Raw genomic sequence first — 123,429 nt, forward strand, 5'->3', positions numbered from 1 at the left:
CAGCTGCTTTGCATGAACTCAGACCAAATTCAACTCAAGCATTTTAGGTGTCACTAAATCCCCCTTTATGTTAGTGTCCATGATATACAACAGGGCGTTAATACTGACGTAGCACCTAACAGGTCCTTTAACTATTCTGAAAAATGACTTTTCAGTGTAGACATTGCCAGCATTCAGAGAAGATAAATAAAATTCCCTAGAAGGTGACAATACCATTCTGACATTGCCTAAGATCTTAATGTCATATTTAATGCAAATATAGCCTTGTTTTATTAAAAGGTGCAGATCAGCATGTGCGATTAGTGTGGCATAACACTGAACATCTGCTGAACAAAGTGAGACTAACCTCATGCCAACAGGTTTCCTTCCAGCAAAGATAAATAACTACCACCGCTGCCTTTCATTGCAACTCTCAAAACAGCTGTTTTAAATATTAAACTCAGTTCTAAATATTAAATACTGTCCTGGTTTCAGCTGGGATAGAGTTAATTTTCTTCCTAGTAGCTGGTATAGTGTTGTGTTTTGGATTTAGTATAAGAATAATGTTGATAACACACAGGTTTTTTAGTTCTTGATAACTAATTTTTGACACTAAGTCAAGGAATTTTCAGCTTCTCGTGCACTGCAAGTGAGAAGGATGGAGGGGCACAAGAAGTTGGGTGGGGACATAGCTTGGGACAGCTGACCTAAACTGGCCAAAGGGATATCCCATACCATAAGACATCATGCTCAGCATATAAATTGATGGGGAAAGCTGGCCAGGGGTCACTGCTCAGGAATGTAGCTGGCTTTGCAGCTGCCTTGATCTGAAGCAGACGAACTTCATAGAAAGCCTCCTGTCATGCAGTGTCTGGTAGAATCTCCCTAGAAACAGTTTGCATCAGCCCATCACTTTTGCATCAGTCTACCATCATTTCTCCAGCTAGAACCCTGTATAAGCCCATTAGCTGGGAACCCCAGCATCTCAGCATTGTTCTCTCAGAGCAGATAGATTGCTTCTATGTGCTCTCAGGAGCAATGGTGAGGGAGGTTGGAGATGTAGCTTTGCTGCAGAAAAAGCACATATTTAGTAAACAGAACATATTACTATGGTGGCTTATTGTAAACACCTCAAACTGAATACCTGAGTCCCAGGAGCTCAGTGGCTTACAGTTTACAAATGTATGGTCAGCTGAAAGTGAAGCTTTGAGAGGAAAGAAGTTAAATATAGGCCATTCTCATGATGAAACTGGTACCCTATTGTTTAGTTTGAAGACAAAAAATTCCAGTTCAGATACACAGCAATGCATTTGCAGCCTTCCAACAATATTGCCTTGAAACCCCATACTAAAGCACCCATATCAAAATAAACTTTATCATGAAATTTGGAGCTTTGGAGTACAGGAGGCACTCAAGTGTACAAAGATTGATCTCTGAGCAGGCAGGTGACTGCTATATTCTCTGAGGTGTCTGCTAGAAAAGATGTTTTGCTGAGGAACAGTGCAGTAGAAAATCCATATATATATTGTTGGAACAACCCAGCGAGTCTTACAAGTGAGTTTACTGGGTGAGTAGGAGTGCCTCCAATGTTCTTCACTTGAGAGAATTTTATTTGTCCAAGACTCCAAGGTATACCCTAAAACTTGGTCTTTTCTGATGGAATTCAGCAGCTGATCAGCTTCACAGGAAGAGACTTTCATCATAGGTGATGCAGTGATTACTATACACTATTTTGATATGTAGCTTATAAAGTGATGTAGATCACCACGTCAAAGCTTACAATAGAATACAGATAACATCCGTAAGTCTGAAACAAGGGCCAGAACTCCCTTTAGCTCAAACAGAACAGTAATGCCATTTACTAAGACAAGGTATGGGAAAGACAGGCAAACTCTTCTCATGCAAGATTGTGATAGAGGCCAGAGATTTTTTAAGATGATAGTGACAATCATACCTCGGAAGCCTACTTCTAAAGGTTTGTGCTAAAACAGTTGCATGTGCTAGGCTTTTACCACACTCCTAATACAGGAGGACAAGGAGCTGAATATATATGTACTATATTCGTCACATTAAGATTGTGTATTCAACTTCCAGAAATCAACGTAGAAAAATATGTCCTGGTCAGAGTTTGCAACTAATGTAGGTGGACTATAGCATCTGCTACAAGATTAACTGGGAAATCTGTGCTTTTTCCTGTGTTCCCTAGTAACAGAGGATTCTAGAAGTGATTTCTGCAGAGCAAATGTGAATAGGTATGATGTTAATTAACAAGGATTCTCCACACTGTGATCATGAACATACATCAGAACTAGCTGTGTAGCTTCTGCCTGCTGCACGAGGGGCAGGTTCTCCCTGAAGAGATCTGTTTTCCCCACAGAAGAGCTGAAATGGTGTGGTCTGTCTGCAGTGCACCTGCTGTGCTTTCTGTGTCAGTAACCTAACATCAGTCTTGCACCATCTCTTCAGGAAGGATGCCAAAATTCTCCCAAAATCCCAGAAATACTGACAGTGGCCACTGTCATTTAACAGAGAATTTGTTTTCCATGTGCAAAAGTGGCAGCAAGCCTCTATTACTCATTTAGACTAGACTTTAGGAATTGCACATCAATAACAAGCTCCAAAGACTCTACACTGTCTTCTCTGGCCCAGTTCAACAAAGTCCTTATTAATGGAACAGAGAGCCAAAGAGCTTACAGAACCCATCAGTGCAGAGCAGTTCCTTTGAGGTTTCCATACATTCTCCCATCAACAGATACGGATGCCCATAGCAAATCAAGAGCTGGACTACAACCAAGACTCAAGTGACTTCCTTGACAAAGCAGGACCCACTCATACCAGTGATGGCCCACTTATACCAAAGTCCCTTTTTATACTCCAGGTAACTGATCAAGGCTCCTTAGAAAGGATTTTTAGGTCACCTTCAGGCCTAGGTTCAGTGGAACATTACAGAGGCCTTCATATAACTGCCCTTATTGTGGTCTTTGGTTCTCAAGAGCTGGAAAAAGTAGGATTGTCTCTGTCTTCTTGCTGTTTAGTTTACAGTCTCAGTTCATACTGCTTCAATTACTGCCACAGTGGATCTCTAGTTCTGCCAAGGAGATTTACTGCTCTTGCCTCAGGGTCTGATACAGCTGTTGGTAAACTTCCACCTTGTTCTCCCAGCTATTTTGTAAGGAGTTTCACATTATCTTCTTGTCCATTGCCCCTGCAAAAAAATGGTGTAACCTCTACCAACTTTGCTCACTTGCTTCAAACAGATGTACCTCAATCACATCCCTTCCTCTGGTTAGGAGCCCTACAAATGTCTTATAAATATGCTTCTACCTCTCAACTGATCCTGAACACCCATACTCTATCAGGGCAGTGTTAGCTACTTGGCTAAAGCAACCTGTACACTCTTTATACCAGCTCTTACATATTGCTTGAATTAGCAGTAAGTGGCCAACAAGTGTGGAACTAAAAGTACTATGAGTGCTTAGACTGGAGTTGGATAAGACTGATGGAGGGGAGCAGAGTTTGTTGGAGGAAATGCCACATAAATACGAGGTTCCTCCTATGCAATTTGTATGTTCACGAGACATCAGACTGCTGTGACATCAGTAATACTGCAACATTGGAATGCACAAGCCAAACTAACCCAAGGCATTTTGTTCTGCTATATTACAAACATAATGACGCAACTTGGGCAGGAGGAATGCTATCACAATGAAACTCAGTCTCAGAAGACCACATAGACCTCAGGAGTTTATACATATGTACAGGATTATATATGTAATAGTTTAAGAAAGGCTATCTAATTTCCATTCAACTAACGATAACAACTGTTTTCTTCAAGGTACCTTTATGGTTTGGTCCAAAATATCTGTAAGCTATATAATACAGATATTATTAGTGAATCCAGGCTCTGTTTTTCAAGCTATTTTCAAATTTAATATTTACAGCACTGTGTTTATTATTTTAGCCTCTGGCTGATCCTTACGAACACTACACCTTTTGTATGGCAAGTGTAATAGTAACTAATCGAATAAGGCAGATTAAGCATATTTAGAATAACCTATCCAAATACGTACTTTAGAAAGGCATATATAAATTTTACAAGTAGAATATTAAAATTACATGGCTAAAGAGAAATAAACTGTTTTCTTGGGATCTCTGGTACTGTTTTTTTCTTGGTTCAACCACACCAGAGAGAGACTTTTGAGTATAAAAACTGGTCAGGTTTGGGCTTTGTTTAGAAACTTGCCTGATAATTAGAAGCAAAGGCTGTTAAATATATATCATTTTTCCACTGTGCAAGCATAAATTATTTCCTGTAACAAATTTTCCTGTGCGTGTTACTAGGCTGTATATAGATCAGAAGCGGATATTTATAATTAGCCTGTATTTGTCTTCACCTCTATCTTTGTTTCCAAGGGTTGCTACGGATAACTGTTCTTCCACCTCCTGTGTTCTCATTTTGCAGGTCTTGTGCGTCTCACAAGGGTGAATCCTTTGTTCCATAGCATGAAGTATAGATACAAAGACCTGATGAAGCAATCTAGGTGAAAATATGGGTACTACTGCAGTCAGTATTACTTATCTTGTCACTAAACCTTAACAAAAGCCCTCCTGTGCCTTGAGCAGTGTAGGCAAACTGAGAAATATGCTGACAAGAGCAACATTTTCAGGAGTTTGCCTCTTCTCTAAACTCGTATTTCCTGGGAATGCTAAAATGTATGCTAAGAACCATGCCCAATAGTTAAAAAAGACAAAAATGTCCACTTTCACTTATGTTAAGCCAAGATACCATAACCCATTTCCCTAAATGGATGTTGCCGCAGAAATCCATTATGGATTGATTTATTTCAACATATATCTGGAAATTATAAGAACTGCAATGAGATACCTGCTACAAAATATTTCTGCTGAGCAAGGAAGATTTCTTTCAGCTCAGCACTTCATTTTTGAGAGACTAAGTTCTCTCAAAGAGAGATCCGTGGCCCCATGATGGCCCACCTGTATTGCTACCAGAGAGATCTCTGGCCTTTCTCCATTAGAGCAGAATGGCTTATGTTCTGCCTTCCCAGAACCTGGAATATACTGAATGATAGCTGAGAGGGGAGGTTCTTGATTTTGAGCATCTCACCTTGCCTGTGCCATTAGGAGAGAGTGAACTTTTTCCTGGAAATAAATGTAGATTCTGGGATTTACTGCTGGACAAAACTGGAGAGATTATGGATCCCATAGTTTTCAGGCAATGTGTATGACTCCTGCCAGTTGGCCGAGGTTTCTCAGTCCGTAGCCACACAGTCCCTCGCTGATTCCCCAGCTCTGCCCAGCACACTGACCTGGACGGTGGCAGAGCGGATCGAGCCGCAGCTCCGGCTCACACGGCGGCTGTAGCGGCGGCCTTGAGCCCCCGCCTGGCCCTCGGCTCGCTGCCGCTCTGCCGCCGCAACACCTCGTGCTTTGGCCGGACCGGGGACCAGACATGAATTTTAAAAAACCCGAAGGAAAGCGAGAGCGCTGGAAAGCAGCGCTGCTCCCATACCGGCGGGACTCCTCTGTCCTGCAGACCACATCCCTCTGCTCATCTCGCATCCCTTCGTCTCCCCGTATCCTTTCGCCTTGCTGCCATCCCCCTCTCCTCCCAAATCCCTCTGCACATCTTCCCACATCCTTCTCGTCTCCCGCATCCCCCTGCATATCCTCCCGCAGCCCTCTGTCCACGGACGCTCGCAGCTCCGAGCTTCTGCTCGGTATGTCCCCACGCCGGCCCCCCGCACCGCCAGCAGCAGCAGCGGCGCCGGCCCGGCCCGGCGGCAGCTCCCTGCCCCGCGGTGCCATCGCGGGGAGGGCGGCCGGAGCCGTGATGTCAGACCTGCCGTCGGGGCAGCACTGCCGAGGCCATGACGTCACCCTGTGCCGTCCCCGCGCGGGACGGGCGCCAGGAGCCGCCGCTCCCGCCCGGAGCCGCCCCCGGCGCAGCGCAGCGCAGGGCGGGTCCCGGCGCAGAGCCGCTGCCGGGAGCGCTGGGCCCGGGCAGCCGCCGCGCCTGCAGTTCTCGGCGGGGCGATGCGGATGGCGGTCGGTGCGGCAGCGGGCGAGGGGGCAGCGCAGAGCCCCGGCCCCGCCGCCGTGTCGCTGGGCTTGAGCGTAGCCGTGGTCTCCAGCTTGGTGAACGGCTCCACCTTCGTCCTGCAGAAGAAGGGGATCGTGCGGGCCCGCGGGAGAGGTAGGGGCCCGGCGACGCGGTGGCGGCGGGCGGGAGCGACCCTTCCCGGGCTTTCCAGGCTCCCCTCGGCACCCCCGGTAACCCCCCGGTGCGCGGGGCACGGCCCCCGGCCCCGTGCGGGACGGGTTCTCCCTCCCCGGGGCAGCCCGGCCGCTCCCTCCCCTCGCCCCCGCGCAGCCCTTCCCGCGCTGCGGCGGCGGCCGGACCGGAGGGGAAGGGGGAGGATGCGGGAGGGCTGCCGCGGGACACGGGCACCCCCGGGCCCTGACACAGCCTCTTCCGAGGGGGTGGCGGTGTCGCCTGGAGCGGGGGACACCTTTCTGGTGGCTGGACCGAGGGAGCCGGCCTCAGTTTGTCAGCCTGAGCGTGTTTGACATCAGAGGTCCATGACTGGATCGCGGCGCCGGGGAGGTGATAAATGACCGGAGAGACGGCAGGTGCGGATCAGTCAGGATGTATTACGGGTGGAGAGCAATGAGAGTGGGTGAAGGTGGGCACCAGCAACAGTTTTCTGATGTATGGTCAGCTCGCTGGTCTTATGTCTCGCTGTAACACAACACTGAGGACTTGTGTATTGTATGCACGCGCGTGCATACATAGGTTCCTCTTTTTCATGTACTTGTGGGATTTTCCAACCAGTTTCTGTGGCTTTGCTACTTTCTTGCCATGAACAGCATCCGCACATCTTGTCACTTGTTTATTCTAGCCCTTCCAAGTTGCATCGTTGCATCAGTCATAGTGGTTTTCTCTTGTTGAGAAGAAAGATGCACCAGTAACATGAAATAATTTATTTCTTTTATTTTTCATATTGAAATCCCATGCCTCATTATTGTTGTCTGAGGTGAACGTATTCAGGAACTGACTGTGCTGTCTAGACAGTCTGGCCAAAACAAAACTATATATTCAGAGTGTGAAGATCTTCTGTATTTTATTTTGAAATTGGAGCTCCCCAAAGCATGCAGCTGAACAGCACTTGCTAGTTGCATCATCATGCTTTGAATGTAGGAGAATGCAATGTATTTGTTCTTAGTATCATGCTTTTATGTAAGGGGAAAGTTATAAACACAGGTTGCATGAGCCCTTTGGATTCTATTACTGTAGTCAATAGCCATTTGTTTTTGTAGGTGATGGTGTCTATGTATGAGCAGGTGTCCATAGGTTCTGGGAACTCTTTCTTATGAAAAATCTTTTTTAGTGACCAGGAGAGGCAAGGTATTTTCTTTGTATGCATCTGTGTACGTAAATATATATATATTTGTACTTGAGATGGTTCATATTAGAGCAGCAGTTTATTTCCCGTGCCTGCTGCATTTAGCATGTTAATAGTGGATGCAGTGGAGTAAAGCAGGGTTTGGAACTATGTCACTACCAGCTGCCAGCGTGATCTAAAAAGTTTGTTTTGCGTTTTCTGCAATGACCTTACAGTTAAAGGCCTCAGACAAACTTTGATTTTGCAAGTATAGTCTCCCTTTCTCTCCAAGATGGCTGTAATACATTTTTGTTGTCCACAGAGAGATCACGTTTGCATCATAAATACAAATTATTTCTTTTTTTGTGAAGGAAACAGTGAGAAGATACAAGAGAAAGGAATAACTTTTCATCCCAAGGCAGCTGGAGAAAGTTTCCATTTTGCAGTATAGTCGGGTCTAATTACTCCTGAAGAGCTTTCAGTGGAGCACTGAGTTAAGTGTGATGGGCATGTGCCTACTTTCTCAGCGCTAGCAGCTGTAAAACATCCTGTTTTGAAGATAGTAGTGATGTTTATTTGTGTATCTTGCTGAGCAGTTCGTACTACTTTCTATTGCTGTGCTCAGTGTGGAGGCATACAGGAAAATACTTCAGGTTTCTCTCTATTTAATGTTATGAAGCAGTGGGGTTCTGCCTTGAATCTAGCAGTTGGAGCTGTGTGTCCGAGATCGTCCATGTCAGATGATGTCTTTTTTCCATTGGCTTCAGCAGGTGTTATATAATTAACAAGGAGGCACCTCAAGTCTTTTCTGCCCTCTCTATTCAATCAATAATATAGTATCAATTCAATTAGTAATACTTGCCTGGTTAGAAACAGCAGTAAGTGACAAATATTTTTCAAAGTTACCTTGCTTGAGTCAATATTTTCTATAATTTCTGCCTCCAACAGTGTTTTTATTTTATATGCAATAACAAAAGCCTAAAAACTTATTACACCCACTCAAAAGCTGGCCATTTCCATTAGTCATTTTTCATCTCATTTCAATTATATAGTTTGATTTCCAGAGTTATAGATTACTGTGTTTTTCTTTCATTTGGGATTTCAGGGTAGGTACAATATTGTCTACTGCTCCAGTGGCTTTTGAGAGAGCACCTTCCCAAATAAATGCAGAGCTGTATTGCTAGAAAAAGGAGCAAAACGTAGAAGCATAACGTGATGTGAAGGTTGTGCTTGGAGGAGGCCATGCTTTAGTGTAGAAAGCCTTGATATTCTACTGAAGCAGAACTTATAAAATGTGGTACACAGGCTCCACATGTGCATATCCCAAGGCCTATAATCTGACAGTGAAAAATAATCATCCTTAAACTTGGGACGTACTAAGGGACAATCCAGAGTTTTTACTCCTCTCCCTGAAACAGAGCAGGATATCAGGAATGCAGAGGCTTCAGTCATAAAACTTCCCAGTACTTAAATGCAGGAGGATTGGTCCACACTACAATCCTGCCAACCTGTGCACCAAAACAATTTCTCTGCTACAAGTTTTCTGAAACAATTTCACTGAAGTTATATTAGCAAACTAATTGATCCAAATCATGTTCTGTTTCCATAGGTTTTCCATTCTCCTAGTAGAGGTTTTAATCTGTATGTTTAAATGTCACCCTCAGAAGCATTTCGTGACATTTTGGATGCTTTTCTACACAATACTATGTTAGCATCAGATAGGTACTTCAAACTGGAAATCAAAACTTCTGACTAATACATTGTCTTAAGAAGGTCTCACTTCAACACATAAGCCAAATCCGAGAACCTTCTCTCTTTTTTTCCCCCCTCACGCTCAGTTGCCTTGAAGAATTGGGTTAAGATGAAGGTCCTTAATAACTATATTTTCCTGTACTTCCTCTTCCAGGTACTTCATACTTAACAGATATAGTATGGTGGTCTGGCACTATTGCAAGTAAGTATCTGAGAAGGTTTGAATTTTTTTTTTCTTAAGAGGACTTGGGCTTAGGTGGTGATACAAGACATCAGGAAATCTGGGTTTTCATACTGAATCTCATACTCACTTGTCGTGAAATTTCCATCACCAGAAATATCCCACCATTAGTAATCTCCCACTCTGGCTACCATGCCTGCTGGTGTTTGAGAAAGCAACACGAGTCACACATCTTTCACACTTCCAAACCACTGGGTACTCGCAGCCCTTGGCAGCCACACACTGCTCTGACTCTGGGTTCCTGCATGGTTTTGTCCCTGGATTGTGGTGGCCTGCTCAGTTTTTAATAAAAGTCAAAGATGAATTAAAAATTGTCGCTCTGCACAAAAGGGCTCATTGAGAACATGTTATTTTTTAGATCAGAAAGCACTTAACCAGCCTCAATTAAAAAAAAAAAATCCTTTTTGAGTTCTAGTTTAACAGATAGAGTTTCAGTTTTGCTTTTAATCTGCAAGATTAATATGAAGCCTTGTGTGGTGCTGATATGAGATCAGTGTAATTTTACCCTTAATTTCTTTTTAAACTCTGCTCACACCAAGTTCATTCTCTGTAGTGAATGTAGAGCATGGGGAGCAGCTGGCTTTCTCCTCTTGCAGGTCAGCCCTAGTTCTACCCACAAGCTTAAAATTATACCCACTTTTAGACTCTAATCCAGCATTTTGTGAATTATTTGGAAATGTTCTGATGCTGTTTCTGAGAAGTATGAGTCCAGTTGTGCCTCTGGTTTTGTGGCAGCAAGGTAAGTCTCTTTTGTTTTTGTTGTCTTAAAGCTATGCAAAAGGAACAAAAACTGATAGATCCCTTTGAAGGACGAAGTTCACAAGTGTAAAAGCCAACAGAGCTTCAGAAGGAAGTCTTCAGCTAATTTAACTTGAGTTTAAGTAGTTCTTTGTCAGCTTCCTCCTCTGCCAAGATCACTACTGCCTAAGTAGAAATAAATCTATGTATCAGTCTCATTGTTTATCACTCATGAGGCTCCCATCTGCAATCTCTGAGCAGAAGGAGTTAAAATAAGAGAGATTTTATTACAGGACTTATCCTGGTGAATCGGAGAAAACAATTTCATGCTTAAAAGAGCTGACTGAATTGAATGAAGGCAAAACAGCTGAAGGGAATGGTATCAGTTGGCTTTTTTCCCAGCAGCTAGATACAGGTATTTCAAAACAAAGCCTTAGTAGCTTTACAGAGGAACCAAGAAGAAATGTTATCGATATTATGGACTCAGAATGGCAACAGAGTCACAAACAGCAGTAGCAAGGGCCAGGTAGGCACCTATGGGATGCAGAGAAGGGTGATATTTGGGGAATTAGCAATATCCCCAGTTATCTTGATGAAATTATAGCAGCTGATATAATTTTGTCAAGCAGAGAATTTGGAGTTTGGATGACTAACAAAACCCACATAAACTCTGTCAAGTTGTTTTCATGGTGTTTGTTCAGACAGTGAACAAGCATTTCTGTGTTGGCATGCTGACTCAGCATAACGCTGCCTAACTGTTTTGGGGCCCTGGGATCCACTGGATTACTGAGGACTTCAAAGGAAGGGCTGCAGATTCTGCTAAGGGACTTTTTCTTTCACTGTAGTCAAAAGAGTGATTGCAGCATGTGTACAGGTATTTCAATGAGCATTAAATTAATTAATTGGCTAATTAATTACAGTGCAGGTTTTGATAGCAGCATAGAGGCAGCTGGTTCTTATAGTGGATATGTCTGTGTTAGTATTTTATTGCAGATGGGGAATACACTTGTGAAGCGAATCTCCTGTTTGTCACCATGGATTGGCCTTTATTTCACATTTCATAGCAGAATTGGAGCTCCTGAACTGGATGTTAAAATGAAACTGCTGGAAGATGCACTCTAGGAACATGCTTAATGCATACAAGCTGCAAATAGATTTCCAGTTCATGGGAGCAGGCAGAAGTTAGCCTGAAATAAAGGCCCTGACATGCCTAGAGCAGATACCTTTTTCTGTACTCCCAGTCTGCTCCTGGTCTCCTTGCTAATGTAGACAGGTCAGTGTGCATCGAGTTTTATGTTGCAATAACTTTGGGGATACTGGTACTTCTTTACCAAGGTTAAACCTTGTTGTGCCTTCAAGAACTGAAGTCATGTTTTGACTTACAGCATTGATGTGTCTGGAGAGGAATTTTTGTCCAGAGAGAACTGGATAGGTTGGCAGCAAAGGTCCTCATCATCAGGTAGATGGTAACAATGAGATTCTTTTTTTATTTGGTCTTAATTAGTCCTGGTCTGTTATTCATGGTGGTAAGGGACTGTTAATATTACCCATGGTGATACGGAAAACCTCCAGTAAGTTCAGTTGCCTTACGATATATTTGGTTTGACTGAAACTTCGGAGACCTAATTTGTGGATTGTTGTTGATGCCGTCTGTTAGGAGTTCTTCCAACAGAAAGTTAAGACACCTGACCTCCAAAAAAGCAACCTTTTGTCAGAGTTATTTGGAAATGTCTGTAATCTGCAGAAACACAGCATGCCAACTGTGCTCCATCCCCCATCCAAGATCTGCCCCAGTGCCTTCAGATGCCTTGAAGATAATGCCAGAAGTTGCCACATATATCTGAAAACTAAGCCTGAGGCTGATAGCAGAGTTACTCTGTTCCCAGGGGCAGGGAGACCACCACTGTCTCTTCTGCTTTAGAAATGCTGCTCATCAACTTCTCTGGCTCACTCCTGCATGTAGAGAAAACCTCAGTGAATTTAATTAGTGTAATTTTGCCACACTCTGCAGTTTTGCAAGTTTGTTTGTCTCCTTCATGTTTCCTGTAGGTTACACAGGTCTTCAGCCCTACTGATAATGTGAGCTAAATTGGTAAATTAATTAATGTTTGCACAGTGCTTTGCAGGTGTAAAAACCAGAATGATGGTAATAATATTTGATAGTTGAAGGCAATGCCAGCCTGAGCATAAAGACATCTTGGATTCTTGAAATGTTTTTAAATGCTGATAATGGCTTTTAAGAGCAGCTGGAAATTTGAGCTGTATGTAATTTGTGCTCAGTCTCAAGCTTCTTTCCAGTTACCACAGACCCTGTAACTATGCAAGTACATTGATCTATTATAAACTTGCCAGCACTTGCAAAACCACCCAGCTTTTATTTTTTAACTGAAAGCTTGAACACATGAACTGTTATCACAGCTGTGATATGCAATAGTGTGGTACATCTTGGAATTTACTTGAATTGGAGGAAAGACAAATAAGGTTTGAGGCTGTTTCTATGACTTGTCAGGGATCTCTTTACAGTGGTCAGGAATGACTTTTGATGCTATACAGTGTTATTTGATGTAGTGTATTGAGGAGTCCTTATGCTTGTGCTTAGGATTTCTTCAGAAGATTCCTCAGTACTGTCCTTTTTTTCTCCCAAAAAAGTAGCACTGCTGTCAGGAACTATAATCAAGTGCATTTTTTTATGTACATGCACGTTCTAAAGATGAAAACATGGGTCATATGTACTTTTAGCCTTCCTTATATAAATATTTAAGTTTAATACTGAGATATTTGAATGTCATCTATGAGTGCTTCTAATTTATAGTCTTGTCTTATGTTCAACTAAGAGAAGTTACAAAAGAGATTATTTACTCTGCCCACTTGGATACCCTTGTGTGGCAAATATAAATCCTATATTAAGAAATAATAAAGAAATATTAAAAAACCCCAGCCATTTTGTTTAAGTGCAAAATTAAAAGAGCTAAGCAAATCTGCAACATCTGTTTTCCAGTTAGCTCAGTCTTTCCCGAACAATATTGGGTAAGTTTTGATTACTTCTTTTTACAAAGGGGTTTAAAGGCTTATTTCTGGTTCTGTTCTCAGTGGCTCTGGGTCAAATAGGGAATTTCTTGGCCTACACTGCAGTCCCAACTGTGCTAGTGACGCCCTTGGGAGCTCTTGGCGTTCCATTTGGGTAAGAGTTTGCTTTTCTTGTTCTTATCTGGATGTTGTTACTACTTAATAAAATGTCAGATGGACTCAGTGCTCACTAGAGGACCATGGCTGTTAATGATGTGTTATAATGTCACTTATTCCTGTTTTCCCTGGCAAAGCTGGGGCTAGGGGAAGACAGTGGTGAAGAAGGGTTTTCCTGAGTATCTTTTGCTTTAGCTATCACTATGATTCAGAACAGATAAACATTTTTTTTCTCCCTTCACTGTGGTTATTCTGGACTCTTCTGCCTATTCTCTTATTCACAGTTCCCTTACTAAGTAGATCTTTCCTTTTGTCTCACAGTCTTTCTCTGCCCTGCTATGCACAGCCCACATGTATTTATTAATGCTGATTTTCGTTTCGTTAGATTTAGCCCCTGTCCTGAAGCAAGGGAGTTCTTTGCATATGCATGCCCTCAGCTTCTTAAACGTTGTGTTTGTGGGCGGCACAGAAAAGGCAGTGAGTTTAAGGACTTTAATACGCAACTAAATGTTTTGTGAATAAGTAAACTACAGTCGTGGAACTAATGCAGTGAAAAAGCACAACTCTTTAAAAACAAAGCTGTACATTGCCTCAAGATTTTTCTGCTGACTGCACTGGCCATCTGCTTCAGAGTGTAGATGGCTTTGCATCAGCTTCATGACTGACTTTAGTTTTATACACTATGAAGCACACTGATGGTGCTCTACTTACCACCTATTATTTTATCCTAGGCCACATAATTTTGTGTACTTTGGTCAGCTACTTCTCTGAGCTGAGCCCTGTGATCTTTGTAACCAAAGGTCACTTTTATCTCCTGACTGCTTAGCACCTATAAAATGGGGCTTTGTCATAGCTCACCAATTTAGAAATGGGTAGATAACTGCCTTTAGGGGCCAGATGTCTGATTTGGGGGGTTGGGTTTTTGGGGATTCTTTTTTGATGGGGTGATGTGGTGTTGTTTTTTGAGGTGTTGTGGTTAGGAGTTTTGTTGGAGTTTGAGTTTTGTTTTGTTGTGTTGGTTTTTTTCCTGAGATGAGATGTCAAGGATTGAGTAAAACTGCGAATGGATGAATCTTTCCTAAGATAAGTCAGAAATACCTTCTGAGGATTCACCAACATTTGGTTGAAGATCCACTGACATTTGATAATAATCCTTTAAGAAGGAAATTCATGTGGCACAATACTGTTAGAACATTATTAACAGGATGTAGTCAAACTTTTATTTTTCTTCCTCTTTGTGAAAGGTCCATCTTAGCTTCTTACTTACTGAAAGAGAAACTGAACATTCTTGGCAAGCTGGGATGTTTGCTGAGCTGCGCCGGGTCTGTTGTTCTCATCATCCATTCCCCAAAGTCCGAGAGTGTAACGACTCAGGCTGAGCTTGAAGAGAAGCTTACAAATCCAGGTACTGTGGTTTCTTATTAACTCATAACAATTTTGTGACGTTGAGCAAGAGTATGCAGGAGGAAGAGGCTTAACACTTCTATCAGGTAGGAAAATTGACTTTTGAAGAAAACATGATGTGACAGAGAGAAACCAGTACGGGTTTTGTATAGGAAAACTATGCCTTAGTGTACGTAGAACTTGTCATATTTATTGAGATATGTGTGCAGAAAGGAAAATGTGGATACTTTTGAAAACACTGTCCTGCACAGCAAGCTCAGAACAATGAGACAATAAAGCAAAAAATAGGCTGTTGTATAGAAATAGGCCGTTGAGACATATGTTGAAGTGCCTTTTCTTTCTCACTAGCTGCTGGAGGACACATACTGGTGCTAATATGTTCCAGGCCCAGTTTTATTTTTCTTGCTTAAGAGCTAAATGGACAACTATTGTTTTTCCTTTATTTGTTTTAAGTGAAAGTCAACCCTAATAACACCAGCTATTCAAAAAATCTGCAAACAAAGAAAAGAAAACAAATACCCTGGTCTAAATTTACAGTTTAAGTCTGAACAAAATGAATTGGCAATATATTTCTTTAAAACTGTAAAGCATGAGATGTTTTTCACTGATCTAATCTGTGTACTGATGCTATAATGTTAGTGATATGGCTTCACGTTTCTTCCAACTGTCCCTACTCCACTTGCTCACCTTAATGGGATCTAACTTTATGTTTAAGCTCTTTGCTGGATCCACACACCATGCCCTATTGAACTGGTTATGAAGGAGGTGTTGTCCCTGCTGTCTGTCATAGGAAGAGACTTTAAGGAGTATAGTCCTGATGGAAGAGAGAATAAAATAAAAATAGCAATCCAAAACCCATTTCAAATGTGCAACAGTGTCATTTACTACATGATGATTTGTTTTACCCAAAGAACATGACATCATCAGTTGCAGATGCCAACAACATCTCTAGAAGCTCAGTGGTTTGGATCTATATTGAATAGCAAATCTTAAGCATGATGTATACTGAAGTTCACTGGTATGACATGATTTGCCTGCAAAAATTTTTAGAAGACCAAGAGTTCTCACCTTGCTATTATCTTGTTTCCTTTTTGTTTTCCAGTTTTCGTGGGTTATCTCTGCATAGTGCTGCTAATGCTTCTCCTGCTTATCTTCTGGATAGCTCCAGCTCATGGACCTACTAATATCATGGTTTACATCAGTATTTGCTCTCTGTTGGGCAGTTTCACTGTTCCTAGTACAAAAGGCATTGGGCTGGCTGCTCAAGATATCTTTCACAATAATCCGTCGAGTCAAAGGGCTCTGTACCTCTGTCTGGTACTTCTGGCAGTATTAGGATGTAGCATTATCATTCAGTTCAGATACATCAATAAGGCACTGGAATGTTTTGACTCCTCTGTGTTTGGTGCCATCTACTACGTTGTGTTTACCACCCTAGTCTTGCTGGCTTCTGCCATCCTTTTCAGGGAATGGAGTAATGTAGGAGTGGTAGATTTTTTGGGAATGGCTTGCGGATTCACCACAGTATCTATTGGAATTGTTCTTATACAAGTCTTCAAGGAATTCAATTTCAATATTGGAGATCTAAATAAACCTAACATGAAAACAGATTAAAATATTTTTTGAGGGGAAACTGGATGGCTCAGGGAAGGATGCAGAGTCTTTAATTTCTAGGTCACTGATTCAAATAGGATTCAGGCAGGTAACTACCCTCTGATGATTTGGTGGCCTATATGAAATGAATTGGAAGCCTCCATCCAGTTTCAAAGGAACAGTTGTCCATGTACCCCAGTCGACACAATAAATGAACTTAATTGCAACCACTGATTGAGTCAGCATAGAGACCGATGTCTTTCTTTACTGTAAAAGGTAGTCCCTCAGAAAAGGTCTGTGGATGTTCTGACAGACCTGCATGTGAAAGCTTGTGTTGTGACTTCTGAGGTACCGTTTCTGTGGGCAGAGAACATCAGTTTCTAACTCACTCAATCTGATACCTTCCATCATGAGTGATGTGCACCTTTAAAATAAGGGGGAATAAAAGTGGAACAATTTCTTAATTTCAGTATAGCAATGTGTTCACCGTCAAGGCTCTGAATTCTGAGATAAATGTTGTTTGAACCATGAACTGCAGATTTGTCCTTTTTAATGACTGTCTTGGCAACTTTGTCTGCCATGTGGCGAAGACACTGGGGAGTTTTAAATTGAATTCTTTATACAGAGCAGTGGACCCTTAAATTTCTTTCACTAATTACTTATCAGCTGATGGTTGTGTCCAGGTATGCATTTTTCTTTGTAACTTATGTGCATTAAGACATACTGCATTCATCTGAGAGTTTTTAATTGGGAGCAGACAAAAAGCCTGTGAAGGATATGGAAATGATGCACAGACTCATTGCCTACATGGTGGCTTATTTGTAAGCAGCTCAGAACTGTTTCAGTGCCTTTGCAATCCAAAAATACTGCATAATTGTGAATGTATTTGTTTCAGCTGGCCTATACTGGTTTAATAATTCAATTTCACTGTCTACAATATTGGACTATATTCAGATTCTAAACACATAAAGCATCTAGAAGGACCCATGTATTTTTGGAAGAATTGACAAACCTGAACTGAAATCCCCAGATGCCTTGACAGCTTCTGAAAAACTCATAGGCCTAATGAGAAGAGGTAATCTACAGGAGTGTTGAAAACAGTCCAGCATACCTTTATTTTAGTTCAGTGACTAAATGCAGGAGACCATTTTGTGAAGCAGCTAATAAATAGAGACCACAAAAAAATTTAAGAGAGAGAAGAGCATGAGATTGCTCCTAGCTCAAAAAAGATGGTCTGATTTCTCTTGTAATGTGGGCAAATGAAGTTAAAGACTGAAAAAGCTTAGGCATTCAAAGAGCTGAGTTTTAGATAACTGACAGGGACACACATTCAGCTCCAGTAATTTATAGACCTGTGTGAATGGTTCGGCCATAATATTTTGACAAGTAGTACAGATAGCTTAAGCTATGATGGGGATGACTCTGAACAGTTCAGTTTAAACCATTTAGAGGGTATTGATATGTCAAAGAAAGAAACAGTTAATGTTCATGTTCTACTTATATTTGGTAGCTAACATCATGAGTCAAAAACTTGAAAGCTTGCAAAGCAGTGAATGTTTGTTTCCATGTAAGTACAAAACTAGAAGAGTACCATGGAACTCAACACCTCTAGATCAGGACATCTTCTGAGAAAAACAAGAAAACCCAACGTGGTTACAAGACAGTATTTGAGAAAGTTCATGACACTTTATCCAGAAATCGTGAATGTAGCTTTGTGGCTGCCTGACAAGAACATGGACTGTGATTAGCAGGGTGTAATACTGTCTGCTCTCGTGATCGTTTTTGTTGACCTGAACTAATGTTTTCTTAAAACTCAGCCTCCACTTTAGTTTAAAATGAATGCTATAAGCCCTACTAATGGCAGCAATAATCGTGAAAGTGAATCCTAAAGATTTAGTATTCTGAAGGGACTGTTCTGAGGGAGTAAGAGTCCTACTGTGTTATTTTCAAGCTTGTTTTATAACTCCAAATTGCAGGGGAGTGACTCTGAGTTGGCAAAAATGTATGTCGTTATAGGCCAGCGCAGTAACTGGGTATCTTAATGAAATAGAGTAGCACTAGCAGAGAAAAGACCATCTACATGGATTTTCAAATATTGTGCAACAACTTGAAGCAGTCAAGTTGTCTTCTCAAAATTCAAATTCAGAGTTCCTGAGTTGCATGTTGGTTTTGTATTAGCCTTTAATCTCTGAAGACTTTGGTTAAAAATCTTTAGGTCAGAATTGAAATTATTGTGGTCTCATTCCTCCTTTGGCCATCTTTGTTTGTCTTGGTTTGTTTTAAAATTAATTATTTATAAAGTGCCTGTCCTATTATGTTAGGTGCATATGCAAATTATTAGTTAATACTAGATTTAAAATAACTTGACTGCCCTGTCTAAACTTTGCCACTTTCTGCTCCACACAAAGTTTACTTGATAAGTGCTCACTATGCAGAGGAAGAATAAAGTAGCAGCTGTGTTCTGTGGTTCTCTGACTATCCTTACAACTGATAAATGTCTGCATAGTTCTCTTCTCCCCAGATGCTCCTCATCTGTGATGATCTTTCTAGAAATGTCTAGTTACCCTTGATGTTTAAAATAGAGATGTCAAAAGCCAGCACATAAGGTGAAAGAAATTCTTGTGGCCTTGCACATCACTTGTATCTGCAGCCTTTTACATCTTGAATGCTAAGTAATGGAAACCTTTATTTTTGCTATTTTGTTCAGTGTGTAGCAGTTTTCCTTTGAGTTCTGCTGTACCTGGATCTGATTCAGTTCTAACTTTAGAAATGTATTAGCATTTCCTGTTGTCACTGTTGATAAGGTTCTCCCCCACTCCATCCCACACCCTCCTCTTTCTAGGTGTCCTACCTTTTTTAGTCCCATTGCTTTTCTGATTTAAAAGAAGGCAATGTTGAAGTTGAATTTTAGCTGTTCACTCTTTTTGTTTTTATTTCACCCTTTTAATAAGTAAGCACTTTGAATAAGACAGATATCTGAGTTTCATCATCTCAGGGAGCAAATGTGCACAGTTGTCTCCTGAGCTTTGGTGTCCCTTATGGGTCTGCCCTTTTCCCGTTCTCTTGTGTTATGTCTGTTGATAGCTGGGAGCCAGATGGCTTCAGTTCTGATTCCAAAGTAGAAGTGGGAGAGGCTATGCATACAAAAAGTGGACTTGTTGCAGCAGTGGAATGCATTTGAATTCAATTCAAATCCATGTGAAAGGCGCTTCACTCTGTATGTCTGACTTCTGTTATATTTGTCAAACATATTTACTTGGTACTCACTTGAGGATAGCTCTTTGATCATTATCCCTTCAGTGTATGGAGGATTTGCATATGTCAGTCACAATCTTTATTAGGTGTCAAACACAAAAATCCCTCAAATGTCCAATAGGAGAATAGAAACCTTTTTGATACAACCAAAAAAAAAAATTTGTTACACCTTAAGTACTTATGTAAAAAAGAAAAATGTCTAAACAAGTTATCTGCTGTACTGACTTTCCAGGACTCTGTATGTGTAAATAGAGCCTATTTATTAGTGAGCTGCAACTAACATAAGAACCTGTCATATCACAGTTTGACAAGTGAAGCTTCCTATTAATAATACTGATTTATATTGGAACATATGTATTTTTCTGAAGTAATTAGCACTGAAAAATGGAAACACTGGATTAATTTTTTGAATCACTAGAAAGTGAGGTTTACCTTTCCTCTTTATTTAAAAAATAGAGGGTTTGTATTTGAAGAAGTTTAGGGTTAATAAATAGGGGGTGCTTTAAATGGGCAGTTGTTTGCATGTTATACCCCTCTCACATTCTTGTTTCACAAATATAAAACATCAAGGATTCTACAGATCTTCCTTCATTGTCTTGAGATGGTGTAACTGCTGAAGTTTTACTGTTAAATCAAGCATTATCAAATGTTTATCTATTACCTGTTATCTTTGTAATAATTTTTGGTGCTAATATGGCTTAAAGAATGCAGAATTTTGGTCTGTGTTAGGCACCAATGTGGTCAACAGTTATTATTACTAGTGCCCAAGTGTTTCAGACAGCAGTGTTGAAATGTTATGGATTAAGAAATCTTTTTTTAAAAGCTGAAAATAATTTTGGGTTTTTTTATTATTTGTTCTTGTGTTGGGTCCTCCCATGTCCCCCCCCCCTCCTGATAAAGTTGCTCTGCAGAGTGGAAAATATTACGCAAAGTGGTATTTTTAAGTTAAATCCTTTTTCAACTGTGGAACTTTCTCTTCTTTTTTTTTCCCCCCTACTTTTTTTTTTTCCGGAATGTAAAAAATAGTTCTATTGGGATATGGGGAAAAGGTGGATGGCAACAAACATACAGTGTCAGGTTTGGTTGCTTCAATGCTCTTGCAATATAGTTACTACAGATTACATAAAAATGGTTTATTTTATTAGCTTCCGAATAATGTATATATAGATTTGTTAACAGCTTACAAGTCAAGCTTACTCTCTTTGCTTTTTAAAAAATAGTTATAGGCATGTTGTATTTGCCTTGTGTAAATTATTAAAGGCTATTTATTAAGTTTTCTGATAACTAATCTATTTATTAACCTGTATTGTTTTAAAATAAATGATTTATTTCTAGCTCAATGTTTTGTTTTGTGATTCCTCTTTATCCCAGGGGGAGAAAAAAAATGAAGTTTCCCACACACTTAGCTGCTTTACAGCCTAATCCCAATTCATAAGCCTAAACTATTTTCATTTACCTTTCATAAAACAGCCGTTTTGCATTTACACAGAACAGCAGGTTCTTGTCTGGGTACAGATCAGTTGCCACACGAAGGGCTCAATTGTCCTATACTGGAGTCTACCAGCAGGCTATAGTCTTAATGTCTTCCTTAGACTGAAGTTTGCTCACAGTTAGAATGAACACTTCTCTGGAGAAATGTTTGCTGAGGCCTGAGTCACTTTAAACTGTGTCTTTAGGGTTAACATGTGCTCTGTTCCTGCATTGCTGTACACTGGCTACTTGCTAGTGCTTTTATTTCAAGATCTACTGCTTCACAGTTGGATGTGCATGGAGTGGCAACAGCTGTAAGGAAGTCACCAGTCTTGATTTATTGTCTCTCACAAGAACTTCCTGTGGAATCACTTGGAAAATTACAGTGACTGCCCATCTAATCCTTCATCTGAAATTCCTAGCTCCTTGTATCAGGTATTGGCAAATACATGGCTTACAATCTGTGTGTGTGTGTGTGTGTGTGTGTTAAGTTTTAGGTGGTTGGGTTTTTTTTTAATGGTGGGATTTATGATTAAGAATTGTTTCAGTCTGTGATTCAGGCATTTGTGGTTTAGGGGATGCATTAGTATTACTGCTGGTCAAAATTTAAAGTTATTTTTAAACAAATTATCTCCTCCAATATTAAACATATGCAGTGGAAAAGACTGGCATAGATTCTTTACTGTAATTTTATTTTTAGAGGTGCTGATGATATTAATGCAACATACAAAGACAGTCCAAAAAACTAGAGAGGCTTTTTCTTCTGCATGCAGCATATCTTGATTTTTAAGTAGGTAGCATAGAGGAGTGTGTATTTTAAGAACATGTTTTATCAGGAGAATTCAACTTCTTATTTTCCTCTTGTTCATCTCTGGAGTTAGGCCTCTAAGGCAGTAGCATTGTGGTAAAGGCAAATATGCCATTTACACCACTGGTATTGTTGAAAGTCTGGGACATAATCCTGAGCATACTTATCTCACCAACACAGTTCATATAGGAAGAGTGTTAGAGACCAAAATCTGATAGTGCCAAAAGAAAAAACAGTTCCATTGATTTTTTTGTGATATTTGTTCTAAGAGTTTAAGTCTTAAGCCAAGTCCCTGAAGTTATTTGTATGTGACAGTGCACCTGTTGTATGAGTAGACTCGCAGACATGACTTCATTGTTCTGCTCAGCTGTCTTCGTGAATGCAACATGATGTGGACATCAGAGACCCTGTTAGAGCTTCCTGACTGCCTAATCAGTTTTCTGTCAGGTACTGACCTGACTAGATTCACCATCCTGGTGGGATGCTTTAAAACTCTGCCAGCTGGCTCCATTCTGCCCAGGGACCATGTATCAGAAAGCAGCTGGGTGTGGATGGCACACAGTGCCGTTCATCGCAACCCCTTTGCTGTGTCTACACCGTCAGAAATCACTGCACAAGAGTCAGTCTGTACACAACACAAACTAGACTATCTGCTAACTTGGTCATGCTCCCCAAGGTTGTATGGGTGGTGTTTTTGCTCTCTGTCCTTTTAATACGAGTTGTTTATACACATAAGAGATACTAAGCCCTGAAAAACGATGTTCATAGCACCTGTGCTAGCTCACCTCCTTTGTGAAATCCATGGGGCACAAAGATGGCTTGTGTGGCTGAGCTTCCCTACAAGAATGGGTCAAGTTAGGCAGGTTACCAGCATTCTCATGTTTGGAGTTTTTTCCAGATACGCAGCAGACATGCCTGAAGTACCATGCTGTTGTAAATTACTCACAGATGGTCTGAGTATTTTCTGTTACTGAGCACAACCCCTGGCTTTGGAGTAAATATTTAAAGATTTGTGCCAAATTGAGAGCACTTGAATTCATATTTTGTGTGAACAGATGACAGTATGTTAAGCAGAACTAGCAGTTGAAGAAACATGAGGAAGAGGATTAACAGAGAATAACTGAAGTTTCATAAGGGTCTATAATGCTTAGAGGAGTCCAGTTAATATTTTCAGGTGTTCACTCATTGCTTTAGGTTGGTTGAGAGGTGTTTTTGAAAAGAGGAGAGCAGGAGAGGAGACTGGAAAGGGAAGTTTAAATTGACTAGCTTCAGATATGACTGTTGTTTAACTCAGGAATATGTATGTGTATGCTTTACCAACATTTGGCATGATCACAGGCACATTAATTTCTTTAGCTCTTTTAAACTTTGAACTTAGCTATCAGTACTTAGATGCTTCTGTTTATACTGTACCAGTTTAGGTGGTACAGGTGTTAATTTTTTTTAATCCGTTCGAGAAACCGTTTTCACCAGCTGTTGAACTTTTTTTCAAAGACTTCACAGTTTTGGTATCTTTGGTATCTGTAAAACACAGAAAAGCTAGCCTCCTACTGTGTAATTATGTAGGTAATGACTGCAAATTGCTTAGCAGTTTTATATGTTAAAATATATTTTTATGTATACACGCATATATATAATTGCAAAGTTCATGTCAAGAATACTAGATTAGTTTCACATTGGGGAATGGAATGTTGCCTTAGAGAACAGAATAGGCCTAAAATTTATCCATATGCTTTGACTGCTGTAGGAATTTAATTTTTCTGACAGACTGAGGGACCATTTTTAATGAGAAAAAACACAGCAGGTAATGTGACACGGAGTGGCTTTGTTATGAGTATCCTGTGAGAGAAAGCCAAGATTGGTTCTCTGGTTTTGTTTCCAGGTTTTTCCAGGTTTAGCAAAAATAAAGCAGCTGTTTGTGCAGACTAGGATAATGTCAACACAAATCCTGAGAAGCCTAAAAAAGTAGGAACTGCTGTCACTAAGGGCTGTGACAAAACTGTCTCGTGTTGAAGAGGCAGAGCTGCATCTTCCATGTGGAGCTACCACAGGTATTTTGGCAGTGTTGTTTGTCCAGACTTAACGTTACAAGGCAGCTGTGTAAAGCCTACTCAGATAGTCCTGAAGAAATCCAACAGCCCTCTGAGCCTGAAGTCCAACTGTTTGAAAGGCTCCATGCTGTAAGCCAAGGACAAATATTTGTCTAACTATATTTACCAATTTATTTAGTATGAGATTAAAGCAGTTGGGGTTGTAAAGCATGCAGCGAGAGTGTGGCACCTGAATTAAATTGATTACTTAACCATGCCCTTTACCCAACCCTGTAAAATGCCTCTCTCACTTCCTGCATGTGGCTTCTAAGTGTTTATTTCAGCCTGGAAAAGAGAAGGCTTCGGGGTGACCTAACTGCCCCTTCCAGTACCCGAAGGGAATTTACAGGAAAGATGGGACAAGACTATTTACAAGAGCATGTACTGACAGGACAAGGGGGAATGGGTTCAAAGTGAAAGAGAGTAAGTTTAGACTGGATATTAGGAAGAAATTCTTTGTTGTCAGAGCGGTGAGGCACTGGAGCAGGTTGCCCAGAGAAGCTGTGGATGCCGCATCTCTGGAGCTGTTTAAGGCCAGCCTGGACGGGGCTCTGAGCAACCCGGTCTAGTGGAAGGTGCCCATGCCCATGGCAGGGGAGTTGGAAGTGGATGATCTTCAAGGTCCCCTGCCAACCCAAACCGTTCAGTGATTCTGTGCTTTTCCGTGAGGCTGTAAAAGCTGGGTAGCGCGGGTGCTGGCCGGAGCACCCGGGGCGGGAGGCGGGAGTGGCCGGTCGCGGCTGCAGGTGCACAGCGGCGCTGCGGGTCCGTCGCAGGGGCGTTCGCGGGCCGGAGCTGACGCTGGGTAAGGCACAGCTGAGCCCCTGAGCAGTCTATCGCCGCCTCGGGAGCGGGCGGCGCTGCAGGAGGAGGGCCGTGACCCGCGGCAGGCGGGGCCGGGGCCGGGGCCGCGCCCCTTCCGGCGGGCGCTGCCGGAACCCGTGGAGCGGAGCGGGCGGCCGGGGTTGGGACGCTGTTTCGCCCTCGCTGCTGTTGCCGCCCGCGCTCCCGCTGCCGGTCCCTCTTCCCTCCCGTCCCGTCCCCTCATGGCGGTGGAGCGCGCGGGCACCGGCCCCTCCCGTCGCCCGCTCCGGCCTCCCCCGCCCCCGTCTCCTCCTCTTAGTTCGCCGCTGCTTGCGGGGATGTGAGGGGGCCGTGACCGCAGGTACCGGCGGGGAGAGGCGTGCAGGGGGCCCGGCCGGCCCCGCGGGAGGCGGGGGGAGGCAGGGCTGCCTGCCCGCGGAGCGCTCGGCGCAAGGCCCTGGGCGCGGGCGCTGTGGGTGAGGAGCGGGCGAGTCGGGGGCGGCGGTTGCGGGGCTCCGGGTCTTGGACCTGCCTGTAGCAGCCCAGGGTGGGTTTCTCCGTAGTGGGAAGCTTGCTGTGGTTTGGGCAGAGAAGGCTGGAATTAAAAACCCTAAATCTGGGTGTTTGCGGGGCTCTCCCGCCGGGCAGAAGTGGCCGGGTACGGTGTGCTGGGTCTGCCAGAGCTCTGGAGCCGCTGTGCCTCGTACTGGAGTGTTGCTAACCAGGGAGCTAAACCGGTTCATCTTCAGGGTTGAGTGACCCGAGGCTGAGGGTTGAGCAGAGCAGCTTCGGTAGAACTTCAGAGCCCTGACGGTGCTTTAGTTTGACATGGAAAACAGTAATCTTAACTTTGCATTGTAGGTCATTGTAGGCTTAAGCAGCGCCAGGGGAGGTTTAGGCTGGACATGAGCAAAAATTTCTTCACAGAAAGGGTGACTAGACGTTGGAATGGGCTGCCCAGGGAGGTGGTGGAGTCAGCATCCTTGGAAGTGTTCAAGGAGATAGAGGACGTTGCACTTAGTGCCATGATCTAGTTGACATGGTGGTCTTGGGCCATAGGTTGGACACTGTGATCTCAGAGGTCTTTTCCAACCTAATTGATTCTGTGATTCAGAATGATGATTTCTGTTTGTTCATACACTGTGAAGATGTTGCCTAGATCTGACTCTTTTGTCCCTGTTTTATTCCCCTGATCTTTTCTGTTTTAAGCAGTCAACTTTCTCCACTTCACCTCAATGTCTTTAATGTTGTTTTTAATTAAAACATAATAAATGTAAGTCATCATAGCTCTTTCTTAATGCTTTTGACGTGCCTTGTATAGAGTTAGGGTTTTTCCCTGGAAGATAACAGCTTCATCAATAGGAAATTATTGCAAAGGTATTTGTCAGTATCGATGTATTTAGAATTCAGTGTCACACTAGTTCTGCTTTTGTTAAAGTGGTTGATTCTTAGGATAAAATCCTGGCAAAAAGAAGGCAGGTTGTAACAGGTTATATCAGTCATGTCAAAGGAGTAGCAGTGACTAATGTCTAGATTTGACTTTAATATCCTGAGTTATCTTAAATTTGAAACTGCCCATCTGAAATACTAAAGATGGAAGTTCAGTGGCCCTGTGCTGGTGACTCTTCCCACTGAGAGTAGAGGTAACGTGTCAGGTACAGCAAAAGTGAAGCAACTCTTATCTTGAGTCTATTTTGATAGATTTCCCAGAAAACAGTTAATACAACATCATCTGTCTGTAGCACTGTCTGTAGTTTGCATTCAGTTAATAAATAACACTCTTTTAGTGAAGGTATTAGTAGCTTTATGTGAAAATGCTTTAATTAAAGGTCATTCTTTTCATAGAAGTGAATAACTACAAATAGAACATGCAAAGAAGTTTTTAGTGTGGCAATTTTTTTTATTTCCTCCTGGTTTCATAAAATGGAATAGTTGTTGCTTTTGTTTTATTAATGGAAATTTGCTGTAAAGAATAAATTTCACCATCGTTTAACTGAACCTTTTAAAATAGGCAACTTTAGAATGGTTAAGGTATGTTTTGCTTTCTGAGCACGTGCTAGTATATATGCAGATATATAACAATATAAACAAATATCTTTTTCGCTTGCCTACGAAATATGTAAATAATTATATGTATAAGTTTGGGCAGTTGTTTAACAGAGCTGGAAAACTGTATCTGTATTGGGGCAGATTTACAAAGTTGCAAAATTGAATAAAGTGTTTCCTAAACAGTGTATAGAGAATCTTTGGGTACTGTGTGCATGCATCTTGGCCTTTTAAAGATGCACTCAGTTTTGAACTGGCAGCTCTTTTATCCTAATGCTGTGTTACATCTGTCCCTTCAGTGTTCTCTCTATACCTGTGCTTAAAAGATACGTTCATGAGTGGACAGAACACAACTGAGGAGGACTTGGATTAAAGAGTTAGGTATATTAGGGGGATTTTAGTAACTTTACTGAGACTATTTCTGTGTTCATAATCCCCACTGCTCCAGAGTTCTGTATATCCAAAGGAGAGCTACAAAGATGATGAAAGCCCTAGAGGGGAAGCCATACAAGGAGTAGCTGAGGTCACTTGCTTTGTTCAGCCTGGAGGAGACTGAGAGGAGACATCATTGCAATCTACAACTTGCTCACGAGGGGAAGCGGAGGGACAGACACTGATCTCTTCTCTCTGGTGACCAGTGACAGGACCCAAGGCATGAAGCCGTGTCAGGGGAGATTTAGGTTGAATGTTAGGAAAATGTTTTTCACCAAGAGAGTGGTTGGGCACTGGAACAAGCTCCCCAGGCAAGTGGTCTAAGCACCAAGCCTGACAGAGTTCAGACCAGAGTGTGATTTTTTGAGCTGTCCTGTGCAGGGCCAGGAGATAGACTTGGCCCTTGGGCATCCCTTCCAACTCAGCATATTCTGTCATTTTTGAGTTATATAAACATCCTCTGAAAGCTCACCATACTGAAGTCAGTAATTAAAACTGTATTAGTTATTTTGTAAGAAAAGTGCCTTACAGAAAAAAACGGAAAGGACTAGGATGGTATTTCAGTTCAACTTTAACATGGTGCCTTCTAAAGAATAGCTTAGATCACAAGCTAGTTTCTTTGATTTGTGAAGTGAAAAGCAAAGGGATGAAATAATACTTCAGGCAAGATATACCTAAGGAAGATCAAATTTAAAATCACATTGCTTTGTGTTTTTAAACAAAAATCCTGTCCCTTTTTAAAGCATAGATGAGACATTTTAAAGTCTTGTGTGTCATGCATGAAAATGAAATCAGCTTGAAATCATGGACAGTTTCTTTGCTGAATTCTTAAAGTGCCACTTAATACTATTTAAAACTTCTGTTTTAGAAACCTAACCTCGAAATATTTAAGAAGCGAATGCCTCTGGATTTTGGAACAAAATTGGTATGTATAATGAGCCTTCTAAAGGCTCATCACCGAACATTGGGATTTTTATTTTGTTAGGGAGTGTTTCTTTCTGTTTCCTGTAGTTTTATGCCTGTGGAAAGGAAGAAGTGAACACATAATAGCTAGTGTGACACATAATAGTCAATGTTTATTTATTAAAGCAACTTGTTGATTCAACTCCTTTTTCTTCCGTGGAAAGCTTTATGACTAAAGGGCATTAAGTAGGTGCTTTATTCCAATGTTAGAAACATAAAACTTTTCATGGAGCTCTTGTAAAAGAGCAGAATTTACAATAAAATACCACAGAACAGCTCAAAAGATGCGGAATGGCTATACCTGGAGTAACTATTGTTTTGCCTGAACAGGCCTTTGTTTTGAAATCTTCTGTGTGAGTCATGTCTGAATGAATTACATCCAGGCAGGAATAATTTGCTATACAAGTGCAGGAGGTTATACTAATAGAGAAGCTGAATATGAGTCAACAGTAAGTGACTTTCTCAGTAAGCCCTTTCTCAGTAGAAAGGGCTAGGAAAACCACCTGTTTTGAGTGTATAAGAAGAAATATAGTTTTCCACTGATTTGTGGAAGTAATAACTCAAGCTAAAGTACTGTATGCTTTGGGAGTTGCATTAAAAAAAGCTATTCGGAAGGAACCCAGAGGGTGACACAGCAGGAGGTGCCAAGCACCTAACTTACAGAGTAATCTTAATATGTGGGTGCAAAGATAAAGGGACTTGTATCTTTTACAAATCCAGAATGGACAAACACAGTGAGCTTTGGTAGTGAAAGTGAAGATCTAGGTGAAGATCATTAGATAGTGAGAATTCCTAATGGCATCGAAGCATGGCTGCCGTGTTTGTGAAGTTTTATTTTCAAGTATTTCTTGGGAGAAGCTTGGCTGACTTATTTGTGATGAGAAGCAGCAGTGGATGATGCAGTACGTGGCAAAAGGTTGAAGTAAATGGCCTGTTAAGGTCATTTTTTGCTTACTTACATCATGCTGTTCACAGTTTAAAAGATCAGGTTTTGATAAGAAAAATGTGAATTCTGGTATTTAAATAATTTAGCATATATTTAGATTACTTCCTGTAAGTCGTGTAAGACTGTCTACTGAACTCTAGAGGGACTGTGGCCAAGTAAGTAAAGTTGGAACAATCTACCATGTCTGCCTTTCCCAAGTCTAATTCTTGCTTCTGTACAATGTACAGCTTGTAGAATTGATACTAATTTTCTTTGGCTGATATCTCCCACATACTTACTTAAACTGACTTGATTTTGAATGTAAACTATTATTTCATCTCATTACACCTCTTTTAGTGTTTCTGCATATTTAGAGAACTTACTTGCTACAATAAATGTAACATCTTTAAGTGCTGTGTTTGTGCTGCTTTTTTGAGGCAAAGAAGCATTACCTTGTATTTTAGACGAGAGAGTCTGTATCTTGCCAGCATTTGTCATGCTTTTTGGTTACACCTTGAAAACAAGCAAACAAGCTTTGTGGCTAATCTGGACTTGCTTATGTTCCGCAGTTTCTTTTTTACATTCAAAGTTTCTCCATCTCTCCCTGTCTGTTAACCTTCCAAGCCTGTGTAATCTGCCATTGCCCTGTTGCGTGCTGAGAGTTATGACTCAGGATACCAGCAGATCCACAGGTAGTTCATTAACGAGTGGGTTTTGGAGGCATCATAAATGTTGTAGCTTCTGTGGATAGGAGAGTCTCATCCCCTCGTTACTCCTCTGAGATCAGAGCAGTCAACTAGTATTCCTCCATGACACTGCTGGTCTTGAGTGGATGAAATGTTCTTTGTGTTAAAATCAGCTGTGAACTTGATTACAGAACCTTTGCAGAACTCCACTACTGCTGGTTTTATTTAACTCCTACATTTTCTGGTTTCTCTCCTGTTTGTAACCCAGTAGTGGCCCTGGATGTTGAGATGCAGTGGTTTTGCATGTCCCAAAGCAGAAACATGAGAGGCATATTTCAGAAACTGCTTGTTTCATGGCATTTTCTTTTCTTATTTCCAAAGATAATTTTTCTCGATAATATTTTTGAGGACGCATTAGTTCTTCTTTACTGAGTCTTAGGGTTAGAATTAAACTACTGATTTCCTGAAGTGGAAAGCTTCCAGTGCCTGGTATTGCTTTGACCTTGCAGCTGTATGTATCAGTTCTACCTGTGCAAATTATATCTGTGCTGTGTGCAAAGGAAACCAAATCTCTTCAGAGAGAACTTGGGTTCACCATGACTATGTGACATTTGTCTGCAATTGTAGACATCTGTATAAACAGGGAAAAAGTATGGCAGCCCAGCCCAAGCAGAAATGGGACTGGCCATGTCTGTGAGGACAAATAAACTTGATGAGAAGAGTTAGCAGTAATTTAGCTGAATTTATGTAATTTAAGTGAGGAAGATGTGAGTCGTTTACAAGTTTAACAAAGTGGCTGACAGGGCATCAAAAACTCTTTAGCGTATTTGGGACATGGGGTAAAGTAGAACTACTAGTTTTGAAGTGTAGCATCCTTTTAAAGTATAAATTCATAAAATTACCTGTTAGCTCATAAGTTTCCTCATTCTTCTGCAATCAGATTCTTTTGCTACTGCAAAGAAAAGCCGCCTGTGCTTCTCCCTTGTCTCTGAAATGCAGTGGGTGGAAGATGTCAGGATGGGACTAACTGATGCTCTTTCCCTCTGTTAGTGTCAGTGAAGATATGCAAGCCAGGGAGAGAAGAAAAAGGAAAAAAAAGTATGGAGAGTTCTCTTTTAGTAAAAAGCTGTACTAGTAAAAATACTCCCTTTAGTAATATAACTAAAGTAGCAACTGTTGAAAAAAGTGGTAGAGTATAAAAGCTTACCAAAAGCAGCCCCTCCTCCCCCAGGTGATGCTATACCAGTGTCACATTTTGCACCAGCTGGAGATGGAAGAACATTCATAGCTCGATTACCTGAACAGTGTGCCTTACACCTGCTAGAAAAGATGGCAGAGAGAACAGTTGCAAAAGCCTGTTGATGTCTTTTCCTTGCATTAAAAAATCCCTTTATTCTTCAGGGGACTGAAAGTCTTGTTGAAATTCAAAACCCGGGGAATGTTTTATGTGGTAGGTGAGGCTGCTGGGTCTGGTCTATCTCATGCATTGTGATTTGTTTTTCTTGGTTTTGTTCCATAGGTGATTTTGTATCATGCAAGAATCTAGTTTAGTTTTAAAAGTTGCTAGAAAATGAAAGCACTCTCATGTAGATCATTTACTTCATTTCTCCTACAAAATAAGGTATTAAAAATTACTATGCAAGGATTAAGGGAAAAGGATTTGAGAATTTTCAACCGTAGCTCTTGCGGCATTTTGAATAGTGCCACGTTGAGTGCTTATTAAATGAGACTCTTTTCCTCTACTTCTTCACAGCCTCACTGGATGCAGGTAGGAGGATCTGTGTTCAGTTTTAACATTAACCTACTTGTAGCTCTCTGCTAGGTTTTTCCTAGGGGTATAGAAAATTAATCAAAATTGGAAGCACAAAAATACAGGGAAAAGTAGTGCTGAAAGAAGGCAGGTTTTGAAGAAACAGGTGCTTCATACAGGTATGGGAAACTCTGTAATATAAATCAACAAACAAATGCCTTATTTCTTGCCAGATTTTCCTGGTTGTTAAAGAATAATTGCATGTGCATGCATGTCAGGCTTGTTTGTGTTATGGAGATGACTATATGATTAAACACCCTTCTAATATTCTCTTTCATTTTTCTAGGGAGTTTATGTGGAAGAAATGCTGTGACTGTTCTCAAACTCTCTTACAGACTGATTTCAACGTAAGTAATTGTTTGATCAGTATCATCAGTTAAGTGGTGTGCCAACCACAGATCTGCGTACTCAATGAAAAGAAAAATAAATCACATATTTGTAAGCTTTGCTTAACGTTTCTCAAAGAACTTTTATTTGTTTGGGTATCAGTTTTTATATGCCAGGTATATAACCATTCCTTTGCTGTGTTCAGACTTGTTAGTTAGTCATCCATGGTGCAAGCTCTCACATGCTTCAAAGATTGCCTTTTTTTTTTTAAAACGCTGTTAGCAGAGACCATTTGTAGGAGAACCAGTCACATGAGCTGTTGAGGATTTTCCTATGCAGCAGGTATTTCTACCAGTTTAATTCTAACGTGTTTGTTTTGCTCAGGTTTCGGTGTTGCATCATTTTGTGTTGAGTAACAGAAGTTCTACTCCTCATTGATCAATGTGACAGTGTTTAGTAGTTTACGAAATGAGCCAAACTCGTGGGAGATATGACTTCTGTATTGGTTTGGTGTTGGCTATGAGTTCCAGCATTTTCATTGGAGGAAGTTTCATCCTGAAAAAGAAAGGTCTCCTCCGGTTAGCCAGGAAAGGCTCCATGAGAGCAGGTAAATAAACACATCTTGTAATAAATTGCTGATGTTTAGGTTTTGCTGTTTAACAGATTACTAAACCAATGATCTTGTTTTGACTTTGGGGTTTTTTTGTTTGTTAAATGTATATGAAAACTAAAACATAGGGCTGATGTGTTTTTCCTCTGGTGTCAGATACCCCTAACTCTGTGTGTGATACATGCTATTTAATTTGTATGTAATACCCTCTGGGGACACTTGTCAAAGGATTTCTTTACATGTCAGTTAAGTCTAAATTGTACTTGCAAATTGAACTTGGAAGCAGCACTCTTAACTACATCTGTGCTCCTGAATGAGTGAATTTAGGAGACTTAACAATGTTTGAGCGTCAGGAGATTGTTTTCTAAAACTAAAAATCACATGTGGTAATTCAGTGTAACCAGCAGTGTCCCTTGAGGATTCATACTGGAAGAAATACTATTAAATATCTTCATCAGTGATATAGACAGTGGGATTGAGTGCTCTGCCACTGAGTTTGTGGATGACACCAAGCTGATGCACTAGAGGGAAAGGATGCCATCCAGAGGGACCTGGATGGGTGAGGAGTGAGTCTGTGCAAACCTCATGAGGTTTAACAAGAACAAGCTCAAGGTGCTACGCTTGGGTTAGGGCAACTCACAGTATCAATAGCAGCTGGAGATGAACAGATGGAAAGCAGCCCTGCTGAGAAGGACTTGGGGGTGCTGCTGGATGAACAGCTGACAATGACCTGGCAATTTGTGCACTCCAAGCCCAGAAAGCCAATCGTATCCAAATGAGGTGTGGCCAGCAGGTGGAGGGAGGTGATTCTGCTCCTCTGCTCTGCTCTGCTAAGACTCCACCTGGAGTCCTGCATCCAGGTCTGGGGTCCTCAGCACAGGAAGGACATGGACCTGTTGGAGCAAGTCCAGAGAAGGGCCGTGAAAATGATCAAAGGGATAGAACACTTTCCTATGCGGACAGGCTGACAGAGTTGGGGTTGTTCAAAGAGAAGGCTCTGGGGAGAACTTTCAGCACCTTCCAGTACCTAAAGGGGGCTTATAAGAAAGACAGAGATAATTTTTTTTTTTACCAGGGTCTGTAGTGACAGGACAAGGGGCGATGGTTTTAAACTGAAAGAGGATAGATTTAAATAGAACAGTTGCAGCATCCTCAGATCATTCAGAAGGTTGACTCTGAATATTTTTGATTCAGTACCTGTCATCTTTGCTTCTAAAAGATGGTTGATCTTGATATACCATAGTTTATGCTCCCTGGTTTGGAACGAGAAAGTGTGATGTTTGCACATGTAATCAACCACATAAACCATGTATGATTTCCACAGAGTAGCACTCTTAGTAAGAGACACATAACTTGGCTTTTCATGTCATTACAGTGAATTGAAAGAACTGTTTCTCACAGTGATGCATATATGGTCATCAGCCATTTCTAACACAAAAGAAATAAGTGGTTTTCAAAGTAGTCTGTAGGAGGCAGATGCATGTCAGAAATTGAAGATGGTCTACCTAGAAAGCCTAAGTATCAAAAGGTTGCCCATGTTTTTAAAGGCAGGGGCTACAAAAATTATTTTATGTCATGGCAGCGTTACTAGTGATGGAGTGTTGATGTATGTTTTTAGTGGAGCAGCAAACATTCTTTCAATTTTAGGTCAAGGTGGTCATGCATACCTTAAGGAGTGGCTGTGGTGGGCTGGACTTCTTTCAAGTAAGTATCAAAAATATATTCATCTAAGTGTCGCAAATACAATCTGCATGATATACTTTTAACAAATAACTCTGCCACAGATGGCAGCAATGATTACAAAAAAAGGAACGAGATTGGGATTCTACAATGTATGGTAATGCTATCTGGAGATTGATGGGTGCAGCTCTAAGGATTTTAATATAACTTCTCTCATACCAGAAGTTCTTCCTTTAATTTAACTGCCCTCTTTGTGCAGTGGAGCTAGACAGGCATTGGTCTTCTTGTATGTCTTTGCTACTATATGCATTCTGGTTTTTGTCTTAGCAGAGTAGTGCTTAGATATATTGGATTCCTTAGAGGGAAGCATATTTTGCGATTATGTCTATTTTCTGAACTTTTTTCATTGCTTAAGCTCTCAAGTAACTGGCTGTTTTCAGGTAACTGGCTTATTGTATGTGCTGTGCTGTATCCTGCTATTGCAGATTTCTCCATGGAGAAGTTCATGAGTCAAGTAGGCAGGCTGAGCAGCTAGAACACAGACGCTAGAGGAAAACACCTTGTGATTTGGTAGAATTAATTTTAATACCTGTTGCAGTTCCACAGCCTGTTTTTAAAATAGTGGGGCAGAGGGGCAAGGGTGTGCTCTGCTAGTACTGCTGGCTGAATGCTGTAATTAGAATTTCCATTGTTCCTCACTGCATGTCTGTGGCTACACAAACACTTGCACTGAATCTCAGGTTTGTTGTGTGACAGTCTAACTCCTGTTTTTTAATTACTGTTCCTCTGCAGTGGGAGCTGGCGAAGTAGCTAACTTTGCTGCCTATGCTTTTGCACCAGCTACGTTAGTGACTCCTTTAGGAGCTCTCAGTGTTCTTGTAAGGTAAGAAACACTAATAGAAATCAGTGTGATTTGAGAGAGAGAAGTAAAACATTTCTTTAGAAATTTGTCACTGAACTATGCTGTAATAAATGGGGTTTGTTTTTAACAATAAAGAGTGCTTATAAACATCAGGAGTAACTTCTAAGTTTCTCCAAATACCCACTGAGTGTGATATGAAAGGGCTCTAGCAATGCATCTACACTTCCATGTCTGAAGAGTATTGTCTTCTGCATTTCAAGAACCTGGTATATACAACAGAGCAGTATTTTCATTCCTAAGTAAAGATTTTTGTCTTTCTAAAATTATTTTTGCAAGTTCTTAGAGCATTTTTTGCTGACAGCATAAAAAGGGGGTTCTGGGGAGAGATGCCAAATATTAACAGGTAGTTGTGTCCATAGCAAGTATCTTGAGATAGCTATTTTTAAGCTGCACTCTGTGTATGCAAGTGACCTTTACAGTCAAAGCAACCTGTAAGTTGATGAGAAAATTAATATTACTAATTCCATGTTTGTTGGTGCTTTCTTTTTTTCTTAGTGCCATTCTGTCATCCTTCTTTTTAAATGAAAAACTTAATTTACATGGAAAAATAGGGTGTTTGCTAAGTATACTGGGATCAACTGTGATGGTAATTCATGCTCCACAAGAGGAGGAAGTAGAAACTTTGGATGAAATGTCCCACAAACTAGGTGATCCAGGTAAGAAAAATGCTGGCTTGATATGTACACAGCCCATCATTTCTTTATTACAGTTTTATTACTGCTGCTCTCAAGTTTCGGGAAGATAGCCTGTGTCTGCTTCATTTTGTCTGAATGAATTAGAGATTTGAATTCTGTAACATAATTCCATAGGGAACTTTGTGTGATGCCAGTGAACTTGTCTGGCCTTGAACAAAGAGTCTTGCTGTGAAGCACTGAGATGACTGTTTATATAAATGCAGCAGCACAGGCGGGTAAACAAAACTTCTATAAACGTTGATGGAAGTGTGTCAGTCTCCAAGCCCAACTTTGAGCCGTGCTTTAAAATGAAAAAGTAGGTGTCATGATAAGTGTCTGCTGAGAAGTGAAATTCTGAAGATGAGCTGTTGTGCTTACATGGAAGATGAGGCACTCACAAATGCACATCTGCAAAATACTAATTATACAAAGGCAATCCCCATTTTAAACATGAGGAAATGGACAGCACAAATTAAAAAGCTGTTCTTAAAGAATGACTTGATTTTTGGAAATGTGCAATGAATGCAGCCGCCTGCCAAAACCTAACCTCCTAAAGAGTCAGTCCAGACTCAAGCCTGTATCCGGTGGCATCTACACCTCAGTGAGTCTGTGTGTAAGGCAATTTAGCAATCTAATCCTGGAGACGTCTTGCCAATAGACTGGTAAAGGTAATACCACATGCCTGGGGTTCATTGTTTTGGCTAGCTCGCTCTAAAATAATTTTAACTGTGATGTTGGAGGGCTAATGAGAAACATCCTGAACTCTTCTGTTTAAGCTGAGTCGGTCAAATTGTTAATGAGTATTTTCTCATTAAGATGCTTTTGGTAGTGTCCACAACTAACATGATTTTTTCCCCCCAACCGCAGGTTTTGTGGTCTTTGCAACACTTGTTGTCATTGTGTCTTTAATTTTGATATGTGTGGTGGGACCTCGCCATGGACAGACCAACATTCTCGTGTACATAACAATTTGCTCTGTAATTGGAGCCTTATCAGTCTCCTGTGTAAAAGGTTTGGGCATCGCTATAAAGGAACTTTTTGCAGGAAAACCAGTGCTGAAACATCCCTTGTCTTGGATTCTGCTGCTAAGCCTTACTGTCTGTGTGAGCACGCAGATCAACTATTTAAACAGGGCTCTGGATATATTCAACACTTCGATAGTGACTCCGATATATTATGTAATCTTTACAACATCTGTTTTAACTTGTTCTGCCATCCTTTTCAAGGAATGGCAACACATGGCGGCTGATGACATTATTGGCACCTTCAGTGGCTTCCTGACTATTATTGTGGGGATCTTTTTATTGCATGCCTTCAAAGATGTTAATTTCACCCTAGCAAATCTGCCCCTCTCTTTGCGGAAGGATGATAGAGCAGCAAATGGCACTTTGCTGAGCACATACGACAGCTTTCATGATGATGAAGAAAGTTCTGCCTGTCTAGGTGAAATGCAGTCCACTGAGAGTCTCTCAGCCAGGAGAAATGGAAGTCTGTCAGCCTTCTGAAAATAGCTACGTGTTACTTAAGAAAAGAACAATTCTGTAACTCTGGAAATTTTTTTTCTGCTGTGAAATGTCTGATCTTGTCTGGAAATTCATGTACTTTTTAACAGTATGTGTAGACAATCGTTGATTTTTAAGTTTGATTAGTTTGGATAAGAACACTGAAACTGTTTTTATTTGCCTTATTTTTACTTTAAAAAATACTAAAATGACCTCAGACCACAACTGGTTTTGTTGCTTAAGTTATGTGTAAATACTTTCATTTCATTCTTCTGTTTTTAAGATGTATTGCACTAATGACAATTTTATCAAAAATAAATGGCTTTATTTCTGCATTGGTGGTAAAAAGGTTGCAGTGAACCTGGATCCTTTGTACTTGTGCCCTGAGACCACAGAGTGACTGTAACCGTAATGAAACAGGAGCTGCAGCAACTACTTCCATCCTAGTTTGTGAAAGAGGAAAGGGAAAGCTACAACCAAGCACAACTGATCTTTTGAACATACTGCTGTATGCTAAATTTGCTGCATTTGCATCAAAACCCCAACTTTACTAAATCGGATTAACTGGCAGCAACAAGAAGGCAGGAGCTTCTACTCTGCTTGGATAGGGAGGCCATGCCATTTTATGCAGGAAGAAGGATTTGAGTCATTAATAGTAGCCAAGAAAAGCAATTCCCCCTTCTGTAAAAGCAGGTTCTGTCTGTGCTGCACCATGCTGCCCTGGCTCTGCAGAGCTGCTCTGTGTTCTTGGTGTTGCAGCTTGAACTCAGAATTGCTTGAACAGAATTACTGTTTTGTTTGCAGTAACACAGTTACTGGCTGTAACACTGAGTGTTTCAAAAAGGGCCAGAAAAATTGGAACACAATGTCACTGCTTAAAAAAGGGTTAAGGCAGGTAGGTGGTAATTTAAGTTTGCAAAGGCAGAAAATAAAAATTAGTGATAGAGGTTTTATAAAAACATTTCTACCATGCATATGAAGGTTGGAAATACTTGGAACAGAGACTGCTAGTTACTGCTGGTTGTTGTCAGTTTTAGTGCTACTGTTTAAGAGTATTTAAGATTTTTCCCAGAACAGAAAAAAACCCTCAGCAGTCCCCACCTGTGAAACAAATTCTGCTGCCTTCCTTCGGTGCATGTCTTAACATATAGGAACAGCGACTGTGTCAAACAAGAAAAAGGTTCTTTCAATTCTGGCTGAAGAACAGGATTCAAACTTGCACCTCACTGTAAGGAACATCACGTCAGCAGCGCTCAGTCAGGGGGAAAAAGTCCCTCCAGTGCTGATGCAAGGAAGAGCACAGAAACAGGGAGGGGCAGGGAGGACATCAAACACCAAAGAATTGCTGAACTTGGTTGCCACTTCTAGTATCAAAGCACCAGCCTACCTACTGCAAGAGCAGGTTATTTCACACAGTAGAGTCTGTTTCTTTCTGTGGTGATGGGCACTTTGTCCTCCAGACCCACTGGTTTTGATGAGAACTAATGAAAAATGAAAAAGTTACACAAGTTACACCTTTTATGCACCTTCCTCCATTTTTCCTTTCAGGTAGGAGAAGTAGTATACCAGGTGACGAGGATTGAGTTGCTATCAAGTCTAATGCTGCTGAAAATTCCTAGGAGTAGTGTCTGAATTCTCTTGAACTTTTTAGTGATCAGAAAGTATGTAAAAAGTAGTTTTAAGATGTTAGAGACCAGTCCTCTTACTGCTGAAAGTTAGTTGGTGAGAATTAGAACTTATTTTACTAATATCATGACTAGTTATTTTTATTTTAAATAGTTCTTAAACATACAGGCTTTATTAATTAACCATCCCTGCACCATAGTGCCAAGCCAAAGCCTCATGTGTGCAAGACATCCCTAAACCAATGATTATCTCAACAAATTAGGAAAGTTGTTCATGTACGTAATTAAAGCCTGAAGCACACGGAAGAATCGAGTTGACCAGAATTCTTCTGAGAACTAAAAATGTTTCTTAAAGAAAACTGTCTGTTCAACACCTTGTACAAGAAATCCTGCAACAAGCTGGTGTAACAAAGCACAAGTGCTTCTTACTTGTGTCTCCCACGCAGTGGGCAGCCTTGTGTGTGCTCTCAAAACAGACACCGCTCCAGAATGGCAGCTCTCAAGCACAGATGTCCTGGAAAAACCTGTGACAGTGGAAACTTGCTTATAGATTGCTTGGCAAATCTCCATCCTCTGTTTAGCTGAGGAAATCTAAGTTAATTTCATTCCTCAGAATCCAATTCCCTGCCACCCCAGTACCTACACACTGCTCACCTCCTGCATACTTCCTCTGTCAGAGGCTCATTTCTACCCATTATTGGACTCAATCCCATGGCTGTGAAGCATCTGGAAAGAGCTGAGCAGGAGAAAAGATGTGCTGTAACCTAATCATGAACTGGTAAGAGGGAAGGGGGAAGAACAGGTTCTCAAAGGGATGCATTCTTGATCTCACACTATGGGTTAGAAACACTAACCAAGTAACATCTCCAGTATCCATATCCTGGGTAAAACATGTAATTATCTGTCTGTGTCTGTTCTGGTCATCCTTTACTCATGTTTGGTTTGGGCTGATCCCAACAGCCAGCTGAGGAACTCTGCTAGGACCCTTGAGTAAGCAAGCAGGAGTTACTACTTTTGGCTGAATGAGTTGCTTTAAAATTCAACTTTTACAGCTGCAAAGTTTTACAAACAATTTTACTGATGCAGTGTTTGCATAATACAGCAAGTGTAATTAAACAAATATTTTCCATAAGTAAATCATGATTAACATCATTAGAATTTATGTACTGGGAAAGATTACACCTGATTGCTGTAGTCAGCAATTCCTTATCACTTGTAAAGGTGTTTGAGTACACACTTATGTATCCAACCAAAATATAAACTCTGTTAGAAGCTCTCATTAGGAAAAAGTAAACAGTCCCCATTCTAATCAATCAAACTACTGCCTTTTGGAAAGATCAGAATACTCTCGGTCACCCCCATGTCAAATAACTTTGAAACAAACACTTTAATTAGTCCATAATAACCTCAGAGAATAGTTTTGCCAACAGGAAAAATAATCAGTAACTGACTACAAAAATTATTCACAAAGCACCAGCAGAGTTTGTTTCATTGTTTTTTAATTTTTTTTTAATAAAGGCAAATTAAGCAGTTAAGGCTCTAATACAAACAATTATGCATTGATTTCTAAAAATTTTTTTCTACAGAACCCAGTTTTTTATCCTCCACAGCCATTATTTTGATAACTTCAGGGAAAAATTATGCCAGTCCAGTCTAAAATGGCCACCTCAGGACAGGAATGCAAAGAGATTTCAAAAATCTTACAGGCTCTTAATCAAAGTGTATAAAATTTTAGTCTAGAAAAATAAGTATGGATTGTATACAGTTACTGTGCTTGGAGACTGGAGAGGACAGTGCACCACTCAAATGGCACAGACATACTGAAAAATGCAGATGAGAGTATTCCTTACAACTGTTGGTGTGGGTTTTGTTTCTTGGGGGTTTTTTCTTAAACTTTTAGCCTAAATAGGTGCAAAAAGTATCATCAGGTGGGAAGTCTAGTTGCTGGCAAGGGACTGATGGATAGGTGGCTGGAAGCAGCGCACGTGTTCCACAGGAGTGCTCTCTCCATCGCCGGACTTCAAATACTTATCCAAAATAGCAATTATTTCATCATTTAGAATCTGGAACTTGCGAATTCTCTCAACCATTTTCTTCAAAGGCTGCACACATCAAAAAACCAGACACACAGGAATTAGCTTTGGAGATAAAAAGCCTTAGACAGAAAAGCAGCAAATGCTGCTACCTCACTTCTCTGAGCAATGTTACCAATGTTTCCCTTTCACTGCTAAGCCAATGGAAATCCAAGGCTTGTTTTGGTTTTGACAGTGCTGCTTTTGGTACAAAGAAGTTCAGTTTACAGCAGCCTTATCATTATCTGAATGCACATAGATGAGATGGAAGGCATTAAGAAAATCTCACATATGCGGGACATCAGAATTCTACTTGATCAGTCTTCACACTCCAGTATTGATGCCTTAATCTTTTGTGTTTTGAAAGTTCTGGTGCCCTCATTTTCAGCAATTCATTCTAAAAGCAATTGCTACATCTACACTGCATTTGAGCACAAACAGCTCTGAGTTGTTGCTGTCTTTCTTACTGCGGCAAATACAGAACAGATATTTTCAACTCACCACATTCTTTATAACCTCATCTTTGCCATCGTGCTTTTGGACTTTCAACAGGTGGTAGCAGAAATCCAACACATCGAAGCGACGCTGCTGCCCCAAAAGCACAATGATCATACAGCCAGCCCAGTGCAGGCCATCTCCAAAGCACTGCCTGAAACAAGAAACACATCACACAGAGCAGGTTTCACCTAAATCTATTTACAGTAAACACTTGGTAATCAGCCATTACGCTGAGTAATAAATATGCTAGACATTAATCTAGAAAGCAAAAGCTCTGGTATATTAATTTTCTTTGCAGATATCACAAGCGATTCAAATGGATGCTTAAAAAAAATACCAGAAGCCCCCCCTCCACAAATTTTACATAACTTAGAGTTACTCCAAAAACTTTTACTCCCCATTAGACTCCTGTGTCATTACATTTCATTTTCAATGGAAACAATGCTTTCCAAGAAAACAAAGTGGGAATTCAACACCACTCTGTTTCTTTAGGCTGCAGGCATGAAAGGAAGCAAATGTCTTATGCTGTTTTCTAATTGCTCAGTGAAAAGCACGTTACAGCTCAACAGTTTTTCAAAATAAGGATATTCTCAAATTCAACAAAACCAAGAACAAACAACAGTTCCCGGTTAACTCATGTTAATCATGTTAAATTCCAAGTGCTCATTCTTGCTTTTAATTCAGAGAAGAAATACTTGTTAGAAATAGATGCACAAATGTTCTGCTATTTTATTTAAGCTGAGCATCCATAGGGCTATGAGCCCTATTGAAAGACACGTGCTAGGGCCTTTTTGTCATGGGATCACTCATTGTACACTGGCAATACTTAAAATAGAGGGCTATTTTCATTAAAGATACAATAGTATCTGTGTTCATGGATTATGAGCCCCTCCCAGTGATGGCAGCACTTTTCCTTGTTTTTGTGCTAAGCTCTTGTGGGCAGGCAGACAAACGCCTCTGTCCGGCCCCACTGCCGCTGACAGGGAGGACAAGCTAAGCACTGTTGCCGCAGGTGAACCGCAGGCAGCTGGCAGTACGTACTCCACAGTGAACTCGTGTGTTCCCACAGGGATGCAGTAGACGAACTGCATCGCGCTCCAGAGGCGATGGAATTCCACGCACTCATCCACATGCATCACCCCATTGCTGGGCAGGGGCCCGCGCCAGATGGGATCATCCAGGAAGGAGCGGATCCTTGTCAGGATAACCTCAAACATGGACAGGCCGCAGCAGAGGCGTTCTTTGGTCAGGAGGTCCCCTTCCCTTGCGATGGCTATTTGCTAAGGTGGAGAGAAACAAAGAGCAAAATCCTTGTAAAAGCCACTTGACCACAAGATCTTAGTTTAAAAAATAAATACATTTTCCATTTTCACTTGGTTTATTCTAGGAGAAATATCTCCTGATCCGAGTGAGGTCAGCGACTGCTAACCTGGGGCTTAGATGAGTGGAAAAAACATTTCACAGAAAATTGTAAAAGCAGACAGGCTTGAAAGTAAGTGACACTAACTGCAGTAATACTAGTCCTGGACTTGTCTCGGGGAAGTTTAAAGAATCTGTGTCTGAATGGAAAGCAAAACCAAAGACTTCTGTGCTCTCCTGCTAGTATGAGCAGTACCTCTTGCCTGTGCTCTCCTACACATCTCCTTTACTGCTGCTGTTCAAGATGGGAAAGCTCAGAAGAGAGCACAAACAGGTTCAGACAAAATCCATAGGGAGGCAATGCTGTTTAGGGCTTGTCCCACCTTGTGCTATCGCACCAAGAACTCTCCTACTGCAACGGCACCTACTGAACTGCAGCACCTATGATGACGAAAGCAGTCTGAAGTTCGCTTCAGACCACTATGTGCTTAGATTCTACTATTCACATCTCACCCACTTGTAAACTTCTACAGGGAATTAATGCAGCCCTCACACTGAGAGAAAGGGAAATAGCGCTGAAGCTGCAAAGGCAGTTAAAAAATGTTCTCTTTGGTCATTGTTTCCAGGAGCACTCAACTCAAATGACAGCTCATTTTCCAAGAGTTTCTAAATGAGTGGCTGAAAGAGTAAAAGAATGTTTTAAAAATACATATACAGGTGCACAAGAAAATAGATTGTTTTTGCTGAAATTTGCACAAGTAGCTCCCAGGTTGGACTTTACACTGGGAGGGTATCACATAGCAACATACATCCCAATTAGCATTTTCCCCCAAACGTGTCACCTTCACCCCCATCTCAAATGTTTTAAACTTCTAAGTTTTATATCTGAGTTTTAACAGATTTACCAAATTCATGGATCTAAAAAAAAATCCTGTTGTATGAACAAGCTGGATGTGCAGGCTGAAGTTCTACAGAGCTATCAGGACAGGCTTTCTGGTGCTCAGAGATTTCTTGAATTGCCTCTGACACAAATGAGAGAGATTACCTGGGGTGTGCCAAGTCTTTCAATGAGAGGAACCAAATGTAGTGAAGCATATTTTGATTCCAGTCTCTTCATTTTAGCATCAAGTCTTTCACCCTCTGAAATAAAATGAAAAAAAAAAGAGCACTAATAAATTGCAGTTAATCAAGAAAATTCTTATTTTCACCCAATCTTTATTCAGTGAGGAAGAAAACTCTGTGTCATTTTTATAGGTAATTTCAGTTCTAAAGAGTGTGTTAATCTTCAACACGCTTTTAGAAAAATATACATTTATATTTTAAAATGTTACTTGTGCATACAAAATTACTTGTGCATACAGAAAGAAGGATTTGTAGTAAAATATATTTAATTAACTAAATTCAAGGAAGAATAGAAGGCTCTATTATGCTGCTGCTGACATATTTGACCCCTACTTGTACTAAGACAACTAAATTGTCCTTATGCATAAAATGCTTGTCTCTAGAAGGTGAAGTATAATGAGGATGGAATCTTGTGTACAGCAAGGCTGAAAAAGCAGCTGGCACCCCAACACTGGGAAATAGGAAATGTTCTCTGGCAAATGGGAAAATACCATTTACAATGGTCTGGTTTGTTTTATGCAGAAATGCAAGTAGCTGCTGTGAGCCTGGAAACATTCTCACAGATTTCTAGCTGATGGGATTTCTCCAAGCAGAACAAATCAGCTGCTCTGGCAGCAAGAAATGGAGAAGAAAGGAGACAGAGGAGCAACACAGAAAGAAGCAAAGGTGGGGGGCAGGGGGGGACAGCTCACTTTCTGTTGATGAAAGAGGAGAACAGATACCAAAGGAAGTAATATTGCAAATATTCACTACTGCATACTCAGTTTAGTAAAAAGGATGTGAAAAATCTACTGGGACCAGGAACCATTGATATTTACTTACTTATTGACAGATTTCCAAACCCCGTGTGATCAAACCTACTCCATCTGACTGACAATCCTATAATCTGAACTGCAGCTTCAGAAAAGCCTCTCACCATATCCACAAAGCAGGATAATACTGCCCTGGGCATCCATCCTGCTTTTCCATATCACGGCATTCCTCTTCTTCCTCTTGTAATTTGCACAAAGCCTTGCCAAAAACCACTTGTTTTTTCAGCCAGGCAAAGAGACCTCAATCTGTTACCTTTGTCCTGCAACTATCAGTGGTGTTGTAAAGGGTGTCTGGGGACAGTTACCAAAACTGCAGCAGCAGCAAGGGAAGTGGAAAACATTACCCAAAGAAAGTATTTTCACTTAACCCTTACCTTTGACGTGAACCCTGGGCAGGATATTTTGGAATGGTGCCGCGTGCAACAGGTCGCACACTTCCTCTAGGGACTGGAACAAAAAGAAAATGAGAAGCATTTAGGACCAAAGAATCAATCCCCAAACCACACCAGACCTCACAACAGAATTCCAAATGCAGGCCGATGCCATTGTAGAAACACAAGAGGGCAGCCGGCCTCCGTCACCACCACAGGGAGCCCGCTCCCTCCTCATGGATCACTCCAAAACACGATTTGATTTCATCAGGTTACCCTGAATTCCCAAACAAACTCCAGCAACTCTCCTCCCACCCTCAGCTACCAGTTCATAAAGGGCAGGGTAATTATTAAATAAACTGATGCAGAATAAGTAATTTCGTTGGGAAAGTGGCAGACGACTCCTGCGCAGACAAAGAGGGGAAGAAGATGACTCACTGCTTGGTTATTTTTACCAGAGCCACAACCCATTATCCTAGTGGGAGCTTATCGTTGTGGGAGCATCTCCCTGCCAGGCAGGCTGAGACACATAGCAGCAGTGAACCATGTCTTAGGAAGTATTTTACATCTTTAGGGACAGCGAAAAAGGGAAGCAGATGTCTCCTGTTTCTTGGCTGCTGTATGTACGTGCAGAGAAAATGCAGAGATGACCAGAAGCAGATGCATGACTTTGCTAAGACACTCTCCTCATTTTTGAAGCAGAGGCCCTACTAATTTGTAATCCCTCAACACTAATATTAGAAGAGTTGTTCATCAGCTATACTCTCGGCAAGGCCAGGGTACTGGGGCTCATGTGCCTTTTCCAGGTGTAATTCCTTGATGTCAATACCAGGAAAATGCACGTGTTAGGCAGTCAAGATGAACAAGACCCACCCACTAGCAGAGATGTGCTCAGAATTACACTTTGCATTGTAGTAAAGTCTAGATTAGTTATGATGGATGACCAGAATGGAAAAAATATGGAATTTCATGACAGGACATTGGGGCATGACTGAGGGCAAAATCAAGAGGAGAGGCAGTGAATACAGGTGTATAACTAGCAAGTGTAACCTAGGCAGTGTCCCAAAGAAGGCACCTCCACGCTGGTGTCACTTTGGTACACCATCAAGCAATCCTCTCAGGAAGGAGTTAGGGCCCTCACCTGCCTGGCCTTTTACCACATACCCACTCAGCCTGAATCCAAAGTAATACAGTTTCTCATTCTGTTTCAGTCATGCCATTACTGAATAGAGGTTTGCTGCTTGTCACCTAGCCCTCAAATTACTCTCCCCCATGAGGGAGGGATCCTTCTAACATCACGAGCTGGACTCTGAGGAACAGCATGTCTCCATTACATTATCTAACATCAACAGCTTTAACAGACCCTAGAGAAGTCATCTTCCATGAGGATCTATTTTTGTACAACGGCAGGCCCCCATCCAGCCTGCTGAGGAAATGACGTGGCTGGTTTGCAGTCAGCAAAGATCTCTGTGTGATGTCCAACCTCGGCAGCACTGTGAGCCTGCACAGCCTGGGCAGGGTGCCTGTAGGCACAGCAGGAAGAGACTCCCCACCTGTAGTGGTTTGAAACCACTCAAACCATGACACCATCCAAGTCTCAACAGCACAAGGTAGATAAAGAAAGGGAAGGCAGCTCACCTGTTGCCATTCTGGTCCACTATCAATGCCCACCTTTCTCTCTGTAAGCACCCAAAAGCATTGAAGACAAAGAACTTACAGGGGGTGGCCATTTTGTTTGAACAGTAAAAAATAATAATGTGGAAGAAGAGTGGGAAAAGAAAACTAGAGGTAGGAATAAAGACCAACTGTAGCACTGTGCCTTCAGCAGTGGGCAGGTTTGCACAGTGTGAGGTAGAATCAAGATATATCAGAACCAGCTGAAAGACTGGACACATTTCACAGCTTCATTCGCGCTGGGACAGATGAAAGTCTGCCAGAGCGGGCACCACTGTCAGCCATCAAAGCAACAAGGGAGATGTCCAAGGATGTCCACATTAACTTTGTGATGACAACAGGAATGGCATGCAGGAAAGGAATATAACAGTACCAGACGCACAACTCACTGACATAAAGAGAGTGTGACTCTCTCTGTTGTGACTGAATGCAGCAGTACTATATGGGATTATAATTTATGGTGAAGATCACAATATTAGATCCTCAGGTACTATACAAGAGGCAATGTCTCTCACCCAGCAAGGTCAGGCATCACTGCTGTCTCACAGATATGAAAGCCCCTGCAAGACTGTAAGAGATTAGCACAGGGAACTGTTTCTACCCATCTGCACATCAGTAATAGCAAACTCGCAGATTTCAACCTTGTTATTGATGACGTCAGTAACAAAAATATGAGAGTACATTTTGAGAGACAGATGGATTTTAAACTAGCACAGCAGGCACCTACCAGACTCTGTTCAATGAGGAGGCAAAACAGGACAGCATTTCCCACTTCCCGCAAATTCTGGAAGCAAACAGTCTTCAGCTCTGCATATTCAACGATGTCCTTCAATTGATGGTGAAAAAACTCTAAGATACCTGAAATCAAAAGAGAAGCAAAAAAATAAATAAATCTCAGGAACTAGAATGAAATCTAGTGACACACACACTTGTTACCTCAGGAAAGCAGACAAAGGATACCAGGCAGGTGGATAAGTCACAGGGACCAGGACTAATTTTTCTTTCTGCTTCAAAACCACTCTGATTTTCTAACCAATTTGCCTATTCAAAGGTTGCACAAATGTGTGTACATATACTGTATAGAGCAAAACTAACCAAGGGTGCAGATTTAGAGTTCTATCTCCATGTATCAGCACATGAGATTTTATCTCCAGATGTGCAACCTAGAGGAAACTGAAAGAAGCAGCACTTAAATGCATTAAAAATCAGAGGTTATGAAGTGTTAACCCAGTAGTGCACTGACCTTTTTAACTGCATACATCATGCAAAATGGAGCCAGTGTAAGAGGTAAGAAGAAAATACCCGGGAGCAGGAAGAGAGACTAGGCTCTTGTCTGCTATTAGTCCTGTTCTAGCCTCTGTTCCCCAACCTGCTGCACCACCTGACACGCTCAATTCACAGTTGCTATTTTCACGGATGACAGGGCCAGCAAGGAGCAGAGAGTTGAAGATACAGGGAATAGGAGTAGTGTCAGGGTATGACTGACAGTGCCACAGGGCCAGAGGCGATCTACAACCTCACAAAGCAATTAAATACAGAGATCACAAGTAAAGCTCTGCTGGCTTAGATCCTACTGACAAGCATAATCAGAACAATTTCTGTCAAAGTTTTGCCAAAAGCTGATAAAAACCAGCTAAAATTATGATTTTCAAAACCACGTAATTTCCACAAACATAGCTTTTCCACCAAACCTCTCCCAAACAACAGTGATACCTAACACATTAGTGGACTTCCAGCTCCTTACCCTCCAGCCCCAGAAAGGCTGTGCAGTCCCTTGGTTAGAGATAAGCCCAGGAAACCATGGGCTCAGCAGCTTCTGCAGAGACCCGACCTGGTTAGCACCACAGAGATTAAAGTGATGTGCAGGATGGGAGAGGAAGAGCAGAGAACTACAGTAGGTCAGACAGCTCTTCAGCTTTTTACAAGTTAAATTTTATCAGCATTTGTCCATCTGTCTGCACAAGCCTGTCCCTTTTAAAAAGCCACCAAAACCCCTCAGCTGATAACAGAAGAAAATGCATCATACAAAGCTTTCCAGTTGAATGCGGCATACGGCAGTTCATTTCCATTACACTGAATTAAGTCAGATAAATCTCCACCCAACTGCATCTAAAGCAATTGAAAGAAGACAAGGAAAGAGAACACAGATGCCCTTCACCACCTTCCCATGTGCTTCTTCAACACAAATGATGAACACTTCTCATGCAGGAGATTAGACTTTGATATCTACCCAGTAAGGCAACGGCTGAGCAGAGCACACAAATATAAAATACAGCCTGCATCCTATCTATTCCAAGGAAATCCCTCAAATTCAGCAGAGGAAATTGAAAACATTCAGTGAAGGAGAGAACCGTGTAGCTAACTCCCACACTTCTACAGAAAGTCTTATGTGATCAAAATTAGTAACACGAAACATCAGTAAAGTACATGACGAGGTGATGCAGGGCTGGCTCTGTTACATCTCAAAGAAGTGTTTGTCAATAGAAAATTAGCAGTAAATGAGTGTTCCCACATATATTCAGTGAAGATAAATTTCAGACCTAACTTTAGTACTCTGGTGACTTGACAGAAAAACAGATCTGAAAAACTAATGGAGAAAGGTCAGATGTAGCAAGTGCTTGCTGAACTTAATTTATTAAAAAAACCCACATTTACATCTAGCTAAAAAGCAAACAAGTCATGCCAGCACATCATCAACTCCCTCCTCCCCATAACACAGGGAGGGACTGTGTAATGAAAAAGCTCTGGAAAAGGCTGTCGGTGTTCTTTCAACGCTGCAGAATACAGGCCAGTTGCAATTGCTGGGTGTATGAGGAGCAGTGAACACTTGTGTTTGTCATTTAAATACACCTGCCCACCATGGCAATGGGATGCTGCAGTACTGAGTACTGGGACTCCTGTTTTAAAGATGAAGTTGAAAAGGTAGGAAATTTTTCACAAAAAATTTTTTGATGCCAGGAAAACTATGCAAAGTTAGGGAAGCTTTACCACAAGCGTACAGCGTGTTCCAGTTACACTAGTATTTCCTTTGTATTTGCTCATGAAAGGGTTTCCACAACTAGAAAGAAAGATCTTCTGAGGATCAACTGCAGAAGTCAAGTCAAATACTATCCTTATACCAAGATGTTTTGGAAACAAAAGTCTATTGTGTTATCCTGAACTGTGCCACAAAGAAAATCAAACTAGAATACCTACCAATGCTTCTGGTCTTAGTATTTGTGTCACATACACAGAGATTGATGATGGATGAACAGAAGTGCTGGAAGACTCCCTGAAACACAGTGAGTAGACTTCTCCACAGGGTTACCACGGCAAGAAAGCACTATCTGAGCAAACGGGACATTGGTGACATGGACAGTCATGGAGATGTTTTTCCTTTTAGCTTGTATGGTGAGTGGAGAGCAACTTGGTGAGAAACAGAAGCTGAGCAGAACAGCAAGGACAATTCTGCTACCACAACATGGAAACAATCATTGGTCATGTCAAGGATGGAAAAGGGTAGGGTTTTCAGATTCCACTCAATTCCCTGTCCAGCCTGTGGATTTTGTGGGGAGTTTCAGAAAAAGATTGATGTCTGGAAAGATGATGAGAAATTTTTTTCATGGGCAGTGAAATTCTGAGAATAACCCGTGTCACCTACAGCAAATATAAAGAAGTAGGATGGCACAGAGAGAAACCAGGAACAGGAAAAAAAAACTCATATTGAAAGTGTGACTGACACCAAAGTGAGCCATTAAGTCCACCCAAAAGCAGCAGGATAGTAGAAGTCAGAGAGGCTTGAGGTTCATACCATAAAAATTACATATTCTCTTTTACAGCCAGTCCAGGTGGCAGAGCTCCTCTCAAAATCCTTAGCAAAGTTCCTTATTTCTTCACCCAAAGCCCTAGTCTCCATATACAGATATACAAATATGCACACCCACACAGATGCATTCATGAACAAATTGTGACATTATTTTGAAAAGCTGACAGCCAGTATTTAGCATGCATTTAGCATTGTTTCAAATGCTGCTATTATCTGTGTACTACTTCCCTTTAGATCAAGGGCTTGATTTACCAGCAAAACAGAAAAAAGTTTACAGAGCTACATAGGCTATTTTTGATGAAAGCACAATCTGCTCCCCAGTGGAGTCCTGTGGCAGAAATACATCATCATGTCTTCATTAATGTTCAAGCAATGGCATTCCCAATTACACTTCTGTGTACAGTACACAGAATTGTATTTTTATGAAATACTATGCATGCCTACAGAAGCCCTGGGAAAAGATCAAGTGTCTTAGGAAAGTTAATTTCACTTAACTGCATGTAACCTTCCTCCTTCACCTAAGGTGAAATCGTAAATTACTGAGTTAGTTATATAGACACCGAATTTTGCAAAGCAAATGAATCAAGGTTTTTGCTTCTCCTCTCCAAGAAAGCAATTTTAATTAAATCCCTCTATTCCTGCAGATGGAGTGACATTAGGTGTCATAATAATTGATCTTATAATCCCAGTTTCTGATTTACACAGATCTCAACAGAAGCAAAGACTGTTGATATAAAAGAGATCCAGTAAAGTACAGAAGATTAGTAAAGGATTAGCTTCCTTCTCTGCTTCCAAAATCCTATCCCAACAGCACTCAAACAGCAGATGCCAAGTTTCAGCTGTGCAGTCTGTACACTAATTCATTTAGGAAGTTTGAGCAAATCAACACATGCAACACAAAGCTGGTTGGAGTCCTTCACTTTGGTCACCTTTCATTTCTCAGTTCGCACCTACAGACTGAAATCAAACATGTTCCAGAGCTTGAACAATTCTGGTACCTAAAAGATTAGGACAAAAATGAGCTGCTAATTTCTGACTAATGACAAGTGAACTGAATTTCTGACTAAAAACAAACTGGATCTTTAATATAATTGTTGGCCTAATGCGTTTTGGGTTATTTTCTGCAAAGAACCGACTTGACTATTATGAAATAAAATCTAATAATCTGCAATTGCAAAACTGCTCCCAAGAAATCAGGTGCTATAATGAATGACCCTTAGTCTATGTTCACTTTCATACATTTCAATACACTCATACTTTTCAATACTAGCTCCAAATACTTCTTTGGTTCACAAGAGACATCATTAACTCTGCATATGACTGGTCCTGCCATTCCTTGGCATAGAAATATTCATAAGGTTTAAGCACTTCCATGTATCCAGGAATTGTGACCATGGAGCCTGTGCACTGTGTTTATTTTGCTAGAAAGAAATACTCCATTGTTCTGCATATTTAACGAGTCCTTACTGCCCTTCTGCAGTCAACCAGGTGATTTAGGTCTTTCAAATACTCTGTGATGCTCTCACAAATCCTTCTCCAATGGACAGATTCAGAAAGACCTATGAATACATTCCCTTCATCTAGTGAGCACTTAAGCCATTGTGCTTCCACTTAACTTATTCTCCTACTCGTCTGAGTTTGATCAAAAACCTGGGATAACAGGAAGCATTACTTAACCCTTCTGCTACGCCCCAAGTGATGCTTCCCCAGCAGCCTTTCAGCCACTACTGGTCTCCCCCATGCTTCCCAGTGCAGGCTTGCTCCAGTTCCTATTACAGTCTGACCTGAAATATTCTAGAAAAAGAAGCCATGGAAGACTGCTTTTTTGCCAGACTGCTGTGCTGAAGCAGCTCACAAGGTGTTGCCAGCTGTACAATCAGCCCAGGCGAGATGGGAACACAGCAGCCAGCAGCACAGGGCATTGGGAGACTTCCCCAAATTGTGCTGTTAACACATGGGATTTCAAGAGATCATGGCCTGGGGTAACAAGTGTTTTGTCCTGCACCAGCTTGAGTGTTTTGTTTCTTTGGTTTGGTTTTGTGTGGTTTTTTGGTTTGGTTTTGTTGGGGCTTTTTTAAAGAATACGGAAATGCTATACTTCCAAAAAAATACACAATTAGGCTACTTTCTCTTCAAGTTTATGTCTTGCTAAACTCATCAGTTTTTAAAAAACTTTCTTTTGGAGGGGTAGTATACCAGTGACAAAAGCCTCATCTCACAGCAGAGATGACAAATCACTTTCCTCATGGTATTCAACAACACTTCAGAGTGGCACAATACTCATTCATCAAAAGCAGGAATGCCATGTTCAAATACTCAAAAATAGCAGAAGAAAATGTTACCTCCAAGATGACATTTCAAATTTAAACTCTTATAAGGCAAATACTCCTTTAAGAGCTTCAGCAACTTTAAAAGGTCCCTTTAAAAATCTTTATGCTTAATGTATTTTTAGACAAATATTTTTATGACTACAAGATGAGCAAGTTCCCCACTGCTTTAGACTGTTCCTATGGAAACAAACCCATTGGCAAAGAGGAGTCCTGAAGAACTCTGATGCCACTGTCTGTACTCTGCTCCTTTTAGCAGGAATAAACCATCATTTAGAAATCCACAAGTGTAGAAGGCTGATTATGTATGGCTCAAGGAATTGCAATCAGCAGAGACCAAACAAAGCTCTCCAAATAAAAAGTCCAAAGTGTATGAAAGAGCTAGAGGTTTATTTACTGAGCATACTTAAATCGCTTTGCTTGTGGAGAATGGACTCAGGAAATTAATTCTGAATTGATAAATGCATGTTATATCAAGAGAGATGAGAATCTACATATTTAATCTAGGGATTGGAATCACAGTTCTGGTCTGTGTATGTAGGTAGTGCCAGTTAAGTGATTGAATGATTTGTTATAAAAGAACAGAAGCAGCACACAGATATATCCCATAGCACTCAGGCTTACTACTACAACCAGTAATTTCTGAGAAAGCTTCTGGAGGCAGAGGAGAGAACAGTCAACAGTTGGCATGCATTGGCTTGCACTTTCTGTGGCAAAACACATCAACAAGGTGTGGCAAAGACTGCTACGGAGGAGAATTTAGCACAGAAAGGTGAGGACAGTGACTGAAATCAAGCACACTTTGAGCCCCCCCCTTCTACAATCTGGCAGTTCCTCTCCAGATATCAGATGAGGGCTAAAATTTACAGCACATCCTCATCACAGAGAACATTTTGCTTTATGAGTCAGAGCTGTTCCAAGGACAGACAGCTCCATGATGGGTAGGTGTCGGAGAGCACAATGCAATGCTCCCGTGATGTGAGAGAGGGATAGAGGGGCCCTGAGCTTCCACAAGTCTTTTCTGTCTGGTGTCTTTGAGAGGAAAGGGAGAAGTGGCAAGACAGTGTGATAAACGCTTCTTTGAGGTAAGACTTTAATGAATGGGTAAAAGCCTCAGATACATTATTTTTATATTGCTAACTACCATGATTCATCCATTTCTATGCTCTAGGGAGAAAAATAAGAAGGAAACACTTAGTAAGGCCTCAGTTTCATTTAATATTGGTAATGAACGTCAAGAAAACTGTAGGAAGCAGAAAAAAACCAACCTCATTCCAGTTGGAGTGGCATTTAATAAAACTAAGCAACTCTGGAAAAATAAACTCAGGAGGTGGGTGGCACATGGAAGGATTAATTTGTGTTAATTAGAAGTTGTGGAGGAGGAATATTTTGAAGGGGGGAAGCAGATTCAAAATTTCAGTGAACAATGTGATAAATACTAATTAGTCAATTATTTCTCCATAGTGGCAAGTGGCTTTCAAAGCCATTTCTTCTGCAACTGTCACTCCTCCTGTTGAGCAGCTAAGATGTGCCCCACACAAGCCTCAGACATAACTATTCTGGCAGGACCAGTTTGCCTCTCAGCAGTATCACTCCTTTTATCTGACATTTGATAAGGGCAAAGGATGAGGGAATAGAGGTTGTTCCAGAGAATCAAGGTTATCTAAATTATACATTTAAAAAGGAAAAATGTGAGAGGCTAACTTGTAGAGGAAAAGCTCAACACACTTATGAGAAAGACTAGAAATAGAAACTATTGTGAACATCCCAGCTCAAGATCAATTATATCTTAAGACTGTCTATATACAGATTGCCATCCTTCTGCCCTATGCACAGAAGACTTTAAACTTTATCATGTAATTTCAGAAAGCCCATCATTCAATGTTGTGGGAATAAACAAAATGAAACTAAACACCAAAGCCTAACACAGACTAACTGCTGATTATCAGGAGACAAAAGAGGGAGGGAAAGACAGATATATACAAGATCTAGAAGACGGTGGTTAGTATCATCTTATTAAGGCTGCTGTGATAACACCAAACATGAACTAACCTGGAGAGCCATACTCATGTCTTGGTAACCTACAGATCTTAGGCATCACTTCCATTAGGGTCTTGACATACTGAAGAATTGTCCCTTGTAACTAAGAGAAAACAAATGTATGCAAACATGTCAGTGTTATTGAACGAAGAAACTTTACAAGGAATTGCATTCAAACTACACATGAATTAAAGCAGTTCTAAAAATCTTGCGTTTAATTCCACCAGTCATCATATTTAAAAAGGCAACTTTTTCAGATGAATAGAACTTCACTTTCCTTCATGTGGCATTAGACACCTTTTACTACAAGAAGAGTGGCACTACAGCTAAGGCCAGGAAGGTAAAAAAGATGAAAACACGCTCTTGTCTTGCACACTGTCTCTATTGTCCAACTAACTTTTAGGTTTTTGGTAAAAAAGTTACATTTGAATACTTTCAAAACTATTCAAAAAGCATTTGCATATTTTCAAAAGCAACAAGAGAGAAAAGCTGATGATCAGATATGACTGTAACTGCCCAAACTGGCTCTTCTGGACATACCAGTTGAGACATAGTTCCCAGCCTACAGTCAAGTCTGTCTTCCTCCCACTAGATACCTATCTCTTACCTATCTCCCCACATCTGAGCATCTGCATCAGGCATAGGCAGGATACCTTCCCCCAGGCCTTTTAACTTTCTTTGTAAATGACTAAGTGTTCAATGCCACCTTTAATGAATTGAGAAGATTTACCACTAAGTTATTAAAAAAAAAAATCCCTCATAAAACACAACAAACCAACACTCAACACCCAAACCCTAAAAAATATATGTGATTTCCTCTTTCCCTGAAGATTAGACTACAGCACTTCTTCAAGCATCCTACAGCCTTTCTAGAACACCAAAAATGTAATTAGAACATTTTGGGAATTACTGTAAACAAACTGCCAAATGTGTCAAGTGCCTGAAGTGTGATTATGAATGCCACAGTTTTCCCCAGCCAGATTTTTTGGCAGGAAGCTTCTTACAAGCAACAGGGACAGGGCAGAAAAGACAATTTCTTTGGCTTAAATTAACTGCAGTACATTATGGCTGTATATATAGATACTAATAATATAGCAAACAGTCAGCCCCTCAACCTCCTCCTAGTTACAGAAAAGGTCCTTTCCAATACAGGGTCCCCAGGCTGTATGGGTAACATCTTCAACATCTGGTCCAAGCACCACTGCTAGATCAAACATGGAGATCAAACCTGGCTTGTTATTAAGGAGTCATCTACTAATGATGTCCTTAGTGACAGCCCTGAAGTTAGGCTCAAGGCAGAAAGCACACTCCAGCTGTTGTCAAAAACATATCAAGAAAGAAAATTTACAGTATGGTCTTTAAGTTGAAATCAACTCATTTGAAATATTCACACTTTTCCAGAGTCTACCTAGGCCCTAACATCATAGGTCTCACAAATTAAATTAATCTCTAATGAAGAATCTCAGGTTTTCAAAACACTGCTCAGGGTACCAAGGCATATCTATTGCTTGCACAAGACTGTCAAGTCCAGCTTATATTGAACCTCAATGGAAGTTATTTTAATTATTTTTATCCAAGATCTTATTTTCACTTTGTTTTCCCTGAGACATTTCCTACCAGAAACCCTTTGGAATAGCAGAAAATTAAAGACAATTAGCATACCAGGCTCTTGACAACTTTCAGCAATTCCTCCATCACCACAGCAATGCCCTGATATCCAAGAAGTCTACAGATGACTTTAAAGTGAGGGGGACCAACAAAATTCCTGTAGTTGCTGTAGATGCTGGAATATGCAAGATTCAATGCCTAAAATGAGAGAACACATATGATTAATGGAAACTTTGTCTGCTTGTACCTTGATAATAATATAATTTAAACAGTGTTTTAAAGCATAATAAAACTAAAATAACATTGTATCCCACTGTCACTCTGGAAAATTTAATTACAGAGTTTCCCTTTTATAAGGCAGGAACTTCAACCAAAATCTCTGTATTAGCAAGACAAAGTTGTAAACACTTTTTTTTTTCCACCAGACATCTTCCATTTACCATTTATAAAGCCATTAACATTTCTCTTTTGTATTTTTTTATTTACATGAGTATAAAAGGCTTAAGAGTAGTCAAAGCCAACGTTCAGATCCCTGAATTTAAAGCACAGCTTCTTTTCCTATATCATCCATTTTATGCACAAAACATCTTGAAAGAAGTTACTTCAATTTTCTGTTTTAAGTCTCTGAGTACTCACCTCCAAGAAAAAGCCTTCTGCAGTTACTGCTCTCTGCAACTAATTAATAAGGATCTTTCTTCTTCAAACCCCTTAGCTGTACACAAGATCAAAGCAAATCTAAGTTTGGGATGTAACCTCATGGAAATTCTTCAAGAGCTGTATAAATAGGACAAGGTGCTTTGCCATATTATCATTTATTTCTATGAAAGTGAACACAACTGTACAGACTGGTGCTGTACAGGGATTTAAGGACTGTTTGCTGAAGCCACAGATCAGAGAGGAGTCAGATAACTTGACATCCTCCATTTCTGCAACTGAGTTGTTCTCCTAATATCCTGAAATTCAATTTTAAGAGGGAATCCTGCTCTTTCTTTCTCCTTTCTTACAGAAGGCACTGTCGTGTTTCCTTTTATTTTTCTGCAGTTTCATTCTCTCTAATACATACATGGAAAACAGCATACTATTAGACTTTTAACTTCACACACAGCTGTTACAGAAAATTTTCCAGGGAGAACATTCCCTTCAATGCAGATCCTGCCCTAATTACCCATGCAAGTCAACACCAGATACTGGAATTCAAGTAATGAAATTCTACCAAGCTCCTGAAGGATTTTAGTCTCATAACAGAAAAAGACTTAAAAACCATCTTTAGAAGCAATCAGGATCGAAAATGCATATTTTTATTTATGTTATAAATCTCTATATAAACACTAGTTTCCAACTGTGGTCTTAGAAATTTAAAAATTGCATTCTAGATGCAAACTAAAACAGACACTTGAATAATTATTAGAATCCTAATACATAGCAGAGTCCTGCTATTACATCAGAGCTGGCTAAAAGGCCAAACTCCAAACATGTCCCACCAGGGGGACAGTCTAAAGCAGCATCCCTCTAGTGCAACCTGTGCATTTCCATAGCTTTCCACAAATGGAAAAGGGCTCCAGGGCAAAGACAGTGGAGAGAGCTGGGAAAACTTTAAGAACAGATGTGCAGATCAATGTCCTGGTACACTAAGCATTTACACAACTGCCCCTAAAAGATGAGATTTCCTCTTTTGCTTTTGATGTTTCCAATCAGGTAGGTCTCCACAACAAACACGTCCAAACTATCTATTTTGACTATAGCACAAGGAGAATTTTACTTCAGTAGGTAAAGTCTTTTACTGCTGTGAGGTTAAGGGGAGGGAACTTCTCTTCAGACAGCAAAAATTTGTCACAGACAAGCAAGCCCTAAACCCATGATTTCAGTATTTAAAAAACTTCACAATAAGAAGTCAGTCAATCTAAAAATACATCTTTCTTTAATGTAAACCTCATAGGAGAGTACCTAAAATGGTCCACTGTAAATGCTGGATTATTGAAGCTTTATGAACTGTGAGAAGGGATTTAGAAAACACCATTACACACCACCACCACTTCCCCCCCCCATGATGCACAAAAGCATAAAATCCTTAGAGAAGAAGCCACCAACAAAAGGGGAGTGGGGGTGGAGAGGGAGGGAAGACAAGTTGTTGTTCATTATTTTTTAATCTATACTTGCTCCCTCCCCTACTTAAATTAAAAAAAAAAAAAAAGAGTTGTTAGTTGCTGATGTCATCTAAGTGCTAACATTAATCACTCACAGCATCACTGGTCCACGCACAAGAGCATATAACAGGGATGCTCAAGCAGTACACTGTCCAAGGGGAGGCAAGCAAGAGAGGGGGGAAAAGACGTTATTTTTTTTCTCCTGTATAGTCTTTGAAAAGCCAGGCAACAGCATCTTTAGACAAGATGTGCTCTTGCATGAATTTAAGTGGAAGAGACAAAGAAACCATGCCACTAGCAGCATCGGAGAAAAAAACTGAAATCACCAAGCACTGAGAATTCAATCCAGGGAATCTGAGGGGAAGAAAAAGCAAACTGGCAAACAGGGGATCAGTCAGGAAATAATTCGTGTGGAAAGGGATACAGAAAACTTGGTATCTAAATCATTTTCACAGCAGCAGCATCATATGAAAATTCTATTCTGAAATTTCCATCAGGAAGTGACGGTAAGTACTGACTTTACAATCCATAAAACATCAAATGGTTTTTCCAAACACTTACATGTCAGTAACTATGTGTCTTCTAATAACTGATGTTTTGCAACGTTAGAAACGTTGTTTTTTAATTACAGTCCAAACATTCTACTTACAAAATGCTGTGAGGATTAAATTGGTGAAACTATTGTTTCTAGGCTGTGTTAGGAAGTGTTCTAAAAAAAAAAAAATTTATAATTTTAAGTGCTAGGGATATACCAGCTAAAGAGAAGACAGTCGAGAAAGTAAAAGCTCTGATCTTACTAATGCACCCAATTTCAGTATCTGCAGTAGCTGGGTGGATGCCAAAATGTGTCTGTCTGATAAGTTTATTTGATAGCCAACTCAGTTCCTTTATATTGTTTCTGTATTAAAAGGGTGCACTTACCACATAATTAGAACAGTGGCATCTACTCGGATCATTCATATCCATGGTTTTACATCATAATGAAAATAAACATACATATTTTTCTTCTCACTTCCCAATAAGTATAATCCAAAAGCCTTAAGCAACAATTTTCATACATAAATAGGCATAGAATTCTTACTATTAATGTAATGTCACTATCAAAATCCCACTAAAATAATATATACTTTTCCAGTCTTCTATATAGTATAAAATATAAGCATTACAGAATAATTTCAGAACATGTTATAAGCAAATCTTACAAGATTTCTTCCTCAGAGAATTTTCAATACTTAATTCCTATTTAGCCAGGAGATGTAACATTTTAAATCTGATCCTAACAAATTCATTTTTATAATTAAGTCATAAACAATTAAATACGGTGTTATTGTCATGGCCATTTATCTTCATTAAAAAAGTAAGAAACTTTCCAAGTGGAAGAAAAACTTTCACATGAGTGCCACTGGAAACAGACAATTAAACAAAGAGATAAGCTCTTTTTCAAAAGTTACACTCACAACAGCAAAAACAAAACCAAATGAAAATACCCACTGGCTGTTATTATATATTCTTTCATAGATGTGTTTAGAAAATTGCACAAAATAGATGCTTTCCTTTCAGTGGTAACATATACTGAGAATCTCAAAATACTGGCAGGTTTTCTATTTTGAATTTTATTATGAGGAGGAGAAGTTCAGGGCAGACAGGCTATGGGATTACATGAAATCATTTAGAACAGAAAAGACTATTAGTAATTTAAAAAAAAAACCTCACTACTTTTCCAAGAGGTATGCTGCAGTGAAAGCTGTATTTCACTAAGCTTAACTTGAGAAAGCTTTTCCAAGAGGCTGACTAGCATCAAGACTAGATATTGTGATACTGATACCACCAATGTACAGTCATCACAGCCACTGCCGCAGTGGAGCCGCAGTAGCTACAGATGTGCTAATCCACCAGAAAAAATGGAGTGTATCATAGAACCACAGAATGGTTTGGGCTGGAATGGACCTTAAATACCTCTAACACCCCTGTGATGGGCATAGACACCTTCCACAGCTTCTCTGGGCAACCTGTTTCAGTGCCTCACTGCCCTCACAGTAAAGAATTTCTTCTTAATATCTAATTTAAATCTATCCTCTTTCAGCTTAAAGTCATTTCTCCTTGTCATATCACTATCTGCCCATGTAAAAAGTCCCTCTCCAGCTGTTCTGTCAGCCCCCCTTAGGTACTGGAAAGTGCTGTAAGGTCTCCCTGGAGCCTTCTCCTCTCCAGGCTGAACAGTACCAACTCTCTCACACGGTCTTTATAGGAGAGGTGCTCATATTCATATTCGTGAATAAGAAACTAATGTAAAATACTGGAGACAAAATAATATCTGGTGATGTTTCCAAATACTATTTTGTTCTTCAATTGAATGTGACTGGCAAAAATGAAGACTTGTGGATGGTAGAGGCATTTATCCCTCAATATCCACTCCTGCCAACACTCTTTTTCCACTTAACATAAAATGCAAGATACTCAGACTAGAGAAAAAACAACTGCTGCATTTTTCCATTATCACCTGGAAAAAAAAATGTAAAAGGAAGTTATTCCCTGATTGCAAATTCTGCAAAAATTCACCGTCTCTCATGGAGAAAAGGTAAGACTGGTCACTTGTACAGGCAGCAACTCTGATTGAATTTCTCTAAGTTTATGTTTATCCTTTCACTTGGAAGAGAAATACCCATTTTAAAATACCCCCAACTCTATGAACTTTAATCTCACAGTTTTACATTGCAGTACCAAAGATGAGAGCATACTTTCCTAATAAACTCCATTCCTAAATTACAGAGCACTACGATTAAGATCCACACAACATCCTCAGTGCCACAGATTCTCAGTTACCTCCAAAGAAGGTCTTCCCTTTCCACAGAGAGATCAGCATCAAGAGAGAAAAAAAAACACACAAGCAACATACTGATGGGAATAACCATCCAAAACATCACAGGAAACACGGCAGTGGTAATTTGGCCAAAAATGGCCAGCTGTGTTGACAGTTTTTACAGCATCATGTACCACCCTAACTGGAACAACATGCTATCCAGCTACTCGAGAAAAAGCTTTCAGAAGGAAGAGAGGGTGCCCACCAGTCGCTCCTCCTTTGTTGTTGAAAACCTAACTCCACTAACCACATACATCATGTGCGTGACCTGCCAGTCCGCAAACCCCTCCAGTGACCAGTGCAGAGTGTTTAACACACTGGAACGAGACCCGGCATCTGCGAGCAACACCAAGAAAGAGCTGGCACTGGGCATCTGGCTCACCAGCAGCATCCTGCTCCTCATCATTGCTGCAATCCTCCTCTACGGCTGCCTGCACCTCCTGTGCCGCAGGAGACATGAGCGCTTGCAAGAACAAAACAGGACCTCCAAACAAGACCACGAGGAGGCATGGACCAAAAGCGTGGCTTACACCTCAGAGGAGTTCAGCAGACAGAGACAACAGATGCAGGACACGGAAGAAAAGCATCCAGGTGGCATCCAGCTGGCCACAATCATAGAGAATCCCTCTGTGTGCAATGAGCCTGTCACGTCAACTTCCCAAAGTCGGGAACAAGTTCCAGTAACGAGACAGTGCTCTGCTATAAATTAGAAACTCTTTGTCAGGGAGAAGATTTTTACTCCGTATGATATCCCAACTGCTTCCAACACATCACGTGCATTGCCAGCGCTCACAACAGGGAGCTCTGACTTCTCACCCCAGCGCTCTCAGCTGTACCTCTGGTGTCATATCCCTCTCCAACAATCTATACGCATCCAGAAGTACTCAGAAGCAAAGGTTCACATTCCCAAGAAGTGAGCACTTCAGTTACACTCCATTGTTTTAAAATGAAGCATGTAGCAAATAATTGGTTTACATTTCAAGGGGATTTTTTGGTTGCTTTTCTTTAGTCTAAAACAGCAAGCAAATAGAAAAATTAATCAAAAGTGACCATGAGAATTTTTGTAGGTTTTTGGGGTTTTGTGTATTTTTTTTTTTAACTAGAGTGAATAAGACTGAGTAGAAGTTTTCAGATGGCAACCCAGCCTGCTACACTACAGGCAACTGGAACATACACACAGAATGCAGTGGGGTTTGACAGTGTGAGTTTTGCTCATACAAATTTAACTGCTTCCCAAACCACACACTGCAAACTACTACATTCAGATTATATACTTCACTGTCCATGGTGCTCTCCATAGCTCCCATGTGCATTGAGGTCAGTCTCAGTATGTAAGCTAAACTCACCAGGATTTTTGTGGTATCCTTTCATCTGTCTTTGAAATTTTCCCTTGGTGTAAATACATGCAGCACAGTGACTTTGTAAGGACACTTCTAATTAAGGAAACATCCTGAGTTATCATATTTTGCACTCTTCTGCTCCCACCACAAGCTACCTTCTGCTCCATGGGCCAGTGACTCCCTGTAGGGGTAATGGAATTCAGAGAAGCAGCTCCCGGCCCTTCCTTCTCTCTTTCCCTTTCAGTTTCAATGATAAAACTCACTAATCAGCTGCAAATTTCTTTCTGATTGCACAGTACATTTTGAGTAATGAAGGAGGGCAAGATAGTAAAAATACATTTTATTTTTGTAAGAAGAAAACCTGCCGATTATCTTACTCTGCCTCGAGCTTCATGGCAAAGTGCCAAGGTCCTTTAGACAGAAACCTGTTCACCCTCACAACATTACAACTCTTGTCTGACTTGCATGCGTAAGTCATCCTGTTTTAAATCTCTTAAGTGCGTTTGTGTTCCATAAAAACATAATAAATCTTAGTATTGCTATATAGTACATATAAAATACAGGATATTTTGCCTAGAAAACAAAGGTATACTGTGACTGCAGGCATTTTAAATTGTTATTGGTATGAATGTATGTGTGAAGTCAGCTCTCACCAACACAGCTCAGTTGTACCAGTAAAAGCTGGAGAACTGTTAGCTGGGCACATGCCATCCCTTTCCACCATGCCCTGGAAGTTAGGGGAGCGTACAATTTTGGCAAGAGAGTGCCCAATTTCACAGCAGGTAGCAGATCTCTTCAGCTACTCTATTTTGACAACAATTCCCACGACTTGTGAAAGGCATCAACTCTCATAGTGGTAGGAAGACACAAGTTGGCATAAGTTTGATGCATCTTCTTTTTTTTTTTTTACTAGGATAAGCATGGCACACAGAAATGTATGCTGATGGGGGCAAGTATTACTTTTAGAAATCAGTTCAAAAGGCATCTGTATTGTGTGAAGTCAGCCATAACGTTTTGTCCACCTGCTACAAAGCATTTCCTCCAGCTGACGTTTTTCTTTGTCTTGCACATCAGTCTCAAATAAACTTGAGAATGATACCAGTGTACCACTGTTTCAAATGATGGTCTTTCATGAAATAGACACTGAAAAACCCTCTTCAGACAATGAAGCCAACACTACAGGTTAACTTCTGAAAAGGGGTGGCTGGGTAGCGGGGACAGAAAAAATGCTTTAATATCTTTCTGTAATCAAATTAATGGTAACACTCCTGTGATCGGGTTTTCATCAAAAAAAAAGATGATTTTATTGTTAAAGGGATGAAGCCAAGACACATATTTTTATCTCTGCATCTTGGGCCTTTGAAAACCTGTTTACTTCTCTGCATCTCTGTTTCTTTATGTGGGTTTTAAGGCAGTCCAATACACATATTTCCATACATTTATGTTATATACACATGTACATATCCTACTGATAACAAGAAGCAGTTCAGTCTTAAAGCAGTTAAGAGGCAATTCACCTACTGAATTTTGTTATTTGTATATAAACACATATATCCAAAAAGACACGTCTGTATCAGACTGAGACAACAAAGTGGTACCACAGAAGTGCTCCCAAAGGGATTTACCTCATTTAAGTATAACACCATTCCACCCACAGAGTTTACTGTGCACTACTTAGATAAACATTTATATTATCTTACAATCAATGAACCATCTCGCACCCACTGCAAATGAGCCATGTATACAGAGTGTCATCTGTGTTCTCCACTAGCTTTGAACAACTCCTGTCATCACACGCTCATAAAACTACATGATTCTTCCTCTCTTGCTCAGAAAGTTTTATTACAGATTCATTCAGGTTCATTCTAGCAGTTCTGTGTGTTGGTAGTTCACTGTCCAGTTTTAACCGCCATCTAGTAAGGGGCAAACATTCTAAGTGATTACCAAACTCATAACAAGTTACAACATAGTGCAGATTGATGTTAATTACCAGTAGTACATAAAAACCATTATATTCACATTGAAAAGTACCTTCCAAAAGGGGTGTTTTTCAGAAAACAAATGAGTTAGCACCTACAAAATGCAGGAGACGTGCAAACATGAAACTCTTTGGAAAATACTGAATAAGAAAGCAAGTTCTTAAATGCTGGTCTATACAACCTCTATAAAACCAGGCATTTCATCAACATGCAAAGTTAGTTCAAATCCCCAGAGGAGACTCTTTCTTATATGTACATTATTAAATATTTTATGCATCCACTCCTTGTTGCCAAATTCCAACCTGCTAACATTAATTTCATTAATCCTACACTCACCTTACCTGAGTAAAGGAATTTCAATGACCATGCTCAACAATCTTTTAAAACATTCCAGCTCACTTAAAAGCCTGAGGAGCTTTTAGGTCAGCCCCTTCCCACCTGACAGCTCTGCTTCCGTCTCAGCCAGGAGAAATAAGTTTTATCTGCGGGGTTTTGTTTTGCTAATTGGATGAAGATACCGCTCAGGAAAGTTTAGATGCAGAAGAGAATGTTGCTACAACTGTCTATGCTAAGCATCAATACACATTAGCATAGACCAAATGCTTTGATTCATTTAGAAATATCTGAGAATATGTGAACACTTGGAGATCCAAACTAAAACCTTCTTTAATTACACTTATACAAGCATATTGCTTGTGCAAAGCTTCTGCACAGAAAGTGTTTAGCCATTACAGTGCAATACATGCATGTATGAGTGTACATACGCACGAGAAATCAAAACACTCCTGACTTGACCTAAATAGACACATGCATTGCTAAAGAAACCTAAAAACTCCAAAATGCCAAAAAACTGCAAACCAACCAGCAACAAAAAAATCCAGTATGGAAAAGACATTTCTTCACTATGAAGGCAAAATGATCAATGTGAAGCGCTCAACTGAGTATCTTAAACAGTTCAAGAACTCAAAAAAGACAAAATTAAAAAAAAAAAAAAAACCCACAACTACTCCATATTTCATTATTATCCAGTCAGGAGGCAATTCAACAACGTTCAAGGACCCAAACAATGATGTGCTCTGTAACAAGCCTGGTATATACTACACAGAACAATATCATGCAGTCATATTCCACACTAGAATGTGTAGCCTCCATCCTGTAAGAATTCCTATCTGTTACTGGCTATATACAGTAGAAGTGTAAAAAATTCCATTCAGATATCCTCAATTTTGAACCACACTAGATTCAAGAATAAAAACATACCCCTCTCAAAATTTAAAATTACAGAGAGTCAGGAATATTTGCTAATATAGGCATATTTAGTTATGAAATTTGCTCCAGAAATGCAAGTAAGACCCTCCTCAATTGCTTCTGTTCATAGATAAAAATAATCAAGATTTCTGAAAATGTAGAGCTCTCAGAGTAAAGATTACTAAACTCATTTTAATAATGTAACCTGACTGATAAAAAAGTGTTCCTCAGTTAATCCTCTGTCACTCACCCCACTGTATCATCACTCAAATAAATTGAGCTAGCAATCTCTATGAAATTCAGTGGGCTTTTTGCTCTACGCTGCATCTGGTCAGCTCCTAAAATAGTAAGGAACACAATAACTCTAATGTAAAAAAATCCCACTTTCCTATAATTTACTGTTCCCTGTTGGCAAATAATTATATAAAACACTATTCACAGGACCAAACAATCAGCTGTTACATTCCACATTAAGACATGTGAATCATTTTCTACTTCCTTTACATTTTAAAAGCATGAAAGTTTTACAAATACAACAGATATTTTAGGACTGAAATCTGTAACTTCTGAGCTATCTCTTCAGCTCTCAAAAACTAGATTGCTGGGCAGAGATTGCACCACATAACTAGGATATGATGTACCGAAAATAACAGTAATACACAGACTAATTATGTTCATGTTTAAGCAGGAGGTAGATAATGAAAGTAGCCTGACATGACACTTAGAGCACACCTGTATAAATTAAAAGTATAACTGAGTACATATTTTTAAATAATGTTAAATAAGAATAAATAATTTTAAAGCTTTTTTTATTGTCAATTCTCTAATTTGATCCTTATATTTTCATTTATCTTTTCCATACTTAAAATTTGCCTCCCTGGTATTCAGAAAAACAATGCAAAATATAGAACAACAGCTCATTAAATATTCTCAAATGATTTGTTGAAGATATCACTGCTGGTTTTTACTGCTGTTGGAAGTAGGTTAATATTTCTGACTGGATATTAAAAATGCAGATATCTGTTAATGCATTATGCCTTTAACGGTCATTAAGACTCAGGTAATAATTCTGAAGCATAAGAAATTAGATCTGCAGTGATTAGGGAGAACAAATCTATTACCCATGAGCATAGCATTGGTCCTCTGAATACAGGTTAACTTTCCTCACTCGGGTAGCCTCATGAAAACCCACAACTATTCTCTTGTGTCAAGTGCTCTTTCAACTTGTCACCCACATAAGCTCCTTTCCAACCTTAGTGTCAGGGATTGCCTTAAGGCAGAGAGTACGTGAGTGCATATCATGTACACTTCTACTGAAAACCTGCATAAATCTTCCAGGCCCTCCTAATCTGCAAAGCAAGAAACATGACGCTAATGCAGGAGATGAGATGACCTGAATTCCAATTTCATCCCAATGACTTTGAAGTCCTTGGTTGGAATGCTACATTTAAAAAAAATAATTTAAGCAGTTTGGTATCTGATAGTTTATGATGCTCAGAATCTATATTCCTTTTAAGTCAGATAACATCTGAAGCAATTTTTCCTACATTTTCCCTTTACTTCAGTCTTGCTCACTGTAACAAGGGAGCAGCTGCACCCAAGATGGGCTCTCATTCTCACTTCACCAGATGAGTAATTAATCTTTTCTTTAAGTCTGCTCTGCCACGATAAGCAACTGTGCAATGCAAGGTGGTTGAGAGAAGGAATTATTTTTAGCTATGTCAAATAAGACTAACCATCAGACTAATCACTTGCACTTTGGCTGAAACATATGGTGAGCTTCACAGCAAAGTCTGAAAAAAAAGTGTATGTTCAATTTAAAATACACACAGAATGTATTTCAGGTTATTTAATAACTTTCATATACCATACTTTCTATAATTAAAAAGAGATACCTTTAAACATTAGCAAACCATAAACATAACAGGAATTAAATCCAACCTTTGATCCATAGAGATACTGTGGCTGTGCATTAGGCTGCTTATCTCGCTGAAACTCCTGAGAAAATGGTAGCACGGTCCGAACAAATCTATAAAAAAATAGTAAAGAATTAATTAATTATACTTAGGTTAGTCAGTGTGCACCTGATCCACCTTCCCTGTGTAATACTGCTTTCGTCTGCATATAAAATCAAAGCCGGACTGGTAGCCTTTCAGCCCTAGTAGAAACTGGGGAAGCACATAGCCTGCATTGCCCAAAAGCATGGACACAAATCATAATGCAGTTCAACTGTTACTGTTCTTCCAGTGGTGTGCAGAGTCCCAAAATAGTCCTCACCTCTACTCTAGCCCAGTCCAGCAAATAAGGAAGCAATTAACAAAGTAGCAATAACCTCTCACGGGGAGTAAGGAAGCTCCTTGTGCTCACAAAATTAAACCCTTGAGAAAGAAGTACACCTTCAAAGAAGAACATGACATTTCTATTTAATGTTTTGGAGCTTTATTCCCCCCAAACTCCCAGCAGGAGAAGTATGTTAGATTGTTACCTTTAAAAAAAGTCATGAGGAAGGGCATAATCCTTGTAGCAAAATTAATGCTTCCAAAGTTTGATTAGACTTTAGTGTGAGGAAATACCAATACAAACCACGTTTAGCTTTACCTTTGTATACTGTTAAGAGGACTGCAAGAGAACTACAAAGATATGGAGCAGTGCAAAAGATAGGATCAAACAGTCAACTGAGTGCCCAGCTGAGGGTACCAAAGTCAGAAGGATTACTCACAAGTCCTCTTGTGAACAAGCAGCACAGACTTTCCCCCCAATGTTCCCTGTTAATAGTGTAATGAACATTTGGCAGCACTACAGTTTTAGTGCAGAAAGAAGCTAATCAATATCCACGGCAATTCTGATTCTGCTTAACTTAACTAAACAGAGGAAAATTATTGAGGGGGTTGTTTACGAGTTGGATGGCCACTTTATTTTTTAACTTGATTAAAAAGGATTTCTTGCTAAGTGGTGCAAAGCTGTATATGCACGGCAAAAAGCGAAAACAGCTATTTAAGGAGTGCACATCAAATGATTGTATCAAATCAGGCTGATCTGAGTGATAACCAAGCAAAATAAATGCATCTAGGACAAGGTTTCAGGAAAGGAAGTTTGCAATATGCTACAATATCATAAGGTAGAATTTTATTTTGTTCTGGTTTTGTTTAAAATGTATTTTAATTTAAACCAGCATACAAAATCAATTTTTTATTAATAATTTTTCCTAGAAATAACATTCTATTTTTAATACATCCATTTTCTAGCTGAAAACAAAACCAGCTATGCTAACCCAAAATTGTTTCATCCAGACAAGTATAAATTGCACCATGTTGCTTTCAATTATTTCCACTACGTTTTATTTCTGAGAAATCTGAATCATTCTTGTGAGACTCTGTAACTTCAGGACAATGTTTTCTATTTTTTTTTATCCTGATCAAAAATAGGTACAGCTACTTGTTCAGACATAGTTTATCCCATCTTCCCAAAAATACTTGTATTTGCTGCAGTCCAGAAAGTGTTTGCATTTAGAACTTTTGAGGAAAAATACATCCTTTATGTCTATTATTTTTGATACTATATATATTATTGAAATTTCTTTACGTTTATATTTCCTCAGTTTACAAGTTTCCCCCCTTCTCTCTCACTTACATAGAAATTGAAAACTTTCCTTTGAGATCACTGGAATCTGTTTTCTGCAGATACTTCACTAATGAGTTTATCAGAGATGATATAAACATTTGATGGAATTCAAAGTAATCTGCAACATACGACAGTCCCGGAGATTATTCCCCTTTATCTCTCCAAATCCCATTCCTTTTGAAATTGACACAACTTTGAAGCCCTAAGAAAATTTCTAAAATGGAAGAAATCATAAGAGATATGTCATTTGATAAAAGACTGGATTTCAGTGTGTGGTAAGAGCTGATTTCTTATCACTAAACTCACAAGGAAAAGAGTATTTTAAAATATAAGTGGGGGCACCCCATAACTTCGGAAGTTGCAACTGTAATTCTTAAACTTTTCAAAAAGTTTTGTGACTATATCTCAATGACAACGCCATTAAGAGTCTGGGAGCAAACCAGTTAGTACAAGTACAAGCACAAGTAACTCTTGTGTGTTTCCCAGTGTTCCTCTGCATTATTGGGGGTTTCTCCAGCTCTAATGCTTCAGAGCAGTAGCAAAACAGTCTTAAAGCTGTCTTGAAGAGTTGAAACAAGCACTCATTTTATACCTTCTTGGGTGAAAGAGGTCAAAGAGAGGAAGAAAAAGAGTAAGGAAGTAGCAGTAAGAGATACAGTCACATTATGTTATGGAGAGGCAATGTCTAAGGCTAAGGATACAACAGGCTAAAGAGGTATGTGACTAATCTCAGTATATCATTCAGATAAGTATTACAAATTTCTTCCCTAAAAACTAAGGGCTACATAGAAACCTTTACAGTTCAGCATCATCTACTGTTCTTCAGACTTTTTCTCTGTGTGTGTATGTGTTTTCTTTCTGACATTCTGCTGGTTGGCTTCCTCCTGCTCCTCCTCAAACATCTCTTTGAAGGACTGAAGCTCTTTGAGTGTCAATTCTAAAGTTAAGTAAATTTTTACTTCCCCTTGGATACTGACTGGATGCAGGTTTCAGCATACTCCAAGATAATCAGTTTCATTTTTAATCAGTGTTGATGGTCTCATAGCAATTTATCCATTTTAATCAGTACAGGTTGTAAGTAGTCCAAGTAGATTAAGCAGATGAAAAGCCTTCTGGCTTACCAAAGCTTTGCAACAGTGATTGCTAAAGGAAAACATGAGCCTCTAAAGTAAGTATTTTAGGGATCACATCATTTAATATTGGTGTTTGTGTGATACCTGCCAGGAAGCAGTTCATAGTGAGCGCTTCACAAACTAATCTAAATGATTCTATGATTCTAATTACCATAATATATTTAAGGAGATATCTGAGAGAGACCACTTTTGGTCAGTGAACCTGCTGCCTTGCTACTGCAGGCACCAGGTCAGACAATCTCATTCACAAAATTCCTGAGCTTCATCTCAGAAGTAGTAAGATATCACTATCCTCCCTCCCTGCTTCTACAGAAACTGTCCTTTTGCACTCCCCTGTCTAATTAGTATGAACACTTTTAACTTCCAGCCTTCTCAAGTTAGTTTGTCCCATCTACCAGATCTAAGAGTAGCCCTACACCTTCTCTCTAAGTGAATGTTAGATCCAACTCATCCTTCTTGAACATAGATGTCAAGATGGAGACAACAGAGGAAACAGCAGGCGAAACACCACATGAAAGAATAATAGATATCAACCAATCCATTGCTATCACTTTTCCTTTTGGCAGAAAGACTTTTTATTTGCTTGGTTGCTTTCTTAGGTTGGGAAAGGTAGTTGACTACAGTCACCTCAACTTTGCATGTGTCTGTATCTCTGCACCATTTGGCTCTTCATAGCAGAAACTAGGTAATTTTCACTGCCACTGCTTCTTTTCAGGTTTGCTCCAGCAGTGTCTGAAAGGGCTGAACATTTTTCTGAAGAGTGACTGTCAGAGTATATGCAACACAAGAAGACACAGCTGTTCTCTTGTGAATGCTAGTCTCAAAAGTAGCATGAGAGACAGAGAGCTTGCAAAAGGAACAGGGAGAGGCAGGCAGGCAGGAAGAGTGAAAAATAAAAAGCTGGTCTTTTTGTTCATTCTGTGACAAATCTGTATCCTTGGAAGAAACATGTCACACTGCATTTGGAAGACTGCTATACAAGTAAATTTATACCAGAGAACACAGATTTGGGTAATGTGTTGAGAGGAGATGGAGCTACTAGTCTGACTACTGTGTCCAAAAGCTTGTATCATTTGTGTCAAGAAAGCACAGAAAATCTTTTATTTAAATAAATATAAGACTGTCTCACACTTGCTCCTCTGTTAGTCCTTAACACAAAACAAGCTGTCATGGAAGGAAAAGGCAAGCTTAGAATTAGTAAAGAACATAAGGCAGGAAAAGGGACACTACAGATAGTGGAAAAGGAACAAAGAACAAAAATGTGTATGTTGTCTTTGTGTCATTTGAATCTGCTGGACAGCCCTAGACCAGCAATTAGGAAATTGCACAAAGGGAGGTACAGGGGAATGAAAAAGTACAGATGCAGACATAAGCATGACAAAGATTCCTGGTGTGGAAAGACCTCTGGCTTGGGAAGACATGCGACTGAGGGTCAACATGAGAGCAAACAAGAAGAGATACTTGCAGCACACAGCTTCACTGCAGCACATCATGAGTGCCAAAATCTCATGTAGCTTTATAAAAAGGACAGGACAAAGCAATGGGGGGAAAAAAATTATACCTGTAAAGGGCCAGAAATTCACTAACATCCCAAAATTTTTATTTTACAGAAACACCTAATCATTGCTAGAGGCTGGCATGTTTCCTGGGAAGAAAAATCACCTTAAGCCTCCCTTGTTTTCACACTCGGCCCCTTTGTGGTTGCTGACAGCAGCAGGACACTGGACTAGACACAGCTTTGACCTCACCTGCCTTTGACCATGGCACTGAACCTGCAATTCATATGTTTGTGCATTACCCAAAGGTTTGTTATCTTTCTTTCATGATCGTCAACTGCTGGATTAAAAACACCCTTGAATTTTACCACTAAGGCCCATCCACAGAGGCCCCCTCACTCATCTCCCCACTGCTTCTCCACAAACTGCTGTCCCTGAATCTGGCCACAGCTGTACAGCTGGCCTGCATTAATAAGACTAAATTTCAGATAAATGGCAACTGCAATTACTAAATTATTAAATCTTTTAATAGCAGCCTCACTGCTTAATCTCAGTACGTTATCAGATATAAAAGAATTCCTAAGTCCCAAATAATTAAATGTGCAACATGTTTCAGCACTTCTGCATGAAAAGCCTTAGCTTTGAACTAATATGCAGGGTTTCTAAATGCTTGAACTCTTCTACAGATATCTGAAATTGTAACATTCCATCATTCTTAGGAAAAGAGCTTCAAAAAGTACTGGATACAAAAAACCACCAACTTTAAAAGAAGGACCCTTACACTGAAGCTGCAGACAAATTAATATAAGGCAAGCCATAGGTATTACACATTTCCTAGGAACTCTGTCTCCAATCCCTCACACCACCCAGTAACCTCTCTGCTTTTCATCATGATTATTTCTCTTTCTTCCAACCTTTCATTGCTACTTTTCTTCCCTTGTTTACATGTAGCCTTCATACAAGACATTATGTATCAGGAGTCAAGAATTAGACCAGCAGCTCTCACACAGCTCCTCACTGTATCCTCCTGTATTTACACACAATAACCTGTACAGTTCAATGCAGAGAGCTCACCAATTGAAAATTCATACTAACAGTAAGGCAGCAACAGACATCATGAACGTGCTTAAGAACTATAAAACCACTAAAAACTTCCTGTTCCCTCTCTCACCAAAAATATCAAAGGGCACCGTATAGCACGTGCAACACACACATTAATTCTCTCCACACTGCTGCTTTTGACTGAAATCAAAGCAATTTTGCGATGAAATCAGACAACACGGTACACAGATTGCCTAAGATCTGGCTCCCTTTATCATCTCTTAAATTAATTACCCTGAATTAATTACCCAACAAGCTTGAGGATCAGCTTAACTCAATTCTTGTGTACAGTTTTTAAACAGACAAGCAACTACAAGACTCTGCTGGTGTCCTTTGGCACTTCACTTTGGCTTTCCAAGCGCTGTGGTCTGCAGTACGTCAGTCCTTACAGCCAGGATGAACACAGACTAAACTGTATAGGAGCTATTGAATGTCTTTCAATAAAGCTGACAGGTGAAGCAGCAGCATTTCATCAGCATTTTCTTTTAATATTATGCTTATATGATTCTTAATGCAGCACACTGAATATTCCAATATTGATCTCCAGATACATCAACTGCACAGCAGCTCCCTCGGAAATATATTCAACTTCCCTATGCAAACAGATTCACTTAACAGAAGTTAGCCACAAAAAAACCACTCTTTTTTTTTCTTTGCAGACAGAATCTTGGATCTAAAATACAACATAACCATCATAGAACATGTCAGACAGGGAAAGCTTTTGAAGGAGACAGTGAAAGATGAGAACAGGCTTCCTCCTCTTCCTACATCTCAATATTCAATATCACTTTACTGTCACTTCAGGAGGCTTTAACCAAAACCTGAGTAAAGACTAAAAGCAACACAAATCCTAAAAACAGCACACAAGCAGGAAGCCCATAAATGAAAAATCTTTAACATTGCACCTTCCCCCTCATTCAAACCTTAGATCCCACCTTCCTCTTCCTATTTCCATTACTCACTCAAGGCTGCAACTGTAGTTGGAGTGAACACTGAACTCTTCTGTTCTCCAGTAAGCAATCCTTTTCTTCACATTAACACAGAACCAGGAATATAATTTTATTTCCATTGTCTCACAGCTGAAGATCATGTTTACCAAAATATCTTCCTGATACGCACTTCACAGTGGTTTTGGACGCACTTTAGTTTTCAGCATATCATAACTAAGTCATTAAAATGATGAATTTGGATGCTGTGGTTACATTTGACTTCTATTGTGGACAAATAAGAGGCTTTCATACATTTAACAGTAATGAGTAAAATGACTCATGCCACTTCATTTGAAATGGAAAATACTAAATGAATGGAGATGGACTTGTCAGCATTTGCTAAGAAGGAAGTTGCAGGAGGATGGTAGAATAACAGCTGCAAACAAAAAAGCTGCCTTGCTAACCTGTTAGTGGATCCATTGTAGCAGTAGTTTGGCAGGAAATCATAATTGAGTTCCCAAAAGACATGAAGAGTGATTCTCCCATAAGGGGCTGAAACATTGTGATTGGCTTCTCTGAACATGGCATCAAAGCTGTCCAAGGTCATATATCTACTCAGAAGCTTGTGAGTCATTTTGTTTATCTCTATCAAGCCATCCAGCTCCTACAAAAAAACAGGAGGACAGAGTGACGCATTTAGTAAAGTGGAGAAACTGCACAAAGTATATCAATAACCTTGACCGAACAGAAGATCAGAAAGAAGTCAAAACGAACAACTCTTTCCTAGTCTCTTACTTTAATGATAACGGTTGGAAAGAAACAATGCTCTTGGGACTGTTTTGTAACCAAAGAAACACCAAAACCCTCGGAGAACTTCAGATTATTCAACAAAATCATCCACGCTGCAGATGTGTCTCATATACAGATCTGTGCCAACTCTTCCTCCACTGAGCAAAAGTTAAAACTCCAACATTTAAATGGGGTCAGACACAAGTCAAAAGCATTTTTGTGATACCTTATGAAGTAGGAAATACAGAAAGTAATTTCTGCTAAGTAGGGTAACCGGTAAATTAGCTGTTGTAGTGCTACCGGTAGGAATAACATCATATTTACCACAAATCCTTCTCATCGTTTACTCCAGTGAAGGAGGTTACTAAGATGCAATGAAAGACCAGATCAAATATTTACAAATGGTGTGAAGATATCCACAGAATCACTAGCTGCAGGCTACATAACTATGTATAAGCACTGCCTTTCATAATGCTTTCCCTCTCGATAAGAAATTCCTAGTATAATTTCTGACACTTTCTTTAAACTAAACTAACCCCATATCTGACATCAGACACTGCAAACACCAAACAGAATGAACACCACCTCTTCTTCCAAAAAATCCAAGTAATGCTTTTAAAGATTGTTGTACAATGACCTAGTGAAGAAATGTCTGGTGGTTTTGTTTAGCTGTGTATCAAACTACTGGTCATCTTCCCATACGCTGTTCTCTCATTTAAGTGCTCCATATTTCAAAGGATTTTTAAATATGTGAGTAACAGCTACTTCAAGGAAAAAAACCCATTATGATTGTTATTACAGTATTAAGTCCAATTTGAGGGGAAAAAATAGCTCAGTCTTGTAAATACCTTAATTCAATTTATTTAACTTGAAAAACAGTAGAAATTATAGATTACTTAAGTTATTAGTATCAGTTTCTCACTGAGGAAATCAAGCAGTTTTCAGTGGAAATTATTTTGCATCAAACAAACAAATAAAAAAACCAAAACACACTTACCCCCCAAAAAAAGAAAGAAAGAAAGAAAAAAAAAAACAAAAACAAAAGAGGAGCATGGTGAAGGGACAACACCTTAGTTCTGTCACTTTCTAACTCAAAGAATGAGAAGAATGAGAACCTGTGACCTAAGAAACACATCATCAACAGTTTCTGTTCACCTAGCCACTAAGAAAATTCTGCACATAAGGAAGAAAAACTACATTTCAATAATTCAAAGGTTATAAAACCAAGCACTGAAAAGTCAAGACGCTCTATGGCCTCAGTATTTGATTTCTCTTCAGTAAAGCATGAAATTAAATCAAGGTAGTTAACTGCATGACAAAATGTCACTGGTAAAAAAATTATTAGAGAATGACCAACTGTAAACTTCCTTGTGTAACTTTTAACTTATTTTTCATTGCAGCTGAACTGAACGTGCCTGATATATTTCTTGCTGACTGCATATTTACTTGTCAAATTCATGCCGTCTGGAAATAAAATTTGTTTTTTAGCATTTTAATCAGGAAACTAACTCAAAAAGACACCTCAATATTGCACAGATGCTCTTCTTCCCCAGGCACAAGTCAGATCTTGTTCTTCCACAAAGAAATTATTTTTGTCATGCTACAAAACCAAGCTGCCTGGATAAATAAACTAATTTTGATTCTACCAGGCACAAGGCTGTTCTGTTTTGATTTGCAATTTATCTACAAGCATGAACAGAAGTGGGCGTTTACAGAAGTTTACATCAGAAGAATGCTGTTTTCTTTGTTTCCTCATGGCTCCTAGTATACTTCTCCTCTATACTTTACTGCTAGGGTCCTCAGTTGCAGTAGGTTTGGGTTTTTTTCTGGGCAAGGAAAGAACAAAATTCTCTATCTCAACAGGACTGGGACTTGCAGAGTCCCATGTACAGCAGCACGCTTCAGAGGACTGCATCAGCTCAGGCCAAAGCACTGTTTGAACAGAGATGCAGGGTAAGGCATGGTGAGATAAAAATCATGGCACATCAGAATTAATGAAGTCCACAATACACATACTACAATGGTAACAGAGTGTTTGCCAGTATAATTTATGACATAGATGGAGGTAACTAAGAAAATGCCTTTTGTATGACCGAGCTGCTTCTCTGGCAAGAGGTTCTGCTGACCTAGACTTAGTAAACCAGACAAACTTCAACCATTGCATTGCATGATTTCACACTTATAAGACAACGAAAACAAAACATCAGAATGAAGTTTTGTTATTCTTCTAATGACACTGCTTAAATTATTTCCCATTTATATATATGTAATTAAGGTTTAGGATAAACAAGTTTGCCTGTTTGTCATTCAGCCTCTTCTTATTTCAGGAGCGACTGTCCAGCTATTTGCTTAGTGTATACTTAGAGGATTTCCAGCAAAAGCCAGAAGTCGTAATGCTTCTGCCATTAAAACACAAATACCAATCCATAATGAAGAAAAAAATATTTTAAAAAGCACTCAATATTTATGATTCTAAATGCAAATAAAAGAAATAAACATTTAATTAAAATAAATTACGTTAAAACAAAACAAAACTAGCACCTAGACCGCAATTGACGTGTCAGTGACCTGGCAAAACTGCAACACAACACTTACCACTATAGAAGTCAAATCCTCGCTTTCAAATCTGCCAATTGCCAGTTCCATTGACCTGTACATGGCTGCTGAAATGCGCTGAGTGATCAGTCGATTCAGGTCGATCGATCTACCAAGAAGCTAAAGAAAAACATGCTGTGAAGTTTTGAACTGAAAGTCAGACTATGAGACAAACTCTTAAAGGACTATGAGACTCCACAGATTAACAGACTCTCGCGTTGTGAACTTGCATTTCAAACACATCGAAACAAAGCAGATGGACAAAATTTATAAATTCATGAACAAATGAAGTACTAAAATTTACATCCCAGCTCTCACAAAAGGCAGCAAAATTACATGTTGCATTTACACTTAAGTATTTACATCAGCATTTTATGCTTCCATGACATTGTGCCAACAACATATTGAAAACCGGTGAAAGACATTACTAGGAAGACAATGCTACCACCTGTGACAGTCCTGTATGGCTTGTGTTTGCTTAACTGCAACAGACATCTGCATTAAAACAGGATCTTTTAAGGTTTTTTTTTTTCTTAACTTACTCCTTCATATGACAAAAAAGCAGATCTTAAATGTTCAGTTATGCCACTCAGATGACAGAACATAAAGCACATAATGAATTTGGTTTACCTACATAAATCAACACCATCGGAAAAGTGCCAAGCAACTCCAATACAACATAGTAGGAGTTTACTCACTTGAACATGTCTCTGTTTCAGCAGTGTCTCGTAGCGGTTGGACTGTAGCAGCTGAATGGTTGCTCCCTGATTCTTGCATTCTGAACGCAATCGCTTATCCAGAAGCAGGCTATTGAGAAAGGAAGAAAATGCTCAAAGTACATTAAACAGCAAAGCAGAGCCGAAACGTGTGAAGAAAAGTTCTCATTACTGGAATAGCTACCTGCCAGCCATTGCCTTGTAGTATGCAAATATCTGGTCTGCCAGCTTGTAGACGAATTGGTCAAAACATAGGTTTACCTTGAGGGGAAAAAAATGTGCATTTAGAGGTACTTAAAATTAAAAGAAGGGAGCTTATCCAAGACCTCCCACTGTTTATCAAACAGAATCGAGAAAGTTAATACATCCAAATTTCCCAGTGCAAGAGAATATGACATTCAGCTTTCGGCATTAATGTGAGGCACTTTGCACAGGTCTGCAGGTTTTCTCACAACATATCATCCAACCAGTTACCCATCTTCTGGTCGGTTTTCTCAGTTTTTTTGTTATCTCCAACTGAACCTCTTATATAGGTCTCCGCCTTTACCATCACTTTCACATTCAGGTATAGGTTACTTTTGTCTAGTAGGTAAGGTTACTTTACCTCTGCCTCAATTTCATCATAGAGGAACTGCTTCTTAAATTTAGTAAGTGCATAATGAGCACTGTCATTATAAAGGTCCAAAGAATACAGAACATACCTGAATGAAAAAGAATAAAAAAACCAGAGTTACACGTGTATAAAAGTTATGATTCTTTAGGATGGAGTAGTCAAGATGTTGCAAACCAGTCAATACTGTAATCTACATGTGGTTCATGCAAGCAGGATATTTTTCTTTTTTAGTTTATATAAAAAAAGTATCACAATTTTTCCTTTAAGAAAGTATTCAAGAAAAGGTGTAGATAAGTTTTTGCTGTCTAAAACTTGTTTTCTAGATGTAGCTTTCCATCAAAATGGAACTAGGCTTTTACCAATATACATTATATTTGATATCTTTGAAGGGTAAGTAAGGAGAACTCACTCAGGGAACAAAATGTGTGGCTAGTGCAATGATACTTATATGAAAGGTTCAGCATTTCAATTACTTCAAGAAGAAAACTTAAGAGAATCTGGAAATGGGAAAATGTAAGTGGAAAATTTTACAAGCGTGTAGAGTACCTTCTCAATGGCCACTTGTTAAAACCACTGAAAGTAGTAACGTTATAATAAGGAATGGCAATCGTTAAGAATAAACATTCAGTGGAAGAGCACAAGTGGGTCTTACTCCATCATCGATGCCTCTTTTGTCTCCAAAATATGATCTGTCAAAATCCAAGGCATGGACATCTCAATGGGAAACTGGATTCTTCTGCCCATGGTCAGCTCTAAGAAGAATTCCCTGAACCACAGCTGGGACAGATCACAGCATTGCTGCAGGGTTTCTTTCAGAGTAAATAAGGGAGAATTACACTTCTTATAAAAATACATCAGGCACAATACAACTGCAATTCTGATGATGCAATGTGAAACAAAAAAAGCAGGTGTGAGTCACTAGAGCTATACAGAGGCCAAATATGTAAACCAAATTCAGAACATAAAGCCTATGGTTTTTTAAAAGAGTTTTGAGCTCCACATTGGCCCCCAAAATGGTGCTTTATTACAGAAAAAAAAAAGAGTGGAAGTGGACCAGACTATCAATTAAACAGAAAAAAACTATGTACACCAGTAAAGGGGGATTTCTAGTTCAATTTCTCAGCTGGGGGCTAAGAAAGCCATACACTGAACTTGGGAAGCAGCAGGTGAAGGAGACAAAATTGCACTGGATCCACCAGTACCATCTCTGCCTATGGAGGACTGAATCACTCCACATGTTCCTGTTGATTAGATGGGCAGGAAGTGACAGACAGACACATGAAGTAGGGATTAAACCAACAGGTTCCTAAGGACGCTGTCAAGGGCAAAGAGGTGTGCTTCCCATCTCTGCAGCAAATACTTGACACAATCCTTCTTTTGCAGAAGGCTTGAAAACTAAAACAGGAATGAAGTTTTTACACTAAGACCTTCTGAAGACCTTTTGCAGTGCTGTTCCCCAGTAGCATTATGACTGACATTAAAAGGCTCCCCCTTCTCTGAAGGTAAAGGAGACCAGTAGCAAAACAAAAATAAAAGACAACAAGCATGGTGATGACAAAGACTAGATACACTCAATGTCAGTAGGTGAATTCTTTAGGACAGCATGTTTCCGATTACAATTAACTGAATAGTAAGAGTAGTGAAATGACATCAAATTTACCACAACAGAGAATTTTTCCCTCTGTACTTGAAACAAAAACAAAAACCTTCCGAAACACAAAAACTACTTCCTTTTAAAAATTTCCATGTGTATAGGCTTATCTGTCCCTTGTTTAAATAAATACATACATAAAGAAAATAGAAAAAGGAGTAACAATACAAAATTTGACACATTATAAACAAACGTATAACAAGTCAAAATAAAAACCCCACCACAATACTAAATACCATGTCTCAGAAAAAGTTTGGACAGACCAAGGCTTTTGATAAACAACCCAAAGGTAAGTTGACTTAGGCAATCGGAAACATTTTCCAGGTCGTGTTAGAGGTGTTAGGACATGCTAAGCTGGACACTGATCATCTACGTATCTTACCACTGAAATTTATCAAATGAGTGTAGAAGAAAGACTCGCGATGGAATTTTTCTATGTCCAATATGGTGGGCCCCTCAAGGCTACTTCTCAAGGTTTTCTTGGAACCACTTTTGTCAGCAATGAGGGACTCTAACATAGTTCTCACCATGTAAAGCTGTATCATTAAAGGAAACAATTATGGTGGAAAGGGGGGGAAAAAAGGAAAATACACATGGTACATTAGTTGAGCAACACTGAGAATTACTATCAGTAAGCGACTGCTCCACTTCAAATTGAAAACTGACACAGTGTGGATAAAAGCCTTTCAGGCAAGAGGAACTGATGCAACACCAGCCTATGCACCAGCACAGATGCCTACCCATGCCAAGGGGACCTCCACTGACACTCAGCAGCAGGACCATTTGCAGTGGAACAGTTCACCACAAAAAGTAAAAGTAATAAGTAATGTCTTACCACCAAAGTTTAAAAGAGGCGGATAGATGTAGGACTGCCTCAGAAACTTGTGTGTCACATGCAATAGCTTTTCCAATCCCAGAGACTTGAGCTGCTTCAACAGCTCAGCAGAGTTTAAGGACTCTGTCATAGTGCGAACCATGAAGAGCTAAAAACCAACAGAGGGCAGGCAGGGGAAAGAGAATCCGTTAATAAAAACACATGGGTAAATAAGGAAGGGGAAACAGAAGCAGAGAAAACGTGTTAGTTTGTTAATAATGAAAAACAGCACAGTAAGCATGCAGAGGAGGTCATACAGAAAGGTTGTTCAGAATAATCACTGCAATATGGTTCTCCCTCGAGCAAAGGGAAAAGTTCCCATTCACTTCAGAGGACGCTCAGAGAGCCATCATCTTATCAAATGATTTCACAAAGATTTCCAGTTATTACCAATTACCAAGTCATACACAGCCATTTTAGAACTGCATGAAACAGAGAAAAAAACCTATCTAAAAATTGATATATTTGACCTCTCTTCCTCCTGTCAGCCAAAACAGACAAGTGTGCCAGCCCAAGAGCAGAAAAAGCAGATAGAACCACACACTCTAAGCAGTCTATTGCAGCAGGTGAAGTAAAGCCCTTAAAGCACCGGAAAGCATACTGGTGGTAATATTTAACTTTTTTTTTCCCCAGGAAATTAGAAATCAAAACCATTTTTTCCAATTATCAAAACAAAATCTTCATTAAACCCATCTTATCACAAATTAAGCAACTTTTTATTACCCAAGATTATTCTCCATACATGCTCTCCTTCCCACAGATTTTAGGTATTAAAAGATTGTCTGCACAAACCACAGTTGCCTTTAATTTGTCACCCAAAGTGCTCACTTTCTCAGATGAGCTCTGAATATCAGACCATACACTTTCCAAACAAATCCATAAATAAAACAAAAAAGAGAATTATATGGAGGTAACAAGAACAAGCATCTAGTATGGGATTTCAATGACTACCACAGATAACACTTGAAATACCTCTTGTTTTAGCGGCAGCAGCAGACTAGATAGATTTTAGGGACCAGTTTTATCATTCATTACTGAACACTAAGAGAGATCTTGTCAGAAGTCGAATACTCTCCCATATTTTCCAGGCATTCATTTATATTTTAAACATATTTTAAAACTACTACACATCTACTGAGTAATAGGATTTAAAGAAAAAAAGTTTATCAGCCATAGCAGAGATGGCAGTCAGTCAATAAATAATTCAAATAGTTCAAAAATATTATTTAAAAAACGCTAGGAGCTCAATGAGAAAATATTTTTTCCCAGTAAATCAAATTGAAGAAATTGAACACTTGGAAAAATCATGCATAAGAGCAGAAAATTACAGTAAACCAGAGGATCTTGGTTAAGGATATATAATTTTGTAAATATAAATCAGAGTAGATTTTTAGCATTTATAAAAAACACAGTAAAACCTGTAACTTTAAAATAGTTCAGGACAGAGAGAAAACATCTCATGCAATAATTGTTGACGGATATCACAACCGCCAGACAGGAAAATACCTGAGTGCTGGAGGGTCCCACTGCACGTCTTGGGACTTTGATGTCAAAACCACTTTTGGGGTCCTTCTCTCCCCTAAGAGCTGGGTCATTGAATGGCTCATGACCTGCTTCCCAGTCACAGACTGTCTTCCTTATGGCCTGCAAAACACTGAGCACAATTCACACGACTTTAGACCAGTGTGCATCCAAGTGTGCTGATGAGAACACTTTACTTTTTTTAAGCACTCTTCCACAAGCACAGAAAGTTTGCAACAAGTTTAGGAGCTCAAGGTAACTCAAAGCAATAACAAACGATTTCACTAACAACTTCAAGAATGACACATCCACAAAATAATCCCTCCATGCTGTTTATCAAAAAAGGGATAGTCCAGAGCCCTTAAAGACCATCTAATTCCAACCTCCATGCCATGGGCAGAGACACCTTCCACTAGATCAGGTTGCTCAGACACCCATCCAACCTGGCCTTGAACACTTCCTGGGATGGGCCATCCACAACTTCACTGGACAACTTGTTCCAGTGTCTCACCACTCTCAGAGGAAACAATTAGGGACAAAAAAATAAGACTGGGAAATGTCACCAATCAGTGTTGGCAGATGGAGCACTGGAAGAGAGGTGTAAGGCAAAAGCAGCAGAAGCTGAGAAACGAGGCAGAATGCTAAGAGAGGCAGGGAATAGATCGAGTGGGATAAACATGAGACACAAGGAGAGGAAACACTAGAATCATAAAGTCGACAGTGAAACCTTTCTTCAAAATAAAAACACTAATCTTGCTTTCAGAATCACTATATTCATATTTTAAAATAAAAAGAAACAACAGGGAACACGAGACTTTCAGAAGTAGTCCTAAGAGGCTCAAGACAGCCTGGATGCTTACTTTAGCCATGCTGGCAGCCATTCGTTTTTAACTTCAGGCTTCTTCAACTTTCAATATGTATCCAACCAAGCTAATTACAAATGCCAAACAGACTAGTAGGGGGATACAGATTAAACAGGTAGAATTTAACAGCTGTGCAATTCTGCAACAAATTTACTAAGGCTTGGGGGAAAGAATATAGAAGGAGAATATAGGAGATGAAAACAAGAATGCTACCTCTGAATGACATTTTTCTTCTTTTTAATGGCTTGTCTTAACGGCTCCCTAAGTGTGACCTGGGCAAAGTCCTGAAGAGCTGCATAAATAGTGTGACGAATGGCATGATTGAAAACACTTTCCATCCGTCCCATAAGCACCTGAAGACCTTTGATCATGGCAATCACCTGCAAAAAAAAAACCCCCAAACAACTGTATTTTTCTTATTTTTTTTTAAATTGTTCAAAAATCCCTTTTTTAAATACAGAAAATTAGAAAAAAGGAATTAAGTTACAAAAGATAAAGGATAGTTTTGCTGTGCTCGTATATATTGAATGGAGGAACACATGGTGTTTCACAGTCAGCACAGAGCAGGCTGTCTTTTTGCACTGGGTAGAGAAAATGCTTAGAGAGAATGTTCTCCTTTGTATAGAATTAATCTTTGGAAAATCCCCCAAAAAAAAGACATTTATCTTACCTCAACCAAAGCAAACTTCTCCTCACTAGTATAATTGTATCTTGTTGCTCTTTCATACTCTTCTGCATTGTCAGGACAATCTTTATTAGAGTATTTGTCAGTTGGGTGTACCAGCTTCCATGAATACTGCAGTTTGCAGAGCAGAAGGGGGAGAAAAAAAGATGGTGGAACAAAAAATTTTTAAAAATGCCTGAGAAACACAAAAAAGCCAGCTGGACACAAATAACATGCTTTGAGAAATACTGTAATGTTTTCATGAATATCTGAAAAACAGTATGAAACTCTGCATAAATTCTGAAACTACTATCTAGCAGAAGTACCAAACAATAATTTCCCTAAACAATTTTCCTGAAAACCAGTGATTCTATATTAGCTTAAAAAATGCAATTCAAACTCATCAGGTAATGCACTTCAGGGTATTTTTTTCTGAGCAAATGTTGGCATAGGCAGAAGTTTCTTTTCTGTTTCAAGCACAAGAAACACAGAAACACCTCAGAGCATAAGAAAAAGAAGAAGTCCATCACACCTACACACAGAGTAGCTTCCTACTTGGCCAAATAGTCACATTTAGATTTCAAAAAACAACTGGAAAACTACGGGATTTTTTTTTGGGGGGGGGAGGGGAGTTTTAAGTTTAATAGACTGAAATGTGTGGAAATACCTGTATTATCTGGGACAATATGATTTGCACAGCATGCATTTCTCTTAAATACTGCCTTTTCAGTTACTGCAAACACAGCTCAAAATATCCCTGAGCATTGTTAGGCTGGTCTAATATCCATTGGGGTACATGAAGTGTAAAATCCTAGTCACATTTAAATACAATTTTTCACAGTTTGAGTTCAGGGAATAGTAAGATCTGGTTGACATCATCTTTGCATAAGTGTTAGTTTACGCAGCAATATAAATTTGCCTACTATAAAGGATTAATAGTACCAATTTACCTATGGCAAAAGAGAGCATCACACCCTGCAACCTAAGTGCTAAAAAGAGGACACTGAGGAAATGATTAAACAAAGATGAAGTATTTTGGGAGGCATTAAGTTAAGATGGACAACAAACATAAGTTGAAACTTTTTATCTGAACATGATGCATGTAACTAGGTTCATGGATACTGAGTGAATGTGAAGACAGATAAATAATTAGGATACTCCATATCAGAATGAATTCTCAGTTGGAGGATAGAGAGAAGGTGAACACGAATTTGAACTTACATAAGAAGTGCTTATGGGAATCCATACAAATTAGAAAGACAAAGAAAAGCAGTAAGAATACTCAAAAAAACCCTCCTGTGATGCTCAGAGAAAGTTTGTTCTGGAATGAGGGGAATAAAAACAGAGCTAAGAATGAGAGACTTTCTTCAGTGATAAAATAGGAAGATTGTCACTTTGAAGAGACCCTGGATGCAGCAATTTTTGATGACAGAAATAAAGGGAGCAAGTCTGGGAGCTGCAGAGGCCAGGAATAGGTGACAGCAACCTCTCTTAAGAGGAGAAAAGGAGAACAAGATTTTCAACATAAAATACACTGTTGATTTAAATAGGAATAGAATAATACAGGAAAAAGCATGAGTCCTACTACCTTTTAAAAGAGGCAGTTAAAAATACAGAAGAGAAAGAAAACTGGGTCTCTAGCTATGCCCACTATGACTGCACTGCACAAATTCACATAGTGCAAATTACTTGATGCCCCCTGAGACATCAGAGGTAGAAGTGGAGCAAGTCTGGCTTCTCTCATATAGTAAATCATGTTTCAACCCTTCCTAGCACATATTTTGGTGCAGCTAAGGCATGCAACTTTTATCTAAGTCTGCAGCATAAAAAGGACTCCTGCATCTTCCTCTTCAATTTCTGCCTTAAGTAGCTTCTTATTGGAAAAAAAAACAACAAAAAAACCAGTCACTTTTCTAACTGGTATCTGTTTTTAAAATAAACTATTACAATATAGAGAAACAACTCTGCAGGTTCTTTATTTCCCCTCCTTCATCTCCTCTCAAATTTTCCTTTCCCTGCATTTACTTTCCTTCTGACTAAAAGCCTAATCTAAAGCCAATGGGAGCCTTTCCATCCGTTTTTGTGTTTTAAGACTGTACATGCTTCAATTTACTAAGTGGTGATGTCTAAACATAGTCAGTTGGAGCCATTCTACCACCTCCTGGGTGACTGCCTGTCAGTGTGGATAGTTCTCACAATATAATTTTTAACAATGTTTAGAAGAAAATGATGAAGTCTTAGTCTACAAAATGTACATATCAAGAGTAACATTAAAACGCCTGCTGAAGGTTCACAGGTGACAGCCTATCCTTTGAATATAACAAGTTGAATGTACTATGTGAGATTGTACAAGCTACTGGACCTTCCAAGCAGCAACATTACTCCTAAACTCTGAGAACTTCATGTGCCTTCCTCTAAGAGTGGAGTTTGGAGCAGAAGGAGAAAAGCAGTGAAGGAAGAGGAGAATTAAGGGAACAAGATCCTTGTGGGTCCTTACAACTCAGAATATTATGTGATTCTGTGAAAACACAACATGAATTTTTCATTCCATTAAAGAAAAGCTGTTTTATTCTGTCTAACCTCACCAAGTCACCTCTTTTTCATCTGGTTATATTTCCAGATAACATACCACTTCCATGACATGTGCACTCCACTGAGAGAGAAGCTGCAGGCCTTGGAGAGAGAGATCAAAGAGCTTCCGATACTCTGCATCCGTTTTTTGAGCTTCCTGCCGACCAGACCCAGTCACCACCTAGAATATTATTAAACAGAAAAAAGCCCAACAAACCCACATCAGAACACGCTGTATCCAGCATCAACAGCCAAATTCCCACCTAGGTTTCTTTTAAGCATTAAGATAGCATCACATATGCCAACANCTGCATTAATATCAGTTTTTGCTTCCAGAGATTTACGTAGCTAAACTTCACAGATTTTGGTCAAGAGATGGAAATCACTGGTATCCCCAATGACCAAAATACTACTGCAGATGAACTCAAGACATCAATTATATACAATATACATAGTTATATGTTCTATACAGATTATATACACAAGTATGTGTATACATGTAGACTTCAGTTTTCCTTTACTAATCCCTTAACTTTTAGTTTCATTTAAATTGTTACAAGCACCTGTTTGGAGTAAGGGCTAGACAGTATATTCTAAAAAAGACATAGCAAAAGTTTTAGGTTATTTATCCTAGAAATATAGAGGGAAAGAGGCAGAAGGAGATTGCACTTTGTATGATGTGTCATTATCACGTTAAATTTAAATAGTGCAAATATAATGCAGAGAATGGATACTAGCCCTGCAGCCAGCTCCTGGCTCAGGTGATCAAGTTTTGTCATTTTCCTAGCATGTTTTCCTGCTCTTCAGATATTTAACAATAACTGCTAATGAGTGATGTGAAATATGTAGCTCTAAACCCACACACCTCACTGTTGCTGTAACGAGCCAGTTCTGATATAAAACGCATGTGGTCTTCTCTGATCTGGATCATCTGCTCACATATATTGTACTGGGGACTGCTGCTGGAAGATGTGCATGTCCATCTGTTTCAGAAGACAAAAAAACCGCCACATAAATCAGTTTTGGCAACAAACAGCACAACTGATACTGCAAAGAAAGATCCACAATGCATTACTTTTTGGCTTGTTTTTTTTTACATCTTCCTTCTCTGCTATTTGAGGCCTTTGCTCTCTTCACACCTCTACCTCTAACCCTGCACAATCCAGCAGTGATGAACGGCCCTGATGAATTCAAATAGCATTTCTTCCAAGTCTTAAAAAAAAGACTCCAAATTTTTTCTTTTCTGTTTTGGGGGTTTTTCTTTTTGTTTTTTAAAGGCTGTTGCTATGAAATACAAACCAGCATCTCTCTTCAGGTGCATACACTTAGGAACAAGACCTAAAAGGTTTGAAAGGCCAGGTAGAAGTATAGGTATAGGCTGTAAGACATATCTAGCTACCTTTGGATGTTTTTTCTTGTTTAACTATGAAGAGAGTACAGTATGCTCCCAACTATAAAAAAGGCATTATTAAATACTATTAACATGTTATCAAGAGGTAAGAACACATGCTACCAAGAACATCATGTTAAGTAGCCTCATATTTTTAGTAGCTCAGTAGGCCCATTGCTGTTGATTTTCTCTTAGCAATTACATGCAGGTTATATATTTTTTTTCTGCAGGAATTAAAATGCAAAGCACAACATTCTGAATTCATGTAACTGCATGGAGGAGAGGTCTTGGAGAAGCATAGAAACGTTCACTAAAACAAAGCAATAACCATAAACCATGAAACCATTTATGCAAAAACTGGCTGCATTTTCCAAACATTTTGCTGTGCTGCACACCTAGCCAAAAAAAAAATAAAAATCAAAAAGAGTGGGGAGACAAGCTAAGTTGCTGCTCCATGTACAATGTACACATGCCTATTTACCCATGCACTACTACTGCTCACCTTGCTTAGTAAAATCCTTCATTTCTTTTAAAGAAAGTTTCATATTTAAGGAAAAAATAAAAATTAAATTAGTACAATATAAAATTAATTTCTTCCAACTCAGGCGATAAGAAATGTCACAGATACAATAATAAGCTCAGCAGCAGAGAAATGCTTTTAAACAATCTGTTTCTTCAGTTGTATCTATTACATGAATTACATTAATAGCGAAATACCCACACCAAAAAAATGACCAGGTGGAAAATCCCATTAATTACTACAGACTACAAGGTGATTATGGAAATAATCAAGGGTTATGACTTTCCCCAGCCCAGATGCTCCACTCTGCCTCCTTCTCCCTCTTACCTGGATTTATTTTCCTCATAATGGGCACTGGTCTTAATGTATCTTGCAAGTTCAATCTGCATGTCACCAAACAGTGGGACAACCTGCAACTGCTGTACACAGGGAATAAATCAGATTAGATAAATTATTAACACAAATCTTAGTGAAAGGAAACCATTATTTACCCATAGTATAATCCAAAGTGATCTTTATTCTATTTAATTATATTTAAAATGCAAGTAGAATTACCTTTAAAATCACGTACTAAGATCACATCTTAACCAACCTTAAAGTACTTGTCTATCTTGGCTAAATTTATCCTTTTCTTAGCATCCAACTTATAGATGTTACTGACACTTCCATCCATCAGGTATAATCCAAAACCCATCACCTGAAAAAGAAAAAAATCAATCCTTTTTACAAAAGGACTTCCAGAGGTAAAAACCTGCTGGTAACATTTTAAAAACAATCTTGAAACACCCAACCTCCTTCAAACAGACTATATTTTCAAAGACCTACATTTATGAGTATTCTTTTATTATATGTATATTAGTAGTTTTTACATTAACATTAGCCTGATCAGTTATCCTTAGAAGTTGCTATTCATTTGTATAAAGGTTTAGCATACAATAAACCCCACCTCACTGAAACTAGAGGCTGGCTAATTTCAGACAGTTTTTTTTTTCATTTGTATTTACTATAACTCTGTATGTGCAAACTGATCTGTAACAGAAATTTAGATCTAACATCTCTGAGTGATTGCTTTTTCTGGCTTTCAGCGCAACTCTGAAGTACACACATAAGAGCTCCAATGCATCTAAAAAAGATCTAATTACATTTCATCCAAGTTATTCATTAACAAAGAGTTATAATCTGGTATTTACAGGAGCCAAGCATAGCCACTTACTGTTTTCTAAGCAAGCATTTATCAGACAAAAGGCCTAAATATGAAAGTCACACTGGACATTCCTGCAGACAGAAAGCAAATGCTCTAGAGTTTGTGTATGGTTTCAGGATGCTTTTATTTGGTCCTAACAAACAGAGCTCTTCAGAAGTTAAATGCTGAAGTGACTCAAATATTTGAGGCATATTTTACGTTCTTACTCTCTATCTTTTCTTCCACAGCAAGACATGGAGCTAAGATCAACCACACTTCATATTGCTTACCACCCTCTTACTCATGTACATATTCAAGCTAACAAAATTTACTTATTAATCCTAATTTTAAACTACTTGTTCCCTGAAACATTTCATATGCAGCCTCACTTCCAAAAGCTTTTTATACAAACTTGCCACATATCTAAACTAAAATGTAGCAGTTCCTTTCTGCTGTCATACTTCATAGAAACACAATTCCATAGAACTGGATGTAGGTTCAATTGGGTCAACTTCAATTTATGAAAAAGAAAAATGGATTAGAAGCTTTCTAAATACATTTAGCATGTAATATAATAAAGACAATGTGTGGGGAAAAGGAGTAATTTGAGTTATTTGGTTAATCTGGTTTCTTAAAAAAAAACCAAAACACAAACAATCGGGAATTCAAACATCTGTGTCTTGTCTCAACATTCCTTTTTAATTTTGTACCCAAAAGAAACCTACTTTCAAAAGCATATGTTTCTCACTGGGTGTTAGATACATTTTGTTTTCATAGTAGTCCACACACAAATTCACAATATCTGCAAGCAGCTCTTCATAGCCAACAATCACCTCCAACTGCTGCTGCAAAGACTGGAAAAAAAAGAAGAAAGGAGATTAGTCAACTAGTTATACTTCTTGGTGAACAATAATTACTACAAAACTGGAAGAGTTTTATTTTAATAGTTTTGTAAAGCACTGGGTAATTTGCAAAAAGACAGTTAAAGCTTACTTGTGTTATCTTGTTGTGGTTGGCAAGGAACATGGAGAGATTCTGGGATTCTTGAATGGACTGAGGATCTGCCATTTTCCGCAAGAACTGAGCAGCTCTTTAAAAACAGAAGAAAAACAGTATTTCCCCTAGCCAGGACTGTTTGTAAGCAAATCCATCCCCACTCAACAGAAACACATCCATTCCCAAATATGCCAGTGGAACTGTAAGTCATCAGCACACCTTTAAGTGCCAGTACAATAGCGTATCATTCACTGATCCTAAAGGATTGTCAACCTCAGTGTATCTTCCACCTCCAAACTCCTGAATGAAGCAGAAAAAAAAATGGGCAGACACAACCAGTACTTCTTTTGCCACAGCTTTATAACAGTGAGTTATTCAAACACAGGCTACAGACTCAAAACTGTCAAGACCCTATTTCATAAAGGAGAAGGTTTTTTAAGAAAATGGTAAAAAAAAAAAAAAGGACTTAATTTATCCAAAATATACTGGTTTGCCACCCCAAATCCCCCACTACACCCTAGTTAAAAGGTCCAATAAAACCCAAACCAAAAAACATTGGGTATATCCTTCAACTGATGCGTGCAGCTGTGGCTCTATAGATCCAAGCCACACAACCACCCAGGAAAAGTCAGCCTTCCAGAAAACAAAAGTTTGGCCTCTAGAAGCACACCTCTAAACAAAACGAAAGGGAAACCAGGTAAGTTTAGGAGGTCTCCAGGCACATCAACAACTACAACAGGTGGAGGTAGAAACTACGTCTCATGTAAGTAGAAACAGCATAGGCAAAATTGGCTAGTCATTGCCTGAATAGTTTTCTTTGTGAAAGGCCACAGATGCTACAGCTGGCATAAAGGCTTTGACCATTGTGTTCAACAGAAAATATCTGATACCATCTGGTAGCTCAAGTACAAAACTTGGCTACTGATATCCACACCCCACCCTCCCTGCTACACCCATGGTCACAATGCTCTTAAACAGCAAAGTTGAAATGTCTTAAGAACAAGTGTAACAACTCTCAGGTACAAATGTCAAAAGTGGATGCCAAGAATAAAATAGAATAGAATGAGAGTAGCACAAGTGACCAGAAAAAAAGTTGAAGAAAAAACTGTCAGAAAAAGAGCAACTGCTGCCATCTCGTGGGAGGCCTGTATCCTGACAGCAGAAACCCAGGTCCTGTTGCTCCTTTCCACTTACCGCTTGTAGGCTGAATGGTCGTTCTTCACACTGCACTTCATATTCTTCAACTCATCCAATACCGCAAACATATTGATGAATTTGCCCAGGGTGATCAGATATGCTTCGGACACAAAGTCCTTCCTTCTCTCCGCATGGCACAAGCGCCTCACCTCCCCACAAAATCTTTCAATTGCGTTTCTCTATCGGGGGAAAAAGAGAGAAGAAACGGGGAGTAAAAGCCATGACGTTTCCAGGGAAAAAGTTTCATCATGTATCTAGAGCTGGTCCAGTGAAAAGCTCCACTGAAGCGGAAAAATGTTTAAAGCATGCAGAACCAGCAAGGCATCAGCACAGGCCTTCCAACTCCATCTGTGAACTTGATGTGTGCTACAAGTGGCACCAGTAATTTTTGCCACAGAGCTTGCTTGACACAAGAGTCAAGGTTCTTCTTTGCAGATAAAGGTAATAAAAGTATAAATAAAAAATAGGACAAGGGACAATGGTTTAAAATTGAAAGAGGGTCAATTTAGATTGGGTATAAGGAAGAAATTTTTTACAATGAGAGTGGTGAGGCACTGGTTGATCAGAGGTCATGCATACCCCATCCCCGGAATTGTTCAAGACAAGGTTAGATGAGGCTCTGAGCAACCTGGTCTGGTTAAAAATACCCCTAATCACTGCAGGGAGGTTGGACTAAATGATCTTTCAAGATTCCTTCCAACCCAAACTGTTCCGCAATTCTACAAAGTTCAAAATCCCTTCGAGACAAGTGATTTGATGCTCTTTAATGAGGAAGTGTATATACATTACAAGGCAGATTATAGGTATGTTCCCTTCAAACAAACAAACAAAAAATCCACAGCACACTGTACATGCTAACTCTCAAAGTCATCCTGGCACATGTTTATTTGAGAGCTTATTTCCAAGCACACAGCAGAGCCATTTCAGATGAAAATTACAAATACAAAAGAGACAACAACTTCAAATGTAAAGAAGAATCTGTTCTGACTTTAGAGTACTAATCTGCTTGAATGAAAGGAGATTGATTGTACTCAGTAAGACCCTTCCGGTTGGGGAAGACGACAGGAAATACTACATTTTATTCGGTCTCCTCTTCCTGTGTGCTCTGACCCTCACAGGCTCTAGCTGCTCCAGCTCTGAATAATGCCTGGAAACATCCTCAGTCCATTGAAATAAATGGCAAGCTGCCAGGAGGGAGGAGAAAGCAAGACAGACTGCTATTCTCCAGCTCGGGTGGCTGGCAGGTCACAGCAACTGGGTTCACTTGCCCCAATTATAAATTGCCATAGCCAAGTTGCACCTGCTGCTCTGTTGTCCAGTCTTGTGGATCCCTCATTCTCCAGCAAATGGTTTCTGTGCTGAGATGTTTTTATGTGTACATGTGAAATGCATTATATTTCTATTTCCTTTCTTCCTAAAGTGCCAGATCTCTGTCCTCATGTGCTGCACAGGGACTATACACAATTACCTTTGATTTTATGTTGAAAGTCTTACAGGGGATTGCCTAGTGTTTAGAATAGGCACTAGAAATTCTCCCCTTCTGGGAAAATATATGGTGGGCTTTTTCTGAAGTATAATGACTAGGTTCAGTATCTGGGCACACAATATCAAGTATACAAAATATGAATACAGAATTACAAGCCTACTGACAAATTTTGTTTCCATTTCTTTTACCTGAAAATACATAAAATTCATCAGTTTTGTGACTTCTGGCTCCAGAACTTCCACAGTTTTCTCATAAATTTCAACTCTGTTAGGCTGCTCATTGCACTTGACCTGAGGATAATTAAAGACATCATTACACTGAGAACTTTCCATGCACTATCATCCTAAAGAGACAAATTTAAGACAAAAATTTCCAGGTTTGGTAATCTTATGCTTAAGCCTTCTAAGCTTAATTATGTTTAAAAAAACCCAAAATTTTAAGATTTTTCTATTACTTCACAGCAAGTAATTTAGTTGTCAAACACCTCTGCATGGTTAGAACAACATTCTTTCCACATTAAGCCACTTGCTCAAAATCATGCACTAAAATAGGGCCAGAACTAGAAATTAAAACAGATTACCTGACTTCCGCTTTAAATTTTTAAACTACAGGATATGCCTTCCTTGCATTTCATAACAAAAATGATTGCATTACAAATTCCTTGTAAAGGAAGGAGTCAGCTCATGAATAATTTTGTTTGGTTTTCTAATACATCTTAATATTCTTCCTACCCCCTGCCTGTACAACCATTCCCAGACACTTAAAGCTGACTTATCACCTATTCTCAGTGTTTTATTTTTGTATACAGATCAAGAAAACACTACATAGCTCTGACATTTAGAAAGTGACTATCTAAGTTGTCTAGAAACTTTAATGTTTAATCTGAATGTTAATTGTTACATGTTATGCTAGTTGTTAAACCTAAGTATTAAGCTGGCGAGTGGGAAGGGTCCATTCTCTTGAATGAAATTTTGACCCCAAACAGATCCCACAATCAAAATTTCCCTTCTAAAGCATATTACCCCTATACTACTCTTGAACAAAGATTGACACAAAACCCATGAGGTATTACTATAGGCACCTTATTAAAAAAAAAAAAAAATCCAACTGGTCCCCAGGTGCTAAAAGACTCCATGCTATAGCATGCCCAGTCTCATGATTCAGGAATCAAAGCAGACTCCATTTTGGAGCTCATTGACAAAGCTCTATCTGTGCAGCTCCACGCTAAAACAAGACATGCATGACAGTACAATTTTCATCCTTTACCTGAGGAATGGCTCTTGAGCAGCTTCTCCATGTGTATAACATGACTGCATATTCCTGACCTTCTTCTAGCATTTCATTCTGTAGGAAAGAATATAATTAGGCATTGTAATAAAAAAGGGTCAAATCCATGTGTCTTCCATCATTCCAAATCCTTGTCCAAACAAACCTATTTCTCTTGTCAGACTGTTTATGTACAAACACACATATATTGTAAGCAGAATGATACATCATAATGTATGTATGTAAAACAGTATTACCATAATTCATAGGCTCATCTGACATATTACGTGTATAAGAGCTGATCTGCTATGGATGTGCAGCTTGCCTATAATCCAGCAGCTAAAAAAATTCCATTTATTCTCAGTCATCTGTTTTAGCATCCACCTAATTCTGAGAGAATTCACATCATCATCATCATCCCACTTAAACAACAAGTATTTATCAGATCACTAATCAACAACTGCAACAGCTGTGCTTATCTAATGACAAAAATTATCATCCCCCCAGATGAGATTGGTTTCTGTGTTGTTCCTTCTTCCCAAAAATAAAGACACTGTGGTCTATAAGTATAAATAAAAAGGCCAATCTGAGGGCAGAGGGTGATGGGGTGGTGTTTATTTTTCTTTTTAAATTTAGGGACTCCAGATGGAATGGTCAAGGATAAAAGAGTCCACACATGCAGAGCAATATCCTTTATTACATGGCAAAGGAGAGATACAACAATATCCATACAATCAAAACAGGCTAAGGAGTCACCAAATAATTTTATAAGTAGATTGGTGTAAACACACATAATTTGCAGTAGCATGTAACCAGATGCTTTATCTGTCCACTTCACCATTTGTAAACTGGCCTCTAGAATCACAAGACATATTATTCCTCATTTTCCAAGAATGCCATGAAAAGAGAACAAGTTCAGTACAGACCAGCAGTGGCAGCCTGTAATTTTTTTTGTATCCCAAAAAAGTTACACCATCAGCAGAGATGGAATTACTAGCATGAATTCTTACTGTCTATTGTGGAACTGTTAAAACCACAGAATACCTTACACAAAAGAATGCCAATAAACCACTAACATACATACTACTCCTCAGTGAGGAAGCCAACAAAAACCTTTCAACACCATTAAATGACAGAAATAGTGGAAATTTGGGTGGATGGAAGGTAATTTTTCACTCAAGTTACAGCAGCTAGCTGTCAATAGAACTAACTAGCCTCAGAATACTGGGAAAATGCACAATGAAAGCAGGGAACCTTTGAACATCATTGGTTGATTAAGAAGAAAGGTAATTTAAAAAAATTTTAAATACATTGGGGAAAAAAAAGAAAAGCTGTACACTTCTTCATCTTACCAGAACATCTACTTACCATGCTAGAATGGACTGTAGCTTGCTCAATGTATCTTGCAATGCCCGTGACAAATGCATTTCTGTCTTCAAAATTAGTGTTGAAGTTTGGCTGCAGCGAAAGGAAAATACAGAATTAAATCTTTGGTAGCAGCATCATTCCTATGAAGAAAACCCGAGAGACCCGGTATTGCTGAGCCTGGAGAAGAGGAGGCTCCGGGAGACCTTATAGCACCTTCCTGAACCTAAAGGGGGCCTGCAAGAGAGCTGGAGAGGGACTTTTTACAAGGACATGTAGTAACAGAACAAGGGGGAATGGATTCAAACTCAAAGAGAGCAGGTTTAGATTAGATATTAGCAAGAAATTCTTGACTGTGAGGGTGGTGAGGCACTGGAACAGGTTTCCCAGAAAGGTTGTGGAAGTCCCATCCCTAGAGTTGTTCAAGGCCAGGCTGGACGGGGCTTTGAGCAACCTGGTCTAGTCAAAGGTGTCCCTGCCCATGGCACAGGGGTTGGAACTAGATGATCGTTAAGATCCCTTTCAACCCAAACCATTCTATGATTCTATGAAAAGAATTTATATATATATATATATATATATAGTCAATATTAAGACCCTTTGGGTTTGGGCAGTTGTTTGTTTTTTTTTTGAAAAGCAGGTACTCTTTCCTAACAATGGAGAAAGTCTTTTTCCTGCAATGACAATATACCTGGTAAAGAAGAGATGATGGTGGGGGTTCAATACAGGGTTGCTGATCTGGCAATGGTAATTCTTCCAAGAGATCCACATTGGACAAGGCATCCTCCAGTGTTACTTGAGCAGTCATTTTGCACCTGGTTAGAAAATACATACATACATACAGATATGTATATGCACATACATATAACGTTGTGTGTGTTACTACATACACAGTAAACATATGAGTAATATGAAGAGCAGAGAACTACTTATACTGTGGGAAATGGGAAGTTTCCCTTCAACCACAATGGCAGAGAAATAGTCAAACAGAAACTCAATCAGTTTTAGTATACAAGTTTAAAAAAGACTTTTGGAACTAACAGTCTCGTCCTTACTTTTAGGAGTTGAGAAATGTTTCTCTTCCCCCACTGCTGCACACCAGAAACAAACCAAAAATAGAGGAAAGGATGACCTCTAATACTCAGTTTGAGCCAAATGTGCTATCAAAACCTTATGCACAACTACTACACCCAGACCATCTTCAGGAGACTAGCCTGTCAAAAGGTGCCAGCAGTCTCCAGTGTTTCATTTCCTGGGACATCAGGATCTGCTTTGGATAGTTAGTGATAGAGAAGTCCAAAACCCCTCAGGGTCATGGCAATCTCCATACACCTTCAACTGCTGTCACTGCATGGGGTTTTGAACCAAGAACAGCAATGGGAAGAAATCTGGGCAATCCGTGACCAGTGACCATGCACTGGAACAGACTGCCCAGAGAGGCTGTGGAGTCGCCCTCAACGGAGATGTTCAAGAACCATCTGGATGCAATCCTGTGCAATGTGCTCTAGGATGACCTGCTTGACCAAGGAGGTTGGATCAGATGACCCACTGTGGTCCCTTCCAACCTTATCCACTCTGTGATTCTGTGAAATTCTAGGAAGAAAGTGTGGGGTGGAACAATTTAATCACTCACTTTTGTATAATGATCTACCCATTCTCCTCAGTGGAGTAAAAAGTTTAAGGTAACACCTCTAATCAAGCTGTTTCTCTTTTTCTGTAGGGCTTTGCAAGTTATTTTCCTTCACTTACCACAGCAAAATCAAGCACTTTGGGTAAAAGGATCAGCTGAGCACTGCCCCTGGCTCTAACCAGGAGGGAAGGAACACTGAAGCACCCATATCCCAGAGGAGCAGGACCCTGCTTGGCATGTGTCACCCCCGTGGAACCATGACGTCCCCACATACAGGGAGGGTGCAAGCAGATCCCAGAGCAGATTTAACAAAAGCTCACTGCAAGACAGCTGGCATGGACTGGCGATGCCACCACTCACTGCACTTTTATTGGCCTGGCAGAATTATCTCCTCACTTTCTCTTGCCTAATTTTAGATTCCTGGGGGAAGGCTCCACTGAAACAGCAGCTTTACCTTCAAAGAGGAGCTCAGCTGACAAAAAAACAGAACCAAAACCCAAACCAAAGGAAAGGAAACAACCAGAAGTGATTACCTATCTACCTCCAGAGACCAATCCTGTGTCCCAAGCAACTGCTGCAAAGCTAATGTACTCCAGATGGAGAGAGCTCACCAACAGCTTTACAAACAATGAACAGAAAGATCCAGGGGCCTGTTTCTTGAAGCCCTGGCCCAAACCTTGCTTCCAGCCTGAGCATATGAGTTTTTGTTAAAATAACTAAACAAACACCCATATTGTGCAATCTGTGATCCTTGCCAAAAAAAGGATGAAGAACTGGACTGACAGGAGTGCTGGCTGGCATTCCAGCACTAGGATGCTTGCACAACACCTGCCTACACCCAGATCGAGCTCCAATACAAGAGCCACATTTATTCTCAAATTAGAGACCAGCAAAAAACATGGCATCCTCCCTTCCATAAATGAGCACATGCCAAAAAAAATTTAATGGTTGGTCAAAAGTTCAGTGAGGAGGTCAGGCTGAATAGTTTTACCCCAGAGGAAACAGGGAGAAGAAGTCAGAACATCTACAGATGAGTCTGAGTACCTATACGTACTCTATATATGAGTCTGAGTATCCACAAATTCAAACTTTAGCTAAAAAAAGAAAAGAGCACAACACTTGAAATAGGTTACTTTAATTGAGAGGCTCCTTCCAACTTGAAACTTTTCCTCCTCTTAGCCTCTCTGTCAAAGCAGAAACACCCAATTGTGCAGCTGCTCCAGGATGTGGTGGTGGGACCAATAGGCACATAGCCCTCTCTCCCACTGGACAGGCAAATGGCCACAAAGCATTGGTTCCAAGAAAGCACAACATGCTCCAAAACCCATAGCAAAAAACGTCTGGCCATTCTACACCAAAAATTACTGCACCTATCTGTGTAAAGGGGAACTGTCATTGAAACCAAGGAAAGTATCAACACCCTTTCCTCAATCCACACATCTTCCTTCTCCTTCTAAAACGTGGTCCATCAATGACTCAGGCCCCTGCTGCAGAACAGCGTCAGGCATTCACAAACGCCAGGCTCCTGACTTATGTTTCCTCAGCACTACAAGCAAATATTCTGAAGATGTGGCCCTTAATCCCCATACATCCTATTTCAGAAAGCATACCTGCACACTTTTGGCCTCAATATTTACAATTGTAATCCTCCAGCATCAGCTTTCTATGTTCAGACTATCTGTGGAATTTTTTTTAAATACTCGAAAAATAATTTAAAAATGGAAATCAAAGTCCCAGCTGACTTACACTGCCATGTAATTAATAGCACAACTCTGGGAATGCCTCACTATCAGACCAGAGGCCCAACCAAGAAACAAAAGCTTCCTGCTGTCCTCTGGGTTGTGAAAAGAAATACGGGAAGGTACATTTTTCCAAGCCCTTCAGCATGATTTCTCTAAGACAGATCAGCATTTTTCAAACCAGGAACACATAAACCATTGGACACAAATGTTACAATGCAGTTACAAACATCTTCTTGTTTTGAGGTTGCTTGCTGACAGCTCCACTTCGCAGTTTTGCCAAAGGTATCCACACATCTGGTGTTTCCTTGGCCAAGTGCAATGCTCCTGTTCTTCTAGCCCTTCTACTCTGTACCTAGCAAGACGTGAAAGAGGAAGCAGCTCCTTCCCACCCATCTTTGACACTTTTGCAAATGTTGTGAGGGAGTGATTCATGCTTCCCTTCTGCCCCCTGAGAAGTGAGCAGCACAGGTTTGACAGTGGCAACAGTGCGGGGATGGCTCAGCTACACTCCCAACTGTGTTAGCCAGGAGACAATGTACCACAGCCAGGTGACGCCACTGCACAGTCCACGCCACCTCCTTCTTTGATGTGGAAGACCTGGGATCAGGACAGAAAAGATTTCCTTGAAGTTCAGGGGTTTTTTTCTCCTTTCTTTGATGCTGCTGTTCTTGATAAAACAAGTTCTAAAAGACAACGGATGTTTCTAATGTATAGTGATGAAGGGTTAGCAAAACCAGAACGTTTTTTCCCCTCTAAGATCAGAAAAATTAATTTAAGAAAGGTAAAATTCCCAATTCCTTAAGAGGCAAAACTCCTTTGCCTCATTCACTATGAGTTTTTAACAGCTGAAATTACTGGGAAGGAGAGCTAATACTTTAACAGACTCCTTTTTGGCAGAGAACATAAGAAACTTCAAAGACCTACTTAAAAAAAAAAAAGTCAGATTAAGAGTTTACCTAAATGAGAACAGACTAAAACGCTGTAATCATACTGATCATTATAGATACACTATTAAAATTGCACAAGTTGTGAGAATTTCTTTCTTTCTAAATTCCTATAATGCTGTGTGTTTTCAGTTTAGTACCTACCTGAGATTATCCAGGACAGATTTTCTCAGGTAGAAGACATGTAAGTATTACTTCTGAAATAATCCTCCTTTTATTTTTGGTATCTTTGTACTATGACCCATCATTACAACAATAAAGTCAAAATGCACTCCAAGAACACAATTTCTTGGTCGTACACAACTTAATCAAAAAACGTTCAATATCTGAAATCCTCCCTTCAGGAGAGAGAATCACACAGATCAGCAACCTGTCTTGCTAAATTTTGGTGTTAGATGAGCAGAGTCAGCTTTCTAAGCAGGAGAGAGCAACATCTGTGCTTTTTCTCAGTTCCTTTTTCTGGATTTCAAAGCAAAAAAATCCCTGTCTCTGAACAAGCTTCAGCCTTACAGTGCCAAGTCCCACCATGTCTAAGGATCAGAGGTATCAGTCTCAGGGTGTTTTGGGAAAACATTAGTGGAAGTATGCTAAATTAAGATATCCTTCTTTTTCTTCAGTTCTGAAGGAGATAATAAGCACCAGGTGGGCCTGACCTGCTCAGAAGACCTTGTGAAGAAGGTCACTGAGCTGCCTCTGTCACACTTTGCCCATGAGAAAAATCCAGCCAAAAAAAGGCAACTGATCTTGAAGCTCCTCCAGCATTATTTACATTTTAATTTAACTTTCAGAACTGGATTATTATTGAAACATGTTCACAAAAAAAGAGTTGCCAATCTTTTTTAAATGTCCTAATTCTGTACTGTTGCTCTCAGCCATGCAACTGCGTGGTAAGCAGCACCCTGCTCACAACATTGCTTTGGTATTTAGAGGAGATGATTGTCAATAGAGACACCATTTCCACATCTCCATCCTTACAGAATGTCAAAGCCTTTGCAGAAGATCTATATTCTTAATTCCAAGTATACCAGAAAACAGACAGCATGCATCTCCCAGCCCTGCTCTTTTGGGCTTCTTGAAGCTTCAGATTATCTGGAAGAAAATATGAACAGGAACAAATTAAGGAGAAAAGTGTTTTGGACCAAAAAAATTACAGAACTAAACAGAAGAAATAATAAAAAATGCAGAAGGTAAGGACTGACAAAGGAGAGAATAGAGAAGAGAGCATTAAATTCAAAATCACTGGGAGAGAGAGGACTACTGTAACACTATTCTGCTCTCAAGCTTAAAGGTAAAAAAAAATCTCCCGAATTCTAGAGAGTTAGGTAGCTATATGAAGAAGTTTTTAAGTTTTCTTTCAGTGAAAGAGTTAAGCAGGACAGATTATTTACTAAAGAAATGATCAAAACACAAGTCAGGCACTCAGCCTATAAATAGCTAAAACAGGAAAAAATACGCTTATGATACGAGATAGTTCTTACACATGTTCAGCAACGGTGCACACAGTCCAACAGATGTAACTTGTAGCCAGCAACCAAATTAAAAAATAAATAAATATGGGTAAAGCAAATGAACTTAAGTAACTGTAGCCTTATTGAGACCTTATTATAAGTGCAGAAATCACCACACAGTTCCTCTTTAGCCTTTGGCCAAGACTTCTCCAGAAATGTCCTCTAATCATCTTAAGAATCTATCCAGCTGAGCTTTAAAAGGACATTGATTCCCAACATAAAAGTTCAACCTCAGATAACTGGGTTTGATGATACCTACTTACTGGTGAAAAATAAAGCCCTTCACCACAAAAATTATCAAAAGCAACTTTATGGCTGTGTTAGACAAGATCAGGAGATGATGAGGATGCTATCATGTTATCACAAAACATTTTAAATAAAGCAAAAGATATAAAGCAATAGGTATATTGAGTATCTTGAAAACATACAGGGAAAGAATGGGAAATAAGTCCTTGGAGAGTACACATACATATGTATTAAGATTGTCAAGTGAACATTCCCAAAGAAATCAGAAAAACAGTATAATTCAGTCCTTTAGTTATAAAAAAAAGGTAGAGAATATCAAACAACAGTGAAAGCAACTTTTCTTCAGAAGATAAAGACACAGCAAGCAGAGGCATTTACTTCATAGCAATCCTTGCTTTACTTTTTGGAAATAGGACTAATAAAGTTAAACTTCCCTCAAATAAACAAAAATAGTTAAAATCTAAATCCCATTGCTGACAGGCATTCTTTTCCTTTGCATCACTCACTCAATGGTTTGACACCCTGAGATTACCTAAGCACCCTCACCCTGAAATCTTTAAGCATTTATCCTCACATGACCATCAGAGTGGTAAGACAGCAGTCTTCCCACTTGAAACATGGTAGATTGCAGCAGGGAACAAACTGGAGACAGATTTCCAGGTGGTTTTTGCTGTCAGCTTCTTACAGCACATCTTTTGCCATACTGCTGCATACTGGAAAGATCTAGAGATGGACGCAACTGTGTCTATTCCTATCACATGCTCATCTGATGTTCTGAAAGTTGAACTTCCCTGGGAAATGAAAGAAGGGTTTTGCTGATACAAGATCTGAGGAGTGAGCAGTCAATGCTATGGATGATACCTCTCCCCAACACCAATATCACACATGGATGTGCAGCACCCAGGGCTGATAAGGTTCATCTCATTTAGGTAACAGCTCAGCTGTTCAGGGACAATGATCTTCTTCTATCATTAACCTCCAATAAAAATAAAAGTATAAAAGAGACAATGTCATAGAGCAATACACTTTCTTCAGCTTAACTTCAGCTGAATTACCAGAATGTCCCTAACAGTCTGAGACCAAAATAAGCATCTTTGTTCAGCTGGGTCCTTTCGCTGCCCTGGCATGAAATGCTGCAGCAAGCTAGTAGGGATAGATGAAAAAAGCAATGGATGAAATAACTTTCCTTGAATCATTCATCCCAATTTTCTCATTGACTGAAAAAGGGTGTTGAAAATCGAGGCATGTCCCATCTGCTCCTGAATGAATATCCCCACGGCAGTGAGAGCAGAGCACACATCTCAGAAAAAAGAAAAACAACAAACCAAAACAAAAATAAAAACAAAAATAAGAAATTCTCCAAAGCTTTTTCTTTCAGTCATTTAACCACAAGCTCCAAGAAAACTCGGACTTTAAATGAAGCATGAATCCATTCAAAATGCAGATAGTTAACACTTCAAACAGCTTGAAACAGTTCAGAAAAAACACATATCACCATCACAACTGCAGGGCAAGTTCCCACCACTCGAGAGCAGAGTTTGGGGCCTCCAGTCCCAAAGGGCTGAATCAGCAGTTCTGGGCCACAGCTGGCAGCCAGGGGCCACACACCACACTCTGAGCTGGGATCAGCAAAGCCTGGCCTGCTCCAGCACAGTCTCTCTCTCTTTCCCCATTGTGGAAGAAGTTACCACAGCACGTTCAGCCACGTGTTCCTGCAATTGCCCAAGTGGGGCAAGCAAATGTGCTGCAGCACACCCCACCTCCCGCTGCACCCAGTAAAATGTGAGCTCTAGAAACCAGCCTACGTCCAACACCAATATAACACATGCAAATATTAGCTTGAGAACACAGCCCAAGAAAGCAGAGGGTTTGGGGACATTCGAGGAATTGGTTTTGGTAGGAGTATGCTCTACGTAATCCAAAAGGATCTCGAATGCTGAAATTTTAAGTGGAAAAAATTATTTCATATAAAAAAATGGGGAAGGATCATGCCAAAGAGTGAGATAATTAAGGTGGAGTTTCAATGATTAACAAAAAATTGCTGGATTACAGAAATTTTAGAATATTTTCTGACTTTGCAGATAAGAACAGTGTTTCATTTGACTGAAAAATTATGTTGGGAAGGGATGCCCTACACCTATTTGCAAACCACTGGTCACATTTTGCTTTTAAATAGACACATTTTATCTACAACTGCTTGCACATGTTCTCAGGCTCAAAATAAGACAAAGGGGAAGCATGTCTGCACTTCAAACAGCACTTTCTTTGACATTGCCTCTCTTCTTTCCTAAGTCTGAGAAAGCATCTTTGAATTTAAAATTAAAACATAGTCTCAAGCCTGGCATGGATACTGAAGATTACAATTGTTGTGTAATCCATTAACTGAAATATGTATCCATATGATTTGTTCTGCCTTTTAAAAACAGGCATAAATAAATAAATTAAATAAATAAATAAATAAATAAATCTTACCCTACTTAAGAGGACAGAATTCTATGAAGAAAATCAGGAAAATTTTATGTACAGCAGTTAAAGAGGAAGAAGAGAAGAATATAATTTTAAAAAGGAGAAACAAAGGTATTCCACAGTCCATGCATTGAAGGAAAGAAATTCAAATGGAGATATATTTAAAAAGATGATCGAATGGCCTGCTGAATTGGGGTTTATGAGACCAACCCCAGTAAACTCCATGGAAACTAATGACAACATTCCCACAAGAATAGAATTGGTTTGCACAGCAGCGCAATTTAAGTTTTATCCCTATAGCAACACAACATTTTCAGGCTTCTTCTGTCCCATTATCTCATTCTCCTATGCTACTGGCTTGCAGAAAACCAATTAAATCATTTTTCTATTAAGAAAATTTGATTCAATATTCTGTGTAATGTTTCTGCTCAAGTTAAACCATGAGACTCCAGTCACAAAGGGCCCTTGTAAAGGGAAGAACTAACAAAAGGATCAGATTTCTTCTTCCAAGAACAGCACAGCAATTACTCTAATATTAAATTTTATTTCAAACCTCCAAGATGTCCCTCAAAAATTCCCTTTTAGTTCTATTTTAATTAAATTTCAAACACCTTGGCTGTTCAGCTGCTTACCTATCAATTCAGAGTGAGCAGAAAACATTTTAACAGCATGATAACTGAAGTGCTTCAGAGAACACCAACACACTGGATCTTCTCTGTTTGAATGCTCTTTTTCTGTGCTCTGGACAGCACAATCTGCCTTTTTGCCAAATGGATCAGCCTAAGATGTTTCTTTTGGGACTGGAGCTCCTTTTCGTTCCTAAGCAACAGATTTGCATAAGCTGAAGGAGCAAAGAAAAATGCTTTCCACATCATTTATTGGCCTGCCTGATTAAAGTAAAAGACAGAAGAAAGCAAACAGCAGCTGACAGTCCTTTGTGCGACAGCTTTGACATACTGTTAAGCTTTCAGAAATACGTCTGTGATTAGAATAAAAAAAAAAAAAAGGCTCAATAGGTGAAAAAGGGAAAACAAAAATTCCAGCACTGAATTATCGCAACTCAACATCACAGTCCCAGAAGAATGGCCACATAATGGAATCAATTAATTTAGTATTAGACTCCTACAGGGTGGTGTGGCTAACGTCAGCTGTTTTGCCTTGCCATTGGATGGGTGCAGGGAAGAAAGCAGGTTTCCAAAAGCAGGCACAGATTGGAGGGAAAGCATGAGGCTAATAGTGAGGAAGTTTTCCTTTTTTTTTTTTTTTTTTGTAGAAAATCTCAACTTCCCAAAAAGCTGTTTGTGTTCAGCCATGTGTGAATTTTTCATGTGACCCACATTACTACCTGTCCAGCTTCTGTCCCCTGCAGGGAAACATCACAACAAGCAACCCCATCTCTTTACACAATACCTTCACTATGACTGTGCAAACAAGGTTCAAGCACTCAGTGATACACCAGTCTTGTCACCTGGAAAAGTGAATTCTGAGCAGTGTCAGTGAGCAACAGTAGCACCATTTATGCAACCTAAAAGCCATGCTTTAATGAGTCAGTACTGTTCCTCCCTCCCACCCACATGATAACCAAGGTCAGGAGGACACTGCTGTAACAATGCTGTCACATAGCTGAAACGGCTTGCAGACACACTGACCACCAGGACTCAGATGACAATCGGTTACACTTGTCAAGTAACTACAGCCATTCCCTTCCAATGTCCTGGATGAATCCAAGCACCTTTCCAATAACAGGAAGGTCTGACATTCTACTATCATCTCAATAGGTTATGAATGGGGAGTCTCAGGCTCTTCAGACAAAGCCTGCATCCAGACTGGTGAGTCATGAAAGGACAGAATTGCCTTTCCTGATGCTTATCACCAGGTGTAGGTCTGCTAGCTCCTCCTTTTTACAGCATCAGTAAGACAACTCTCCCACAAGCAGAGAAAATAATGCAACCCTAGCACTCCCGTATCATAGCACAAGGCTGGAGTCACTGTGGCTTTGCTAGCAAGTCATCACAAGGGTGAGTTTATTTTTCCCTGCTGTTTTAGCAGCCAGCAGGAGCACACAGATGAGCATATATTAATTCTACAGCAGCAGCATCTGCACAATGCAGCAAGTAATGACCAGGTATGTTGAAGGGCAGCCAGGCCAGTACTGTGCATCTGCAGCATCATTCCACATCCTGAAGCTTTGGAGGAAAGATGAAACTTGCTGATGTTAAAATATAGGGTCAAATGCTATCCCCATGTAGAAATCTCAAGCACAAAATGCACACACTTCAAAAATAAGAACCTACTCGAGAATCCATTACGATGGTATGGGAGAGGCCTAAGTCTCTAAAATTTGCTCCAAAGGTATCCTACTCACATGAATAAGGAGGTAGGGCCTGTACTGCAGCTTATTCTGTAGCATGCAACCCCCTCTGCAGAGGCACTTGTGCTACAAGAATTCAGAGGTGTTTTGCTTGGTTTGCTTTATCTGTGTACCTAAGTCTGACGTTCAAGACAAAAGTCACAAAAAAAAATAAAATTCTAATGTTGGTGAGGCTAGATGGATGAGGGGATTTCTGCCGATTTACTAATTAATTCTTACAGAGCTGAGTTAGTTCTGAATGAACTAATTAAATTTATGTACAAAATGAACCTCCTTCTGCAATATTTGGTCTCTCTTCAGGCTGAAATGAAGTTAAAGATTTAAGCACTGTCATTATAGATTAGGTGTGCTGAGATCCATTTTGCTACACTTACTTGCCTCACCCTCTTAATACTGATATTAAATCTTTGAGTTGCACCATTTCATCTTATTTCTTCTTGACTAACTCACTCTCCTTCTCTTTTTCATGTTCTTTTCCTCTCACCCAGTTCACTCCTCCCATCCCCTGTTTAATCTCTTCTGTTTGCTTCCAGTTTTGCTGTGCTGCTATCTCCTGCAGCTGTCCTCAGTGAGCATTTCTTCCATACTTCTGTTCCTGGTTGTTCCTGCTGCTGCATGGGTGTGTTAGGAAGCAATGCTGCACAGCAGTGCTTTGGGGAAGACTGAAGTTTAGCACAGAAGCCAAGCACTGAAGCACAGTACTTACAGCATGTTCAGCAGTTGTGAAAAGCTCTCTCATTTCTTAGCAAAGATAACACTGCCCATGTAAACAGCCTGCAAAGAACGAGAAAGGAAGTGACAAGAGCAATAACCACCCCACAAAAGAGAGAAGAAGCACATGCACATGGAATTAGGCTGGCATGGCCCAGACACAGCACCTTTCATCCTGCAGGAAGACTTCTGTCACAGATTGCTCATGCCCGTTTAATTCAATGTGGGTTTGGTTGGCTGCCCTCTGTATGTTGTGTAAAGGGAGTGCTGTTACTTTAATCAAAAAGGGCACAGCTGTGGATGGTGGCTGTCATGTTACAGGTAAGAGAGATGAGCCACAAAGATAGGAAGGCAAAGGTCTGCAGTCTTTAGATTTCAATTTAAGCAACAACACAGCCCCTCAGCCTTAGACAAACTGTTTATTTAGAATCATAGAATGGCTTCAGTTGGAAGAGACTCTCTTCCTTAGCTCAGTTACAGAGAGGGTTGTAAGTTAGTCTTACAGCTTCTCAGTCGAGTCTGTTTGGCAACACCCCCACCTTTGGGAAGGACACCCACTTGCATCACTGCTGAGGGCAGCTGTCCGTGCAGGGGCAGCTCCGTAAGTCTCCCATTCCACAATGCCTCCACATTATGCATCCAGCTCCGTCTTACAGCATGTGTCCCCCAATGACACAGCAGGCAGTAATTATATCCAGTGGGGTTTTTTTTAAATGCAAGCCTGCAGCTGAAGCTCTAGCTTCAGCATTGCCTTATTTTGACTTTAAAAAGTGAACAAAGGCCAAAATAAAAATTACTGTTTAAAACATGGGCTGTCTGCTGTCATTCCCACTCCTTTCCTCTACCTGTAAGTATTTGGTAAATACAACTCTCTCCACTTTCAGTTAAAAAAAATTACACGGTTTTATCTGAAAAAAAAGCTGGAAGATATTTTAGGTGAATTTGTATTCTCTATGCTTAAAAGTAGCTTTTCTTTAACATCCAAATCAGTAAAAGTATAATGTACAATTTTCCAAAATTGTAGTATCAAAAAAAAAAGAAAAAAAAAGAAAAACACAACAGGCTTCAGAAGCTGTTTAAAAAAATGTATCACTGTGTGCATTTCTGTGAGGCGAGTGTGAATCAGACAAGAAGCAAGTCATGATTTAATCATTTCCTTAAAAAAATAAAGGAAATACTACAGGAGAGGGTAGAAGGAAAAACAGAAATAAGTAAATAGCTTTTACTTCTTAAGCTCTCTTTTTTCTCCAAAAGAGTTTATAATCTGTAACATTTTATACAAGAAAATAAGCCGTTTCAGTGAAAATTAATCAAAGCTTTACTTCTGATATCACCTGATAGGCATCCACATCTATCTTGAGCTATGTGTCATGACAGTTTGCCTGAACTTCACATTCAGAATGTATAATTCAGTGTACTCCCCTTATTGATTTTATGTCACTGAACCCACTCAAAACAGTTAGAGTTATACTGAAAGAAGACTATAAATAAGTTCAGGTCAACAGCATTTTTAGTTCCTGCCAATAGTGTCCACATCTGTATCAGAATTAAAGTATTTTAAAGTGATGTACAGCACTACTGTGGTTTTATCTAAATCCCAGAAATCTCTTCTACACCTGCAGTACATAAAGCAAGCATCTCCAAAAATATCTTGTACCATTTGCACACCTGGAATCACTACTTAGCATGTCAATTCTTAAGATTTGTGCCCTAACATAAACCCACAGTACTAGTTTTTAAATCTGATTATTTGTTTCTAAGACTAAAAGCACCATTTCGTTTTTTTCTTTTACTTAGTAATATATTCTATATTAATTCATAAGAATATTACTGAGACTCAACTCTGTTAATCATTTGTAGAGAGTGTCATCTAGTAAGCATAAGTCTATAAACTGCCTGAATACTTAAGATGCTTTTCAGTGCAAAGGAAGGGGAATGGCATTTGTTTTCTCTAAATGAGCAACTATTGTCTCTAAAAAGTTTCTTGGTCATCCTACTACCTCCTAACCAACATTCCTTGAAAGCAGACTTGCAGAAACCAGCCATGTGAGAGGTTTGGTGAGAGTCGCCCTGTTAAACTGAGAAAATCTCCCAACATCTGGTTCAAGCAAGGAGAAATCATACAACTTCACTCCATGAGTAACTGCTTTGTAAACCAGGAGCACTCACGAACCAGGGAAAGGACAGCACCACAGCCTGTTGCCCTGGCATTTACCTCTAGTGAAAGCAAGAACAGCAGTGCCAATTCCTCACGTTACCTGATTATTTGAAATAAGAAAAGCTTTATTAAAGTCAACAGGTAGAATGTTCCCTCTTGTGGAGAACACTCACTTTCAGTTGTGCCTATGCCAGAGCAGCTGTCCCAGCAACGCACGCACACAGAATCACAGAACAACCATACAACTGAAGGACCTCCACATTCGCCTTTACTTCTCTCTCGTCATTGCGCTTCATGGGAACCTCACAGCATAACTCAGAGGGTTGCAAATCCACATTTGGCAGACCACAGCTGGATATGTCCCACACAGAAGGTGCCCAGAAAGCAGGTCATTTAGCTGTGAAGGGATTCCCAGCCCAAGAGCCCTCTCTGAGCTCATCATGCCATTAGATTGATGCCCTGCTGCAGTCCCTGCCAGCAGGAGCAGAGGTCTGGCAGAATGAAACAGCTACAGAAGATGTGGAAGTGATATGGCAGCAGGGCATAAGTGCTGCTCCTAGCTACCCTTGGGAGCAGGGACCACCACCATCTATCAGGTAGGAAGGACTGGAGAGATGGGTTCTGTTTCCAACACGCCCAGCCAGATCTGCTCTCAACCCTAAATCACCTCTCCCACAATGGTCTTTATGTAGAAAGGCTACATAGCTATAAATTCATGTGCCATCTTGCTGACAGTCAGCTTGAGGGAAGGGGCATTTCTGCTGAGATGGCAAATGCCTGACAATTATTTGTGCCATACTTTACCACAAGTCTGCTTTTTACAGTTAAAAGTCTAAGACTGTCACTTTTCTCACAAAACTGAACTGTGTGAAGACAGGAATTTCCCCCCAAATGCACACATTCATGAGTGCACATATATTTATAGACATAACAGAGGTAAAGATGAAACAATGCATATTGAAAGAGAGAAAATCTTCTAAGTCTTATGAAGAAAACAAGCTTCAGGATTTTTGCCAGTGTGTTTACAAAAGATAAGGAGCTACCCAAAAGATCTTACATTTTTGGTGTCAAGAGATAGAAAGATTATCTGCTATTTTGCACCCTCTGTATTACTGTAGCAAGTCTCATCAATGCATCATACATTAATTTTATCACTAGAAAGGCAGTGATGTGGATTAATGGAATTACACTTAAACAAAGCAGATCAATACGCACTCTGTTATCAGTATTTCACAGCAAAGCGTGCCCCCGAGCCCTACAAACATAAGCTTCTAAGGGCAGATGTGCAGTAGAGAATCCTGATGTCTGTAGCTTAAAACATAAAGCACTAAGTTCTCAGGTTTTGTAGGTATACAGTCATATTTCACTATGTTGAAATGTCCTTCTTTCATGTTACTGTCTCAGTTCTGCACACAGGCACAAAACCGACAAATACAGGGGGCTTTGATTTGTTGTGTATTCAAATAACAATGTAGTCAAAAAGTAACAAAATGTCCTTTAAGAATAACGTCTGTCAGAGGCCACTGGTAACAAGGTACATGTTCTAAATATCAATTGTTTCCAAATCTGTTACATTTACTACTCTCTGTCTTCATCCCTGAGAACATGTTCACAGGGAAGCCCTGTTTAAATGAATTACATTCCCAGGCACAGGGATGGATCCACCCGAACCACTTCACTGGTCATTCACGCTTGGGTTGTGCCAAGCTCCCGCAGCATCCCTAGGTAAACAAGCACTTAATTTGGTTCAAGCATAATTGCTTATTAAGTTGGGGCTTGCCATAGTAACTGCAGCTATTTAAAAATATATAAACAATAGAAATTTAGAAACTCACAGAGTCACTGTTTCAAGAGCAGCACAGTCAATCACACAGGTGACTTCCAATTCACCGGGGTAAAACCTGCTGCCCAACATTCAAGTTTACTTTACAGCAAAGGAACCACTTCAAGGACTTGCCCTGAGAACATAGAGTAACAACTGTAAAATGAAACCCTCTTGATGTGCACATAAATAGGTGTGGAAATTATACTAAAATTAAATTTCTCTTCTATAGCATTGCAAGAAATTCAAGCAGCTTTCAGATCAGAGGATGAATAAAATCAAATCCACAAAAAAGAACTTTGTGGGGATTTTTTGTTCCATCTTTTTGTTACAACCTTGTAGCTCAATTCCAATCACCCTGAATTTTCCACCTCACCTCGAATATCTTGGAAATCTTTGAGAAACAAAATTAAAAATAAAACAATCAGATGATTCTGACAAGAGTTATGATAAAATTTTAAAATCTACTCATGGGAACAAGCCACCTTCCAAGACAACTCTCTCACATCATGAATAAACAAGGTACTAGCCAAAACTTAAGGAGTATATCAGACAACATCTAACGTAATACATGTAGCTGGAACAGATATCTGTTAATTATTTAATTACACTATAAAGTCTGTATAACCAATCAAGAGAATTTGTTGGTTTAAGCACAATGGACAATTTCCATCTACAGCAAGCTGAAGAAACAAGAGTTTTGTTAATGAATGTGTTGGATATTACAGGATATTACAGGTACATCACTAAGGGACTACCAGCTTTTTTGTAAGTCACACATTCAGGAGTTAAGAACTTAAAAGTCTGGATTGTTTGGGGAACACTCCCTTTCTTGTAACAGAGATTTATTTATTTTTTTTAAACAACTTTGGTAATTCAGCTCCACTTCAGTTTAAATATTGTGACACCTATTAAGGTAGAAATTTTAAGTTAACAGAGCTGACCACATTCCAAACACCACTCCGCTCTCCCCATCAGAACCCTCAAGAGAAACTGATAAACCCAAGACCAGTAAAGAAAACAAAGCCTTACCCATCTTCAGCAGGGCAGTTGGGGGGGGAGGGCAGAGCTGGGAGTATTTGGGTATTTTTCTAAGACTCTGAGAGGTTTATTCTCAAAATAAATAAATTAGGTGTGACAATCTGAAAACCAAAGCATATTAGAGATATTTCACCAATTGCATAGTCCCTATTAAAAAAAACCGTAAAATTCTAAACTGCTGCAAAGAAAAACTGCTGTACATTTTCTAGAGAGCAAGCTTAGATGATATTGGGACTAAGTCTTCCTGCTATACCCCAATGCCGTACAGACTGCTTCCTCCTCCTCCTTCCTGGCCGCTACAGAGACAACTGGCTGCCTGCACCAGCCAGACTTCACAGACCCGGTTGCCTGGGAAAGCTTAAAGAGCCTTTTACACTAGATCAAGAGAAGCTGTGTGTTTACAAATGTAAAAAACAAACAAAAAAAAGATTTTTAAAGGTAAAAAGTGGAACTTAAATGAAGTTGAGAATCAGAACTTTAGTAAGGACTAGCAAAGCATTTTCTAGCATACAGCTCAGATATTCTCTGTCTGAGCATAAAACAGTTTAAGTACAAGTAATCTAAACATAATTCAGAGATTGCAGAATTGCATTACAGTATTATTAGAAATTCCACTTTGAAAAACACACTAACCAACAACACTGCATGTGTATGTGTTCAGCAAGCTTATTAAAATAAAGTTATGCCAAATAAGTAACTGGAATGTAATAAGGACTGGAGTCACTCATTAGCCTAAGCTTTCCATTTCCCACAGTTTACAGCAAAGCCTGGCATGACCTTCTAATTAAGAAGAAATTCCTCCAGCTAGCTTTCCTTCCCCTTCAATAACGCGCACTCTCCAGCCAGCACTTCAGGCAGACTGGCTGCATCCCACAAAGACTACTTCCTCCCAACAGCCTTCCCGGCACAAACACCTATTTACATGTCTGAATGCTACTCCAACCTGTCATCAAACGGCGCGGGAATAAAAATCAAGGCAATAAGAGCCTACTGAAAGGCAAGAACTATTAGCAGAGATGTTGATGAACTACAGGAATGCTCACGCAGATGAAGTGCGTGTCTGTCTTTGCTCATCAGAGGGGAGAGATGGAGTACCAGACCATCCATCTGGGGATTTTCCAGCTTATATTGCTGCTTTCACTACAGCATAGTTACTTTAACTCGATAAATCTCAACTTCCTCACGAGGAAGTTATTCCATGTCCTTAAGACAGGCACTATAGATCACCTCCTTCCTCTGAAGAGCGAGATGAACTTGCACAGGGCTTTCTACTTTTATTTTTTCCCCCTCTAACCCGCTCCAGGACAGCCTAGGAAGCACAACTCCGACCATCTTTGTGTTACAGACACAAGAGCTACGCGTGAGAGAGAACAAGACAAACCTTACACCCAAAAAATAAAACGAGAAATGGCTTTTAGGCGAGCACCCGCGAGGGACCCCTCCTGAGGAGGGGTCTGCCCGCTGCCCTCAATGCCGGCCGAGCCTCCGCACGACCCTCCCCGCCGCGCCCCCGAAGCGCCGCCCAGCCCCGCCCGAGCAGCGGGATCGCCCGCGGCGGCACCGGCACCTCCCGGCCGGCGGGGAGCACCGAATACCGAGCGGGGGGGGGGCATAAATAACCCGAAATATACGCATGGGACTCGCGGCCACCAGCGAGAGGGGGCGCGGCGCCGCCCGGCCCCGCAGGCGAGGCGCCCATGCTCGGGGAGGGGGTGAAGCCGTCCCGCGGCGGCAGAGCAGCGACACCCCCCGCTCGGCGGGCGGGCCGCTCCCGGCCCCGGCAAGCGCTGCTCACCCGCTCGCCGCCGGCTCCCGGGAACGGCGCTGCCCGGCGGCGGGAGGGGCCCGTCTGTCCGCCCGCCCGGGGGCTCCGCTCGGCCCAGCCTGCGCCGAGGGTCGCGCCGGCCCGGCGGCTCCGCTCCTGGGCCGCGCCCAGCAGGGAGTTTCCTGTCTGAGTCACTTCAACCGGGAGTTGCGCAGGGAAACACCCTTCCTGCCGCTCCAGCTCCTCCTCCTCCCGCCTCATCCCAAACCTGCCGCCCCTTCCCGCCCCCGGCAGGCTCCGGCTTCGGCTCCTCCTCCTCCTGCCGGGGAGCCGGGAGTAATCCCAGGAATGCCGCAGGCGGCAGAGCTGCGTCCTGGACTGCCCCTTTGCTTTTCATGAAAGCGACGTTTTCTGTGCCCTACGCACCGGGAAATCCGTCACTAAGAACACAAAACCACGCCCAGGAGGACAGCGACCCCTCGTACTCGTAAACAAACCCGCCCCCGGCACCGCCCTGGCACCACCGTAGGGAAACCAGCGCCCCGAGGGCACCGGGGGCGGCAGGACAGGGCACTGGGTTTTTTTCCCCCGCTTCATAATTTTGGCAGCGTGGCGAAGAAAAGAGACCAGCAGTAAGGACCTAACCTTAAAGAACCAAAGTGGATCCCGTGGGAAACCCCTTTAAATGTCCTGCAAAGGGTGCTCATACCTGTGGGTTTTATATCCAAAATAACCACACTTTGTTAAAATCAAAACCATAAAAAACTAGGCTGTTTGCTACTGTCTGTTGACAACCTCCCACTTTTCATCATCATGGCTGGGCTTTGCGAACGAACATTTGGGAAGGGCTCTACCCACATTTGCTACAGGCACGCTGGTGGCTAAAAAGGCCAATGCGAGATAGACAAGTCAGCCAGTGGCAAGTTCGCCATAGAGCAGGATCTTAGGGAGGCGGTGGTCCTCCATCCTGGAGATGTGTCCTGCCCAACACAGCTGTGTTCTCAGCAACATGGCCTTAATACTCGTAACTGCTGCCTGTTCTAGAACAGACGTGTTAGTCACATAATCTGACCAGTAAACCACAACAAACATACGTACTTTCTCATTTTAAAGTTTTCTTACCTTTTCTATGTAGTGTCCCTTTTAAAGTTCAGTTTTTTCATTTCTTCAAGATTCCATCTAAGAAACTGGATGCTGCACCACAAAAACAAACTGCCAGCTCTTCTTCACTAAAGTTTGTCAAGATTGTTCTCTCCATCCACTATTTTATAGCAGACATAATCCACAAACTACTCTATATAGGGGATACATTCACCTGAGAGCATGGAGACTTCCAATTTTTCCTCAAAGTCTATTTGCTTGTATTTGTTTGCTAAACTTGCACCCAACATTTTATTTACTCTTGAAAAACCTCTCTAATCATCATTAAATTACACAGTATTCCTGTTGCAAGCAATTTTAGGTCTCTGTTTTCAACAGCTCTTTGTGGGACACTGTGCTGTTAATGATCTTTGTGCTGACAACAGAATAATTAGTCCTTTACTTCAACTATTGTTTGTTGGGGTTTTTTTCCAACAGGTTTGCACCATATTAAGTTTCTTTAAATAATCTTTCTGAATAGCATCAACAAGAAAGCCTTTGAAGACTGGGGATAAGGTTTTAAACACCCCAGTTTTCATTATTTCAAGTGTGCTCTAATCCAATTATTCCACCCTTTCCTACCATCAAGAATTTCCACAGTTTGTGGAGAAGTTACACATTGTTGCAAGATGTTAGTGTTACCAGTTCATCTTATCACAGGCACACCTTCACAGTCATGTTTTTCCCCAGTACAGCAAGTCTTTTTATGAAACAATTAATTTTCTAGGACGTGGCTGCTATTCCTCTCTGTGTATTTTTGTAATCATTTTGAGTGCTTATATGAAATGAATTAATTTCAACCATCACAGTTCCTTAGCAGCCTAACTTCTTAAGCCAGCTCAGGCAAAACTGTAAAATACAACTACAGCTGGATGCTTGTTTCTAAAATGACAGCTGATTCTCTCCAGTGCAATCCATCCTGTGCCCTATTCCACAAACTCTGCTTGGGACAATGAGCTTACTATCAGAAAGAATAACTCACCTTCGTAACATGGGATTGGTTTTGTTTCCTTGTCCTGAGCAAGTGCAAATTCAGAACAGCCTTGTCATGATGAAACCACTCGGTCTACATCTGTTATCAGGCAACGAGACATCTTATCATGCCACAATGGGGCAGCAAGGACAGCAGTTGAACACTCCCAGTGAGATCCATCAACAGCAGCTTGCCCCCAGATGGGCAACGCTTCAGTCTGCCAGTCTCTTCCATGCAAGACTGCCCCTGTGGCTCCTGTACCTGCCAAAAGCCATCTGGTGCCAGAAGCAGCTGCTTTGCATGAAAGCAAGACACTGCCAACCGGCATCATACTGTTGAGGCAGTAATAGCTTGTCCTGAGGTCTGGCTGATGCCCCAAGTCTTGCTATTTCCATCTAAAGTAACTGACTGGGCGAAGGAGCTGCTTCCCCACTGCTGGAGCAATCTGCTTTTCATCAGCATTCCATACTCCAGTTTATAACAACCCATAAGGTCATATAGAAAAGCACTGATGATGATACGCAGTCACTCAAGATTTGTGTTGCTTTTCCTAATATTTGATATAGGAATTAGAGCACAATCACATTTTACCATCTGGATGTCTATGTTCTCATGTAACACGTGGCACACCTATCATTCCAAATGAGCCCAACTAGCATCATTCCAGATGCCTGATTTAATTCTGTAATGCTCTCACGACCCCCTGCTCTTTCTACTTTAGTGGAACTTAAGTGCTGCAATAACAGTACTTGATTAACAATCACAGAATCATAGAATGAGCCAGGTTGGAAAAGACCTCTGAGAACATCAAGTCCAACCCCTGATCCACTACCACCACAGTTACTAGACCATGGCACTAAGTGCCACATCCAGTCTCATCTTAAAAACCTCCACGGATGGAGAATCCACCACTTCCCTGGGCAGCCCATTCCAATGCCTGATTACCCTCTCCGTAAAGAATTTCTTTCTAATATCTAACCTAAACCTCCCCTGGCAGAGCTTAAGACCATGCCCTCTTGTCTTACTGATAGCTGCCTGGGAGAAGAGACCAACCCCCACCTGGCTACAACCTCCTTTGAGGGAGTTGTAGAGTGATGAGGTCTCCCCTGAGCCTCCTCTTCTCCAGGCTGAACAACCCCAGCTCCCTCAGCCTCTCCTCACAGGACTTGTGTTCAAGTCCCTTCACCAGCCTCATTGCTCTTCTCTGGATCTGCTTCGGCACCTCAATATCCTTCCTGAACTGAGGGGCCCAGAACTGGACACAGTACTCCAGGTGTGGCATCACCAGCACTGAATACAGGGGAAGAATCACTTCCCTGGTCCTGCTGGCCACACTGTTCCTGATACAGGCCAGGATGCCACTGGCCTTCTTGGCCATGTGGGCACACTGCTGGCTCATGTTCAGAAGGACACTCAGCAAGTCTCCATGACCTGCTTCTCCCTCTACTGCATTCACCCATCTCAACTATCCTTGCTATACTGAACATAGGCCTTCTAGGTCTAGCTAAAGATTATATCTACATATTCCCAGTCAAGCCATTAACTGATATCCTACCCACTGGAAGTTAGGTGTGGTTTTTATGAGATCAATGGCTAGACTTAGGATCTCAAGCTGCCCTTTCTTGGGTGGAATTTATTTTAACCTGATTTTAACCCATGCCTGTCAACAATCTTTACCAAGATCTGTAACACTAATGTATCATGCTCCTGGCAATTATGTACCCTACACCTAATCACATGAGTATCAGATAATACAGTAGTTACAAGCTTAATGCAATTGTCTGAAGACTAGATAAAGCCTTTGTTCAAGGCACTATGCCAGCCACAGTCAGATGCTGAATTCCTGAATTCCAGCTATTTTTACTTTATTTTTAATTTCCTTCTTTTGGCTTTTAAGTACTTACCCAAAGGCAATGAAAATAAATCTTTTCCAGGAGCCCACAGGAATACACCGAAGAGTTTCATTCCACAGCAGCCCAAGGGCTTCAACAGGAATCTTGTGTTTCTGCCACTGGGTGTCTTCTATAACTATGTTACTCTCTGGGTTTGCAAATATTTTGGTATTTAACAGCACATCTAGATATTAATTTATTTTTTTTTACCTGCTGAGTTCACAGATTTTTCATCCTCAGAAAGGAGGTAAGATAACACAGGAAACTGTCATGACCTGACACACAGAAAGATATTTATTTACGAAATCATGACAGGTAATGGTCACAATGACCCCAAGAATAGGACACCATGCAAAACTACAAGGAAAGAAAATAGGTAATTATCTATAAGCCAGTTTAAAAATTAAATCCAACCTCTGGCTGTCCATGCTGTAAAGAACTGGACAAGATTTTTCACACAAGGCAGCAGCACGGACTTCACATTATACATGGCAAAAAGGTTTAAAGTATAGCAAGGCTACAAAAACATCACATCCTTCCATGTTACATATAGCAAACCCATTTTTTCTCAGGAAATAGGCACCTATGCAAAGGGCACAGCACTTGGGAGAGCTTAAGCAGAAGAGACCAAGTATAAAGCAGCAAAGAGATCTCAGTGAGCAGCCAGCTCAGAAAGTGAGAACCTGCCCGCAGCAGGAAGCTTGGCCAGCTACCTAAACACAGAACTCCTACCAGGAGCCCCCCACTTCGCCAGGCCTTACACAAAAGCAGTGATCTGGTCACCCATACCTACCTTTAACTCCAGGAAAAGCCAGATCCCTGAGAGCACATGTGCTGCCAGGAGCACAGCTGACAACAGCAGGCGTGCTGCATATTCATAAATACTAATTAGCACATGATGACATGTGCAGTGTGCAGCTCTCTGGCTCCAGTTTCCCTCCTAGTGCTGAATGACACCATCTGAAGTGGATCTGAGCAAGCAGGGTTTCCTAGTTCTGCTTTCCAGCTCCCCGAAACACTACACAAGAGTTCTGTTGCTAAGTCTGTGGGATTTAACTCTTTATGTGTACAATGGGCCCATGTCCCCCACTCTGCTTTCCAAGCCTGCTGCACACTTGCTGCCAAACCACACCAGAGTCCACCCACCAACTCCCAGACAGACATTAACATGCATTCCATCATTTCTTGATTCTTTTGTAAATAACATTCATTTTCCTCATGTAGGACATCAGTACAGGAATAAGGGCACATATGTTAGGCAATTCAGCCCCCTCACTCTTCATCCCAGCCTCACCCCTCTAACTCAGGTAACCTGTGACCCCGTGCAGCCTTTCTGGCAATAAAGGCACAGTGCAGCAATAAGCCACTACACCGTCCAGTAAATACCAACTGAAGCAATGAGGAAAGGTTTTTCTGTAAGTGTGCAAAGGAGTACAGGAGGAAAGCTGAAAGACTTGCAAATCTTTATAGTTAGTAGGATTAAAAAGCACGTCAGAGGGATTTTCTTATATTTTTAATCAGCCTGCAATTTAGAGTTGCTATCTTTAAATCTGTGCTACCACAGAAACCATGCAATCAACAACTGGTTGCTAACTTTTTTGATATCAAGAGCTTGACATAAGCAAAGGTCCTCAAGGACCTAGTAGTTAATTAGGGGTTATTAAAACTAAACAGCAAAGAAAGCACAGGAGAATTTACTAAATCTGCTAAAACATGAGCTAGAGATTACAGAAGCCCACAGGAAAAAAAAGGAGAAGGAAGAAAAGTAGCAAGTCAGATAGATAAGGGCTTCTATGCTGCAACTTTGATAAGACGGCATCCAAAAGTTAAAGAGAACAAATAAAGGTGGAAATGAAGAACAGATGAAACTGTGACAGCATCCAATAATGCAGTGTGTTCTTTTCCAAAGAATTTTATACCTCCTTAGAAGCTTAGAAAGTTCCCTGCTTTGTCTGGTGTTATATATGTTTTCCTTTAGCTAGACTTGACAATTTACAAAACAATAGATGATGACAGAACTCCTTTAAATCTATACACATATGCAATAGATTAAACCTTTCCTAACATCTCTGAAGTTGCTTACTTGAAATTCCAGATGTGCAAGTAAAGCATACTCAAATGCTATGTCTCCTCCAACAAAGAGGAAAAGTGTCCAAAAGATAAGATTCAAATCAATTCAGAAATAACTGATGAAAACAGGAATTTGAAAACAAGGTAAAAAAATGTCCAGAAAGAATGGATTCAGGTCAGAATACAAGTAACAAAACTGCTCTGTAAAGAAAGCAGAAAATGCTACAAGGAAATCTGAGTAAATAAATAGCTAAAATACTCCAATCTCACAGAAACCCCTTATGTTTTTCCAAACAGGTAAACAGCCATTTTAACTACTGCCAGGGGACTGATGAAAAGGTCCTGGTGGCATCACAGGACATGCACACTAAAAAACAGGACTCGTTTTTCTATGGTTCTAAAGAAAAAGGAATGCCATTAGATGGACTCATTCAAGGGGATTTGTCAGTCAAGTACTACTGACACCCAAATGTTAAACGTGGAAGATGTCCCTGACTAGAATCAGTAAGCATTGCCAGAGCCAGATTTTCCATTGTGCTTTTTTGATGACAGATGTGCAAATATTGGAAGTTGCCTGAATAAATGGCATGCAGACATCACTTGTCTACAAAGTGCGTAGAAGTCTCTCTGCAGAATGCGAGGTTAATTCCCAAGCAGGAAATTGGGTGAAACAGCAAAATCTTTCACTTGCACAGGGTCTTTCACATAAAATAAGTAAAATCTGAAAAGGGATTTACTAGGAATTACTGTTTCAAAAACATGAAGGATTTTTTTTTTCTCCCATATCTAGCCAATATTATCCAAGGTAAGGCTATGAAAAGCAGGAATTTCACTGAAGGTAACAACTGTATAGAAAGGAGAAATAAAGCCACCATGTTAGACTGTTTACGAGCAGAGAATCCAAGACATACATATACTTGAAACGTAATGAACTAGTGCATGGAAGTGCTGAACTTCCAAGTAAAAGTATGCCTTTTAAAACTGTTCGCATGCTATTCAATTGTGCTCTTGGTGAGCAAGAAACAGTTAATAAAGGACATACTGTCTCTGCTAGCAATAAGTAATATGGAATCTCAAATGAGAACCAGCCAGGGCAAACTGGAAGTACAAATTACTTTTAATAGGTGTCCACCTACCACAAAACAAATTCACTTGGAAAAGTGTGTCTTGTGGTAGTGAAGGACAATACAAACATAACATTCTCTAAAGCAAAACCTCCACTCACTCAAACAAAAAAGAACATGTTACAGGGCAGCAGAGGGTTTTTCAGTGTTATACTTTTTCAAAAAATTAATTTCTTTTCCTGAAAACATTTCATGGCTATAACTTGGAAGATCCTTCTGAGATCTCCTGTTCAAACAAGAACCTAAATATTCACTTTCATATAAAGTAATTATTAGCTTAGAGCTGAAAAAATAGTTTTATAATGAGCCACACAGTCTCACAGTTGGTAGTAACATACTTCATTTACCTTGCAGACACGGCCCTCAAACCTTAAGTTACTGACTGGATTTCAGCAGAAACACACACAGCAGTGAAATTCTTATTATTAAATCTTCTATTTATTCAAATAAATCAATAGGTAAATAGCTATGATTGATTTTATCTTTTTTAATGCAGGTGTACTGACGCGAGAATTTAAACGAAACTTTAATGGGGAGGAGACAGGGCAAGTTGTCTTGTGCAGAACAAGTTCCACATTTACTTGCCTAGAAATGTACCATTCTGTATCACAATCTACTACTTTACAAGAGATTAGCTATTAGATGTAAAGTTTGTTTGCAAAAGGCTTAGAAGGAGAATAAAGGTCAAATCATATCTGACCACCTCTGAAACATCTCGACAATCCAACAGTTAAAATTAGTACATTACACAGTGTAATCTTGATCCTATTAAACTGACAAGAGTTACCACTCAAATTAGTAAGCATTTGAAATTTTAATGTAAAAAATTCTGGTATTTTATGTTCTACTATAATCCATTTCGATAAATGAATCTTGTATTTTTCACATCAGCTTATTGTAACAGTTTTCTTAGAGAGTTCTTAATAATCACTAAGCAAATAAGATGCATGCTTCTTAGCCTTTTTAAAAAAAGCCAGTAATTAACTCGACCAACTTTCTGAACATTAAGATTTGAGTCACACCACTCCACACTACTCTGTGACCTATTCACACCTGAAAAAATAATGGAAAAAGTAAATTTTAAATTACTCATAATTAAAGAAAA

General features: G+C 40.0%; 4 protein-coding genes across 13 annotated transcripts; 3 read left to right on the forward strand and 1 right to left on the reverse strand.

The window, feature by feature from the left end:
- Positions 1 to 5,975: 5,975 nt before the first annotated feature.
- Positions 5,976 to 20,888, forward strand: NIPA1 (non imprinted in Prader-Willi/Angelman syndrome 1). The gene is made up of 5 exons (XM_017818469.1): positions 5,976 to 6,193; positions 9,289 to 9,336; positions 13,204 to 13,294; positions 14,541 to 14,701; positions 15,803 to 20,888. Exons 1-5 carry the CDS (start codon positions 6,034 to 6,036, stop codon positions 16,312 to 16,314), a joined length of 972 nt encoding a protein of 323 aa, XP_017673958.1. The 5' UTR covers positions 5,976 to 6,033; the 3' UTR covers positions 16,315 to 20,888.
- Positions 20,889 to 24,697: 3,809 nt separating this feature from the next.
- NIPA2 (non imprinted in Prader-Willi/Angelman syndrome 2) lies at positions 24,698 to 37,616 on the forward strand. Of its 8 annotated transcripts, none has more exons than XM_017818461.1 (8): positions 24,852 to 25,081; positions 28,067 to 28,123; positions 31,869 to 31,929; positions 32,294 to 32,516; positions 34,167 to 34,223; positions 34,992 to 35,082; positions 35,617 to 35,777; positions 36,663 to 37,616. In XM_017818461.1, exons 4-8 carry the CDS (start codon positions 32,378 to 32,380, stop codon positions 37,298 to 37,300), a joined length of 1,086 nt encoding a protein of 361 aa, XP_017673950.1. In that variant the 5' UTR covers positions 24,852 to 25,081; positions 28,067 to 28,123; positions 31,869 to 31,929; positions 32,294 to 32,377; the 3' UTR covers positions 37,301 to 37,616. The 8 variants fall into 8 exon arrangements, with proteins under 8 accessions (XP_017673956.1, XP_017673950.1, XP_017673954.1 ...); XM_017818462.1 differs by lacking the exon at positions 24,852 to 25,081 and adding an exon at positions 25,202 to 25,267; XM_017818464.1 differs by lacking the exon at positions 24,852 to 25,081 and adding an exon at positions 25,360 to 25,378.
- A 2,797-nt stretch (positions 37,617 to 40,413) lies between these two features.
- Positions 40,414 to 115,229, reverse strand: CYFIP1 (cytoplasmic FMR1 interacting protein 1). Of its 3 annotated transcripts, XM_017818450.1 has the most exons (31): positions 115,156 to 115,229; positions 97,413 to 97,536; positions 96,725 to 96,814; positions 95,357 to 95,434; positions 94,279 to 94,380; positions 92,602 to 92,783; positions 91,405 to 91,501; positions 91,137 to 91,265; positions 89,821 to 89,925; positions 89,556 to 89,647; positions 88,184 to 88,301; positions 87,377 to 87,499; positions 84,754 to 84,879; positions 84,297 to 84,463; positions 83,206 to 83,353; positions 81,208 to 81,361; positions 79,827 to 79,983; positions 79,166 to 79,262; positions 78,746 to 78,822; positions 78,544 to 78,652; positions 77,846 to 77,965; positions 74,926 to 75,125; positions 68,123 to 68,210; positions 56,665 to 56,808; positions 55,015 to 55,105; positions 47,558 to 47,688; positions 45,160 to 45,232; positions 43,897 to 43,991; positions 42,534 to 42,772; positions 41,496 to 41,643; positions 40,860 to 41,024 (listed from the first exon to the last, which is right to left on the reverse strand). In XM_017818450.1, exons 2-31 carry the CDS (start codon positions 97,527 to 97,529, stop codon positions 40,860 to 40,862), a joined length of 3,762 nt encoding a protein of 1,253 aa, XP_017673939.1. In that variant the 5' UTR covers positions 97,530 to 97,536; positions 115,156 to 115,229. The 3 variants fall into 3 exon arrangements, with proteins under 3 accessions (XP_017673938.1, XP_017673939.1, XP_017673941.1); XM_017818449.1 differs by lacking the exon at positions 115,156 to 115,229 and having other exon boundaries at positions 40,414 to 41,024; positions 97,413 to 97,529; XM_017818452.1 differs by lacking the exons at positions 81,208 to 81,361; positions 115,156 to 115,229 and adding an exon at positions 81,661 to 81,808 and having other exon boundaries at positions 97,413 to 97,529.
- On the forward strand, positions 58,863 to 63,998 carry LOC108499034 (fibronectin type III domain-containing protein 9-like). The gene is made up of 2 exons (XM_017818453.1): positions 58,863 to 59,260; positions 61,524 to 63,998. Exon 2 carries the CDS (start codon positions 61,653 to 61,655, stop codon positions 62,322 to 62,324), a length of 672 nt encoding a protein of 223 aa, XP_017673942.1. The 5' UTR covers positions 58,863 to 59,260; positions 61,524 to 61,652; the 3' UTR covers positions 62,325 to 63,998.
- Positions 115,230 to 123,429: the final 8,200 nt, after the last annotated feature.

This window comes from Lepidothrix coronata, unplaced genomic scaffold (assembly GCF_001604755.1).
Source record: "Lepidothrix coronata isolate B3197 unplaced genomic scaffold, Lepidothrix_coronata-1.0 Scaffold68, whole genome shotgun sequence".
Taxonomy (NCBI): Eukaryota; Metazoa; Chordata; class Aves; order Passeriformes; family Pipridae; genus Lepidothrix; species Lepidothrix coronata.

What these genes read in the sequence shown, in the direction of transcription:
- LOC108499034 (XM_017818453.1), top strand. Translation starts at nt 61,653, where the DNA reads ATGGGAATAACCATCCAAAACATCACAGGAAACACGGCAGTGGTAATT.
- NIPA2 (XM_017818467.1), top strand. Translation starts at nt 32,378, where the DNA reads ATGAGCCAAACTCGTGGGAGATATGACTTCTGTATTGGTTTGGTGTTG. An exon ending in GTGGGCTGGACTTCTTTCAA is followed by an intron (nt 34,224 to 34,991) that starts GTAAGTATCAAA and finishes GTTCCTCTGCAG; the next exon opens with TGGGAGCTGGCGAAGTAGCT. An exon ending in CCACAAACTAGGTGATCCAG is followed by an intron (nt 35,778 to 36,662) that starts GTAAGAAAAATG and finishes CCCCAACCGCAG; the next exon opens with GTTTTGTGGTCTTTGCAACA.
- NIPA1 (XM_017818469.1), top strand. Translation starts at nt 6,034, where the DNA reads ATGCGGATGGCGGTCGGTGCGGCAGCGGGCGAGGGGGCAGCGCAGAGC. An exon ending in GTGGTCTGGCACTATTGCAA is followed by an intron (nt 9,337 to 13,203) that starts GTAAGTATCTGA and finishes TTCTGTTCTCAG; the next exon opens with TGGCTCTGGGTCAAATAGGG. An exon ending in AGAGAAGCTTACAAATCCAG is followed by an intron (nt 14,702 to 15,802) that starts GTACTGTGGTTT and finishes TTTGTTTTCCAG; the next exon opens with TTTTCGTGGGTTATCTCTGC.
- CYFIP1 (XM_017818449.1), bottom strand. Translation starts at nt 97,529, where the DNA reads ATGACTGCTCAAGTAACACTGGAGGATGCCTTGTCCAATGTGGATCTC. An exon ending in TGAATTTTATGTATTTTCAG is followed by an intron (nt 92,784 to 94,278) that starts GTAAAAGAAATG and finishes TTCCCCCGATAG; the next exon opens with AGAAACGCAATTGAAAGATT. An exon ending in ACCACAACAAGATAACACAA is followed by an intron (nt 91,266 to 91,404) that starts GTAAGCTTTAAC and finishes TTTTTTTTCCAG; the next exon opens with TCTTTGCAGCAGCAGTTGGA.